At 41.5% G+C, this 144,179-nt stretch overlaps 1 protein-coding gene and 2 long non-coding RNA genes across 4 annotated transcripts; 2 read left to right on the forward strand and 1 right to left on the reverse strand.

Moving 5' to 3' along the window:
- The first annotated feature begins 13,326 nt into the window (after positions 1–13,326).
- On the forward strand, positions 13,327–13,727 carry LOC116041164. The gene is made up of 3 exons (XR_004102857.2): positions 13,327–13,503; positions 13,539–13,541; positions 13,604–13,727. It is a non-coding gene; the product is annotated as an uncharacterized LOC116041164 (long non-coding RNA).
- Positions 13,728–25,128: 11,401 nt separating this feature from the next.
- On the reverse strand, positions 25,129–93,257 carry pipox (pipecolic acid oxidase). 2 transcript variants are annotated; one of them, XM_031287047.2, is made up of 8 exons: positions 93,073–93,257; positions 82,603–82,751; positions 69,948–70,161; positions 57,937–58,119; positions 51,153–51,305; positions 45,189–45,338; positions 41,677–41,752; positions 25,129–26,194 (listed from the first exon to the last, which is right to left on the reverse strand). In XM_031287047.2, exons 1-8 carry the CDS (start codon positions 93,181–93,183, stop codon positions 26,064–26,066), a joined length of 1,167 nt encoding a protein of 388 aa, XP_031142907.1. In that variant the 5' UTR covers positions 93,184–93,257; the 3' UTR covers positions 25,129–26,063. The 2 variants fall into 2 exon arrangements, with proteins under 2 accessions (XP_031142907.1, XP_031142908.1); XM_031287048.2 differs by lacking the exon at positions 93,073–93,257 and adding an exon at positions 91,069–91,088.
- LOC118495017 lies at positions 78,274–102,069 on the forward strand. Its single transcript, XR_004897314.1, has 3 exons — positions 78,274–78,663; positions 80,668–80,675; positions 102,039–102,069. It is a non-coding gene; the product is annotated as an uncharacterized LOC118495017 (long non-coding RNA).
- The last annotated feature ends 42,110 nt before the right edge of the window (positions 102,070–144,179 follow it).

Raw genomic sequence — 144,179 nt, forward strand, 5'->3', positions numbered from 1 at the left:
TCATAACAAGAGTTATCTCAAGACACTTTACAGATAGAGTAGGTCTAGACCACACTCTATAATTTACAAAGACCCAACAATTCCAGTAATTCCCCCAAGAGCAAGCATTTAGTGGCGAGGAAAAACTCTCTTTTAGGGAGAAACCTCGGGTGGTGAGGAAAACTTCTTTATAGGGAGAAATCTCGGACAGGAGGCTTTAGGTAGGCGATGTCTGACGTAGTGATGGGCAAAAGAAGCTTCATGAAGCTTTGTGAAGCATATTATTTATTTTCTGAGGCCACTAGATGGAGCTCTTTTGTTTAAAGAAATGGCAACTCAGAATGGCAACTCAGTGTGACTTCAACCCTTTGTTGAACAGAGATCGCCATCTAGTGGGCTTAGAAAATACAGAAAATGGTTCACAAATCTTCATGATGCTTCATTTGGCCATCACTAGTCTGACGGTGCCGGTTGGGGGTGTGATGAACAGTGGCAATAATAGTTACAATAAAGATAATGGAACTATGACTAGAAATAGTAGTTGTAGTAATTCGTGGCGTAGCAGGGCACTGCAGGGCGTTACAGGGTGTAACAGGGCACTGCAGGGTATAGCAGGACGTAGCAGGACAAAGCAGGGCATAGCAGGTCACTGCAGAGCGTAGCAGGGTGTAGCAGGGCATACCAGGGTGCGGAGCAGGACCACGGCAACAGCTGCTACCATGATTTAGGTGTCACCCTAATCCAAGGAAAACTGCTGGGCGAAAAAACATAAGGGCTCCCCAGAGCTAAGTTAGTAACAAGCATTTCTGGGACATGGATGCACGCAAATGGAAAGAGAGAGGAGAGAGGAGCTCAGTGTGTCAAAGGAAGTCCCCTGGTAGTCTAAAACTATAACAGCATAATTAAGACCTGGTGCAAGGCAAACCTGAACCAGTTCTATAAGGGTTGGTCGATGAATCTGACGACTATGAAGAGAAGCAGAGAAGAGAAATACATTTGCGTGTCCCACCAGCACCTCATTAAGACATTATGCAGTCTGGGTTCAGTCTGCTTCAGTTATTGTTGCCTTTACTTTGCCTTCATTATTAATATCTTTTAGTTTTACCTGATTTTAGACATTGGATTGTTTATAGCAGGTGGTAAGGAATTTTGACACAACAAATAATAAATAATACTACAACAGAAAAAAAACAAGATTCAATAATCCAGGGCTGATACATAATTGAAATGCATGTAACTTAAAGCTATAGTGCGTAGTTTCTGTCGCCCCCATGAGGATGACAACAACAAACAAACAACAAAACTGTAACCCTAACCCGTCCACATGATACAAGCCTTACCGGCAATTTCCACTGGATGCGGAACGTCTGTGGAACGTCTGTGGAACGTCTGTGGAACGTCTGTGGAACGTCTGTGGAACGTCGACGGAGTCATTAGGTTTCCATTAAAGTCAATGTGTGTATTTCCACTGACTGCAGAACGTCTGCGTCCCTACTCCGTCCCAGTTCCGTCAGTCCGCAGCCCTCCGGAGCAGATACGCAGAGCTTCTATTTTTGACGGACGACGGAAAGCTCCGCAGCAATTCAACACAATTCAGATTGTGCGGGACAGGAAGTCGAGCACAGAAACAAAATAAAACATCCGGATACTTTTCAAAATAAAATACACCGTGCTCACGGCAGGTCATATTTCCCTGCACTACACCTTGAAAACACAGCACAGAGTTGTTTCCCCTCTACTCCTCTGGATGGAAACAAACTGTTGTTGGTTTTGTGGTTCTGTTTATAGAAACTACATCCTGTTATATCGCACGAACATACGTGAATTCGCGAGATCTCGTGGTCGGCTGGCCGCAGCCGTTACGCAACAAATCCGGACCTGGTGGGTATTGACAGACGGCCGAGCACGCAGACGTTCCGCATCCAGTGGAAATCCACGGTTAGGTGATCGCACACCGCCCCCACCCTTCCTCCACGCAGTTGCTAGAAGCCAAGGAGGACACGGAGGATTAAAAAAACATGATGGACTCTTCAGAAGAGGTAATTATCTTCACTCAAGTTTCTGCGTGTGAAAGTCACCGGACGCTACAATCTTCTGAACATAGCCATACTGAGAAATACAGAGAGTTGTGTGGAGCTGATAGTCTTAAAGGAGAATTCCGGTCAATTTCAACACGTAGCTCTGTTGTTTGTAAATTTGGAGTGCTGTCAGTAGCAAGAAAAACTAAAACAATCGTTGCTGCCTACACCGTGCTATCCTCCTGCTAGCGTTAGCACCCAACAGGCTTAAACAGGGCAAGTTTTACACGTGTTTTTAGCCTCTAAACATGCTCAAAATGTCAATACAAGTGCCTACCCATGTGCAGTGATTCCTTCCGAGGGAACACAGCAAATTTGACTGGAATATTGGATTGTAGGAGTTCAACAATCGACTAGTGTGGACTTGACCGGAAAACAGGAACTAAACAGAGGTATGTGCACTGGCTGGATTAACACAACTTTTATGCCTTTCTGTCACAGCTACAGCAGTCAGATTCGCTGTGTTCCCTCGGAAGGAATCACTGCACATGGGTAGGCACTTGTAACGACATTCTGAGCATGTTTAGAGGCTTAAAACACGTTTAAAACTTGCCCTGTTTAAGCCTGTTGGGTGCTAACGCTAGCAGGGGGATAACACGGTGTAGGCAGCACTGATTGTTTTAGTCTTTTTTGCTACTGCCAGCACTCCAAATTTACAAACAACAGAGCTATGTGTTGAAATTGACCGGAATTCTCCTTTAATTAGCTTTATATCAACTCATTTGGCAATGGCTTGAATGTAACGGACGTTCATTAATATCAAAAAGTTACGCAGTAAAGCTTTAATGTCTAGCATTATACAACAACGCAAACATAATTAATTCTGTGAATTTCAAATGAACAAATGAATACATACAAAGAGTTTGACAAGCAATCACAATCTAAGTCAGCACAGAAAGTGTCCGTGGATTTACCATATTACCATATACAGGCTACAGGCTAATGTGGAAACAGGAATACACAACTCCTGCTTAGCAGCTGCCTGCCAGCTGTAAGTAGCTGCGACACACAGAGCACATGACACAAGTAGCATATGTTTAGCTTGCGATGCTAACTTACAATATTAATGCTCGTCCAGACAAAATCCATCCCCCTCCCCCCAAAGCGCGCGCACACACACACACACACACACACACACACACACACACACACACACACACACACACACACACACACACACACACACACACACAGGCTAAATGCATGGGGTGGTGTTGACCAGTGTCAACACCACCCCATGTGTCGTGTCGAGTCAGCTGTTTATACTCTGGTGGATTTGTGAGGACTATGGTTAACTGCTCCTCAGATCACTGCAGGGTAAATCCAGACAGCTAGCTAGACTAGCTGTCCAATCTGAGTATTCTGTTGCACAACTAAAACAACTTTTGAACGTTTCCACCAAAACAAGTTCCTTCCTTCCTTTTGCAGAGGCACCGTTGCTCCGTCTGGCGCCTAGCGCCGCCCAAGATGATTGTGATTGGTTTAAAGAAATGCCAATAAACCAGAGCACGTTTTTCTCCCATCTCAGAATGCTGTGTGGACTAGACCCTCCTGCACAGCGCTGTGGAGGAAGGTCTGGCAAAGCGAGACTACGGGCCAATCAACTGGGAATTCTCCCGGGCCTATTCAGTCCAGTCTGAGATTTGCTAGATTATCTAGTGGCCAGCAGATAACCTGCAGCTTTAAAGCAGTTCAATAACTTCAGCTTGGTTCAAACATGGCCGGTTATATTTATCACATATTTATTTAGGTATCACATTAACATCACATCACATTTACACTGGGCTACTTCCAAGCAGTTTACTACACCATCTGGTAATTACCAAGTAGTAGGCAGTAGGTGGCCTGGTACACAGGGAGTGGTAAGAATTATTGCACAAAATTCATAAATAACAACTAATAGAAGCATCAGACCTCCATTAGATATAAGTTCATGTAAATGCAGTGGCATCTGGCCAATGCATTTAAATAGATATTAAATTCTTCCTTCATACAAACTCAGATACTTGGAAATAATTAAGCATCCATAGTAAGCCAAGATGAATTCTCCTCTCCTCTCTCTCTCTTGTATTTTGGAAAATGTGTAGGTGTTGGGAGGTCAGGCTCATGAAGTTTTCTCTTCATGGGTCAAACAAGTTGTGCTCTTCATCTGTGGCTCCCTGCCGGCAGTGCAGTCCCACTGACAAGCAAAAGCCAGCAGGAAGCAACTAGAGGCGAGGTCAGATCATCTGTGGAGCTGGTAAGTGAGAGTGAATTCTCCCTCACTGTGGCTCTTCTATAGGGAAACCTCCCCAAACAGCAGGCGGACAGGCAGCTACTCAGCTCCACCTCTCATACGCCATCAGCTCAGCGGCTCGGCGTGTCAAACGCTGCTGTGCTGCCTCAGCACTTCCAGAACGGGGAAATGGCAATTTCAGGCAATTCTCTTGGGTGTTAATACCTTATATTTCACTTCTGTCTGGAATGAAATGAAAAAAGTCCCCTTCCCTTAATGGCCCCTGCCTTTCTCTCTTTGAATTAGTTTAAAAATGTCCTCTGAAAGATTGCAGATTACTGTCTGCAACCTTTGTCCCTTCTTAATCAAAACTACTTGAGGCCATTCAGTATTCATGAGCTGAATGATGTAAATTGGCCTTTCAGCCACTACAGCACATCTCTGCTGGCAGGAAGGGAGAGGGAGAGGGAAAGGGAGAGGTGTGGAAAGACAGACTGAGATGATGGAAGGAGGGAGCAATGGCGGGAAGGCGAGCATACCTTTTCCCCCGAGAGAGACAGTGACAAGAAGATGCTGTAAAAACACGCAATGCTTCAATGTTTCCTCCTGGCTGCCTTGTAACCGAGCTCATTACCCTTCCAAATGTGGCTGCTGTTTCCCTCTTCCCCCTCGGGCTCCTCAGCTGACAGGCCATCTTGTTTTTTGGCTGACTTGCAGTCGTTGCCTCTGACCTTGTGTCAAGCAAACGGCTGACAGCCCTCTGAACTGTCATCTGCTTCGGATGGCGAAGCCGCTCGATAGTGAGGAGGGAAGAGAGCATGGGGAAACCGGCCGACCTGAAGCCCTGAGGCCACTGCCTGCAGCCAGGCCGCACTCCGGCCATGGAGAACCCTGAATGATGCTGTTTCCACTGGGTCTAGAATCATCTAGTGGTACTCCAGCTCCAGGAATGGAAGTGTTGTTGTAATTCTTCCTCCTACTGTGATTGAAAATCTCATTTCTTTGTTTTTGTGATGTATTGTGGGTTATTGAGTCTTTTTCAACTAGTTTAGTTTATATTGACCACGTTTGATTTCCGGGATTGTTCAGATGCCGCCAGAGGTTCCGCAGATGTAGGGTGACCAGACGTCCCGGTTTGACCGGGACAGTCTCGATTTTGAGTTGCATGTCCCAAGTCCCGACAAAAGCCTGTCGGGACGCTAAAATGTCCTGGTTTACACCAACCACTATGAAATTGTCCCGGTTGTCAGTGATTACATAGCCGACGTGTTCTTAGTATAGCCCGATCATTAACTAAACCCATGTAGAAAGATTAATAAAGCGTCCAGCGTATGATTTTAACAATGTGTGTGTGTGTGTGTGTGTGTGTGTGTGTGTGTGTGTGTCAGTCAGTCGTAGCGGCCTGTGTTTGCATAATCTGTGCAGCCAGCACAATTTATTTGTAAACATTGTTGCAATGCCTCTTCTTATCTGTCGCTTTTTAAGCGCGGGGAAGTTGGCTGGACGTTTGATATTCAGTTGAAAGTCAATTTTAACTTCCCCTTCGTTCGAGAGCGACAACTCAATTCAGGTCAATGAGTATCAAGAGAAAACAACTACAATTATTATCGCTAGAGATTTGTATCTGACATAAAGCTTCATAGCATTTCATCATCTGTTCTGTCGCTAGGTTCTGTGTAAGGGACCGTCGACAAATTAGCGTTTTGGTAGATCAGCAATGACAGTAGGGCTGCAAAACGTTGGCTATTTCTTGAAAAAATATTCACTAATAATTTGTTTTCATGATGATTGCATTACTTCCCAGTATGTACAGTTCAGTTATTATTATTTCTGGAAAATATATAATAAAAATCTTATTTTCTCATTCTGATTGCTGTAGTAGACTACTTCCCAATCACTCACTGCTACTTAACACAGGTCACGGTTTTCTGAAAAGACAATTTATATGGATGCAGATCCAGGGCTCCAGACTGCGACCAAAATTTGAGAGTGTGCGACTGAATTTTACATCCAGTGCGACCAGTAAATTTGCCCCCTTTTTTACACGTTAAACGTCAGAATTTCGGTACCTGAGAGTGCGTAAGCTCAAGCTTATCTGTCCTTTCTGAAAATTGACAGAGAGCGGAGCTCTGACACACTTGCACACACACGCATAGCTGCAGACGGTGGAAACTACGTCGGCTCTGCAGTTTTGTTGAGTCACAGTGAGTCATGGAAATGCCGATAAAGTGCTGCTATATGATATTAATGGAGAGCCGAAAGCGGTCGCGGTGCTGTTGACGTTACACTTCCTAAGCAGGCACAACAGTGGTTTCTGTGCCCTGGTGACTGACTGACAGGCTGAGGTTGTAAGGCAAGGCAACTTTATTTCTACAGCACCTTTCAGCAACAAGGCAATTCAAAGTGCTTTACATGAAACATTAAAGAGCAATTAAAAACGGTCATGAAAATAAAACAGGCTAAAAAAGAATATACAAATACAAGAATAAAAGTTACAGTGAGTAAGAAATGAATAATTATTCAATTTAATAGGTTGTAGGGATGGGTTTGGGAGGAAAGAGGGAGGGGTTTTATTTTTGTTTTTGTTTAATTTCTTTAGAGTGTAACATATTCCAATAAAAACATAATGTTCTAAGTACATAGGATAAATAGGTTTGACAATAATTTTTACAACTGAAATAATTGTTTTAAAGGGAAAGTACCAAAAAACAGGTAACGTAACCGAATTTCATTAATTTTTCTTTTTTTTTCTTTTTTTTTATGACAACGATGGTGCTGTCGGTTAACCTTCTATGTTGCATTTCAAAAGTGACACTGAATTTGAAACAGCACATTGCAATTTCTGCATCTATTATCAAAGTATGTATTAGTAATACAGTGGAAATTAGTAGAGATGTGAATATTTGGTTAGCATGTTGATTTACTGTGTGTGCCCCTAAATTTTCTGGTTGTGCCCCTAAAATTTTCAGTTGGGGGCCACTGTGCTCCTAGTGAAAAAAGTTAGTCTGGAGACCTGAGATCTCATGCATTTTCTTTGAAAAATATTCACCAAAATTCAATGAAATTAGTTTTTCTCATTCTGATTGCTGTAGTACTTCCCAATCACTACAGGTCATGGTTTCCTGAAAAGACAATTTATATGACTAGAAAATTCATGAATTTTAACTGAGATACCCCATTATGTTGTGAGCATTAGGCCTACGTGTGCTGTTGGCAAAATTATGTCTAATCTGTCTGTGTCTATGTCTGACCTGGGCTGGCACAGCGTGTGCGTGCACGAGCACTACGGTCACGCGCAAAGTGTCTCGGTTTTAGTTCCGGGAAATCTGGTCACCCTAGCCAGATGTCCCTAATTTTCGGCCGGATGTCCTTTACCTTCCTCTTTCTTTGTGTTGGTGAACTTTTGAACGTACACATTCCACCAAAACAAGTTCCTTCCCGAGGCTATTTTACAGAGGCACCTTGGCGCCGTCCAGGGCTTAGCACCCCCGCAAGATGATTGGGCGCTGTGGAGGAAGGTCTGGCAATGCGAGACTACTGAGGGCGTTTTCACACATGAAAGTCCGAACCAAGGTCCGGACCAAGGTTCATGTTTTTGTTACATTGTATACATTTGATCTGGTAAGTTGGTTGGTTTCACACTGCAGTTATGCAAGCGCACTAAAGATCTATAGGTGACAAAACTACGTCCTGCTGTCATCACATACGTGAGCTGCATCTCCAGATAATTAGAATTGATTGGTTTGTAGACAGGCTTCCTCGTCCTCTTGTATCCTCTCTCTGTCTCCGATTTTTTTCAGCTGACTGCTGCTCTCCCCTACTGCCGCGGCTCTTTTTGTTTTGTTGTGATGTTGAGAAGCAAGACACGGGAACTTTCTTTCTGGAGAATTTATTCAGAGACAAACGGAAACCTACACTGTACATTTACTACCACTTAACAAATAAACTGCTGATGTATTCTCAGCTCTGATAGCCGACAGCTGTCTGCTTTGAGTGCATTCACCGTCACTTTCTCATGTAGCCTACACACTAAGCACCAAGCTATTCTTTAAAGGAGCTTCCCCGGTCTTATAACACAAGGTGAGCCTGCCAGAGCTTCTTGTATTTGGTCCGAAAGTCCGAAATGCTGTCACACTATAAACGAGCCGGACCATGGTTCAGTTTGGTCCGGACCGAGACCACCTCTTTTTATCGGACCATAATTTGGTGTTTTGATCCGGGGGTGGGTCGGGGGGAGGTTTCACACCTGTAATTTTGGTTCGGATCAAACTGAAAAGTCGAAAAGTCTGGACCAAATGAGGTATGTGTGAAAACGCCCTGAGTCTCTATCTCCGCAGCGCTGTGGAGACTCGGTAAAAGCTGTGTGCATACAGAGTCCTGCAGTGTATAGTGCTTTACAGCAGGACAGGTAGAGCAGAGTCTGGAGGGCTGGTGCAGGCTGACCTCATGTCAAGGCTCATCTCTGGGGTTGTGTACAAGTGTTTGGAAAAGGCCTCGGAGCTACACCTCTGCCCTCAGAAGGTCACCACAGCTCTCCACACCACACTGGAAAATTATTTACACATCTCACCACTCAGTGGTGTGCATATTTACAGCTTTGCCTATACATTGTAAGTCATGCTTGGAAGCTTTTTAACAGGAAGTACAGTACACAGCCTTTTCCTGGTATTTAAGATACTCTGTTCTGTGGGGGGAAAAAAAAGCTTCATTCTTTAACTGAAGTTGAATTTGTGCCTCTAATCCATATCAAAGCACAAGACTATGTATGTCAGTTTGAGATCTCAAAGTGTTATTGCATGTTTGAGCATATTTAACAGCAGTGTATATAGAACATTTTTTACGCTTTTTCTAATTTCCTTATTTTCGTTTGTTTCCCAACAGCATGGTGATAAACCAGCAGAGACTATTGCCGAAGGTCAGTTATCATGCATGATAGCATGATAGCAAGGTTATCTAGCAGGTTTATCTGCCTGTGTACAGTAATGCATTCAAACATGCACAGCATAGGCGTAGATTTCGAGGGGGCGGATGCAGGGGATATGTCCACCCCAATATTTAGAAGAGGTAGATTTGTCCCCCTCAAAAAAGCCACTCCCCAAAAGAGGTAATCGTTCAGGGGGCTAAGAACATGTATCCGTCTTACCTGTAAATGTTTCCCAACGATTTCAGAAACAACTATAGTGGACCGTACCATCCTAACGTCTCTTTCTCTTTCTCCGGGAAATGAAGCTGCCTTTGAATGCGGTCGGAAATGTCCAGATGTATAAACGATCTAACGGAAAAAAAGTAACCGTGAAATATAAGTCTACTTGTGCTATATTGCGGGGTTAAAGAACACAACAGGGGCGTAGAAAATAAAAAAATAAAGATGTGATTTGTGCAGAAAAAACACAAATTGTTGCATAAAAATTCACCAGAATGTAGGAAATTAAGTGTTTGACGCTCAAATTTTTCTAGCGGAGGACCCCCATATCCCCCCAGTTATAATAACTGGGGGGATATGGGGGTCCTCCAATGTTGAAACAAAACCTATGCCCTTGCACTATATATTTGAAAAGTCTGCAGTACCACACAATAATCAAATGGTGAGAAAAAAATATGACGATATGTTAATTTATATGAGGAAAAACGGATCTGTCCCATGTGTTGTTTGAATGATATAGAAAATGAGTTCCATTTTGTTTTTTTACTGTCCTTTTTATTGTGAACAGCGTGATTTTTTGTTTCGTAAGATAAAAGCAGAGATTGATTTGGTAAATAGGGATGATGCTCAAAGACTGAGATGGCTGTTCACATATGAAACATATAAATTAGCCAGTTATCTTGAGAAAGCTTGGGAGAAGAGGAAAAAAGCTCTTTATCGAGATGAACTTTAGATGAGGATTTGTTGTTTGTATGTAATGTGTGTGTGTGTGTGTGTGTGTGTGTGTATATATATATATATATATATATATATATATATATATATATATATATATATATATATATATATATATATTTGTATTCATGTATTTCTCCGAATGATTTGTATATGCGACAGGAAGACGTTTGTTAAATAAGTAAGTTTGTGATGTCTTGTAATCCCATGTGGGATGGGCCAAAAGTTTGGCATGACACAGAAATAAAATATAACTAACTAACTGAACAGAAAGTAGTTCTTTTCTAAGGTGGGAAAATGCATTTGCTTTGTAAAATGGTCAGCAGTATTAAAGGACAATTCCGGCGCAAAATGAACCTAGGGGTTTATAGTGAAGAAAGAAAAGGGTTAAAGGAATGGCAATTCAGTGTGTTTTCAACCCTTTGTTGAACAGAGAGCGCCATATAGTGAGCTCAGAAAATAAAGACAGTGGTTCGCGAAACTTCATTTGACCATCACTAGGGGTTTATAATGTGTGTACCAGCAAGCTAGCTTCTAACGCTAGCCTTCGGGGCAGAGGGTAAATTGCTATTTCTACACCACTAACAAGGCTCAAAATAGCCTGCAACCAGTAACCAGTAACATAGCTCAAGCAGGGCGTTCGTGGTTCGACTGGTCATAACTGTTTTCCCAAGATGGCGCCTGTCTTAGTCTAACTTAAGTTAACTCGCAATTAATTGCAATTAATCACACATTTTTATCTATTTTAAATGTCCTTTGATTTCTTTTTGTCCCATTATTTTTTCCTCATTTTAATGCTCTTATCAACATGGTACAACGATACTTTTAAAACGGTGCCTGAACGGAAAGATTTATTTATATATATATTTAAAAAAGGAGCACCTTGTTCAATTGTATTTGTCTGTTCTGTATGTTAAAAAATCTAAAACAATAAAAAGATGATCTAAAAAAAAAAAGGAGCACAAAACGGCAAAAACAACCACTGGATGGGAAAAGGGTATTTAATAATTACTTTGAATACACTTCGAGGTTGGCGAGGCGAGGATGAGTCTGTGTTTTTCAGACAACGGCAGTTACAGTCTGATGTTAGAAGCCTCTCCAGTGAAATACAGTCTCACTTTACACCGTTTAGCTGTCAGCATTTTAACCATGTTTATTCCAGCTGCTAGCTAACGGTAGGCTAACGTTACCTTATGCTAAGTGTAGTGTTGACTAGCGTCCCGTGCGGCGATGTTTCAGTTCCCTCTAACGTCCGTTTTTGGAGCATCAGAGAGAAGCCCAGGCATTTAAGTGGCACCTAAATAAGGCACCGAAATCCGCGTTGCTATTCGGTCCGGTAGATAACGGTCGTTAAGGCACTGGTGCCGTATTAGCACCGGGTCTCAGACCCCATTCAAAACGACGATTTTTGCCGAAAAGCGACTAGTTTGCAGGTATGTACTACTCTTTGGCCGGCTGGCAAGCCCAAACAGGTGTGTGCAGCGTGCCTGTTGTTTTGTTTCCGGTCTAGCTAGATCCGTTGTGGTGTTGTAGTTTTTCTAACGTTACTAGTTGTTGCAACAGCATGTGAAAAAAACTACAAAGTTTGCTAGGACAAAAAGAAAGTTTTTTTTCAAAAAATTGACGCCGTTAAAATGGGTTTGCGTTAACGCCGTTAATAACGTGTTTAACTGACAGCACTAGTCTGTACACTTGCAAAGTTCTCAATGCTTCGGTTTACATGTATGTACCCTCATTATGCTTCCTTTGAAGTGTGGTGCTAGTTTGAGCCTTGTTAGTGGTGTAGAAATAGTGATCTCCCCTTGCCATGAAGGCTAGCGTTAGAAGCAGATCACCGGTTTGCGCTAGCTTGTTTCAAGCTAGAGACACATTTGATTAGCATGAAAACATATCCCAGAGAACGGTCAACTTGGTACACATATGTTATTAACCCCTAGGTTCATTTTGTGCCGGAATTGTCCTTTAAATGGTGTTTTCAACAGTAAATGGTGTTAAAAAAAAAAGAAAAGTAGATACCCTACCTGGGGACACATCTCAGAAGAAAGAGCAAATAGCAAAAGAAACAAAACAAAAACACAGTTTGGTAATTCTTTTTATGGCTTTGCTCCAATCTTCTATAATCTTTTTTTCTGGTTTAGTCTCCTCCAACTCTCTTTAGTTGCTAAATGCTCCATTATGTTCAGGTAGTAAACACTGGCTTTATGTCTCTGTGGATTCATCAGTATCAGCGACTCCTTCAACGTTACACATGTGATCCAATATAAAATATATCATTCATCATCATTTTAAAGATTCACAAGTCATACATATGGCAATTTCAGAAAATGTGTGCTGTTACTCATGCAGGAAATAGCTTAGTTATAATCCACAATATAGCCAAAAGTAAAGAAAAATATGAAATCCTAATGTGAACCTCGAGTGTTGTCTGAGTTTCGATTGATAATCATTCATATGTGATCGGTAAATGTACATTTCCATGCTTTTTCCTATTTATGTTCATAAATGCTAACAAGAAACATTAATTTGTGAACTGAAGATCTGTTGTATTGAGTGAAAGGACATGACATGAGATGGGCCAAATCCTCCTCCTGACAGTCTTTACAGATAGAGTAGGTCTAGACCACACTCTAATTACAAAGACCCAACAATTCCAGTATTTTCCCCACGATCAAGCATTTAGCGACAGTGGCAAGGAAAAACTCCCTTCTAGGCAGAAACCTTGAGTGGTGAGGAAAACTTCCTTATAGGGAGAAACCTCAGACAGACCCAGGCTCTAGGTAGGTGGTGTCTGACGGTGCCGATGGTGCTGCTCACGTTTACAGCTGCAACAGCTGGTATTTGGTGAAAAGGTTAATACAGAACAGTGATGTTTCTCAGACAGGTGCCACGCTCATGCACAGTCCATGGCCTTTCACTGAACTGCCAGTGAGTACAGCTCCTCCTCACACATTCCTGTCCCTATAATCAAACCTCGCCAGGACAGGCAGGAGTTACATCCTTTTATAACATTAATAGGCCTAATATTTTCCTCGTCAATTGTGTATTATTTCACCCACCCGCTATTAATCCGTTAGATTAACCATGGGGCCGGGGATATTATCGCTCTTTCTCTCCCCTTTTCTCTCTTTCTCTCCTCCTTTCTTCTTCTTTCATTTATTATACAGGAAAGTTAAAAGTAACATTAAGTTACAATATAAACGGGCCTGACTCAGTTTAAAAACTGGTTTCCAGCTGGTTCCTGTTCTGCAGAAACATACAACATTAAACACAACTTACAGTACATAAGGACAGAAACATTTTTACAGGACATCTGCATGGACTAGACAGATACGGACAGCTAAAACAACAATACAGTTTACAGCACATGAGGACAAAAACATAGGTACAGGACGTTAGTATGGGCTAGCCAGATACAGACAACGAAAAACAAACAATATAGACAGTGCAAACAAGACTTGGACAATACATGAACAATCAATGTGTGCAAGTGTAACTGTTGAGAAGAAATAGTTTGTGTGCCTTTTTGAAATATGTGATGGATGGTAGTGCTCTAATGTCATGGGGAATGTCATTCCAAATTTTGGTGTATCTATAAAAAAGTATTTCTGGCCATAGTTGTTTTTGTATGAGGGAACTGGAATGAATGCCTGTGAGACTGACCTAGTGAGGCGTTCTGGTCTCATATTGTGTGTTGGGAGAAGTGCAGCAAGTGCTGATAAGGTGCCATTTTGAATCTGAAAATAAAATGCAATAGCGTGGCTGTTTATATAGTTCTGGTTTTGCTCTGGCACGTCTCTTTGTTTACATGCCACGGGTGAAAAGACGTGCGCGATGTTCATTTTAGAAAATGGGACGCACTGAGAGTGATTTCCGGGTCACAAACCGGTGGATTGAGGATCAAGGATTTGAGGAGGTACAAATTTGGGAAATGAGAAAGGCCCACAGTTTAGCTGCGCCGAGCTGCACTGTTTTTCGTGTTGTCTTTGTTAATGTCAAATTGTCATGACATCTCGGACAATGCTAACTTTGCATTAAAAGTGTCATAATTTACCGAATGACACTTAATGACAACAGTCATGAACACTCAAAAATGACTCCTTCATGTTCATGACAGGTGTCATGTCATAATAATGACAGTGTCATGTCAGTCTTATGCACACCCCTTCAAATAAAGTGTTACCACTTTGACTAACGTTACCTTGGAGAGCTAATTTACATGTTGGGCCACCGACTAAAGAAAATGACACCACCCATGTTGCTGTTCCTAATGTTAGATTTGGTTTATCAAAGCAACACAGGACAGAAAATAAGCACATCATAAACAAACAGGTCAGACCTCTGTGTTTAACTTTATATCTTTTTTTTGTGATCAACTTTTTATTAGCACCTTCAGACATATAAAACAAATTCCACAATGTGAGAGAGGTAATATCAGATGGTGCACAGAACAGAGAAACACAAATTGAACAAGAACAAAAACCCTCTCCCACCCCCCACCCTCTGCGGTCTCGAGGAAAACAAAACAACAAGCAAACAGAAATCACGTCTCAAGAATTAGAGGAGAGTGATTAGCACTCTCCTCTAATTATTGTGGGGTTGAGGTCATTAAGTCTGTATATGTATCTAAATATTTGTGCTGCTGCGCTTTCCCATAGGCTGATAGTTGATGATTTGGCTTTGTTAATCCTTGCTGTAGAGAGCTCAAGCATAACTATGCTTAAACAGAGTTTATCCCAAAGATACTTACAAGTGCAACAGCAAGAACGCCAGGTCAGCATCGGATTTGCAGGCTTCTGTTTGTCTCAGTTCTCGCTATTCTGAAAACGTAGGTCCGATGTTTACTTGTGTCTGACTCCTCGCTCGGTCAGTCTGCCGTTTCCTCTTTCTCTGTTCCTCCGACAATGCTTTCCTAGCTTTCTGCTTCTTTTTTGCTGGCTCGACCATGACGATAGTGTGAAAAACTCCATCGCTACCTTGTTCTTATAGCTAGCCGGTTCCTGCATGTGTGCAGTGCCGTAAAGCAATTCGTTACATTGCGAGATCTGATATCACGCAATACTTCCTGGCGCTGAGTTGCAAGGGTGGTTTTTCCGCTCACATGCGCTAGGGGGAAGCGAGACGACCACCATTCAACCCGAAAAAAGTCATATAACCATTCCATTGACTCTGAAGCTGTTCAGTTCAGGTAAATGAAGCTAAAACTGCATAGTTCTCCTTTAAGTCTTGGTAGTGAAGTTAAATCATGTGAACATTGTCAACAACCAATGGGTGTGCTCCCTCCAGCACCAAACAGGAAGCAGCAAACAGCTACAGCCAGTGTTGTTTAGGGACTGTTCGTTATTAAATTAAGGGGCCACCGGAGGAGTTTGTGGCCTCTAACCTAAAAAGACGTGACCCTCCCCACGTCAGTAATAATTCTCCTATGACCCTCCAAAACAAATAGAAAAAAATTAATGACCCTCCCCTCGAGTGCAACAAAGAAGTACAGATACCATTTGATTTTTTACAGCCACGATGTATAGGAGTTAACCTCTGCATTCTGATCTTATACATCACACTCCTCTGTTATGGTGTGGTGGTCATTTTAGTAGATTTACTCACTAACATTGTTGTGGAAACACAATAAGCATGGAAACTAAATGCACACTTCATTCATTACTGCATTACTTCAAATACTAAGTTACTCCTCTAGTAAACTAGTATTCATATGAAATAAAACAATAAAACATTGAGACTATTCAGCAAAGGACGCTGGGATATAACCAATTCAACACTGGTTTCTATGGACTTGTCACTATCGTCATTGTATATTTTAGCACATAGGTAAAGCTGCCGAAGCTGAACATTACATTCCAAAACACATATGTTTATTTTTAAAGTTTTTAAGTTACATTGTAACAACTTAACAATTCGCCCTTATGAAATGAAAACCTACAGTCTGTTGAGATGCCTCTCCAAACGCAGAAACCAAGCGCAGTCACACCATAAAACGTTAAGACACGTTGAGAAAAAAGATCCGCATTTTGCCGTAATCCAATGACACAAAAAAAGTAATCCACAGCAGTAGATCCACAAAAAGGTAAATGATACGGTGTATCCAGCAAGGCCGATATGAGTGTCACATACGAGGCCTCTCCACTTCGCTGTTTAAACAAAGTGGAATAAACGTATAAAAGTCCAAATCTACACAAAACCTGCAATCAATTAGTAAGCTGACATCACATTTATATACATGGCATTTAGGAAACCTTTATTGCAAGGTTGGCACGGCAAGATGTCCATAGTGCAACAGTAATTTTCGTTTTTTTGCGTCCTGCTGCTCCCATCGTCAGCCAGGTAATAATTTTTTTTACCAAAGCAGTATATGAAATCAGATGTATTACCTATCACCATTTAGTTGTTTTGTGTTATTTAAGATATTTATAAAATATCTGGTCATGCCAGATCTAATTATTCTACTAATTTTTTAAACAATGCAATTACTCGTTTGAGCCACCAGGGGGACAGTGCTCTTCCTGCCCCCCCAGCAAACTCTGCGTATGCGGTCAGAACCATCTGCTAGGGGGCCGAGACTGAGAGCTACATGGATAAATATGCACCAAACAAGCCACTTTGAAATTTTGCTCTTTTCATGAATAAAAAAGTTGGGTGACCCCCCCCCCACCCAGACTAAAAAATGTTGGATGACCCTCCCCTCAGCATAAAATAAAAAGACATGACCCTCCCCTATTTTCCTCCGGTGGTCCATTCCATAAATACCGAACGGTCCCTTATGGTTGCTATAGCGCTGCGATAAGCTAAACGCTAAAGAGGGAAAGTTGGTGATTTTCAACCCTGAAGCGCGTCATCCAACGGGAGTTTTACCGGCGGATAAACGCAGACCTCCGGGTACTGGAGACATTCATCTGCATGTACGGTGAATAGAAAATCAACAGACTTTCCCTTAAGTTACCAGCTAACGCTAGCGGAAGCTAGCTAGCTATCTTTGTTACATTTTTCAATACAAATCTAGTTGTAATCTTGCAATGTGTGAACCTGCATGATCCCCAGTCTTTACGTATTATGACAGTCTTTAACGTTAGATTTGAGGTGATTGTCTTTAGATGCCAGATGGTGTCAGAAGTCTTCTAGTGTATGGTAGGCATAACTCCTCTGGGCACCATGCTCCACAGACACCTTGAGGTTACTGTAAATATTCATCACTGCATCAACTGTGTTTGTTATTTACTGTATGATCTCCAGCTTGTGTTTGTCTGAAACCTCCATGACAGCAGTGGCAGATTTGCCACACAACAGTGAGAGAGAGAATAGTCATGACACTGCGCTGTAAGCTCGGCCGAGTGGAAAATACTTCTGCTGTCATTCTCAGTCTCACTGTGTTTTTCTTTTCCATCATCCCAATGTCACAGCAGCAGTGTGAGAGATGGTTCTAACGGTTGGCTTCACCCCCTCTGGGACAATCTTTAGCTAACTACTGGTACTCCTGTTTGGCCCTCTTTATTCTCCTATATCACAGCATTTATAAAGAAAAGGTTTGTGTATGCAGCTGCAGCACCTTGTCTCCACTTCTTCACAAATCAGGACATAAAGCAGCGGTTTTCAAACATTCTCATCATGTTACTTTTGAAGACACATGCACCCTCTCCCTGTGAACCAGTTCAAGCATGGTGAAATGAGTGACAAACTATGGAAGCCAATATCTACCAAAAAACAACTAAATGTGAAAAGTGAAAATGTTGACTCATTCATCTCCCGACAGCTCATCATTTTAACCTCACTTCATAAAATGACCTTTTAAAATCAAAATTGTGACTTAGTATCTCATAATATTGACCAAGTCGAATTCATGAGCTAGTATCTCATACTTTTGATTTAGAAATTCAAATGCATGACTTAGTATCATATTTTTGACCGTGAGTACATTTCCTGACACTGAAACAGAGGAGCTTTGTCATATTTTCTTCAGTTTTGATGCACACTTGCTTGTTGCAAATCATCTGTTTTTCTTTTTGGCCCTGTCAAAAATATGTACATATGGTACTAAAAACTGCATTATTGATTTTGACACCTCGGGGCAGTGAAACCAGCACAGTAAGTGAACACACTATCAACCTTACAAAGATGATGTGCGTGTTTCAGTGTTGTAGTGGTTGGTTGGTGACTACCAACTGTCGAGTTCAAGTCAAGTCTCGAGTCCCTAGTGTTCGGGTCCCAGTCTAAGTTCGAGTCACCAAAAAAGAGTCTGAGTCGAGTCACCATTACCTGAGTTTAAGTCCTAGTCGAGTCACGAGTCAAGAGAATAGAGACTCAAGTACTCCATCATTGCCTATTACACATAAAATAGTCAGAATATTCATCCAACTTCCAAGTCCTATTTCATGAAAGCTCAAGTCTGATTTCATAAATCATCGAGTTTGAGTCAAAGTCATCAGTGCCCGAGTCCAAGTCAAGTTGCGAGTCCAGAGAATAGCGACTCGAGTTGGACTCAAGTCTGAGTCCAGGACTCGAGTACTCCATCACTGGCGTGTTTGTAAAACATTGCCTATATTTACATCCAGCAGACAAGGAGCAACATTAGCATTTATTTGGAGCCATGTTTGTGCCCACCTGATGAATGTCAGTCCAATATTCTCTCTTCTTGTAGCTCTGGTTTGGTCTCCACCTAACTTGATGCTTCAGTTCCTGTGACCCGTCGATTATCGCAGCTGCAGTGCAAGGCAAATCTCTACCAACTCCTGAGAACAAAATCTGTCTCTTTAGCTGCTTAATGCTAGGCTATGTTCACCAGCCTGTCTCTAACTATGTCACTCTGCTGCTGAGCAGGTAGAGTACAGAGGGTTTATCAGAGCTTTGTCACTGAAGAAACAGCTGGAAACCGAGTTGATGAGCACATTTTGCAATTAGAAAACCAAAACAATGAGCTCTAAGCTGCTAAAAAAAAGGCTCTGTAGAGTTGAGGGACGCTGCAGAGTTGGAGACAATTCTCTGCGGGGATATCACTACAAGCAACCCATTTCACATTAAACATAGTGATATGATTAATTGTTAATATAAAAATGATTAATGCAGCTTCTTTCTGAGTTATTCTTGCCAACCTGTGCTCTCAGAGCACCAAGCACTCTCATTTAACTTGAGACCTGTGCCCATTTTTCTTGCCTCTGCAGTGCCTCTACTAGCTACTGATGTACAGTATGAACTCTGGGTTGGTGCCATAGTACAATAAACGGATGCCATTACCAATTATGTACCTTGGAGAATCATGTGCAGAAAAAAGTTGGCTTTTTTCAAGGCTTTGTGGGATTTTACAAGCTAGACAATGTTCCACAGAGGTGTTTCAGTTGGCCCTGCCTGATGATTATTGGTGGTTGAATATTTGCATTTGCATGTTTAATGCAATTCTAATTCTTGCAATTTGCATAATGGCCCTTTGCTATCCATCTGAAGTCACTTAGAGGCAAGGGAGCAAATGGCTCGCTGATCTCTGCCGTTTCGCTGCATAATTTTCCCATTCCCGCTGATGGCCGTGGTTGGCATCCATTGTAATAGGCCGTCTGATTAGTGATTAAAATGTTTACCGGTACATGGGGAAATAGATCCAGGCAATAGGCCACCTCTGGAGCCTGAGCACGTAGCTGGCTTCACGTAGACAAATGGCTCAATGGCTGATGTCTCTTTAACCACGTACTTAGTTGGCAAAATGGTGAATGTTGGGAAGGCAGCGAAAGGGAGGTTTACTGATGCATGAAATCATACAAGCCAATAAGATTATAGCTTTTTTATTACCATTTATCACAGATGGGTGAATTTACAATTGCACAACAGTATTAGATTTTGTCAAAATCAAGGCAGTTTTAGTTTATTACTAGTTCATTACTTAAGGTTCTTCTTGCTTTGGAGAACAAATGCAAATGCAAATCTGTATAATGTGGGTTGGATGTCATACCTCACTGCAGATTAAGCATACCATGGTGAACTGTGCAGTATTAAAACAGCAGTGAAGAAAACTATTTGCTAGGCAAGTGCTGTAGCTCCATATGCAGCTGCAGTAGACTGTTCTCTGGTGACAGGCTGACATCTTCACACGTGTTCATGTTTCTCACTTTTGGCAACGGGCTTATTTAGAAGCTACTCTAGTCAGTCAAAATCAGAGTTAGTTTGAGTCTAGTCTAGCTAATCCACACAGCATTCTGCAATGGGAGAAAAACATGCTGTGGTTTATTGTCATTTCTTTAAACCAATCACAATCGTCATGGCTAGGCGCTGGACGGAGCAACGGTGCCTCTGCAAAATAGAATTGGGAAGGAACTTGTTTTGGTGGAACATGTGTATGTTCAAAAGTTGTTTTAGTCATGCAACAGAAAACTCTGATTGGACAGATAGTCTAGCTAGCTGTCTGGATTTACCCTGCAGAGATCTGAGGAGCAGTTAACCATAGATCCTCATAAATCCACCGGAGTTTAGAACGCCAACACAAAGAAAGAGGAAAGTAACGGACATCCATCCGAAATTAGGGACATTTCGTCGTCAAAATAGTTTTAGTCAGACTTCAAATGTAAATACTTTAAATAAAAGTTTATAGCAGCAGTTCTCCCCCGTTCCTCTGCTCCGGCTCCCAGTGGAGGCTGAAATCTGATTCAAGACACTGGTAGTTGCCCATTGTGCTGTGAACAGCTCAGCCCCATCCTACATCCATCCACTACGCTCTGCTACTCCCTCACTAGGAAGGGGGCCCTACTACCGCTCTACTAAGTCTTAACTGTTAGCTGTTATGACTCCAGAATGGGGGAATGAGCTCCCTGTGACACATCTTCAGACTGAAAACTCATCTGTTCAAACTGCACCTCGGTCCATAAACTAAAAAAACATCACAAAACCGCTTTCTTGGTCTCTTATTGTCTCTATATGTAGCACTTGAAGTAGATCAGCATATTTGATGAAACTGTACTCACATGGACTTTTTGGGTTGTACCCATGGATGCCAACCATTAATTAACTACACTTATTGTATATGAATAAACTTATTGTAAGTCACATTGGATAAAAGTGTTGGAGCTGTAATTGGGCGTTAAAAGTTCGGCCTGACAAGGCCCGAGCGCAACAGAATTCGGCCCGAGCCCGACAAATACATTTTGATTGTCAGATTTTTAAAAGCCCAAACCCGTTTACAGCCCGACTGTACAAAAGGCCGTCTATCAGCAGTGATTAGAGTGTCGGAAAATAGCGCGGACACGCTTTACACCGCGAGCGGGCACACGCACCACTTGGCGGAAAAGGGAGAGAAAGAAAAAAGAGACTGCGCCGCACGCACACAGCTCTTTTGTCTTCTGTCAAGAATGAGTCATTTATACATTTTTTAACATCATTTATTCATGACTAACCAACCGTGTAACATGATAGAAATTAAGTCCGAACTAGTGATGGTCAAATGAAGCTTCGCGAACCACTGTCTTTATTTTCTGAGCTCACTAGATGGCGCTCTCTGTTCAAAGAAAAACGTTAAAGGAATGGCAATTCAGTGTGTTTTCAACCCTTTGTTGAACAGAGAGCGCCATCTAGTGAGCTCAGACAAAAAGACAGTGGTTCGCGAAGCTTCATTTGACCATCACTAGTCCGAACCCCTAAGGTCCCGTCGGTCCCATTGGGTTCGGGCAAAGATCTTCAACTCTAAAAAGCGTAACCTAAATAAATGTGATGAAATGTAATATGATCTCTCCATTCATTCTGCTGCCCTGCCATCATAGCAAACAGGCTTGTGCAAAATTCTGAATTTCAGAATTGGATTGGATTCAATTCATGAATTGGAATTTGAATTGAATTGACTCCGCCCCACAGGAAGTTGAATTGGAATTGGAATGACAGGAAGTGGAATTAAATTCATGGCAATTCAAAGAAATTCCACACAGTCACACAACAGAAAGAATGTGTTGAGTCCCACATACATTCAGTGTTAGGAAAGTTACTTTGGAAATGTAATTGCTTACTGTTATAAGTTACCCATTATAAATGTGGTTTGGATTACTTTATTTGGATTACTTTATTAATGCAAAGCAATTTCCTTTTAATTTGATTAGTAACTAATTGAATTACACATTTACCTCAGTAATACCACTAAATACAATTACATTAATTTTGTAATTTAATGACATAATTTCATTACACGTAACACTAGTCACTCCTCAACCCTGCATACATTTTGTTCCAAAATATAGATCACTCTTTAAGAGAACAAATATTTATATTAATTCCACAATTGACAATAATTGTTTTCTTGATTTACAATAACTAATAAGTAAAAAGTGTGCTTGCATGCTTTTAAACACATATGATATCCAGTGTTGGGGTAACTCCTTACGAGGTAATGCCATAATATAATCACATTTGGCTGTAACTGAGTAATGTAACACATTAATGTTACTGTTGTGCTGTGAGTTAAAGGTGTGTTCAAGGCCTTCATGAGCTTTCTCTCGCAATATGCCAAGCTCTTGTTGTGTTGCGCTACAGTAATGTAATGAGTAATGAGTTACTATCCATAGAGAATAACAAGGTAATGCATTGTTTTTTTTTTTTAAGTGAATAATGTGTATTACACGTTCTTGAGTAGTGACCCCAACAATGACGATATCAAATATCAGAAGCATAATACCATCAAGAGATGGTTTTCAAAATAAAAGACTGTCTGTCTGTTAACTTACTTGTAGATGCCTTTTGAAATTTGAAGTAGCCTTGATGGAGCCACAGACTGGAGCACTGCAGTACTTAATATGGCTCTGTGCTTTCCAGGTGTTCCTTCTGGAATTGGTTCTTCAAAATGAACTAGTACAGATGACCTTTTAGGCCTGCTATTATTTTCCATGTTGCTGTTATTTACAGGTTTCAAATCTATAAACGTTTGTAATCTGAAGTTGTAAGGGACTTCTGAAACTTAAAAAGTCCGGTGTTGACCATCAAATTGTGTAGAAAAGAAGCTTTCAAACAAATGTCCACCTCAAATTGTTTAGCAACCATTTTAATACTTGGTTGAATTAAAGCATTCTGGAAAATGGAGTCATGTTCCATTATGTTCCACAAAATCACAATTACAATAAATCAAACTTAATTATTTGTTCTGTGACTAGAGCTTTTAAAGTGCCCATATTATGAAAAAAATCACTTTTTCTGGGATTTGGGGTGTTATGTTGTGTCTCTGGTGCTTCCACACACATACAAACTTTGAAAAAAATCCATCCATGCTGTTTAGAGTGAGATACAGTTTCTGAATGTGTCCTGCCTTCAGTCTCTGGGTGAGCTGTTCAAAATCAGCACGGCTTGTGACGTCACAAGCCGAAACGAGCAGGCTAACCGCAACCATTAGCTCGTAGCGTTAGCATGCTAACGCTATGGCTAACGCTAGCATGCTAACGCTCGCATGCTAACGCTAGCATGCTACCTCGTTCTCAATAGCAAAGCACTGCTACAACACACACAAGTTCACCATAATCTACAAAAGAACTACTTACATGTGCACCCTCATTTAGAAGTCTCCCAGCTAATCCTGCCTTGTAACTGACCAAAGTTGTAGAAACAGCCTCTCTTTTACTGTCTATGGAGCTAGCTAGCTGACATGATCTACATCTGAGCTACTGGGCATGTGCAGTGCAATCAAAGATAGTACAGAAGAAGAAGAAGAAAAGAGGTCTCACTCTGTAGCTAAAACAGAGACCAGGTGAAAAGAGGATCTACAGCAGTGAGAGAGAGCACTGCAGTACAACACAAATATGGTGTTTTTTGAAAATTAAACCATGTAAACCTATTCTGGTACAACCTTAAAATACAATTATGAACCTGAAAATGAGCATAATATGGCTGCTTTAACATTCATTGCTGGGGGAAAACATTTCCTGTTAATGTAATCTGTACAAGTAGTTCAAACTAATATAACGTATAGAATATGTAATGCAATCATATCTGACATATATTGTAAAGCTTCATTATGTATATGAATTTCTTTTAATTTTCATTGAATTGCAATTCTGCTTCTTTCAATTCAAATTGTAATTGTAATTCTAGATCCTGTTTTTGACATCAATTCAAATTCAATAACTGAATTGGAATTTAGGAGTCATTCACAATTCAAATCTGAATTATGCACAAGCCTGATAGCAAATAGCGGTAGTTTCTTTGTCAGAAGTCTTTGTCATTTACATGCATACACGTTAAAGTTGATTAGAAACCTGGTTACGTGAATATGTTGCCAAAAATCAGCTTTCTGCAGGAGAAATCTAGCTGGGGAAATCAGGTTTCTCCTGTATGTGACGCGTAAAGGAATTGTTCAACATTTTAGGAAATGCACTTATTTGCTTTCTTACCCAGAGTTAGATGAAAAGATTTCTACCACTCTTGTCTGTATGGTAAATATGAAACTAGAGCCACCAGGTGGTTAGCTGAGCATAAATGAGACTGGAAGCAAAGCTAACCTGGTTCTGTCCAAAATATCTGCCTACCAGCACCTCTACATTTCACTACTATACATCTATGTTTAATGCAAGAAAATCAAAAACAAAACAAAAGTGTCTTGTAGTGTTGTGTTCTGCTAGTTTCAACCGGTGACTCCCTGTAAAACCCCAACATGTCATTTTTTCATTCATTTGTGTATGGATTAAACCAGGGGTCTTCAATGCTTTTTAGGCCAAGGACCCCTTAGCTGAAAGAGACGGAGCAGGGACCCCTTACTATATATTTTGTATAGAGATGAGTTGCATATTAAACTGGGTCTATAATAATGTGTAGGGTGGCCAAAAGCCTATACACATACCTTTTTTATGGTGCATACAATACTAAGCTATTAAAATAAAAATTGTTGGCATATTCATATTCATTCATATATATATATATATATATACACACACATACATACATACATACACATATACATACACACACACACACACACACACACACACACACACACACACACACACACACACACACACATTATATACATATACATTGTTTTAATGTTAAAATGGGGCACAGTGTATCCTTAAGCTTGTATCTATGGATGGCTACCTTACCTATAGGCCAGTAAACCTATCATCAATGTATGTTATATTTTTATAACATACATTTATTTTTATATATTTTACTTTTTTTTTTAAACCATCGAACAATAATTTGGTTCCCATTTGTTGGAATTGGTTCTTCAAAATGAACTAGTACAGATTATCTTTTAGGCCTGCTATTATTTTCCATGTCGCTGTTATTACAGGTGTCAAATCTATAAATGTTTGTAATCTGAAGTTGTAAGGGACTTCTGAAATTTAAAAAGTCCAGTGTTGACCATCAAATTGTGTAGAAAAGAAACTTTCAAACAAATGTCCACCTCAAATTGTTTAGCAACCATTTTAGTTTTTTCTGATCTCTGGATTAAACAAACGAGGTGTGTCACAGGAATAAGCTAAATTGGAAAGTGCTGGGAGATAGATTTTTTTATAAACTTTGAACAGAGCCAGGCCACTGTAGCCGTTTCCCCCGTGCTTCCAGTCTTAATGCTAAGCTAAGCTAATTGTCTCCTGGCTGTAGCTTCATATTCAGCATACAGACACTTCTGATCTCACCTCAGCAAGAAAGCACCTGGTTCCCAAAATGTTGAACTATTCATTAAAGAAACCAAATGAGATTACTGCAGAGAGCCAACTGTAACCTGGTTACGTACCTGCATGTGAACACACTGACTTTCATGTTGCATGAGTGCTACACAGCTGATTACACCATGTGGAACTGGAAACACACACTGACTACATCAAAAAAAGCAGCAGGCAAAACATACGGTCATTGCGTTCAACAGCCTAGGGCTAAAGGACCGTGACGATCTCAAATCATACAGTTACAATTACATAAGACAATCTGTTAATGCTCTGAGTACCCACTCCCAGATCTATAAAGCCGATTTGGTCTTTGCCTGGAAGCGTCTGATTCGGAAAGGTGAAAGGTCATAGGAGGGCACTTCTCCCAGGCTGAGTTCACACAGGAGCTTGCCAATGATTGGTCCAAACTTGAAGCCGTGACCTGGAAGAAGAGAATCAGAAAAGGCTTTAAGTTACACCTACGTGGAATTTGCCTGCGTGGAATGTTGCATACATACACAAACAAACATAATGAACATAAAGAAGATATAAACAATAAAAACAGAAGCAGAAACAAATACATACAAAATAGCTGTTAAGCATAAGAAAAGGAGGTGCAGAAGTGCAGAATTCATAACATATATAGTACAATGGGCAGATGTATAGTCCAGGATGAAGGTTGGTGCAAAGTGTAGTGACAAGGGATGGGGTCAATGTCAGTGAGGGACTGGAGCCTTGTACACCTGAGGCCCGTTTCAGAAAGCAGGTTTAGTAAAAAGTTTGTTAACCCTGAGATGAGGGAAACTCTGGGTTTTATGTTTCAGAAAGGGAGGTTAATAAAACCTGAGAGAGAGGGGTAACTCTAGCCCATTTCAGAAAGAAAGGTAACTTAACCTCAGAGTCAGTTACTACGGTAACTGAGTCTGTGAACCTAACCTGGTCGGGAACAGGTTTTCTTCACTATACCTCGAGTTTCTCTCAGTCTCCTCCCTCTGACACAGCGCTCTTTAATTTCCTCATTCATTCATTCATTCAGTCTGTATCAGGCGCATTTTAGCGCAGTTTGTTATCTGCATGAAGAAAAAAACAGGGTTGGTTTATTAACCATGTTAGGCAGACTATAAAACGTTTTTTTTTTCTCAAAACATGGCATTTCCTTTTGTTGGCGATCCCGTTGATGAAGAAGCTGTATTACTTCACAGGGAGTTAAACATATGTCGGGAGATGATATTGAGGCCCCGACTATAGAAGCATTTTCATTTCCAGATAACTACCTATTTGAGCTGTATCGTTTTTCTTCACAGTCCATCAGATATGTAGCCTACATAACCTTATCCGTCCTCATATCACTAATGTCACCCATCGTGGACATGCTCTACATCCCAGCAGATTATTTGTGTCGCATAACGTTTTTTTGCATACGGCAGTTTTCTTTACAACATTGGTGATGCGGAGCATATTAGTAAAACTGTATAGAAAAGTGCCGTCAGAAGAGTGTGACTCACTCTGAAACGTTTTTTAAACGTTTTGGTAGTGTTCACTGGGCACAAACCAGTAAGAGTCATTCAAAAGGAGTTCCACAGTATTGCAGATGAATGATGTAAACCCATTTCAAATAAAAGATTCCTCAGCCTCAGAATAGGCCTAGTACTTTTTCGCCCGCAGGATTGCACCTAAATTAAATAGATTATAGGTTCAATACCATTTCACCAGTAATATTATACTTATTAAATATGAAATTAATAAACTATATTGGAACTGACGCATTTACTCTAGTATCAATTTTCTCCAATGCAAATTCTCTCTCTTTTGCAGCAGCCGCTGTGTTGCTTTTTTAACGAAATATATGTTCAAACTCGCTGTATGTGCGCATGAGTATTTCCGCCGACCAGTTTGTTTGTGGTTGTTACCATGGTGAATCGTAGTATCGTGGCTCCATTCATGCTGCCTTTTTGTAGTGGTGGTGCACGTGCTTAACTCTGAGTGAACCTACTCTGAGTTGATTGAACCAACTCAAATCAGCTGTTCTGTAACCGAAAACTCAGAGTTTCTCATCTCAGAGTAAATCAACTCAGAGTTCAGGGTTAGACTCAGAGTTTGTTAAACCTCCTTCCTGAAATGGGCCCCAGGGGTACACCAAAGAGCTGGGACCCCTTCTACATATTGTATAAATTGAGTTGCGTATTACACTGGGCCTACAATAACGTGTAGGGTGGCCTGAAGCCTTTACACATACCTTTTTATGGTTCACACAATACTTAGCTACTATTTACATATTATTATCATAATGTTTTAATGTCAAACATACATGTGGAAGACACAGTGAATCCATTGGCTTAGCTGTATCCGTGGATGGCTACTGTAGTGGCTACCTTACCTCGTGCCTCGTGTGTCGTAAGCGTATCATCAATGTTGTTGTATTTTACAAATATGTTGGATTCATGTTTATGTATATTTTGAGACATCTATTCATTTTGGGGGGAAAAAACTTTTAACAATAATTTGGCGGCCCCCCTGCAGTGACTCTGAGGACCCCCCCAGGGGTGGCGGACCCCCTGTTGAAGATCACTGCTCTACAACGAAGCAGCCAGACTAACTGGATGATTTAAATACTGTAATTGACATGAGTTAATACTATATACAGTATAATAGTAGTTATTTATTTATATCATTATTTGGCTACAAAGATGGCTGTATGCACTATTTGTTAGACATTTTCACAATTGTCATTTTAATGTATGACACACTGTAGGTTTCAGGTTTGCTACATACACTTTTTATCCCTTCATACAGACTTTACAAAGATCCCTTAAACCGTGTCGGAGGAATCACCGCCCTAATGTGAGCAGATCCACGCCCTGCACCTGGTAGTTAGCCTATAAATAGCCTGCGTCTCTGGGCGTGTGTCTGCGCCAGGTGATGTGTTTGAGTCCCCACGTGAGTGAATACATAAAAGAAGAGTAAAGCTGTTGATATCGATGCCTGTCACTGAGCACCTATTCACTTTAGTGAACTGGGACCAAATGCTAAATTAAAGGGGATGTGTCCTTTCTCTGTGTAATGGCTTAATGTGCTCAAACCCAGGAGTGAGATGAGAGAGTGTGTATTTTCTAAATGCAGCAGTCTGACGCAATGTCCTTGTTGCTAAGGTCTGAGAGGTAAATTGTGAATGTCAACAGGGCTTGAGGAATGCAGCACATTGCCATCTGACAAAGGTCTCCGAGCTCCTGTGGATTCTGCCTGGCTTTGAAGTCATAAAAGCTTGGCTCTGACAGTTCTGGCCACGTGAATTTTCATCTCGACTGAGAAGGAGAATAGAAAACCTCAATAGATGGCCAAGCCCACAGGGTGACTTTGTAGCCATGGCAACCCCCCCAGTACTTGCTTTAAAGCACTTGTGTTGGGCTTTGATGACAATTGCACGTAGTGAAGGAGGGGGAGCAACACAACTGTATTAGGGAGAAGCCCTGTGAACCTCTCCAATACGGCTCTCTCACATTTGCGAATGTAGCGTTATCAGCGCCATAAAGCGCACGCTGTGATACTTCAGCTTACGTCGTATTTACCAAACCTGCAGTAATCAGCGCCTTTCTCCGCCCACTATACCGTAAATTGCGCTGTAGCAAAGCGTTAAGTACTTGTGCTATGATACGGCTGAGTGCAGACTGCGATATTCCTACTGCTGATGCTATGACTGTTTGAAATTATCCTGATGCCAATATTTGTAATGTAGTGAGGAGTTTAACAACTGCTGGAATGGAATGTGAACGCTGAGTCGGAGATTCAATGTCATCTTTGATTTCTTCCAGTAACTGTAATATTCCATGGCTGCTTAATCTGTAACACTTAATGATTTCGTGTTCACTCAACTGAAAACAGGCTTGTGCACAATTCAGAATTGAATTGAGAATAACTCCTAAATTCCAATTAAATTCTTGAATTTGAATTGATGTCAAAAACAGGATTTAGAATTACAATTCAAATTTCAATTAAAAGAAGCAGAATTGCAATTCAATAAAAATTCTAAGAAATTCATATACATAATTTCAGTGAAGTGCTTAACAATGAAGCTTTACAATATATGTCAGATATGACTGCATTACATATTCTATAAATTATATTAGTTTGAACTACTTGCTACAGAACTACAGAATGCTTTAATTTAACCAAGTATTTAAAATGGTTGCTAAACAATTTGAGGTGGACATTTGTTTGAAAGCTTCTTTTCTACACAATTTGATGGTCAACACTGGACTTTATAAGTTTCAGAAGTCCCTTACAACTTCAGATTACAAACATTTATAGATTTGACACCTGTAATAACAGCGACATGGAAAATAATAGCAGGCCTAAAAGGTCATCTGTAGTCATCTAGTTCATTTTGAAGAACCAATTCCAACAAGAACACCTGGAAACCACAGAGCCATATGCAAGCACTGCAGTGCTCCAGCTTGTGGCTCCATCAAGGCTACTTCAAATTTCAAAAGGCATCTACAAGTAAGTTAACAGACAGACTTATTTTGAAAACCATCTCTTGATGGTATTATGCTTCTGATATTTGATATCATCAGTGTTGGGGTCATTACTCAAGAATGTCTAATACACATTATTCACTTTAAAAAAACAAACATAATGCATTACCTTATTTGTTATTCTCTATGGATAGCAACTCATTACTCTACTCATTACATTACTGTAGCGCAACACAGCAAGAGCCTGGAATATAGCTCATAAAGGGCTTAAACACACCTTCAACTCACAACACAACAGTAACAGTAACATTAATGTGTTACATTACTCAGTTACAGCCAAATGTGATTATATTATGGCATTACTTAGTAAGGAGTTACCCCAACACTGGATATCATATGTGTTTAAAAGCATGCAAGCACACTTTTTACTTATTAGTTATTGTAAATCAAGAAAACAATTCTTGTCAATTGTGGAATTAATATATATAATATATATTTGTTATCTTAAAGAGTGATCTATATTTTGGAACAAAATGTATGCAGGGTTGAGGACTGACTAGTTACGTGTAATGAAATGATGTCATTAAATTACAAAATTAATGTAATTGTATTTAGTTGTATTACTGAGGTAAAATGTGTAATTCAATTAGAAGCTAATCAAATTAAAAGGAAATTGCTTTGCATTAATAAAGTAATCCAATGGGTAACTTATAACAGTAAGCAATTACATTTCCAAAGTAACCTTCCTAACACTGAATGTATGTGGGATTCAACACATTCTTTCTGTTGTGTGACTGTGTGGAATTGTTTTGAATTGCCATGAATTTAATTCCACTATATTCAAATTCATGAATTGAATGGAGGTCAATTCGGAAATTCGGAATTTTGCACAAGCCTGCTGAAAAAGTGTGATCCTTGTGGCAAAAATCCTTTCAGCCCGTCTCCTCGGCCTATGTCTTCGTCTTGCTCGGATTACTGCTGCCATTTCACCAGGAGGCATATACGAGGAAACCTGCTTGTGGCTAGTTTACACCTGCTTTTAAGAGGTGGAGAATTTTCACCGCAAAATAGAGGTGCACTGTCACGGGCGTTTTTTGTACATAATACATAATTAGGCACACTTTACGCTTCCCCTCCCATCTCTTTATGGGAAACTCCCACTTTCCCCTTGACCCTCCTGTGAATGCATATGCATGACACGGAAAAGCGCAATTTGCCATTTTCAGTTCCTGCGCTTTTACCTCAGTGCGGCCTGTTTGTACATATATCGCCATGCTTTTACGCGCACGTTGCGAAACAAATACGCCTAAAGTGGGTGCAAAAGCGTTAGTACATCTGGCCCTGAGTGTCTTTACTGCTGCTGGACAATGAGCACAAAGACTTCAGATCATCATTAACACTGACTAATAAACAGAATAAACTCTGGAGACATTATGATAAGAGCATAATGCAACATTCATGTCATCTGAAAGTTATCGTAATTACCAGTTTCCGACTTAAATGGTGGTCGTCATCATCCTTACTAGCTACTATAATTGCCACTGTTCATCATACCAACTGCTATAATTATGAATTATATTTATCCATATCTATATATCTGTATCAGTGTCTCTGTCTCAATCCAAGTCATAATTACACTGGAAAACTTGGAGCTTAATAATGCAGAAGTACTTTTAAATGAAAAAGCTAACGAACATGGATGCCTAACCCCAGGGGGTGGAAGTAACAAATTAAATTTTTGTGTACTTTTTTAAGTACTTTTTTTGTTTCAAGTATTATACTTCACTACATTTCAAGTCACAGCTGTTACTGAGAAATGTAAATGTTATAGTGTTTTAAGAAACGCAGGCCCCTTGTTTACTCGTATGCTTCTTGGATACTCATCAGTGGATGTTACAGCTAGTGTTATACACACGGCCACCTGCTTTACTGCAGGGGAATGTAGCAAAAACATGAAACTAGTAACTAAAGCTGTCAGATTAATGTAGCGGAGTAAAAAGTACAATATTTCTCTCCGAAATGTAGCGGAGTAGAAGTAGAAAGTAGCATGAAAAGAAAAGACTCAAGTGAAGTACCTCAACATTTGTACTTAAGTACAGTACTCTGTGAGTAAATGTACTTAGTTACATTCTACCACTACTGGTGAGTCCTTATGCTCCACATCCTTTTTTTTTCTCCACTTTTTGGATTGCGAAAAAGTGGAAAAAGGTTTATTCTCTCCTTCTTTCATACCACATGCACAAGCAAAGTAGCACATTCACCCAACAGCACACATAGCCATAGCAGCAGTGCATGCTGCACCATCCATTGAACAAAATAGCCTTACTTTGTTCATAATGCACTTGTGCATATGGTGTGAAAGCAGGGCGGTGCAAAGATTCTTTAGCTTCACTGCTCGTAAGGCTGTAAGAATAGCAAAATCATTAGTATATAATTCATTTGACCAAGAGTTTTGTATTATGGGTCTTTAGATTTCACAGTTCCACTGAAAGCAGGAAATTGTGAGCAGGATATTAATTACAGATATAATTAGTAAAGGACATGACTGCATGAAGAGATTGAAAAGTGTCAGGAGACAATGGAAGTAACTGTAGGAGAGGAGAGGTGGAGCCATGTTAATTAGAGAAGAACACGAGTGGAGACCCAGAGAACAGGTGCTTTCACATTTCACAATGGACGAGACATCTCATTAAAAGTTAAGGATCTATGTCCTTGAATGCATTGGTGTATCCAGCTGGACTGGAGCTCTGAACACTCACTGTGTGAACACATGCGCATATCTTCTTTCTTTTCATGGGGCATTTCCACCTTTTAATGGATAGGACAGCTCAGATATGAAAGCGGAGAGAGAAGGGAAGACAGGAAACCGTCACAGGTCAGGCTCAAGCCCTGGACCTACTCCACCGAGTAATAAACCTCTATATATGTTGGCCTGCTCTACCAACTGAGCTAACCAGCCACATGTACATATCTTTGTATACTGTGTTTAATTGCTAACGTTTTTCAGTTAATAAAATGATTTGCATTTGTCTTGACGTAACTTCCATCAACACTGAAAGCTTGCTAGTAACTGTTGATGGTGGAGGACACTTAAAAAATAGGAAAAGGAAAAAAATTAAAAAACATTTCAAAACTAGGAAAAATTTGCCCTAAAAGACACTGGATGCCGCAGCTAGTTCTGTCCTCTGATTGGCTGAGGCATGGCTGGTGGCCATTTATCATGTGAACTATATAGGTGGCTGCTTAGGGCCCAGTGACCACCAGGGGCCTCATAAACAAGCCAATTACAAATGTGACATCCTCTTTTTTCTATGTTCCATTAAAGGTTCAGTTTACTGTAAACAGATACTGTTTAAGGAACAGCCTGACGTTGCCATCTTACCCAGAGTTAGATGAGATGATAATATCAGTTTCATCTCTCTGCAGTTAGTACAGAGGTCAGGAACAGCTTTGGTCTAGCTAAGCAAAATATGACTTCCAGTGACTTTTTATTGTGACGTGTTTATCACTTCTTAAATCAGCAAGGTTCACACGTAATCCAGAGCTCAAACCTGACAACCCCATGAGGAGACAGGAACTTTGAGATGATACATTCAGTCAATATATCCAGCAGCTGTTGGAACTGCTTCTGAAACATAAATGCCTTGGATTTTACATTTCTGTTCTGGCAAAAGGAGTTGTTGGAAGGTGGATTTTGCAGTGTCCTGCCTTTGGCCTTTGTGCAAATATAGATAATCCTGTCCTGTGAATATCTCTGTAATGAATACATGATGAAACTGATATCTCACTTGACGCTGATTTGGTAACGTGTCAGATGGTTTGTTACACAGAACCATCTGAGAAGCCATCACTTGTTGGAAAAGGGCAGGCACTCAGTGTTGTTCTTTGCTCTTCTTTAAATGAAGAAATACTCTCCACGTCTGATAGAACTGATGCTAATGCATCTATGCTAACCTCTTTAGGAGCCATCATTGTTGTTTTGAACGAACAGTCGCCCAGCACACACGCCTAAACCACACTCGTAACTCTCAGTACGCTGATTGGTCCAGTCGATTCTAGTCTGGACACAAACACATTACTTGAAGGCTAGTCTTGCATTGTCAGACCTTCCTCCACAGCGCTGCGGAGGAGGGACTGACTAGTCCACACAGAATTCTGGGATAGGACAAAAACATGAGCTGTCTTTGTTTGAATGCCTTGCATTTAAATGTAAGCAACCTCTCTCCACGACGATACTTCTTATCTACCGGCCACCCAAACCAAACTCATCTTTCATCCCAGAGATGTCCAACCTTCTCTCAACCTTCTGTACAATGTCTGCCAATATCATCGTACTTGGAGATATGAATATTCATGTCAACTCCTCCACCTGCCGTTTCGCAGCAGAATTCCTCCAATTACTCGACTGTTTTAATCTGACACAACTTGTTGATGCCACCACTCAGACCACTTATCAAAAAACCCACCCTTGATCCAGATGAATTTGCAAATTACAGGCCTATTTCCAATCTCCCATTCCTCTCCAAAGTACTGGAAAAAGTTGTTGCCGCGCACCTCCAGGATCATCTCAAACATAACCTTTTCGAAAAATTCCAGTCTGGTTTCCGCTCTGCCCACAGTTCTTGTTGGCACCTCACATCAAATCCAGTCTTCCTCCATAACCGGTACTATCTCTGGTCATGACATTCCCCTCTCCACAACTGTCACCAATCTTGGTGTAAGATTTGACCCACAACTCACCTTCGAAGCCCATATCAAAAACCTCTGCAAGATTTCTTTCTACCATCTCAGAAATATTGCAAAACTCCACATTCACCTTAGCAGATGCTGAAAAACTGGTCCACGCCTTTGTCTCCTCCAGACTGGATTACTGTAACGCACTTCTCATCAGGATCCCTAACAAAAGCCTGCAGAAACTGCAGTCTGTTCAGAATAGTGCTGCAAGAATTCTGATGAGAGTGCGAAAATACGACCACATTACACCCATTCTCCATTCACTTCACTGGCTTCCCGTTTCTGCCAAGATTGAATATAAGGTCTCCCTTCTTCCCTTCTCTATGGAAATGCCCCCCCCCCCCCCGCCTACCTGAAAGAACTACTCACCCCTCTAACTACAACTCGATCCCTCCGTTCAACAAACTCAAACCGCCTCCTTCTCCCCAAGACTAAGCTCAGCACCATGGGTCAAGGGTGATCATGGGCTGATTCTGTTCTGCTGCTCCTCGGATTTGGAATGCCCTCCCCGACCATTTGAGGGCACTTCAAACTACTGAGACTTTTAAAAAAGGACTAAAAACATTTCTTTTTAGCAGAACTTATGAGTTTTAATTAACCCTGTAAGTCGTTGCACTGTCTATTTGTATTTTATATTGATGTTCTTACCATGTTTTTATGATTTTAACTGTAGCACTTTGAGATTTGCTCCAAACGTAAAGTGCATTACAAAAAATATCTATTATTATATTATTTTTAAAAACGTGCTCTGCTTTTTTGGCATTTCTTTAAACCAATCACAATCGTCTTAGGTTGTGCTAAGCGCCAGACAGAGCCACAGTGCCACTGCAAAATAGCCTGTTTTGGTGGAACATGTGTACGTTCAAAAGTTGTTTTAGTCGTGCGACAGAAAACTCAGATTGGACAGATAGTCTAGCTAGCTGTCTTGATTTACCCTGCAGAGATCTGAGGAGCAGTTAACCATAGTCCTCATGATTTATGAGTTTAGAATGGCCACACAAATAAAAGAGAAAGGTGACGGACATCCGGCCTTAAAAGATGTCCGGCGGAATTTCCGGCGGCACCTGAACAATCCCAGAAAAGAAAAGTTGTCGATATAGACTACTTTAAGGCTGACAAGATGGATTTTTGTGTGATACATCGTGATCTGGTGCAAGATAACTGATTTGGACGCTCGCCACCACAATCAGCGGTTGGAGCTGTACCAGTGGCTGTGGCACACAGCTCATGGAGGTTTACTTTAAAACCCTTAGTGCCTGATTGCCACAATTTACGTCAATAATTGTACTCCTTCTTTAAGTCATAACTCAAATTTGAACACACATAATTAATTCAGTGCGACCTTTACTGAATCTGAGGATTTCCGAGGTTGATATTATACACTAACCAATCGATCGCAAATAAATGTCCATAAATACGCCTAGAAATCATAGAAAAAAAGACACTCCTTTTAACTCCAGAGAAGTTTTCTTCAGTATCATAGTTATCCAGTGAAGTTGTCTGTACACCCACAAACAGGAACTGCTAATGGCTAATTCAGCATACTTTTATTTTTTTAAATACATTTTTTTTTAGCAACATTTATCATTCAGACATACATTACAGATTCCACAATATGTGCCAGGTAATATTGGATGGTGCACAGAACAGAGAAACACAAAAGGAACAAGAACAAAAACCCTCTCCCACCCCCCACCCTTTGCGGTCTCGAGGAAAACAAAACAAAAACAAACAGAAATCACACCTTGCCTAATCACTCTCCTCTAGTTCTTGCAGGTCATTAGGTCTGCTATTTGTGCTGCTGTGCTTTTCCATAGGCTGATAGTTGATGATTTGGCTTTGTTAATCCTTACTGTAGAGAGCTCAAGCATCAAGCAGCAAGTGATGCATGTATGATGATGCCCAAATATGTAATTTTGCTTTGAGTTGGTATTGTTCCACTAATAGCTGATGTCACATGCCTGTTGTTCAACAAAAGAAGATTAGATTTATCCCAATTGATTTTATAGCCAGAGATTGAGCCAAATTCGTTGAAGATCTTAAAGTGCCCATATTATGAAAAAATCACTTTTTCTGGGTTTTGGGGTGTTATTTTGTGTCTCTGGTGCTTCCACACACATACAAACTTTGAAAAAAACTCATCCATGCTGTTTTGAGTGAGATACGGGTTTCTGAATGTGTCCTGCCTTCAGTCTCCGGGTGAGCTGTTCAAAATCTGCACGGCTTTCTACATCACTAGCCGAAACGAAAGCTGGATCGTGAAAGTGCCACAGTCCGGTTGCATCGGATCACATACCGTAATTTCCTGCATCTCAGGCTCTGCCCCGATGTGTTGCGGCGAGGCATTCATTTCCGTTAGCACTCTCTTCACTGCATTGTAGCTCACTGATTCAAGCACACTTTGTTGCTTTTCCAAGATTTCCAATGTTCGAGACTGCGCTAGCATCAGTTGCTATGTTAGCCACCGCTCTGTTAGCCGCTGCTATGCTAGCAAATTTCTCTGTCCGAGTAGATAGTTTAGACAACAACGAGACCTGCTTTTTCGCGCTTTCAGGTGTTTCACTGAGTCACTGTGATAACAGATAAAACGATTTGGCGTTGAAGAAAAAGGAATAGACCTGGTTTTTCAATGACATGCCGAGGTGGGTAGGGAGCTCTAGTTTTCTGCGTCCATCGCGGTTGCTGGTCATGTGACCTTCCTTCAGCATACTTTTATGATGCACGTTTGCCAACATTCCTCCTGTCAATGAAAGGCCATAAAAGACCAAAAAAATAATGTTTGTTGCTTTTGATTACTGAATTTAGTTGGTGTTTAATTTAAGGTTTTGCCATGGCTTTACTGGACTCACTTTAGGATTGGTACGCATATGCTAATGCCTCTTATGCGAAACATAAGATTATGGAATCCTTAGACTGATTTTGTTCCTCAGGCCACAGTGGTCACAAAGATGTACCTGTGTCTGGGCCACACACACACACACACACACACACACACACACACACACACACACACACACACACACACACACACCTCGGTGCTGCTCACTGAGCACGGCCACTTGGCTCTGTGCTCCTCTTGGGTGAGGAGAGAACAAGTGATGCTGATTCATTTGGCTGCTGCTGCTTCTGTGCTGGCACTCATCAGCACACATCTGCTGTACAAGGTGCCGGATGCACTAATTTATGCTCTTTAACTTGTTGAGCTGTTGACATTTTTTATTTAGACACTGACAATTCTGACAGTGTTGTTTTGAAAGGGCGGATGACATGCAGCAAAGGGCCGCAGGTCGGACTCGAACCCGGCCGCTGCAGTAAGGACTGAGCCTTAGTACATGGGGCGCACTCTCAACCAGGTGAGCTACCAGGACGACCCAAAGCATTTAGCCTTTAATAAATGATTGAAAAGATTAGTGCGTCATACAGTTCACGTGTCAATAGTTCTTGAGCAGATCTGAACACAGAGTGTTTCTCTCACGTCCACTGTATGATTGCTCCTTGGGGCCGGCTCTGCTGCTGACCATGTGCTTCACGTGTCCTGTGTGTTTTTATGTTTTGTTCAAAGTAAACATCAGTATTTACTCAGAGCTGCTTGCTTTCCTTAAAATACAAAACTGAAATGAAATTTCCCTGAAATGGGGAAATGTAGGTATTTTCAACCTGGACCCTAATTTCCCATGTTTTTGTGTCTAAGTGACTAATGGAAACATTTTTTTGAAATTGGTCCAGTATTAAGCGAGAGTCCTGCAGCAGACAGCTGTAAAATGGGCTGCAATGTAATCCCATGGGCAGTGCCTGAATTGGCCCAAAAAGGTGCCAGTACTCTAATTCAGCAGTTGCATGACATGATCATTGCATGTGTCATGGCTATATTTATATTTAAACGCATATCTTGGTAATATATCACTTCAAATGTATTTTTCATTTCATTACACAAGCAGCATTTTCACTAGCAACTATTTTGTGAGAAATTACACTTCATTTGATTAAAGTTAAATGTGGTGTGATCAGGGGCGGGGCCTAAAAGGGGGGCACAGGGTAGCACCGCCCCCCCCTGAAAAATGATTACCCCCCCAATCCACTGGGCTAGAGTGCTGTCAATCTGACAATTGTGATTTCCATTGGATCACAGTACTGTCACTTGGCTGCCTATTCTGCCAATCTTCCCAGCCCTTGTCACATGACCAATTAATGTTTCCATGACGACTATCCAAAATTGTGATACAATGGAACCAGCACTGGAATTGCTTTTAAAAAAAATGGCAGACTGAGCCTGAAGAAAATGTGTATTGTGTTTGGATATACAATTTGTTTAAAATGAAAATAACTGAAACTTATGACTGTGATGTTTTATTTAGCAGAATCACATTATGTTCTATCCTATCCAATATTTCTTATATTTCTAAGCAGATTTTCTATGCTGTAGTCTGATAAAATGCCCCCCTCCCGTGGGCCCCCCCTGACTGATTATTGGTCCCACCTGTGCCACCCCACTTATGATGTGATGAAAATATTCAGCTGTGATAAGGTGTAAAGCTCCTTTTGTATAAAAACATGCAACTGATTAAGACGCAGACATTAAAAGAGCTTCTTATTACATAAGTGTTGCAGGGGTGGAGAAGATTAATTGAAAGTGGTTTGGAGCGAGTGCCCGCATGCTGCTCCAGTGGAGTCAGCAGCTGGCATGCGCCCCAGAGATGAGAAGCAGAGCGCACAGAGGGAAATACTGTTGTCCTGCTGTGCACGCTCTCAACGTCTTTTACAATCCTCTTGTCAAAGTGTTTTTCTGCCACAGACGCACCCGGCTCCGCTTCACCCTCCATATAAGAGCCGTGGCTTGTGGTCTAGTGTGCAGGATTTGGTGATCATTAAAGTTGGGCATCGGTTTGATTTTAACAATTCTGATTTCAATTCAATTTAATTTCAATTCAATTTTATTTATAGTATCAAATCATAACAAGAGTTATCTCAGGACACTTTACAGATAGAGTAGGTCTAGACCACACTCAATTTACATCTACATGCTAATTTACAAAGACCCAACAATTCCAGTAATTCTCCCAAGAGCAAGCATTTAGCAGCGAGGAAAACTCCCTTTTAGGAGGAAACCTCGGACAGACCCAGGCTCTTGGTAGATGGTGTCTGACGGTGCCGGTTGGGGGTGTGATGAACAGTGGCAATAATAGTCACAATAAAGATAATGGAACAGTGACTAGAAATAGTAATTGTAGTAGTTCATGGCATAGCAGTGCACTGCAGGGCATTACAGGATATGGCATGGCACAGCTGAGCATAACTGTAGGGCACTGCAAGGCGTCACAGGATGTAGCATGGCACAGCAGAGCATAGCTGATTCTTCCATTCGATTCCGGTTCTTATTGATTCCGATTCTTTGAGGGGTGAAGTTAAAACGGGTCAAGTGCTTATTTCACAGATAAGAGGGACATTTTATTTTGATTGTTTTACCGGGCTTTTTCAACTTAAAGTAAAGCCCCACTAGAGCGTTGCTTACTGCTCCATGGCTGCAACACAACAAGCACCTGGAAATACGGTGGCCAATAGGGAAACCAAAAATTGCGCGTGTTAAAGGTGCAATATGTAATACTGACAGCTAGTGTTTAAAATAGTTACTGCAGTACAAATTCAAAATACTCGAGAGAGTCGTTTCCCCCGCCCCCTCCTCGAAGTTTATGGAGGTTGCCAGGCTGAGACCGCAGCATCCATAGTCTCGCTTTGCCAGACCCTCCTCCAAAGCACGCTGAAGGAGCATCCACAACAACGTTGCTAGACGCTTGTCTCACATAGCCAGACATTACTTCACAGCACAGCGGAGTAGCTAACGTTAGATGCTGGCTATATTGACAGTCATTGAAGCCCGTGCTCACGCGGAGCTCTGTACCCAACTGACAGACAAACTTTTTCGGCTTAGAATGACGGTAGGAACCGCTAAAACACAACAACCTCGCCGTCCTCTCAACCCGATGGACAGACACACTTCCTAGGCTTAGAATTACAGTAGGAACCGCTAAAATGAACACTACCTTGCCGTCCTCTCCACCCAACTGAACACACTTTATTGGCTTAGAATTACGGCAACAATTGCTAAACATACTGCAAACTCAAAATCTTCCCGATTTACAGCCTTGGCTTAAAATAACTCCCCATTGTCGGCTACACAGGCTACACGTTGTAAACAGCCGTGGCCCGCTTGCCTGGTCCTATATATCCATATCCTTCTTAGGGCTGTATCTTAGGGCTGCGTTTCCCCAAAAGTTAAATCCGTCTCAACTTTATTACAGTATTGAATGAAAAACAAAAGAAAAAACGAATATTTGAATCCCAAAATTGACAATCAAACACCTACCCAACAAATCAATATCTGTATAGTCGGATATTAGGATTCAGCCCTACTTCTTACCAGTAAATATATGTTTTCCAACGATTTCAGACAAAAAACATAAAGTGTTTGACGCTCAAAAGGTTTTTGGGGGAGGACTCCCAGACCCCCCGGTTATAATGTGTCCACCCTAATGTTGAAACAAAACCTACGACCTTGCTTGATTCCCATACTGACAAAGATAAGTTCTTTTGCTATGTTAAAAGTGGGATACCGGTAATCAATCCTAACAGACATATGGCCTGTCAAAGACGATCCCTTGCATAGCTTTCATAGATTTCTGTCATTTAGTTGGAGATGTTTTTTATGTGTATTGTGCTGTACCTGAGAATCCTGCTCCAAACACAATGTTGCTGTAGACAGGGTGGCAGTCCAGCACAAAATGATGGTCAGGCGTTAGCTGCAAAAACAACAAAACATGAAGAGATAAAAAAAAAAAAGTCCAAAATAAAAATGAGTTGGTCCAGATTATAGCAGAAACCGATTCACCAAGCTGCCAGTTTGGGGTCTTGGAACCTGTTGGTGTTAAAAGTATGAACTGCAGGGTTTTTCCTGCATAGAAACATTTTTGGCGCCCCCAAAAAGAGGTTTTAGCCAACACCAAAGGAAAATCAACAGCACCAAAATGACAGGAATTGAGAATAAAAATAGCAATTTAAATCCTATCTAAATTTGTTTAAGAGCAATTTAACAAACAGTTAAACAAGCAGAACATAAACTTGAATATGAGTGCTAATCTCAGTTTTATCTCCAGAGTCAGACTGTACCGGACTCTCCCGCTGATTCATTTAAATATTAATATTATATTTTTTAAACAGCTGTGTTAATTGGGGGTTTATTTACTTAAGCATAATATACATTTTTGTATATCAAAATGTCAGAAATAGCAGGAAAATGCATAGATTTCTGTCAAATTAGGTAACACAGACTCATTGCCTTTACTGTACGTGGACTGATCATACTTAGTAGGTACTGCATACTGCAGTCGTCTGCAGTGTGTAGTAGGTGATTTCGAAAATGGACCTTGTTTCTCTCACTATGACTCTAGAGTCGCTACTCGCTCCGAAGCTAATCGCCGTCACTCTCTCACTCGCTCTACCATACACTCCCCCCACACACACATGCCGGCCCTGCTATTCTCTTAAAGAGATCGACGCACACACCAACACACAAATATAACTTCAGGCCACTTGCGTAGGCTACGGAGAAAGCTATGCGTGGAGCCTCCGCAGAACCATAAATTTGACTTAGAAGCGCAGAGCTGAGATGGAATCTCACAGACTCTGACTCTTTAGCCCAATGCTCTTGTCTGATAAAAGCAATGCAGATTGTGGACATTTAGTCAATAGTGCTGCAGCCTTCTTTCTCCTGCCCCATCATTCCACTATATGGAGACATGAATAGTGAACTGAGCAAGTGCAGATTGTCCTCAAAACACATTTGACAAGGACAGACATGCTCCCTCTCTACTCCTGTCAAAGTATTTGTGGAAAATGTGTTAACTGGATGAAAGAGTCCATTGTAGAATACATAATGCCCCCTGACAAAAGGCAACATTTTACCGAAACGTTAGAGAGAGACATGTCATTTAACTGTCTGTCATCAGTGGTAATGGAACAAAACACTTGCTGTTAAGTGAGAAAAGAGCGTGACTGTCAGGATATTCAGGGGCATTGGACAAGGTCACAGAAATGTTTTTCCTTTAGCTTCAGTTTGTGATCATTGTGGTGAAAGCTGTCTCACTGTGTTGCCAGAGGGCAGAGGCAACACACACACACACACACACACACACACACACACACACACACACACACACACACACACACAGCCTAAACAGAATCTATTACCTAAGAATGGCATTCAAGTAATATTCAGCATCATTAACTACAGCCAAGGTGTACACTTCATATTAACAGTTTAAAGTTTAATAATAAACTCAAACACATTATTGCGCAACTATTTTATATTAATGGATGTCCGTTTCATTCAAGCCATTGCCAAATGAGTTAATACAAAGCTATTTAGCTCCACAAAACTCTCTCTGCGTTTCTCAGTATGGCTAGGTTCAGAAGATTGTGTCGTCCGGCGACATTCGCACGCAGAAACTCAAGTGAAGATAATGACCTCTTCTGAAGAGTCCATGTTTTCTTAATCCTCCGTGTCCTCCTTGGCTACTAGCAACTGTGTGGAGGAGGGGTGGGGGTGGTGCGCGATCACGGAAGGCTTGTATCATGTGGATGCGCTGATGTTGTTGTCATTACCTAGAATTCCTCATGGGGGAGACAGAAACTACTCACTATAGCTGTAACGGTGTTGTTGATGATGCAGTCCTGTTACTGGCTGCTGACATCCATTCATCCATTCCAAAAGGACCGTGTTAGGGATTTTTGCACATTAAATGTCATGGCAATCTGGTCATTTTGCACAACAGGTAAAGGTTAAGGGGTGACTAAAATTCCCTTCAGGGGACCATTGATATCCACAGCAAATTTCAAGAGTTTTTTAGGGCTGTCAATCAAATAAAATATTTAGTCGCGATTAATCACATGATTGTCCATAGTCAACTCGCGATAAATTGCAAATTAATCACACATTTTTTGTCTGTTCTAAATGTACAAACTTAACACTTAAAGCTTCTTACAAAGCCTCTGAACAGCCACACGTGTTATCAGTTATTCCGGCTGATTATACTCTGCTCAGGTTGAAGGTGGGCCAGAGCTTTGATGGGAACTTATTACGTCAAAAATTCTTTCTACCAATAAGAATGATAAAGCTGTCATTTGTCCCGCCCTCACAGGTTAAACAATGCTAACAGGAGACTCAGGAAGATGTCAATCAATCAGTCTAGACACCCCCACACAATCCTGGGAAGAGGTCCAATCAGCCTGAATAACTGATAACACCTGTATGGGTGTTCAGGGTCTTTACAGTCTCTATCCACTACACTGCACTTGAAGACGGGAGAAGAGTTTTCATTCAACCTAAATTATGACTGGTGTGTTAACTGCATGCCAAATTAATCAGAGCACACAAGGATATATGGCCGGTTGCTGACAAGAATTAAAAGGCTATTTTTTAAACGGAGTCCGACCATAGACTGTATATAAAGAGAGTCCGACTCAGTCAGTCCACATAAAAACACACCAGGGCTACATTCACTTCCAGCTAACTTCACGGAGAACAATGAGCGCAGAACAGCATCACTGATCTGTTTATACTGAATATTCTCTGTCTAACTGGATCTGCAGCACGTTACCGTGGCGATGACTACCGAGCTTGTTTGTAGCCGCTAGGCTAACAACGTGATCTTCCAGACCTCCAGACTATTAGTTTTGGTTAGCTTATCGTATTATTTGTAAATAAAAACTCTTTTACTTAAAAACGTATCCTCAAAGTGTACTTTTAATATGTTGCTGATGGACTCGCTCATGGACACAGACACATTTTAACATCGAACCATAAATTACTTTTGCTATATAACATTACATATCCAAGATCAGAAAGGAGCTGGATGAAGACAAAATCTTATTTTCCCAGCCCCTTTTCTTAGATAATACAACAAACAGAAATACTGTAGATAGACTGTCAGTTAACAGTTGATTTTGCATAGAAAAGAGAGAGAGAAAACCAAAAAACGAAAAGAAAGAAAAGAAAATAATAATAATAAATAATAAATGGACTGCATTTATAGTGCACGTTACTAATCTTAACGACTACTCAAAGTGCTCTTACATATTACAGGCACCATTCACACACATTCATAAACTGTGGCCTAGGCAGCCATATAAGATACCCTTCAGGGTTTGAACCATAATAATAATAATAATAATACTGACCGTATACATGCAGCTCTCCACCACAGCGGGTTCTGGGATCAGGCCAGGTAAACAGCGGCCGATGTAGCGCTGGAGGATGTCAATGTCAGACCGGTCTGTCTGCCTGTCCCTCTGGTCTGGGTCTGTCTCAGCGCCTGCATGGTAGCATATCTGCACACGGAGTCAGACATCATCAATATTATCTCTATATGAAACACTAAAAGCTTGGCAACCCTGCATACTTTAACACTTGTGTTGTTCAAAGTTGTTTTTAAATGTTGTTGTGGGTTCATATCATAGTGGGGGGTCTGGGTGTCCTCCCCGAGGAAAATCTTGAGTGTCAAAGACTTCATTTCCTGCATTCTGACACACTTTTATGCACAAATTTACGGTGGAAATACCTTTATTTAGCCTATGCGAAGAAAAAAAACACTGATGACAATTAAAAATATATCAACATTAAGTATGTTGTTGTTACGTGCCAATGCACATTTTTAAGTGGGCATAGGTAGGGCTGAAACGATTCTTCGAGTAACTTGAATAATTTGATTATTAAAAAACCTCGATGCAAAATGATTTGCCTCGAAGCTTCATTTAATCAATGTTACCAATGTTGTATCGCTGACGGTGTTTCTGCGCGGATGATTATTACTGTCGCACACCGGGCTGACGCTGCTGGCGACATGCCATGAAGACGGCGCAGATTACAAAATAAAGAAAGAGCGTGAATAGTGAGGGTCTAAGAGAAGAGGCAGGCTGGAGAAAATGACAGAAAGTGTCCAAAGTTTGGAATCAGTTCAAACGTAATTAAAACGAAAACTGCAAAATCAAACTATCTTACCACAATAATAGCATGATGTCAGCGATTCAGCATCTCAACAGAAAACATTGAGTCTAACTTAATCATCCATTCCACGAAGCGGACCCCGGCAAAAGTAAATCACAGAGTCGTTTGGACTATGAAACTACACCAAACACAACAACTACCAAAAACAAAGACAAGAAAATACATAGTAAAGTATTTCTTATCCGATTACACAATTAATCGATGGAATAATCGGTAGAATACTCGTTTACTAAAATAATCGATAGCTGCAGCCCTAGTATGTGGAAATCCTGGAGCTTTCTTAGTGGGTATTCTGCGTATACCTGTGTATCATGTAGGATACACCACTGGCTACAGTACATAGTCCCACCAATGATGCATCCTCCCCAATACATAATGTCCACTTGCAAAGCTTCTTCAAAACTTGTGCGGGGAGTAGCAAGAACACAAATCAATACATGCAGAATAGAGGTGTGACGAGATCTCGTCGTGGTAAAAAGTGTCTCGTGATCTCAGTACATAAGTGCAGAGCAGCAGCCTCGAAATTTGTATAGAAGATCCCCCGCCCGTTCTCCAAAGTTGACTCAGTGTTTACTTTTGCAAAGCGATAGAAGAAAAAAGCTACCTCTAAAACCCAGCGTTAGAACGTTAGACAGTACCGCTACTCTCCCTCTCTCCCAGTCTCTCTCTCTCTCTCTCTTGGCCGAGACACACGCTCGATGGTGTTTTAAGCCCCCAACGTCAGCTTCAAGGCAGCACTGCGACTGTCGACTTCAAGGCATCTAACCCTAACCCTAACCCTAACCATTGCCTAATCCAAGTGCCTTCCAGGCAGCGCTGCCTGGAAGAAGACGTTGGGGGCTTAAAAAACCAAACACCAAGACACACGCGTCCGCAGCGTGCATTTTGCTGTGGCGCTGTCTCGCGCAGACCACTCTCTTTCTCTGTCCTTTTTAAAATGAGTTGGGAAGCGGACAGCAAAACCTAACTTTACTTTTAATGATATTAAACAAAGAGAAATGTTCTCCGTTCATCCTATAATGGTCATAAATCAATACTAGAGTAGCCTACTTCCTTGTTTACTGCTGCAATTACTAAAATGCAGAGGAGGAGAAAAGAGCATCGGTCTTCACAAAAATCATCTGTTAAGTGTTTGATGGTAATTTATTTGTGCTTTAGAATGTAATCAATGTGAAACAATAGTAAAATAAGCTTTATTTCTCTCTGTCTACTGTACAATGACATATTTAAGTACAAAACCTTTGGTCTCAACTACTGCCAGAAAACGCTTGGTTAAATAAATGTAACCTTGGTTCTCTGAGTAAAGAGACTCTCTCTCCACCATACATAGGGAATAAGTAACAGTGTAACTGTTAGTTATAAAGGAGAGAAGCCAGTCATTTGAGTTTGTGGCAAAACCATTCAGTGCTCGGTTTTCATTTTGTGACTTTCGGTTGAATAAAGGACAATTTCTTCTGTGTTATTTCTTCATTGAAGTTTTCTGTAAAATAGCTTAAAATCTAGTCTTGCCTCGATCTCGTGAACCCAATCTCGTGTCTCGTCTCGTCACACCCCTAATGCAGACACATGGTACACATATAGGGCTGGGTGTCGTTAAAACATTTTCGATACTGATACCGGTTCCTAAACGATACTTTTTTTCGATAACAATTTTGTAACACAAAAAAGACCGCGGATCGTGTCCCTGTGCCCGGGGATCGCGTCCCGCGCGTGGCGGTCCGTCCCGTTGTTGTCGCCGGCGTGTGGCGTTTAATTTCCCCGTTGTGGCATTTCATTTCCCCGTTGTTACGTCCCCCAGAGCAGCCCAGTTTCATGGCAGTTTGTGAAATGGTCACGTTCGAAAATCATGACGTGTACACGAAATAAACGAGAAAATCGTGACCTGTACACGAATCAATAAATCAAAATAACGTGACCATTTCACGAACTGGCGTGAGACCGGGTTACCTATTACGTGAGCCGTCTGTGTGTAACGTAGAGATTTTCCTGCGTGTCTCTACGACGTGTAACATTAGGCAGCCAATCACAGACAATATTAGATCTCAGTAGAAGCATGCTGCATGCTTATTGGCTCACTGACGCTGATGAGATGTTTACGGTGTCTAAAAATTATTGAATTTGGTACCCAGCCATATACACATACAGCACATGCCTACTGCAAGTGAAAGAAATACAAATAAATCCAAAATAGGATCCAAAGCCAAAATCCTTCAACAAAACGGTTATTACATTAAACTAATACTTTAGTTGCCCTCAAATCTGTGCTAAAATGCAAACTATATTTGATGCAGGGCTTCAGTAGCCTGAGTCAGACAAATACCTCTTTCAAAGTACATAAAGCATGCAAGTATTGTATTAATACAGAATCCCACAGCTCTGTTCATGCAGTGCTGAAAGGGGTTATTTTAGTCATCAGGTAATGTTTCACATAAAGCTAAGTAATATGGCAGAAAATGACATGTTTCACATGTCTGCATCACCTTTTAGTGCTCCTATCGCAAGCTTGAAAGGTAAAATGACAAAAGGGGTGACTGTCATACACACACTTCCAGAGCTGCTTTTGTGTGCTGCTCCTGTCAGCCAGGTCTGACACACACTGTCTCACCAGAGAACAGAGAAACAGCGAGGAGGCTGGGGAATTAAAAGAGCTGCAGTTTTTATTTTATTCCACAGGATTTCTCTGATGTAGAAAACATTCTGTCAGGTCCATGCAGTAAAAACCAAACAAACAATACAAAAATACAATTTAATTTCTGCTTAATTGAGGGATCTTTTCCAAATTACGTTAAATGGTCCAAACATTGGACATACAGTAGCTGTGGTGACAGTGTCTCAGAGTGAATAATGTGATGTGGCATCACCATCTGTCCACCCCTCTCCTCTATGCATGTGGTCTGCTATTAGGCTGAGAGCTCCTGCTGGCCCGCCATAATGCCCAAAATAGAGATGTGCCATCAGATGACATCAAACCCAGCACAACTTCCACAACTAATCTGATGTTGAGTACAGTTGACTTTGCACCAGTGTTTTTATTTCAAAGTGGACTGCAATTGTACCACCGTGGCAATGTGGTTCTTAAAAGCACCATTCCAGCCGAATGATGTGCTTTAATGCCAAAACGGAAGGTTTATTCTAAGCCGGGGTTAGCAAAATGGCTACCTGGACTGGCAGAGGACTTAAAATCTGCTCTAACCTTGTCTGCTAGTCTCTAGCCTACACCCCTGCCTTCCGGTTTTGAGCCTGCTTCCCAGTCTGCAAACCTCCAGTCTGCTAGCAACCAGCCTCCACTCTGATCCACTGGCCTTGGCCTTCCTGTCCTGATCTGGCTCGTTTCGCATCTGTCGGTCCATACCCTCTATCCCCTGATTCCCCGGGCTGCATCTTGACACGTTGAGGAGCCACCCTGATATCTGGGGCTCATCTTTTGCGGGGACTCGTCTGGCTATTTTCACGGGGTACCATTGAGTCCCAAGGAGGAGGCGTAGTCCCCATGGCCCCCGACACCTTGGCTCGCGCAGCTTCCCAGAATGCCCATCGGCCGCCCCTGCCAACGCTGAGCCAGAAACTCTGTTGGTCGTCCCAGCCAGACATGTCACTAATCCGCTGTTCTGCTGGCAGCCTCATGCTCTGCTGTCCAGTCGCCAGACTACTGCTTAACTCTCCACGGATATGGTTTATTCCACTACAATTATTTGATACCAAAATCAGAACATAATCGAATGTTTGTTACACACAGCTGACTTCCTGTTGCCAGTTGGTGGCACTATGACGATTAATCTATATTGCCATGTAGATGTCCTCAGCCTGGACTCTTATAAGCATGAGAAATTTGGAGCAGATTGGACAATGCACATTTGAGTTACAACAACTTCCTGTTTCATGGTGAATGCGCAAAAATGGCTACCATGGCATTAGACAAATGCTTTAAACATGCATTATGTTGCAGCAGTTAGCTGTTAGCCTTAGCAATAACCACTTCAGCAACAAGTTAAGCTTTCTGTCCATCAGAAACCTCCGTAAATCACAGAGAGTTGAGGCAGAGCAGCTGGAGGACATCAGAGTGAAAACCAAAAAACATTTTCTCCAAAATCAGTGGTAGTGCCGTAAAGCGTTTCACACTTCTCCCTGGAGATCGGACCTGCTCGCCAAAGTTACATAGTGCGTGAAACAGGTGCTCGGGGCGCGCAGTGGGAATGACACAGGCACCATTCTCCCTATTACAAGTCAGTTTTTGCTTATAAATTCAACTTTTCATAAAGCTTTTTTTTTTCATCACAAGCTACATAGTACGTTGATTATAAAGTATATAAAAATGGAGGTTATAATAACGAGTTAATGCAAATGTAAGCAGCTAAAAAAATTTGATATTTAATTAAACTTTCCAAATGTAAAGTGGGATACTAAATTGTGTTAGTATTACCAAGTACTGTTACATTGAGGTCAATGTGCCCATCTGTTGTTGCTTGATGGGCAAGAGTTGAGTTTGCCATATTATGCTTTCAGTGTATTTTTTTAAGCATACTGTAGCTTTGAGGTTAATCTGGAGAATATTCTTGACAGTATTTGTCATTGTTTTGGACTGTTGCAATGAATAAACATTTGCATAAAGCAAGCATTTGTCCACTCCCAGGTTGATAAGAGCATTAAAAACTTGAAAAATATCCCTTTAAAGAACATTTAGAACAGATAAAAATGTGCGGTTAATTTGCGATTGAATTTGATTAAATATTTTAATCGATTGACAGCCCTAATAAAAAGGAATTCCTACAATAAAAAATGTAACTGTATGCTGGTTAGCAAACTGAGTTTATGGTTATAAGACAACACATGTTTTGGTATTCTGTAATAAGTCACATCATAAGATAAGCAGTGCTCCAGTGTGTTCATGTATCTTAATTTAATAAAAAGCAGTTTGCTTCAGTGCACACACAGCACTGGTTTAGATACTAATGTTGAATAATGAAGTCAAATGATCAACTAGAAAAGCAGATAGATGTGATAGATGAAATCACATTAAAACATAAATGATCATTAACAAAGTCTACTTTATATTGTTACCATGAATTATGGGGGGTCTGTACAGAATCTAGAGCTTCTCTATGTAGAATCACACTTGAGGGTTCAGTACTGTGACATACCTTCACCAGGCCTGGGTACTCGTTGGACGGGAGGCCGTAGATGTGCATTTTGGACTCCTTGCCCTCAGTCAGCAAGAAGCAGGGAAAGCGCTGCTTCACGTTGTATGAACCGGGAACCTTCTCTCTCCAGTAGCACACATTGATCTTCACCACCTATAGTAGTTAAAACCAGGAAGGCCATTAGTACCAGCCAAGTCCTCAGAGATCTGGCTGTCACTAAAGACCTAATGATTGGCCATAGTGTATACCATGCATTCGTTTTGATGCACAAAACTCCTTGATTGAAATTCAGAGGGTTTTCTACAGCACTAGCTGCTGTGTAAACAGCCTATTACTCCAATACGTCCAAAAATAAATATCGTTGTCATTGTTGTTTGTCAGTGTTTACCAAAACTGTTAACATATGACCATGACCAAAATGATTCCAATTACTTTCTTCTGATCTGTTACCTCTATGGTTAAACGATAGGCCCACAATTTTCAAGTCTGTCTTACACCACCTTACAACAATAGCCAGATGTCAATATGTTTGCTGTAATAATTCCTCTTGATCACACTAGCCAAAGATCATCAAGTTATAGACCCCTGGGCACAAATGTTTGACATTTGGCTTTTCTTGTTTTTTAATAACACAGACATACATACACACTGTACATGCAGTGCATTAACAGAATATATTGTATATGGAACATTATGGAGAGCACTATACCTCATTGGAATATACGAAAAGTCAGCATTAAACAAAACCATTTCAAGACAACTTGACTTTAGCATTAAATATCTGGTATTAAATGAAGAATAAAGCTCTCTAGGGCCTATGTCTGTGTCTTGTCTGTCTATCTGTGGCTCCCATTCTACTTTCGGAGACTCTGGGAACAACAATTAACTCTGCATTCTGGGAGCGCAGTGCTCTAGTGGGGCAATAGGGTACTATGAGATTGTATACTGAAAAGAGATGCAAACATATTTTCAAAAATAGGCATATGCTTATTTTTTTTTAAAGTAAGTGCTATAGTACAACTAGCAGGAGACAAGTTATAATTGAGGTACGTTTGGAGACACTACCTTATTTAATCATTAAATTAATAGCCTACATATTTTTGTTGTATCTCTTTTCTGTGTTGTAGTTTATAGACGGTCCCTAAGCACTCTTAACTGCCATCTCAACACCGGAACTAAACAGAGCTGAATTAGCAGAACTTTCATGCATTTCTTTCACATCTACTGCAGTCAGATTCACTGTGTTCACTCAGAAGGAATCACTTGACATGGGTAGGCAGTTTTAATGACATTTTGAACATGTTAAGAGGCTAAAAACAAGTTTAAAACTCCTGTTGGTAGCAGGAGGATAACATGGCGTAGGCAGCACCGATTGTTTTTCTTGCTACTGACAGCACTCCAAATTTATAAACAACAGAGCTACGTGTTGGAATCGACCGGAATTCTCCTTTAACCCACCTTTTGTCGGGTTAATTTCGCTAACCGTAAAGACAGCTCAACGCGAAGGGGGGAAAAATTCGGCAGGGAGGAGATTTTCGGCATGGACACCAGTAGCGCTAACGGAGACGTAGCTAACGCTATGAATGGCCGTTGTTGTGACTCGGGTGCTGGGTCTGATATGGTCTGTTTCCCTGATGCTTCATTAAACTGCCGTTAGCGTCGTAAGCACCACGCACTGGAGTTAAGTTCTGGCCGGGTGGATTGCTGTAATGAAAGTGGCTGGCTGCTAGCTGACTGGGTAACGGTAATTATGTCCCGGTGCTGTTGTCAGCTGTCATCCCGACTGAGTCTCTCTGCCCGGGGAGTGAGGCAGACAGACCGGGGTGTGCTAGCTGGCTAAATTTGCATTAGATTAATCATCTATCTATACAGCTAACGTTAACGTTACTAGTGAACTTATTCGTGAGTTAGCCCAGTGCTGTTAACCGTGGTCAAAACAATTATACTAAAAATAACTTTATGAGCGTGTTGAACGATGTTGTAACCCTATAATGTTATCCGCCAAACATTAGCATTAATGTTAGCTACTTGTCAACCAGCACATTGTAGTAACGTTAAGTTGGATCGATATTGAAATGTATCAATAAATAAGGTCTCTGTTGTATTACTGTGTTGCACTGTGTTGCAAAGTGGCATGTAATCAATCACAAAAAAGCAGTATTACGGTTATGAGTAGTTTTTTCTGTGACATTGTATGATTTACAATTACTCCTGAACATATCATCTGGGTGCCAGTGTTCTGACGGAAGTTACGAGTAACTAGACGGTGAAAGGTTATATGACGCCACTGACAGGTGACTAAAGGAAATGACCCGTGTCTGAAAATAAAATAACAGATTTCTCAGGTTTGAAATTTGGTGGAAACATTTGGGATAGTGTAAGAACACAACTCATACAAATATATAACATCGGTATGGTCGTTTTTAGACATTTTAAAGCAGAAATGTTGCATATTGTACCTTTAACTAACTGATTGGTTTCTTCTGGCTTGATGATACATATAATTGGGTATCATTTGCATAACAGTGAACGTTTATAGAATGTTTCCTAATAATATTGCCTAGAGGAAGGATATATAAGGTGAATAGAATTGGTCCCAGCACAGAGCCTTGTGGAACTTGGAATTCACAAAATACTGTCTTGTCTAGCTTATTATGCTCTCTAATCACCGACTATGTAAATGTGGTCTCTACTCACCTGAAGTCATATTTGAAGTTTAATTAACACAGCCAGCAAGTACTATATGTGATCTGCTAGAAAAACACAGGTTTTACTCTCCTAACTGACAAAAGTTTAGCTCAACGCACATTATGGAAATATTGTTATGGATGTAATCATCAATGTCTATGTTTATGCTAAATATGATGAAAAAATTACTTAATATGTTAAGGTAATTTTAAGGTCTGACCATACCTTTCCAGGCCTGCTCTATACCACCACACAGTGATGTACGCAGAGCAGCTATTTTTTCTGACTGAGACCAGGTTGTCTGTTTGGATTTTCCCTCCAACCAAATGCAAACATTTGGGGTTTTACAAAGTACTGTAGAATTTGAAAAAGAGCCATAGTGTAGATATGCTGTGTCATGCAAAGATACAATATTTCTCAAGATGTATACAAAAATTCAACTAACATTCAAAAAGACTGGAATAAAAACAACTTGTGCCATTGAGCAGATGTGAAAACACACACATTTCTTTTTCACTATTTACTGCTATTTTACTCACTTTTACTTGTGTCAAAGCCATAGCAGTTGTGCAAATAATGTAAAGTTTGTCCTGAGAGTGCCATTACATGAAAGGCAATGAGACCGATAGCATCAACACTTAACCTCCTGTTGTTAAACCTGTTTGATTGATGGCCTGAGTATAATTTGATACACATCTGACAATTTAGCCTGATTTTTGTGCAAGAGAAAGGCTCCTGTAGTGTCCAATTTACAAAGAGTGCATTAATGTATTGTGCTCAGTAAATTTCAAACCAATCGGCTTATTCCCTTATCAGATTTGTGTGTTCAAACAGAAGTGCAAAAGGAAAGGTCATAAGGATGCCAAAAACCACAAGGGACATAAATAGCCACATCAAATTTGATGGAAATGTGATCATACGTTTCCCAGATGCCTCATCATTGGCAAGAGTGTTGTTCAAGTGGAGTGGAGTCAAGTTTTTGGCCTGCTAGTTACGCTAGAGGGGAGATCAGGGAGTCATTACAGTCCCTAGGAATTGTCCTCTGAGGTATTTGAATGTTCATACAAAATATCATGGCAATCCTGGTAGTTGTAGTTGTTGAGTGTGTGTTACCTCAGACACGATTAGGGATGGGTGTCGAGACCCAGTTCTATCCAAATTTCTCAAAACCCGAAAATCAATAAGGTCCAAGCTTATCAATACTGCTATCGAGACTAGTGGATCACATAACGTTATGTCTAAAAATAGATACGTGCGCGAACCAGAAGAATGATTTATGAGCAGTGTATGCGTAAAAAGCATAGGTAAAGACGAGCCTCCCCACTGCAAATCATTCAAAACATAGTCAGACTGGCTACTGAGAGAACCGCTCTGTGGGCCGCTTAATCAGCTTGTTAAAACAAAAACAGCAACAGAAGTATCGCAATAAAAGCAATAATAGTTCTGTTAAGATTAGGAATTTGTCGTCTCGTCAAATATTGATAATGGTATTGAAAAAGACTCGGGTCGTTAAGCAGTCTCGAAAATGGTATCAATATCAATAAAAATTAACGATCCCCATCCCTAGATATGACAGATATATTTTCATGGGTTATATATTTATAGTACAACTGATCAATACTACACCTGAATGAATACACACTGGCACAACATGCTGGTTAAAGCTTAAAATATAAACCTCCACAATACCTACTCCATCCTCCTCTGGTCTTTTTTTCTGTCTAATAGAAGTGGAATTATAAAAGCAGCTCTGCAGTGGTGAAGGGAGAATTGGGATTTAATGAAATGTACACATGGTTGTACAAATGACGTCCATCTGAGGGTGGCAATAATAAGGACACATTGTTCAGGAGCTTTCAATGTAATGAACTAACCGTCCGTGCACTCATTCCCAGGGACTATAAAAATTCAGACAGAAGTGCTCCAGCGACTCAGCGAGCTTAGAGCCTGTGCTTTTCTACCAGCTCACTCAGGCATGCCATTCCCCAGGCCCCCCAGCCTGCTGCTAGCCTGAATCATGCAATTCCAATATCAAACTCCAATTCGCCACTCTAACAGCTGTCTGCTTGTTTTCCCATCACCTTCTCTATTCGGCTGTGTGGCATATAGCAAGATGGAAATGACTTTGCCTTGCTGACTAAGGCCTCTGAGCTGTTTAAATATGGAGGAGTAATGCTTTTGTTTCTGTGGCAGGTTCAGGTGGGCATTTAAAAAGGTAGGCATGGCAAGATCCCAGTGGTGAAAAGAGAGTGAAACTGGATTAGGGATGGACAAGTTGAAGTTGATAACACACAGAGTCTAATAAAGCAATAAGCCGGCATCTTTGTGTTTTTTGTGCATTCATTGAACTAGTACAGTGCCCGGCCTCCTGTATTGCTGCTTGTAGCTTTCTCCAGAACCGCTGTACTCCGAAATAACTTACAGAGGGACCACAAAGCACTTAATATGCAACTAACTGTATACTACTTTCAGAGGAAAACATCATACTACTACATTTACCTGACAGAGATTGTGGCAGATTCATATTCTACTCACAACATATCACAAATAAAATATAATGCATTATTATTTCTTAAACTATCCAGCACACTGATAATGCCTTTCTTTTTACTTTAATTAAACATTTACAGCAGAACTTTTACTCTGCGGTAACGGGCGGTTTTACCACATGTCTAATGAATGTGTGTTTTTGTGTAATCGATTAATCTGCCTATAAAACATCAGAAAATAGTGAAAAATGTCTTGTTTTGTCAGTCCAAAACCCAAAGATATTCATTTAAATATGATATAATACACGAAAGCTGGAAATCTCCATATTTGATAGACTGAAAACTGCATTTTCTGCCATTTTTGCATGAAAAATCAATTTAACAATTAATCAATTATCAAAATAGTTTGCGATTATTTTTCTAGTGATCGACTAATTGATTAGTCGACTAATCGTTGCAGCTCACCTCTTGAATACTAATATTCTACTTTAATTTACGCCTGAGTACAATATTGATATTATTTATATATATATATATATATATATATATATATATATATATATATATATATATTTGCAATAACAAATATAATTTAAATTTAGAAGAAATCCTAATAAAATCTATTTTTGGGTGAAATTTTGAAATAGGAGTTAAATTTGTATGAGTGCATAGTGTATGTAGTGGATGAAATACTAAATATTTACCATTCTTTTGTGGTTCTACCACTTGACATTTTAGGTCCATTTGGCCCTACCTTTTGTATAAAATATGGCGCAAATCCTATTTCAAATGAAATCAAATTTACAATAACACAAAATATGCATGTTAACGAAACTCAAGGATGCTTCTAAAAAAGCTTTTTCAAAGTTGTTTTTTTTTCTCATCTTGCCAACCCTTATTCGTCATTGACCCATATACGCAGCTATACAAACATTATTGCATGTGGGACACCAAAGGCCCTATTTTAACGATCTAAGTGCACGGCGTGAAGCGCATGGCGCAGGTGCGTTTAGGGCGTGTCCAAATCCACTTTTGCTAGTTTGACGGCGGAAAAAAGGGTCCGTGCGCTGGACGCATGGCTCAAAAGGGTTGTACTTAGTGTCTTCATTAATTCATAGGTGTGTTTTGGGCGTAACATGCAATAAACCAATCATTGTCATCTCCCATTCCCTTTAAAAGCCGGGCGGGTTTGTACCTTGGCGCATTGCTATTATGACGGCGGATTTGCACCGTAATATTTTTATTTGTAATCTTTTGCATGTTTGTGTGCTGCTGTGCTTCCCTGTGTGTAACAAGCATAGTGATTTGCATTATTTTAACAGCATTACTAATTTGCTGTTAAAATAATAATGAAATGCTGCGCTATTGACTTTAGACCAGATTTTTGTTGGTCACTGGTGCGATCACTTCCCGCTGCCTCAAGATAGCAATACGACCAAGAATTCACCTGAACACACCTCCCTGTAAGACCAGCACGCCCATGGGCGCAAAGATGGGTGCAGGTGCATTTGCTATTTAAACAACGTGGGCGCTGGATGGGAAATTGACAACTGCGTTGGTCTTAAACTAGCAAAGACACTTGCGTTGGGCTCTAAGAGTTTGAATACCTTGAGTGGCAACTGTAAGCCAGTGTGGGCCAGCAGTCTGTTAGCCCAGGGTCCAGCGGTGATCACCACACTCTTAGCTCGATAAACACCAGCAGAGGTTGACACTGTCACAACAGGGCCAGGCTTGATGTCTGTTACCTTCTCTTTGTCTCTTATGACCCCACCCAATTTCTGAAACTGCCCCTGGGAAAAGAGAACGACAGAAGAGTGTTAATGGAAGCCTTCACTGATATCATTTTTCTAATCTACAGTACAGTATGTCATTCTGTGCTTTGAAATATATAACAAAGATTGATCAGTAATGGCTGCTTAAAACATCTAAATGGCCCTATTCATTTAAAGGGCAACTATTATATAGCATTTTCAGGTTAATACTTGTATTTTGTATTTGTACTAGAACATGTTCACATGCTTTACTGTTCAAAAAACACTTTATTTTCTCATACTGCCCATGGCTGCTGCACCTGTATTCACCCTCTGTATGAGACGCTCTGTAGGAGCGCCTGTCTCTTTAATCCCTCCTCCGGACAAAGCCTAGTCTGTTCTGATTGGTCAGAGTGTTTCCTAGAATCTGCACCCTGCTCCGCAGCCTATGCGGTTGTTTCACTAGTATCAGCTGGAGCTACTGCAACAGAGTATATAGCAGGACTTTGTACCGTGAAAAATCACCAATAAATGCTTTAAAACCAAATACTACACCAATAGACATGTCCTAGCAGTAAAGTGACCCAAAATTGGGGAGAAATGACCAACTTTGGCCACCAAGGATTAGCTACAGCTATTGGGCGTTAGCATGCAGCAAGTTAATATTAAGCAGTAGGCTAACGTTAGATTATGGAACGAAGCAGCATGTTCTACCATTGAAAATCGCAGATAAACGCTTCTGAACCAAACTCTACCCAATCGGACATGTTTCAGCAGTAATGCGACCCGAAATAAGGGGGAATTTAACAAATTGGCAGCGAAGATGACAACTTTTACTGCCGTTAGCATGTAGCTACTATAGTTAGCAGTGGACACTAATGGAATATAGCATCACTTTCTACAGTCAAAAATCGCAGATAAGGCTTTTAAACCAAATACTCCATAACCAGAAACGTTTCAGGAGTAATGTGACCCAGAATTGGGGAGAATTTAACCACACTGGCAGCCAAGATGACATTGTTTACTGCCGTAGCATGTAGCTACATGCGACAATGTTAACACAGCAGTAGCTTAAAAAAACATACAACAGTGTTACTGCCTGGAGCAGATAACCAATCATAGAAGTTCGGCTTAGAGTTGCGTAATACTTAGCCGAGAGTAGAAAAAACTTTTGAAACTGGAGCGTTCAAAACAGTTGGAAATCTGAACATTTTAGCTCACGGGAATTTCTCTAAAATATGTTTACCTCATTATTTGAAATTTAGTTTTGGCCACATTTAACATGAAAATCCGACATTATAACATTATAGATATGACAGAAAATACGGAAAAGCATAATATGTCCCCTTTAAAGAATGCAATTACAAAATAGAAAACAAACAAATAAATATAAAATACAAATACCATAAAGTTAAATTGTAAATTATAGAACCAAAGAGGTACAAGACAGGGCTGTCCTTGTTTGCAACTTGTTTTTTTCACTTATTGTTTGCCACTTGTTTAATAGAGTTCAGTGAGCGGCCACTTATTGAACGGCTCCGGTTCCGTAAAGGATTTCCACCATTCAATATCTAAATTGACCTTTCAAAAAAAAAAAAAAATGTAACAATGTTTTTATTGACTTTTCATTAATATATTTAAATTTCTCGCGTAACTGTGATTGAGTAGTTTTTTTGTGTACTTCTACTTTTTTAAGAAGTTTTTTTAAAATCTGTACTTTTACTTAAGTATGTTTTGTTAGGATTGTACTTTGCTACATTTTAAATCACATCTGTTACTGAGTAAAAAAAAGTAGGCTAAATAAAAAATGCAAGGAAAAAAATCGCGCCCCGGAAACTACTGCAGTGAATGATGGACAAGACGGGCAGTATCAGCTTGTCTTCACTAACGCTAAAATTACAAGAAGGATGGAGACGGACAAGTCAGACACCAGCGGTGCAGACCAAGCTAAATGCGAAACCCCGTTCTAATTTGCTGAAGTTGAACTCGAAGGAAATTAAGTTAACCCCTGACCGTATTTAAGTGACCACTTGGGCTGCAAGTGCAGGAAAGGCAACAGCTTTATTATGCAGTGTAAGCTGTACATTTTAAATGAGCTACTTTTTAGTTTTACTTGTACTTAAGTAAAAGCTCATCCATGACCATGTAATAGTACTTTTACTTAAGCAGAATATTTTGTTACTCTTTCCATCTCTGCCCCCGTCCCAGCCCATAACAAAATCACTCTTCCAAGATCTGCCGTGTTACAAGAGCCAAAAAACAAAAAGCAAACTATATGACATGCACAGAACAATGGCACCTCTAGCAAAGTAACGATATACATAAATACAAAAACAAATAAGAATTGCACCTTAGCTATCACCCTCAAGACATGCCTCAGCCCTTTTCCCTTCTGGGGTTTACCATTTATTTGAATCTTAGGGATCCTGTCCCATATTTACCCTCTGTAGAAGCTCCCTATGTCCCCTTTTCTTATTTATAAATACTGTAATTCAAATGGCTTCCAGATTTTCTTATATAACCCCAATTCCTTTTTTCAATATATACGTTAATGTCCATGGACATACATTGCGTGCTATATTCTTGATCCAAACAACAATTGTAGGTGCCTCTACTTTCTTCCAGATAGGAGCTAAAGTCCTTTGTGCCTGTAGTATAGCAAAATCAATACATTTTTATTGTTCAGATTCAGATTGTTCAGGGTTTCAGATTTAAATTAGTTAGATACAGGTGCAGCAATATCATCTTAGGGTCAAGTGGAATGTTCACAGACAAGATGAACATAGTGTTATTGATCACTTTACTTTGTGTTTAGTGATGATTAGCAAGTGTTAGCATGCTACCAAACTAAACTAAGACAGTGAACATGGACCGAACATTATACTTGCTTAACATCAATGTGTTGGCATCACTTTTGTGAGCATTTTAGCATATGCATTTAGCCAAAGCACCACTGTCCCTATAAGTATAATAAGGATGAACAAATCTAACATGGCTGTACTATACTATACACTTATATACTGTATGATACAATCACCACTGACTGGGTAGAAACCTTCTGTCCCGTACATACAGTTTTACGGCACTGAGCAAACGGGGACAAGGAACAACTGGATATACTCTCATCTCCTTCATCTAAAATGCATGTTTGATGCTTTCTTTGTCAACACTTTGACTAATGTTAGCTTGGAGAGCTAATTTACCTGTTGGGCCACAGACTATGACAGAAAAATGGCACCACCCAAACTGACCGGCGGTGACATGTTGCTTTGAACGAACTATGCACTCAAAATAGCAAGTGCAAGTACAGAAGTGTGCGATTTGAGACACGACATATACTGTATATCTTTAAATGTTACAGTTACAGCTGAAAACGACAACAGAAATAAACAATTTCACCCATTTCACACATCTATGCAATTCAAATCAATGACCATTTGTCTATAAAATCATGTCTGTGAAATCAATGAATGCCCTCATTCAGTCAGCTATAAACTATAGAAATAAAATTATCCACAATTCATTTTAATGTTACCAACAGCTGGTCGAAAAAGCAGAGTTTTAGACGGAGCCTCAACTAGTGCCCGAAAGCATGGTAACGTTATATGGTGGAGAGAGATAGAGAGTGACTGAAGAGAGAGATAGCCCAGCTGCGTTAGAACAAAGCCACGACTCCGAGAAATAAAACGTGTTTTTGCCGATTGATCACTAGAAGTGTAACTGTAGCAAGCAATTCAATATCACTAACGTTATCCACATTTATACATAGACGAAACCAATGATATATCCAGCTACAAAAAAACTGGAAGTCGGAAGTAGAAAGGAAGTACGACGAGGCATTGTCATGGATATGTTACACGTCTAAAAATGCAAACAGCCAGAGAACGTGGTCCTCAAAGCGGCTGCTTCCAAGAGATTGACAGGAGAGTGTGTGATTACGTGACAGAAAAACGTAATGATGGGATGCCCATTACCAGCTGAAGGCCTTGGAAATATTTACCATTAATTTAAATGTGACACTTTCATCTAAAAAGATATTTAAAATATTTAATTTAAAAGATGTTAACAACAACAGCCTATCTTGTTTTGGTCAATGTGTTTTTATTAGAATTATTTTCACATAAAATTATTTTCTTTATGAAAACAATATTTGTATATTTTTCCAAAAACGAGTCTTATGATCAGGGTTGTTTTATATTCGGACCAATACGGTAATTAAATAAGGTAGATCAATTGCGACATGTATTAAGATATCAGATAGATAACACTAAAGTCAAGGGGGTGTTAAAAGAGTCATGGCATGACAATGCACAAAGCAATAATCCACCGATGTATTACACATCTATCACAAATTTATACTTGACTGCTGCTTCACAGAAAAGCGGCTGAACAATCCGTTCAGTCAATTGAGAATGGCACCTCACTGAAATAACAAAGAAGTGTTTTGTGCTTGACCTGGAAGCCATGGATGAGTCTGCTCTCCTCCAGTGCCTTTTCTCACTGCTGACAGAGTCCAGTAATGTGAATTTATTGCTCAAAGATATTCCTGGTGTGAGCTATTATTAGATTAAAACAATGGGTATTAAATATGTTCAGTTATCCACATCTTGGTATTCTACAACCCGATTATCCAGTTCTTTTGTGAATGTTTCTGCCAAGAACCATGGAACAGACATGAAGGTCCATTTATGTATATTTTTTATATATTGAATAGCATACTGGCTAATTTGCTATTGATGCATTAAATAATGCTGGCAAATTTCCTACAAAATTGATCTGAAAGGGCCATGTCTTTTGTTTTAGCACATGAAGGATGTAGACACAGTGTTACTCTCATATTTACTAAGGAGACAAAAGACCTTAAAATTCTTTAAAAAAACATAAGATCCGGAACGTTTCTGGTGAATGAACTTTATAGACCTCCATGATTAGTCTTGATTAGACTTCAGATTAGAGGAAAATTACAGTTTATTACAATTTTAATATTAGCATTGTAGCACTTTCACATTGACATTGCACTCACCAAATAGTTGCTGAGATTTAAAAAACTTTTTAAAAAAAAAGTCTGACAGGGAAAGGAACATGAGCTGTCATAGAATCATGCCAACAGTTCATCCAGATCATCTAATCCTCTTTATTTGAAGGTAAAACTTGTAGCGAGCACACCTGAAAAGTCGGTTATGATCCTTCATTGCACTGGAAAACTGTGAGCAGTTCCCTAATTGGCACTCTTCTCCACCTGCCTTTCATTGAGTAGTCAACACACCTGATCCTCATCCAGCTCCTCTAAAGCTCCACATATACCTCAGCCTCTCTTCCAGTCTCCGCCGGAATGTTTAGTATAACAAGTGTGTTTGTATTTCGACATCTAGCCCATTACTTTGCTAAACCAAAATCTCAGGTTTTGCCTCTAGCATGCATGCCTTGCCAGTTGCTAATTACTTCTGTTCTCCGTCTTCAGAACCAAAAGATCTCTGGATTACCTTTCAAGTAGTCTTGCATTGCCAGACCTTCCTCCACAGTGCTGCGGAGGAAGGTCTGGCTAGTCCACACAGCATTGAGGGATGGGAGAAAAACATGCTCTGGTGTATTGTCATTTATTTAAACCAAATCAGAATCGTCTTGGGTGGCGCTAAACCCCGGACACAATGACGGTGCCTCTGCAAAATAGCCTCGGGAAGGAACTTGTTTTGGTGGAACATGTGTACGTTCAAAGGTTGTTTTAGTCGTGCAACAGAAAACTCAGATTGGACAGATAGTCTAGCTAGCTGTCTGGATTTATCCTGCAGATATCTGAGGAGCAGTTAACCATATTCCTCATAAATTCACCAGAGTTGAGTGGTGAAATATCTGACCCAGAATGGTCGTAGAGTAGCTCAACTTTGAAAAGTATTTGAAAAATATATATAAATTATGATGCGATTGAAAGAATATGTCCACATATTAGCATGTAGTCAACCGTAACACCTTAACACTGCATGTTGCAGTTATGTACAGTTGTGTACCAAAAGTATAGCAGTCCAACATCACTAACCTCATAAATCAATTTTTTTGGTAGAAGTGATATTTCTACATGGCAAATAATTTACTAGTAAGTGTTGTAGAGACATAGAAAACCAACAGACCCAACAGTCATGACATGCATGCTGCTCATTCTGTGTAATTGAATCTGTAATTGAAAGGGGCATGTTCAAAATAATAGCAGTGTTGTGTTCAATTAGTGAGGTGATTGATTCTGTGAAGAAACAGGTGTCAATTATGGACCATATTTAAGGAAGGAAGGAAGCAAATGTTGTGCATGCTGGTTATAGTGCATTTCACACTGAAATACTCAGCAAAATGGGTTGTTTCAGACATTGCTCTGAGGAACAGCGGACTCTGATTAAAAAGTTGATTGGAGAGGGGAAAACATATAAAGAAGTGCAGAAAATTATAGGCTGCTCAGCCAAAATGATTTCAAATGCCTTGAAATGGCATCCAAAGCATGAACGACGTGGAAAAAAACGGTCAACTACCATTCGAATGGATCGAAGAATAGCCAAAATGGCAAAGGCTCAACCAGTGATCAGCTCCAGGAAAATCAAAGAAGACTTAAAGTTACCTGTGAGTACTCAGAAGAAGGCTATGTGAAGCAAAGCTATCAGCTAGAAGCCCCCGCAAAGTCCCATTGCTGAAAAAAGACATGTATTGAATAGGTTGAAATTTGCCAAAGGACACATTGACTGGCCAAAGGAGAAATGGCGCAACATTCAGTGGACTGATGAGAGCAAAATTGTTCTTTTTGTTTGTCCGATGACACCCATGCACTGAATTCAAGCCACAGTACACTGTGAAGACAGTAAAGCACGGTGGTGCAAAAATCATGTTAGGGGGATGTTTCTCATACTGTGGTGTTGGGCCTATTTATCACATACCAGGGATCATGGATCAGTTTCAATACATCAAAATACTTGAAGAGGTCATGTTACCTTATGCTGAAGAGGAAATGCCTTTGAAATGGGTCTTTCAACAAGACAATGACCCAAAACACACCAGTAAGCGAGCAAAGTCTTGGTTCCAGATTAACAAGATTGATGTTCTGGAGTGGCCAGCCCAATCCCCAGACCTCAATCCCATAGAAAAGTTGTGGGGTGACATCAAAAATGCTGTTTCTGAGGCAAAACCCAGTAATGCAGAGGAATGTTGTGGAATGTAGTTCAATTGCCCTGGGCTGGAATACCTGTTCACAGGTGCCAGAAGTTGGTCGACTCCATGCAACACAGATGTACAGCTTAACATTCCTTTTTCTTCACTTTCTGTAAAGGTATAACACAAACTTGATCAAGTTTGGTCATGTTTTGATTTGGAATTGAATGTGCAGTGTTCCCAATGCAATGATATTATGGAATTAAAAGCTATTCTAAGGATTTTGAGCATTAGTCACTTTTTTAAAATCACACTGCTATTATTTTGAACACAACTGTAAGAGTGTGTGAAAACTAGTTAGCAAGGGAGCACAGAATGTTTGAACAGGAAGCTAAAAGTAATGAGTAAATGGTAATAATAAATAGCTAAAAGTAAGGACTAACACCTCAAATGATTAGGAATGGGTAAAATAGTTAGTTTTAGATAAATGGTTGAAACATTCAGCTTCACTCAAAGCAGTAGTAGGCTAGTAGTAGTATGATGGATGCTGATCAAACCAGCCTTTATATTTAATTTTTGTAGGCATTTTATATGCCTAATTTAGACAGCGATAGAAAGGAAATGGGAGAGAGAGGGGAAGACCTGCAGCAAAGGACCCTGGACCATACTCGAACCTGGGTGTGGTGAGGACTATTGGTACCCCCTTACCAGCTACCTGGTGAGCTACTGGGGTTCCCAAACCAACCTTGATATGGACGGTTCAGTTGTATGAAAAAATTCTAAATTAAAGTGTTATACATTTGAAATATACATTGGAAATCAATGCAGGGGTATGTAAGCTCATCTGATAGGGCTGTAGGTTGTATATCAGACCAAAAAGGGTTGGGGTGTTTGCAATAGAAAATTCGGGTAATAGTCATACTATTCACATTCTTTTTCCAAATAAGTTTGCTAACCTGTGCAACAGAAAATATCTTGCAGGCAAGCCTTGGGTTGGCACCTAAATCCTGGTGGCAGCTGCCGTCGTGGTCCTGCTCGACGCTCTGCTGTGCCCTACTACACCCCACTACGCCTACTGAACTGCTCCAACTATTATTTCTAGTCATGGTTCCACTATCTTTATTGTTACTATAACTGTCACTGTTCATCATTCCAACTGCTATAATTATTATGAATCATATTTCTCTATACCTGTATATCTGTATCAGTGTCTGTGTCCGAACTGGCAGCGACAGATGGCCACCCACAAAGAGCCTGGGTCTGTCAAAGAGCCTGGGTCTGGGGAGATCACGTGGCCAGCAATGGTCACAGAGAGCTAGAGCTCCATACCCACCTCAGCATTTCATTGAAAAACCAGGTCTATTCCTTTTTCTTCCACACCAAATTGTTTTATCTGTTGTCACAGTGACTCAGTGAAATGCCTGCAACTGCGAGAAAACAGGTCTCGTTGTTGTCTAAGCAACCTACTTGGACTCATAAATCTGCTAACAGGGCGGTGGCTAACATAGCAACTAGGGCTGTAACTAACGATTATTTTCATAGTCGATTGATCTGTTGATTTTTTTTCTCCGTTAATCAATTAGTTGTTTGGTCTCTAAAATGTCAGAAAATGATGAATGGGTCTGCGGTCTCAGAGGGTTAAGGGTTATTTATTTTATTTTTTATGTTTTCACCACACTTTGCTCAGATCTAACAGTTCACCCTTTGCTACAAATTTATCAGCGAATTCCGGTAGGGTACGCGAGACATGTATGTGTGTAAATTTTGAAGATGGCTGAACTTTCAATTCTTTCAGTTAACATCAGGGGGCTAAACGGGCCGATCAAACGAGCTAAATTTCTGGATTATTTAAAAAGGAAGAATGTAGACGTGCCACTTACACAAGAGTCACATTTACGTAAAGGAGATGTAAATCGTCTACAAAATAAATACTACAAGATTGCTGCCTCATCTAGTGACAACACCAAAACCAAGGGCTCCATTGTGTTGCTGTCGTGGAAATGCGCACTCACCGTAGACCAAAGTAGTAAAGATCTATCAGGCAGGATATCTTATATATGTACCATGATAAGGAGTAGGAAAATAGCCTTTGTTTCGGTATATGCACCGTCTACATATGATGAAAGTTTTTTCCCGCGCCTAACCAATTAATTGCTTTCTCTCAATGAATATTCACTAATTATAGGGGGAGACATGAATGCAGTACTAGATTAAAATCAGGATAGATCAGGGGTCAATCATACAAAGGCCCAAATACATACATCAGACATGTTTAGAGCATGTGGAATCTCACCATCTTGTATATATTTTAAATATTTGTTATCCTATTATTTCATGTATATTGTATCCTAGTATTTTATGTATATTCTGTGCGACTGATATTTTGCTGCTGTAACACTGTAATTTCCCATTTTTGGAATCAATATCTATCTATCTATCTATCTATCTATCTATCTATCTATCTATCTAACAGATATATGAAGGATGCACAACCCTACTAGCAAGGATTACACTTTCTTTTTCAGCTTTGATGCAGAATTTAGAGCCAAACTGACGGAGTTTATATCAATTAATACTGACTCAGTTTCTGACCCTGCATTCATTTGGCAGGCAACTAAAGGATTTATTAAAGATTTCACATCTTCCTTCGCGGTCAACTTGAAGAGGAAAAGAGAGGCAAGGATTGCAGATTTGGAAAAACGCTGTAAATATTTAGAGCAGTCTCTTAAGACTTGTTTTTCTAAATCTACACATACTCTTTTAGTCACAAGTCTAACATAGTTAAATGATCTGCTAAGAAGGAGAGCTGAATTCATAATGTACAGAGTGAGGCCAAATTATTATTTTAATGGCTGTAAACCAAGCAAATTGCTTGCTCTGAAATTAAAACAAAGCAAATCCAGAGCTACTATCAACAGCATCCGCACAGACCAAGGTATCTCAACAAATCCTAAAGATATCAGCGCCACTTTTCAATCCTTCTATTCAAAGCTGTATGAGTCCTCCTGCAACCCAGATCTGACACAGTGCCAGGAGTTCCTAAGAGAACTAAACATGCCTCTTCTTGACCTAGAGGAGGCAGAAGAACTGGGTCAACCTATAACGTTAGAGGAACTAAAATCAGCATTAAAAACAGTTAAAAAAGGGTAGATGCCAGGGTTGGATGGAATTCCATCAGAACTTCTTCTACAGTACTTTGACATATTAGGACCTACCATTTTACAAGCTTTAACCTCAGCCATAGAGATGGGTACTTTGCACCAATAAATCAACACTGCGCTAATTTCCATTGTACCCCAAAAGGGCAAAGATCTTACAGATTGCTCAAATTGCAGGCCCATCAGCCTCATCGGGACTGATGTTAAGCGTTATTCCAAAGTCTTGGCACTCCGCCTAGAGAGCTTTATCGAGAAGGTAGTCCACCCCGACCAATCAGGTTTTATACCAAAGCGTCATCCTGCAGACAATGTACGCAGACTATTTCATGTAATAGAAGAAGCCAGAAACCTTCCAACAACGGCAGCAGTTTTATCAGTGGACGCGGAAAAGGCTTTCGACCGCCTAAAGTGGAACTACTTGTGGCAACCTCTCTCTCTTCTGTCGTCATCCTTCTGGACCTTTCTGCTGCTCAGATCCTCATTTCGACACTCCAGGATCTGTGTGTTTCAGGCTCTGCACTCTCATTGCTCACATCTTATCTGACAGACCGAACCTACCGGGTAACTTGGAGAGGATCTACCTCAGAACCTTGCCCACTCAAAACTGGGGTTCCTCAGGGATCAGTCCTGGGTCCCCTCCTCTTTTCTCTGTACACCATCTCTCTCGGGTCTGTCATTCAGTCGCACAGCTTTTCTTACCACAGCTACGCAGATGACACCCAACTAATTCTCTCCTTTCAGGAGTCTGAAACTCAAGTAGCAGCACGTATCTCGGCCTGTCTGACTGACATTTCTTCTTGGATGTCCACATACCATCAGAACGCAGCAGCTCGACTTGTCTTCAACCTCCCCAAGTTCTCTCACACTACACCGCTCCTCCGCTCTCTTCACTGGTTACCAATTGCTGCCCGCATCCGCTTCAAGACACTAGTACTTGCATACAGGGCCACGAAAGGATCAGCCCCAGCATACATCCAGGACATGGTCAAACCCTATACCCCAACCCTCCCACTTCGCTCTGCATCAGCCAACCTGCTTACTGCCCCCTCACAGCGAGGAAGAACTAATCAGTCAACGAAATCCCTACCGTTTGCTGTCCTGGCTCCTAAATGGTGGAATGAACTCCCTATTGACATCAGGATGGCCGACAGCCTATGCATCTTCCGCAGAAGGCTAAAAACACATCTCTTCTGACTACACCTCGGATAAACACAAAAACAATCTTGATTCTGCACTTTCATATGGCTCTGTATAGCTTTGCTTATTTAAAGCCTGATTTGGTGCCTGATTTGGTGCTAGACTGGTTTACCCAGTCTAGCACCAAATGCTTGCTCGTGGGAAATTGTTGGGTCTTTGTAAATTATAGACTGTGGTCTAGACCTACTCTATCTGAAAAGTGTCTTGAAATGACTCTGGTTATGATTTGATACTATAAATGAATTTAAAATGAATCTATAAGATAGAAATGTACAAAACAGTTTCCAGCAAAAGCTGCAACCAAGACCACATGATTGGCCTTGACTCCTGACATCACTTCCTGAAGCCAACATACCTAATACTCTATCAGCAGTATCTGTGCTGTACCTGGACAGTCTTGAGTGCACGGTCAGCATACAAAACTCCAGCAGTGATGTCCACCACCGCTCCATCTCCCTCAGCCAGGTTGACATGGGGGATGTGCTGGCTGAAGTTGTCCCGGTTCAGGATCACCATAGGAACCTTGTTCCTCTGCAGGGTGTCCTTAAACAGCTGGTAACTCTGACTGTTTTCTGGTCCCATCACCAGGAGTCCTGTTTGTCTGAGAGGGCAGATCAGTGGAGATGAAGGTGGCATCTTGGCAAGAAATGGTCAAGACACACAAAACATTTACAAATCACCAACTGTGCAACATTGTTGGTACTAATATTAAAGGAAAATTTAAATTTAGGACATAATAGTATTTTATATATAACAGTCACAGGGCAAATACTAGAAGAGGTCAACTTCACACTGGTTGGACACAAACGTGTAAGTGTAATTCTCACTGCTTAAAAAACCTGTACGCACAAGTACAGTATGTATGGAGGGTCAGAACTGGGAAGTGAGTCTGCAAAATATGATAGATGTTTCCAAAAGACAGATGGGTAAAAACTGTAATATTTACATCTGCCCTGAGGTAAGCCCTGGTTGTAAAAACCCAGACAAAGTTTAAAAAGACCATGTATCCAGGGCTGCATTAACCTGTTGGGGGGACCCAGGGCAAAAATGTGCTCTGGGACCATAGTCAGTTCCCCTAAGTTTGTTTAGTAATCATTTGATTAAATTAATATTAAAAAGGTATAGTTAATTCTTGGTATTGGGAACACTAACATGACATGTCACTTACTAGCTTTTACAAAGCTTTCAACCACATATCAGGGTGGTCATCAGTGAATGTAAGTATCTCATGTGTCATTACATAATTGTTAATATATAAAATATAACTATAACATTACATCTACATATCTTCTAACTTAGGACACATTATGACACCTGATGAAGACCATGGTGAAAGCTATAAGAAAAGGTAGTAAGTGAACCTTGACTTTAGAAAATTTACTCCCCTGCATTGAAACTAGATTTTTGGCAATCCACAATTGTCTGTATCCTGTTCCCTATGTTGTTTCCTTTCCCTAACTTGAAACGATGTGTTGGAGGAAGTTTTTCTATTACCCCTTTAGTCCTTCAATGATTTGCTTTTACCATTGAAGTTTTGATTAATTTTGTACCTAAAGCAGCAAAGTCCTACAAGGCAGTCCAGAAGATTTCACCAAAAAATCCAACCTCATGGATTTTGTGGTTGTAAATACGCCTTTCTACTACTATTTCTACTACTTTGTACTGTCTCAATATTAACGTGGTATTGCTTTATTAATGGTAAAATGATACAAATAGCACTTTTTATTGTATTCTTGCCAACAACCTGCCTGAGAATACAATGAAAATAGAGCAGTGTATTGAATAGAGCTGTTGGTTAACATTGCCTCCGTCGAGCTGGGTGAAGTCCGCTCAGGCTCATCAACACCAAGGTTTTGTCTTACAAGCCCCCACCCCCGTTCCATACACCCTTGAAAAAACTATTAAACTTGACAAAAGATAGCGAGACCCTGGTGTCATTGAATAAAAAACAGCCTCTGAGACAGCAGCTCAAATGTTTAGGGAGAGTTATTAAAGCATAGTTTGGATTTTTTTAAGTGTGGTTGTATGAGCTACTTCTCCATAGTCAGTGTGTTAGCTACAGCTACCTTCTCTCTGCTTCTCTCCATAGTTGAAGAGTAGTCCTTTGTGAGCTGGCTCAGGTTTGCCTTGGACCAGCTCTTAGTTATGCTGTTATAGTTTTATAGAGCTCCTCTCTCCTCTCTCTTTCCATTTGTGTGCATTAATGTCCCAGTAATGCTTGTTATTAACTTACCTCCGGGGAGCTTATTCCCAGGAGTCCTTATGTTTTCTTGCCTCGCAGTTTTCCTTGGATTGTGGTGGCACCTGGATAATGTTTGCAGTTGCTGCCGTGGAGCTGCTCGACGCCCTGCTACGCCCTGCTACTCCCTGCTACGCCCTGCACTGCTACTACTATTATTTCTAGTCATAGTTATTATTATTATCTTTATTGGTACTATAATTGCCACTGTTCATCATACCAATTGCTATAATTATTATTAATCATATTTCTCTATATCTGTATCAGTGTCTCTGTGTCCCAACCTGCAGCAGCAGATGGCCGCCCACCAAGAGTCAGGGTCTGTCCGTGGTTTCTGCCTGTAAAAAGGAAGTTTTTCCTCGCCACTGTCGCACTAAATGCTTGCTCTTGGGGGGGAATTGTTGGGTCTTTGTAAATAATAGAGTGTGGTCTAGACCTACTCGATCTGTAAAGTGTCCTGAGATAACTCCTGTTATGATTTGACACAATAAATAAAATTGGTTCAGGTGGATGCTATATTTAGAATATTTTCAGCACTTTACCTTGCTGTCAGACAGCCCTTTACGAAGCCTTTACGAAGCCGTTATCTCTGCTCTCTTTAAAGCCACCAGACTCCTTTGACAAAAACAGTTGTTTTTTTAACTCGCAGAATACGGGATGCTGCTCTACCGCCGCCTCCATTGGTAAGTTAGTTTGTGTTATTGTGTGACTGGTTGGTTTGCATCCCGTCCCGTACTTATCCAGTCCCGCAGCTTGCCTTCTTCCAAGTCTCTATTGACATGAGCATAATTCTAACCTAACCAAAGTAGATTTATTTGTTTAAACTAATAGTGGCTAGGATATAACCGGAGGAATAAGGAAAAAAATGGTTAATTAAAACTTGGGTTTTAGGTTTCATGTCCTCGCCATTACTTCTATCAATAATAATAACAACAGTGAGGGTACTCAACAAATTATTGCTGAGAACACAGCAACATCACTAAAATAGGTTAAACAGGCAAAAAGTGGTTAAATGGTCAGAGAGGTTGTAAACAAACCCCCAGGTTAGTAGGGGTGTGCAAAAAAATCGATTCAAATTCGAATTGAGTTTCAAACTCTACAGATTCAAAATTGATTCATAGAATTCCAAAAATTGATTCATAATTTTTTTTTTTCTCGTTTTGACAATATTGTCCTGAAACGACATTACCTCGCCATTCCCATAGATGGCGCTACGTCAAATTCACACTGATGCCTGGGCACTCTTGTCATAATCAGAAGAAGAACGAGTGCAGTAGAGGTAGTTTAGTCGGCGCAAACAATGGAAAACCTCACAGAAAGAATTATTCAACCTGCTCCATCCCATGGATGTATTAAGAGAACGCTCCATCCTCATTGAAGGCTAGAGTTTGGACACATTTTTATAACCTCGAGGGGAAGACAGAACTTGATAGGAGTATATGCAGGCTTTGCAAAGCGAAAGTTAAGTATTTTGGAAACACCACAAACTTGAGAACTCACATGGTATGGCATCACCCAGAGATTAACATTAAAGACGTGGATGAACAACAACCTAAAGTACCTCCTCCTAACGTGCCAGTCAACCAATGCACTCTTTCAATGCTCTAAACTCCCACGGTTGCTTCAGAGAGAGTGTTCTCAACTGCCGGTTACATCGTAACTGCACAGCGGAGCATGCTCACTCCAAAACACGTAGACCAGCTTCTGTTTCTGCAAAAGAATGGCCAGATTCCAGCCAGTGGTGGACTATGAACTGGTTACACACACATACACCTAAATGTGTATCCATTATGTGATTCTGACACATCACACAAGTTCTGTTGAATGGACTGTAGTTGCCACAGTTCTAAAAAGAAAGGGCCGAATTTTAGGAAGTTCAATGTGCCCAGTCGAGTTCACATTTCAACAGTCAACCTGGTAGCTGAAGCACTCCAAACCACATTTAGCAGTATTTTTTGTTTGATCTGAGTACAGCACTTTAAAGCTAAATGTAAAAGCTATTTTTATTTAACAGTTTTATATTTGAATTAAATGTATTTGAAAGCTGGCCAAAGCTTGGCACTTTTGCAGTTTTTAGTTGCAAAAGTTTTTATTTTTGTATGAAGACATATAAAGTAATATCAAACTACATTTAATTTGTTGTTTATTTTCTTTTAAATTGTATGTCTACTGCAATCACATGGGAAAAGTAACTACATTTACATACTAATCGGTTTTTTTTTAATCGAGAATCGTTTTTGAATCGAAAATCGATATTGAATCGAATCGTGAGCCTAAAAATCAGAATCGAATCGTGACATTTTCTGAATCATACACCCCTACAGGTTAGTCAAACATATTTGAAAATAAATACCATGGTGAACAGTAAAATTATCACATTAACTGTCCGCTGTAAACATCCATCAACTTGATCTTTTGCACTAGCTCTTTGCACTTACTGTTTTATTGTGTAATAACGGATTATTAGTGTCACCACTTTAAGTTTGACCTCCAAATAAAGTGTTTCAGATCATCCGGGTGATCTGTTGGGTTAGTTTCCGTCATGTGACTGTCTGACTGCGTCATTTTTCCTGTTGAAACTATTAGTTTACTAGAGACAATCCCCCATTCTTAACAGGTCCTTTGGTGACAAAACCAATATAAATTATGACCAAAGCTATAAAATGTAACCCACATTTTAAGAAACTGTAGTTTTTCCTTGACCAAACCTTAACCACTATGGTTATTAGGTATGGCAGTGTGGGTCGGTCCACCACTTTCTTCTAGAATGAAATATCTCAACAACGTAAGATCAATTGCCACATCATTTTGTACCGGCGGTCAATTTGTCACCAGATGAAAATTCATTGTGGTCCGCTTCTTCTGGCTAGAGGAGTCTGCTGTGAGCGTTATGATGTTAGCTGGGTAACTCCATCCACCCTCAAGGTTTAACGTTGGTTTTATTTGGCATTTTACCACACAGGGTTACACAGTGAAATCTAAGTTGTAGCCTTTTCATGCTACACATAGTGCTGGACAATATATTGATATTATATCAACATCAATATATGAGACTAAATATTGTCTTAAATTTTAGATATCGTAATATCGTGACATGGACAAGTGTTGTCTTTTCCTGGTTTTAAAGGCTGCATTGCAGTAAAGTGATGTAATTTTCTGAACTGTTCTAGCTGTTCTATTATTTGCCTTTACCCACTTAGTCATTATATCCGCATTACTGATAATTATTTATCTATAATCTCATTGTGTGAACATTTTGTGAAAGCACCAATAGTCAACCCTACAACATGTATCATAATATCGATATTGATGTATTTGGTCGTGTTAATGTGATATTTGATTTTCTCCATTTTGCCCAGCCCTACACACATATAGAACATAAATATATATATATATATATATATATATATATATATATATATATATATATATATAAAAATCAGGGTCAGTGTTGGGGAAGTTACTTTAAAAAAGTAGTGTTTGCTCGTTACTTCTTAAAAAAGTAATCCGTTACTTTACTTAGTTACCCCATATGGAAAGTAACTTTTTACTTTACTCGTTACTTTTATGTTACTTTTAAAAGCAAGGGTCTCTAGCAGAGACTGAAGTTAATTATACAAAAACTATCTTTGACCATAAAGCCAATCTATGGTTTATCAGTGAAGTGTCTGTGAAGTGAACTACACTGCAGACTGGATTCTCTACTCACAGAGTGACGGCTGATTCATTATGAACGAGTCCAGCGCGGGATGAATGCACATTGGCAGGTCCTCGGCGTTACACGGTGTTAGTGTATACTATGTAATGTCTGTATCGACCAAGCCCCCAGGAAGAGCGCCGAGTCTAAAAGCCACCATGGGCTTAGCGGATAACGGTGGTACTGCACCCCATGGCCCAGAAAGCCTTTTCACATAGACTTTGCATGGCGAAAGAAACGTCTATATTTCAGCAGATAATTTGTTTCTGGGTATATCAACTTACCAGCCCGAACACTGAAAGGGTCCTTGTTTAAAACGTTACGTTTCTAACATTTTTAACATTCACTAGAAGCGAATCCAGAATTATTAAATTTGACATGATGAACGCGCATAGTGGACGCGAGCAGAGCCGCGGGACTGCGCCCGCCCGCTCACATGACTGTTCTCCCGAGCTCATGTAGCTAGCTGTAATAATGGATATAGCTAATGGTTGTAATTCACCATGTGTTCTATTAATACGTCCATGGTATTATCTTATGAAGTCATGATACATTCCAGGGATGTATGTAGCTGCTGTAAAGCCTGTTAGCTACGTGGATGTAACGTCATTAGCGTTTCCCAAACTGGCGGGCTATCGGCTAGCTAGCTAGTTGCTAACATCAGGGGTAGCTAGCATGGCTGTATTAAGATCTATACATAGCTAGCTATATGCCTACATAACGTTACTACAGACACAGTGATTACATCGCCTTGGTTCTCTCTTATAATACATCCGAGGGCTGTATGCTGCAAAGCTTGTAACGTGGATGAGAGCTGAAGCCATGGATGATCGAAACTGCAGGCTAACAGCTAGCTAGCGCTAGTTAGTAGGTAGCTAGCTAGTAGCACAACATAATTATTAAATCTCCTTGGTTGTCTAGCTAAATACATCTATCGTTTATTTAGCTAAGCATGTAAACAATAGGGAACAACGAAAACAATGTTTAACGTTAGTGAATATTTTAGACAACTAAAACGGCGAGTTCATGAGTTCGCCAGTAAGAGACACGACAGAGAAGCTCATGAACACGCATGTTGCTACCGGTTGCTACGACAACGCAAACAAATTGTTGCTAGTGCGCATGCCCATCGTGAGCCAACCAGCGTTATGGGCCAACAATGCGGAAGAGCCGAGCTCCACGTTTGCTTTATGCGCTTTTGAGCACTCTCATTGGAACGTACGGGGCTTCCCGCCGAACACTGTATCCAGTTCTCTTAATACATCCATGGTATCAACTTGTACCGGTCGCGCAGCCACGATGGTCGGTGCACACATGCAGCCTCTTTTCTGGAAATCTTTGCGTGTCCTTGCCATGATTACTCTGCTATCAGTCTCTGTCACGTCCTGTGTGGAGCTTGTGAGTGCGCAGCTGAGAAGGCAGTGCGCTGTCAAATCTGACCCTGGGAAAAGTAACGTTGCGCCGAATTGAAAAAGGAACTAGGTTTCGTTACCAAATTTTCAGTAGTAGCGCGTTACACTACTTTTTTAAAAAAAAAGTAGTTACGTTACACCCAACACTGATCAGGGTATATACAGAAATCCTGGAGGTAAATTCAATACCGTTTAATACCATTTGTAATACCTTCTCAATATTTTTTAAAACCAACACGCCATTGAGTTGCAGGTTTATACGTATATTACGTTTATACCGTAGTCAATGCTGTAGCCGTAACATTGGTTTGGACGGTGGCACTGGTTTGTGGTGGTGTAGGCGGTTGCAGCAGCACAGAAACTGGAGATTGATAACTGTTCTCCGCGTATTCCAGATTTATGGCTGGTACATTGCATAAGCGACCGAAGAGCGTTAACCCCGCATCCCTAAAAAAAATTGAAAATTGAAAAATTGAACAGTAAGCCTGCCGGTCTTTCTCCTCTACAGGCCTGAGCGAGACTTTAAACGCCGGGTCCTCTAGCCATTTATCGGAAAATTTGCATTTTCCCATGTTTGTCTAGGTAGCCTAGCTTTCAGAGCTGTTAAGGAGCTTGACGTTCAGCAGCCACTAGTCATCCAGTTCAGTGCGCAAAATGTTTCATCCACTGTTTTGCCAACCGGATACGGCAAAAGTTTAATCTATCAACTAGCTCCGCTACCTTCTTTGTTGCTCTGGTTGGTTGTAGCGCTATCCTATTGCGTGCAGAGAGAATTTGAAAGACAACCGTTTATCCCACCCCTCGGGTTGAGCCCTGCCAATGGTGTGTTCCCAGACCCAACATCTTGATGTGGGTCTGGCTTGTCAGGCTAAGATAGGCTATCACCCAATGCGGGATAGGATATAATATCACACAAACTTTACAAGATCAACTTAAATAGACAATAAAACAAATGGACAACTCAGTTTGCAAAAAAATAATAAAAAAAAATGAATACCTCTTAAAATTATTAACGATTAATACCTTTTACTAGCCTTAATTTTTACCAATTTGATTTACTACCTTTTAATACTTTTTAAAACCCCGCGGACACCCTGCAAATATTTTAATTAGAATAGATTGAAAATATAATAAAATAAATCAAACAATTTATACAGTAGGGCTGCATGATATGAGGAAAATATGCGATAACGTTGAATATCGCGATAACGTTATTACTTGCGATAAATAAACAGATTTTAAAGCGTATTCTCTCTGTATGCTCAGGTGTAGAGTGGTTGCCTACCAATCGGAAGGTTGGGGGTTCAATCCCTGACCCTGCAGTCCCATGTAGAAGTGTCCTTGGGCAAGACACTGAACCCCAAATTGCTCCCGATGCTGCGCCATCAGTGTGTAAATGTGTGTAAATGTTTATCTGATGAGCAGGTGGCACCTTGTATGGCAGCCTCGGCCACAGTGTTTCAGGGTGTGTGAATGGTGAATGGTTTCTGTACTCTGTAAAAGCTCTGTGAGTAGTCATTAAGACTAGAAAAGTGCTATATAAATACAGTCCATTTAATGTGCAAAACCAGGAGAACAGAAAGTTTCATGTCTTTAAAGGGACATAATATGCTTTTCTGTATTTTCTGTCATATCTACAGTGTTATGAGATTTCATGTTAAACAAGGCCAAAATTTCAAATAATGACGTAAACATATTTTAGAGAAATACCTGTGAGCTAAAATGTTCAGATTTCCAAGTGTTCTGAACGCTCTGGTTTTTCTACTCTCGGCTAAGTGTTACGCAACTCTAAGCTGGCCTTCTATGATTGGTCATCTGCTCCAGGCAGGAACTACTAAAGTGTTTTTTTAAGCTACTGCGGTGTTACCAAGGGGATAAGCTTCTCCTCACAACGCGTACCTCCTATGGCACCATTTTGATGCTAACAAGCACTCACCCCCCATTAGCATTCCATTGACTGCCATTCATTTTGACGTCACTTTGACAGCGAATAACTTTACCTCTGAAGCGTTTAAAGACTCTATTTGTCCATTGTTTATTTCTAAAGAAACACGACAATGTATAAAAGGCTCCATTACCTTGTATCTCACGTTATGGCTCCGTAGCAGACGTTTTTCTAAAAATAGGCTAACGATTGTGTCATAACCACGGGACTTACTGTCGCATAGTAGAGGAATTACCGTATAGTACAGGAGAAGCTCGCAGGCAGTTTGGACTTACATTAGCCGTTTAAGTTTAATTGTTAACTAGCATTTTAAATAGCAATAATTAGCCTGTGTCCATGTTATCTCCTTACATATACCTACGCTCTCCGTCTCTGCAATATTCGTAATGATTGAGATTTCTCTTGGCACAGCTACCAGAAGACTTCACTGGTCTCCGTCCAGAGCAACGGGATCTGTTGGTCCATTCTATATACAGTCTATGGTTATAGCTGGAGCTACTGCAACGGAGTATATATCAGGACTTTGTACTGCGAAAAATCAGTCTTTAAACGCTTCAGATATAAAGTTATTCGCTGTCAAAGTGACGTCAAAATGAATGGCAGTCAATGGGATGCTAACGGGGGGGGGGGGTGAGTGCTCGTTAGCATCAAAATGGCGCCATAGGAGGTACGCGTTGTGAGAAGAAGCTTACCCCCTTGGTTATAACTAGTGAAACAACAGCGGAGGCTGCAGTGGAGAGGAGCGCAGATTCCAGGAAACACTCCAGCCAATCAGAGCAGACTGGGCTTTTTCGGGAGGGGGGCTTAAAGAGACAGGCACTCCTACAGAGCATCTCATAAAGATGGTGAATACAGGTGCAGCAGCCATGGGCAGTATGAGAAAAATAAAGTTTTTTTTTTTTTTTTTTTTTTTAACATTAAAGCATGTAACATGTCCTAGTACAAACACAAAATAGTAAGTTTTATCCTGAAAATGCTATATATTAGTTACCCTTTAATATACGGTGTGGAGGATGAAGTGGAGTTGAGAAATGAAGCAGCTCTGTAGTCTGGTGGTACGGCAGCGGATACTTGTGTATCTCTTGGCAGAGGGCAGCAGGGTGGACCGGCTGTGGCTGGGTGGGTATTGTCTTTTAATGTCCTTTGGGCTCTGCGCAGCCACCTCATCTCACCTGTAGCACTGATGCTCGGTAGATGGGTACCAGTGATGTTCTGGGCTGTTTTAACCACCCCCCTGTCCTGGGCTGCGCACATCCCATGCCAGTTTGTAATGTTTTTCCAGTCAGGATGCTCTCTATTGCTCCTCTGTGAGAGTTAACTATAACTTAGCATGGGAATTTTTCCTTCTTAAGTTTCCTTTAGAAATACAGCCATTTTTGAGCTTTCTTTATCAGGGTGGAGATGTTGACCATGGCCATGACAGGTTCTCTGTGATACTGATTCCATGAAATAATTTTGCTATTAGGCTCAGTTTTGTCCTCCAAATTAGTTTGGCTAACCCGGTAATTTGCGGGAGTTCAGTCGAAAATTGCATTGCACAAGTGGCTGTGTGGTTGCCAGAAAATATTCCATGACAATGTGAAATACTAGGGATGCCAGTATCGGTCCAATGCTGTGTGCATGTACTCTCACCTGTAGTCATAAAATTACCCCGATACTACCACACCCAATACCACCTCATAGCAATGTGACAATTACTTCTCCGTCAAGCAGGTATAGGCGACAGAAGAGGAGCAATGCCAGCCGTTTGGAGATTTTTGGCTGTAAAAAATAATGAATGCACTTGGCGACCAGCCATTGTCAATGGTTACCAGGTTTCGACGTCTTCTCAGTGTACTGGAGCCGAGAGAATACCAGCCGTCACCACATCACAGAAAACGTGTTTCCAAAGCTGCTTTGTGAAAAAGCACATCAGCAGCCTGTTGCCCGTAAACTTCACCACTGATATTTGGTGTAGCGGTTTTAGCCCAATGTCTCTCATCAGCTTAAGGGCATAAACATGAAGAAAGCAATATTTCAATCTGCTCTGTCTGCATGCGGTTTCTACACAGCGCTGTTTTAACAACCACAGTGCTACTCAGTAAATAGTGTTTTTTTTTTTCCACAAACAGGCTGAAAAGAAAGCTCCCAGTGTTTATTCTAACTGTTTTAACTGTTATAGTTTGCCACAAGTCTTTAAATTTGGACAAAATCTGGTGAACTTAACAAACCATCCTCTCCGCTGGATCGGTAAATCCACATGGGTACTTAATATGCACATGAATGATATCATCAAACTTTGCGTTCTTCATTCTTTCTAAACTTCACTCAGTATTTTGATATTAGGAATGATATGAATTATTTTACTGACACTAGCCCAGGGAAATGTCAGGGCACAGGCACTGAGCTTTGAATAGAAAAAAGGCATGGTACTTTGAAAATACTGTTTTGTTCTAATTGACAACGATATCAGAGAAGGCCAAAATCATCTGTGTGTCTGAAAACACTCTTGGACCCCAGAGGGATTATTAAGTACTCGTATCGGTACTCGGTATCGGCAAGCACAAGTACTTGTGGTATCGGTGCATCCCTATGAAATACAATTAAAGAAGTCCAGTTCATCAAAACCCCAGTTGTAATAAATGGGAATGAACCTATAAAACATTGACATCTGACTGGACATGGTATGACCAGTGGACAGTAATACAGCAGATCACTGCAGCTCCAGTGTGAAGTTATTGAGTCCCAGAGGGAGAGGTTGTGAAACACAGGCTCTAATTCAGTAACCTGCCTGATAGATGGCTGACTCGCCCTCTGCCAGCAGTGTTTTCTAAAGGCTGCTCCGACATCTGTCAGGAGCCATAAGGCACACATAACCCCAGCTAAAGGCTTCAGCCATTCATCAGAACATTTTATGACTATGTCTCCCTGTGTGCTTGTGTGTTTACAAGTGTGTGACGGAGGAAGGAAAAGCCACGCGAGTGAAGGATCATAAATATGATACCTCATCTAGTCTAACCTGTCAGACTTGGTGATTGGTGGCACTAGTTCAGCAGCTGGATGTGCACACATGTTACCATGTATGTGGAGAAAATAAAAAGGTTTCAGCTTTGCAGCGGCCCTTTTTCGATGGCTCCATCTGTCCCAGAGGCAGCAGCAGAAGTGGGAGGCATTGCTCCCACCAGCCTCGCCTGACCATTTCTCATTGTGATGCAGACTTTTTTTTTTGCCAGCCCAAGGGCACAGGTGGCCTTCAGATGCGGACCCATCATTCATGAGCTGCGGACGGGTGCACAGGGGATGGGGAGGCGCACTGTCTTTCTAGGGAACATAATGTGGGCGTGGCTTGGTACCATAAACTATAACCCTGAGATATGAATAATGAATTAATGTGTTCTTCAGCTCTCTGGCACTGAAAACAAACAGAGGTAATATGAGCAGGAAACTCAAAGTGCTGCAGGAGGGTTTGCTCACAGTTTGATGCCACTGTCATATTTATAAACACACAAATTCTTCCACGCTCTGATCAGAGGTTTAGCATGATGAAAAAAGCCCCTGTTCCACATTCAGAGGCATGGGAGCTGTCAAGGGGTGATTCAGTGACGCCGGAGGTAATGAGAAAGTCACGCATTTATGGCTCCCGTAGATTGAGTTGCTGCTCTTGTGCGTACATAGCACCTTGAATGTGACAAATCCCCGTGTTCTGGCAAAGCTTTTGTTATGTTCCGTTTAATGGGTTTTCTCTCTGTGTGTTTCTGCTGACTGCTTACCTGTACAGTTTGACACCCGCCTCCCTCTCCAGCTGGGCCCAAAGCTCGTAGCACTCCTCCATTATGTGGGTGTAGAAGTCCTGCTCATAGGCCTTGCGGATTATGCGGGTCTGGCCATGGGAGCTCCCTCGGCTGTGGGGCAGGACGAACTGGAAAAAAGATGAACATTGGAACTTGGATTAAATTAAATAACTTGATTTGGGAATAACATACACCAAAGTGGCCAAATGTATGTGGCCATCCAAACATTTTACACATATGTGATAGTTCATAGTAGATGTGTACGGGTGCAACGGATCACAAAACTCACGGTACGAATCGTATCACGGTTTTGAGTCACGGATCGGATACATGGAATTTAAATGATTTATTAAAAATGTTTTAACAATAAGTTTTAACAATAATTACTTCTTTCACCAGTAAATTGCTGTTAAACGACAAAAAGAGATGAGAAAAGGGTATTTTACTATAACGTTGTTGGAACCAAACAATGTGCTTAAACTGATCTTGAGCAGAGAGCCTGTAACCTAAGACAAATGGGGCACAGGATGCTGCTACATGGCTTTCTCAGACAAAGGGATAGACCCTCAGTCAAACCAGAAGCCTACAAACTTCACACTTCGACGTGAAAAGTTTACAAAAGGACACAGGCTCAGGTTTCACTGGCACTCCATTGGCTGAAGCCACCTGAACGCACCATGCTCACCGCTAGGTGAACAAGGAGGATATAAGCAAATGCAGCCGACACACCCCGTCTTACCACTAGTAGATTCGTTACTGAAAGGATGACACTTCGCAGCGCTGCCGAGAAATCCACAGCCTCACCTCGCCGGTCGAGTTTGAGCTGAATAGTGTCTTCGTGGTACTAAAGGGGGGGTCCTGGTGAAGGAGATTTTCCGTCTCTCACCGAATCTGCAGAGGGTAAATTTCCAGGTTTAATTTCCCTGTTTTCCAAGGAAAGGAGGACGTCACTTGTCAGCAACATGTTAGTTTGAGAGCTAACTGGCTAGCCTAGCCACGTGGCACTGCCCACTACCGCGCTCTTGAGGCTAAATAGCTTTTGTGCAGCTAACTCCATGATCCGCCACCTTGGATCGTCTTGATTGCGTTGCCTAGCAACCCCCGCGGTCTCGTCACCTCCCCCTCCTCCTCGCACACTCTCTCTCTCACACACTCTCTCTCTCTCTCACACACACACACACACACACACACACACACACACACACACACACACACAGCATGCTCACCACATGCCTGCTGCTTGTTTTCGCTTTTGGTTGTAGTTTATAAAAAGGTATATAGATTTTGATGACTGAAGATTTATTGATTGGCCATTGATAATTTCGAAGTTAAATAAATTCTACTATACTTTAAATGGCAGTTTGTGGTTATTTTGTGTATTTGTTGTAATAATTGCTGGTTGAACACAGGTCGGTGCTCAAATTCACCTTTTCTGTTCTTAAAGAATACCAGATAGATTAACCAAATTAATTAAGATCTGTAATTTTAAAGGGAACACCACCTAATGAGACTGTTTCACAGTTCGGTTATTGGCCCTGAGTTCAGGGTGGTGCCCCGTTTTGATTGTTTGTCAATTTTGTAAAGTTATTAATACCCATATTCATAACTTTATTAATACTGATAAAACATCTTTGATAATTTGCCAATAAATGAATCTGTACCAATTCTGCAATAATTGAATCTGTACCAATTCCGATTCCCAACACTCTGAATGCACCATGAGGTTTACCAGTTTCAAGTAAACGCACCATTTAGTAACGTCTGTAACATGTGATTCCCAAACCATGGGCACTTATTTCCTGCAGCAACAACCTCCATTCTCCTGGGAAGGCTTACCAGCAGAGAGTATACACCAGATGTCCACTGGATGAAATCGCATTGGGTCACGGTTTTGTCACGTTTCACTCACATTTCTAATGTCCACTGGAAGCTTTCAAGCAGCAGCATCTGTTTTGACTGAATACATGTTTGCAGTAGGATTGCCGCCTCTTAGTCCATTAATTGGTCGTTTTGGTCTTAGTCGACTAAGGTTTCTTTAGTTGAATAGTCATTTTTATGCTTTTTTAATGCTAAATGACTTATTTCTGATAAAACTTATAAGCACATCTCAGGTAAACACAAAATATAAAGTGGTGCTTTAGTCAACAAAATCATACGAGTGTTGGTCGCCTGTTTCTTTAGTCGAGGACAGCCCTAGTTTGCAGTTTATTGGTAGTCTATTAGGTAACAGATACTTTGTGGCCCGTGTTTCTGTTATAAACATTTTGCAGGAGCGGCCCTGCGAGTACTTCTCAGGCAGAGTGACAAACAGGGACAAAAGCCTCTGTGGCTGCATTCCCATTGAAACATCCCGCACAATATGACAGGAGCTTGGAAAATAGCAATATGGGGCAATTAATTACTGTATCAGACCACAAATGAGACAAGCGGTCCCTCCGCCTCACTCCCCACTGCTAGGACTCTTTGCCGGGAGGACAGTGGGCAACAGTGTGTTGAACATCAAAAAGTACTGGCTTATCTGCTAATGTTAGCTACCGACTGGTACCCTGAACCATCCAGCAAATAGACGGTACCGTAGGGTGATTTAATGTCACCGCTCATTTTACACACAGTTTAACAACAAAACAAAACGCTGAGTGAACATTACTTGCTACGTTTTTCATGTTGGTTTTGAGCGGTATGCACCCCCACTAACCTGGAAAACGGTTTTAAAACAGTAACGTTAATACAGCGTCCCCTGCAGCGGGGAGTCAAAGGCAGAGGGACCGTCACTGCAGCGTTCGCTAACGTTAGCTTGTCGTCTCACCTGGGGTCTGATAAACAGTAAATTCATAAAATTCTGTGTCCCCAGTGCTATTTTCCAATAAACCGTAACTGTCATATTTCACGGGACCCGCGTGATTGCGGATTTCATGTTGAGTGACAAATAGTACTCGCCCTGTTGTTTATTTGGTTGCCATGACTTCTCAAGTGATGACGTCCTGTCACTGTTCCAGTTGCTCACCCTAAGGGGAGAGAGAGCGGATGACCGTTCGCTTGAGTTCAGTAGAGCACACGGCTCTGCAAAGTCGTGTAATTACGAATTTATGACTTTTCATAAACAGCTGAAGGAGCGGTGGTGCGCGGTGTACATAACGGAAACCCTGTTGTGCGTCTGCCCTATTTCTGATACCGCGACGGCAGACATTTTACCGTGGCGGGGCGCCGCAGTAATATCAAAATAGAGGAAACACTGCAACTCATTTGGCAATGGCTTGAATGTAACAATCGTTCATTATTATAAAACAATAGCGCTATACCTGTTCTATAGCTTTAAGAAAAGGTAAAACTAACTTCCTTAATTATTTTGTTTCATCTGCCAATTTAGTTTTTTGTCAGGTTCATTGATCTGAGTGTGACAGCCTCACTCTCTCTCTCTACTATTTACCACTCTCTGGGACAGATGTACTAACACTTTTGCGCCCACTTCAGGCGTATTTCTTTCGCAACATGCACGTAAAAGCATGGCGAGGTATGTACAAACAGGGCGCACTAAGGTAAAAGCGCAGACTGCCTGTCACAGAAACTGAAAATGGCAAATTGCGCTTTTCCATGTTATGCATATGCATTCACGGGTGGGTCAAGGGGAAAAATGGAGTTTCCCATAAAGAGATGGGAGGGGAAGCGTTAAGTGCGCCTAATTATGTATTCCGTGGTATGTACAAAAACCACCCGTGACAGCGCACCTCTATTTTGCGGTGAAAATTCTCTGCCTCTTAAAAGCAGGTGTAAATCAGCCACAAGTGGGTTTCCTCGCATATGCCTCCTGGTGAAATGGCAGCAGTAATCCGAGCAAGACGAAGATAGGCCAAGGAGACAAGCTGAAAGGATTTTTGCCACAAGGATCACACTTTTTCAGTTGAGTGAACACGAAATCATATCACCGTATCATAGCACAAGTACTTAACGCTTTGCTACAGCGCAATTTACGGTAGAGTGGGCGGAGAAAGGTAGTTACCCGATGAACTGCAGGTTTGGTAAAAACGACGTAAATTGAAGTATCACAGTGTATGTATTCTGCGGGTTGGCCATGCCGCTGATAACGCTACATTCGCAAATGTACGTACATCTGGCCCACTATCTCTCCAGCTGGGTGTCCACGAGTGCCAGTGTTAAGAGCTCCGTCAGGGTTGGTTGGCTACACCTGGAGAGTGAGGGGTCAAAGGATATAAAATGGCCGCTGTCTTAGGAGTTTCTCTGTTTGCTGAGTAGCCAGGATGCCTTCCACATGGCCTGCACCTTAGATTAGCTTGTTTTTTGTGTTATCTTCCTTTTCTTTTATATTATATTTGTTGTACCTGTCCTTATTGCACAGTGGGTTAGAGAGAGAAGCATATTTTTTTATTTCTCTGTATGTCTGGCACATATTGCAGATTTGGGTGCCTCATTTTGGCTCTCTGGTGCGCCGAAACAGAAACGCGATGTGATGCTAGTTAACACTACACTTGGCAGCAGGTAACATTAGCCTACCATTCGCTAGCAGCAGGTTTAAATATGGTTAAAATGCTGAAAGCTAAACGGTTTAACGTGTAGCTGTATTTCACTGGAAAGGATTCCAACCCCGGGATCTCCAACAGTCTGCAGCTAAAAACACAGAGGAGACTAGCTGACCTTTGAGACAGCGTGGACACTGCTGGAGTTGTAGGAGAAACAACACCGACGAGACTTAATGGTGCATTCAATTGAACCTCGTAAGCTCATGGTGCATTCAAGTGCACCTTGAGAAACAAGTTCCCTTCTGCCATCTAGTGGTTATTTTTTTCTGTTGTTAAACAGCAATTGACTGGTGAAAACAGTTAGTTATTACATATTAAATAAATTATTTAAATTTGACCGTATGGCCGTAGCAATAAACTAGTCATTCTTTAATGTCGCCAACTGTTTTGTGCTCTTCCTTTTTTAAAGTATCGGTTCAGGCACCAGCACCTTTTTAAAAGTATCGTTTTAGCAACGGTAGCGGAAAAAAACCAAACAATACCCAACCCTTATCACATTAGAGATTAACATGGAGGAGGATGAGTTACACATTCCACCAATTCCTACAAATCATTGACAGCTTCCCTTCATCTGGACACTCTTTCTCCTCTACTCTTTGAGCTGTAAGTTGTGCGCTGCAGCACTGACCATTACACACAGACACACTTTTGTCAAGCTTCACATAGGCTTACATTATTAAAATTACGACCCCGATTCCCACAACCATGGTAACTTACTCTACCTGCATGCGCACGGCAAGGGAGGAGAGGGAGGGACCGAGACGCTGTGCTGCTCCACTCACAGTGACATGTGGGATGTTATCGATGTTCCCACCCTGATGAAAGCCTTTATTAAGAAGGAAAACTGAGAGAAGATCCCCTTTTGGCAATGCCTGAGCCTGAGACAAAGTCACACAGCCTGCATGCAGTGGTGGGTAGAGTACTGATAATCTTTACTCGAGTAAAAGTAGCCCACAATACTCTTATAATGAATTACTTAAAATCACAATTTGAGAAACAAACTAAAGTAAGAGTAATTCTGAGTGATTATGATATTTTAACAGAATTTCTGTCAATATATCATAATCTGATTAGCTCTTCATAGACTATGTAAATATGCTATTAATATGCCTTAAATGGAAGTGAAAGTATTTCTGCCAACTTCTGCAAAGCGCAGTGCAGCCTGCCTACCAAGTAGTTGGTTGTTTGCTTCAGAACAACAAAAGAAACTCTCTGTACCATATTGAATTGCAGAGCATCATATTCTTTTGCAACACATCAAATTGCGTTGTATTGCAGTGAAAGCACGGATGCTGGATACACCCAGGGGTTAAAGTGAGATTGAGGTGGGGGGGTGCTAACACCACACCAAATTCCATTCTCAAATTTAACGTTTTCAATTTTATGACTACTTTTAAGTCTCTATCCACTACACTGCACTCAAAGAAAACTCACTTTAAAAGCTGCAAAATGCAAAATGGCTCTGGTTTATTGGCATTTCTTTAAACCAATCACAATCATCTTGGGCGCTGTACGGAGCAACGGTGCCTCTGCAAAATAGTCTCGGGAAAGAAGTTGTTTTGGTGGTACATGTGTACGCTCAAAAGTTGTTTTAGTCGTGCAACAGAAAACTCAGATTGGACAGATAGTTAGCTAGCTGTCTGGATTTACCCTGCAGAGATCTAAGGAGCAGTAGACATGGTCGGATACCAATTTCTGCTCCCCGATACCAATTCCGATAGCTGAATTACGAATCGGCCGATACAGAGTACTGATCCGATACCAGTGTGTCATATATTTTATTATGTTTTAACAGCTGTACTACTACTATCCCTCCTTTGTTGTACAACCTGGCTCAGGTTAAACTCTTTGTGAAACATGAACAAACACAAACAATAGTTTCATATAGCAAAAAGAGCATAAATAAACTTCTTTCTTCTTAGCTAAATTACGAGGTATCGGTTCGGTGCATAAACTCCAGAACTTATCGATACCAGCATTTTAGGCAGAATCTGAGACTTTTCCGATACTGGTATCGGTACATCTCTACTTTAAAGCAGCATTATGTAATTATTTTAACTTAAAATAACTTGATAACCAGGGGTGGTCAGGGCAAGCAACTAATAAGTCTCCGGCTGGGAGTCGGGGCGGTCCGGGATCGCTGCCGCCCTGGCGCTGTGTTTTTTTTTTTAAGTTACTGCAGGGTTAACATTGTCGCATGTAGCTAGATGCTAACGGCAGTAAACAATGTCATCTTGGCTGCCAGTGTGGTTAAATTCTCCCCAATTCTGGATCACGTTATTCATGAAACATTTCCGGTTATGTAGTAGTTGGTTCAAAAGCTTTTATCTGTGATTTTTGACTGTAGAAAGTGCTGCTATACTCTATTAGTGTCCACTGCTAACTATAGTAGCTACATGCTAACGGCAGTAAAAGATGTCATCTTGGCCGCCGATTTGTTAAATTCTCCCCAATTCCGGGTCGCGTTACTGCTGAAACATGTCTGATTGGGTAGTGTTTGGTTCAGAAGCCTTTATCTGCTGTCACTGCCCGATGTGAGTCGAGTGCAGATGTGAGTCGCGCATGCGTCACTTTGCGACAAGTAGCCTACAAGATGCTAACGACTTTTTGAGCTAACGCACAGTCTATGAGCTAACGTTAGCAATCAAACAATCATAGATAGCTAAAACGTTTTTGAATGACTGCTGCTGCTGGCTACAAGTTAGCAGTCAAACACAATAAAGGCTGTCGCTTAATGGCGTTTTGAGCTAACGTTAGCAATCAAACAGTCATAGATAGCTACAACGTTTTTGAAATGACTGCTAGCTAAAAGTTAGCAATCAAACACAACAAAGGCTGTCACTTGAATGGCGTTTTGAGCTAACGTTAGCAACCAAAAAGTCATAGATAGCTACAACGTTTTTGAAAGGATTACCATCTTCTGTTATTGTATGTAAAGAGAAACGTTTATTATTTTATAGATTTCACAAATTTCAGTATGACACGTTATGCCGTAAACAGTTTAAATCTGAGCATGCGCGACTCACATCTGCACTCGACTCACATCGGGCAGTGACATCTGCGATTACAATCTAACGTTAGCCTAGTGCTAAATATTAAGTAGCTGCATGCTAACATGAGATAGCTGTAATCTTGGTGGTCAATGCTGGTCATTTCGGGGGTCACATTACTGCTGGGACAGCTGGTTGTGTAATATTTGGTTTAGAAGCCTATATTGGTGATTTTTGACGGTACAAAGTCCTGCTGTTGCAGTAGCTCCAGCTGCTACTAGTGAAACAACAGCGGTGGAGCAGAGTGCAGATTCCAGGAAACACTCACACAGCAGACTGGGCTTTTTCGGGATAATAAATACTTATTTTCATAACAATCAAGTATCATAAACTACCTACTCTTTCTTCAATGCCTACCGAATCTCTCTCTTTCTCTCCCTGACCCTGTCTTTCTGCTTGAGCAGCACTGGTTGAAGCCTGAAAATATTGTAAAGAAATTAATAACATAACTAATTACACTGGTCGGACTGTTCAGCACTGTTTCAGACGGATACCTCCGGTTCAGGCTGGTCCTCATCCGCAACACCAGTGCCTTTTTCAGTCGCGGAAAATACTTTTCAATACTCATCTGGACTGAAGCAGCAAACATTCAGTGTAAGAGTAAAACAAATGACATTATTATAATAAGTTTATTTGATTCACAGCTGCTACATATAGTGTTTTGACCTCGACATCCCAACTGCATTTTACCGCAAACTTGCGACTAGTTAACTTTCTAAAGCAGGCGCAATCGCTTGTTTGCTAAGAGTCGGGTTGGGACTCCAACATTAACACACTGACAACATTGTATTCAGAATATAAAATATTTTTATAGCACTTTTTAATGTGTGATTGTGTAAAGGTGTTCATGAGATACCAACCTTTCATGAACTTGTGAATTTCGCCAGCCGTCTTCTCTTGTTTTCATGGAGACAGACGCTGTGTGCACGGAAGGGAGGGGCTGTGTGTGTGTGTGTGTGTGTGTGTGTGTGTGTGTGTGTGTAGCCTATGTGAGAGAGACCCGTGAGTGACCGAGAGACGGAGGAGAGCAGGGAAAGGAAATGCAGCTGAACGAATATGCTGCGTGTTTTAAATAGCAAAAAAAAATTATAATAATGAAACACAATACGTGGCGGCCGGTGTTGATTGTGTGACACACAAATTATGTGTGGGAAACACTGTAAAGGTCCCATGGCATGAAAATTTCACTTTATGAGGTTTATTTAACATGAGTTCCCCTAGCCTGCCTATGGTCCCCCAGTGGCTAGAAATGGTGATAGGTGTAAACCAAGCCCTGGGTATCCTGCTCTGCATTTGAGAAAATTAAAGCTCAGATGGGCCAATCTGGAATCTTCCCTATATAACAACATCATAAGGGGAAAGGTTACCTCCCCTTTCTCTGCTTTGCCCGCCCATGAGAACGAGAAAGACATCATGGCTTGCAAACAAGCGAAGCATGGCAGTTGGTCAAGGCCACACCCTCACCCTCCGCCTTGCCCCCCCCTCTCTTCTCCTCAATAGCATTTAAAGCTACAGACACAGAAATGGCACGTCCTAAGGAAAGCTCATTGTGGGACTGGCTCGTAGTGGCTGTAATTCTGCACCAAGGCTGAATTTCGGGAAAGAGACTTCAGATACAGTATTAGGGGACCACTGAGGCATATATAAAAGCATCCAAAAAGCAGCATGTCATAGGACCTTTAAGTATAAGTACTAATACCACACTGTAAAAATACTCTATTACAAGTAAAAGTCCTGTATTGAAAATGTTACTTAAATAAAAGTAAGTATGTAAGTATCATCAGGAAAATATGCTTAAAATATTAAAAGTCAATCAAAAATCCTCACATTGTAGAAACTGGAAAGGATCCAAACAGTTGTGTTTAATGGTCTAATCATTTCAGCTGGACTTGTAGGCTGTTATATTGTTGGCTAGTATATCATAATATATATATATATATAAAATAAAATATCAGATTTTATAAACTACATGTGTTTTGTGTGCAGAAATCTTAATGTGTAAAGTAACTAGTAACTAAAGCTGTCAGATTAATGTAGTGAAGTAAAAAGAAGAATATTTATATATAGCGTAGTAGAAAGTGGCATGAAAAGAAAAAAAGTACAAGTACCTCAACATTTGGACTTAAGTACAGTAGGGGAGACACGGGTCAGTTGTAACACTTCCAATTTCTCCAATCAGGAACAAGTTTTGAATCACCTGATTCACTCTAAACGTGCTCTGTTACTTTAATACATGTGTAGAGAAGCAGCCCCCTGTGACAGACACTGCACATTTTAGAAAGAAAAAACTAATTTTTAGTAAGGAAAGTATTTTTTTTAACCTAATTTATTTTTGGGATAGCAGGGTTACAAAATGTTACAACCTACCCCAAGCAAAAGTTTGGTTGTATTTATGTTTTTTCCTTAAATTTCACTGTGTGAGGACTGCCTCTCAACACATACACACACACACACACACACACACACACACAAATATTATGTTAAACATCATTTAAGTGTTGAATAAAAGTTTCAATATCGAGTTTTTGTCATAATCAACATTTCACCCCATGGTATGGTACTAACCCAGACTATGGGGTACAGTCTAACATTTTACTCCTTGTGTTTGAGAGTAAACCATGCATTTTCTGTTTAGGTTGCAGAGATAACAGCTACACAATTTAATAGCAGACACGTGTAATTAGTTTGTATCGCATTTTGAACCCACTGGCCTAAAAGAGCTCCAAGATACAGTCAAAAATGTTACAACTATCCCCGGTCTCCCCTACTGGAGTAAATGTACTTGGTTACATTCCACCACTGCCTGCAGTCTCTGAGCAGTGACTGTTCATAACGAACGGAACAAAGTTGTGTGTGGGACACACCTGCTCCAGCAGAAGAGTCTTCTTGTTCCTCTGTGCCAGCTGATAGGCCGTGAAGGAGCCCTGCACCCCGGCCCCGATCACTATGCACTCATACTCCCTTTCCGTTGACATACTGCCTGGATTCAGCACGAAAGCTCAGCATGCAGATCCGCGCAACTTGTTTCAACATGCGGGAACAGATCACAGACTGTAGAAAGGAACAGATCCGCTTATCTGTGTAGACGGTAAACCATTTGTGCCCCGAGTAATTCCTGCTAGGGGTTGAAATCTGTGCGCCACACCGAACAAGCTTCATCAGTAAAATGCCTTTGTTTAAGGCTAGATTATTATACATTGTTAAGGGTATTACTGGCGTCAGACTCTGCGCCAGTCTGACATGATAGGACCATAGACTGTATATTCATATATAGGCTACGGTCAATGGATAGGACACAAGTGCCTGACAGTCTCACAATAGGGCAGAAAGTGTAAAGTCGCCACCATAAGTGAACAAAGCAAGGGGGTAAGCTTCTCCTCGGACCGCGAACCTCCTGTGGCGCTATTTTGATGCTAATAAGCCATCACCTCCCGTTAGCATTCCATTGACTGCCATTCATTTTGGCGCCACTTTGACAGCGAATAACTTTACATCTGAAGCGTTTAAAGACTCTATTTGTCCATTGTTTATTTCTAAAGAAACACGACAATGTATAAAAGGCTCCATTACCTTGTACCTCATGTTATGTGCCAAGAGAAATAGTAGGTATATGTAAGGAGATAACATAGGCACAGGCTAATTAATTGCTAACTAAAATGCTGGCACAGCTACCAGAAGACTTACACCTTTCAGACAGGTTGCTCACGTCACATCTACGTCGGCAGTCTGCGGTCCGTAGAAAACAGCGGTGTCACTTTGTTCCATTGACAGACATATAATGGACCAACAGACCCCGCTGCTCTGGACGGAGACCAGTGAAGGCCGTTAGAAGCACTTTTCCGGTGATGGCTGAGCGTTACTGCGCAGCCTCCAACTGAGAGAGACGACGTAAATGTGCCGTGAGCAACCTGTCTGAAAGTTGTAAGTCTTCTGGTATCTGTGCCAAGAGAAATCTCAATCATTCCGAATATTGCAGAGACGGAGAGCGTAGGTATATGTAAGGAGATAACATAGGCACAGGCTAATTAATTGCTAACTAAAATGCTAGTTAACATTAGTAATTACACTTAAACAGCTAATGTAAGTCGAAACTGCCTGCGCGCTTCTCCTGTACTATAATTCCTCTACTATGCGACAGTAAGTCGCGTGGTTATGACACAATCGTTAGCCTATTTTTACAAAAATGTGTGCTACGGAGCCATAACTTGCTAACTAAAATGCTAGTTAACAATAGTAATTAAACTTAAACAGCTAAGCTGCGAGCTTCTCCTGTACTATACGGTAATTCCTCTAATATGTGATAGTAAGTCCTGTGGTTATGACACAATCGTTAGCCTATTTTTACAAAAACGTCTGCTATGGAGCCATAACGTGAGATACAAGGTAATGGAGCCTTTTATACATTGTTGTGTTTCTTTAGAAAAAAACAATGAACAAATAGAGTCTTTAAACGCTTCAGATGTAAAGTTATTCGCTGTCAAAGTGGCGCCAAAATGAATGGCAGTCAATGGAATGCTAACGGCGGCTGATGGCTTGATAGCAACAAAATGGCTCCATAGGAGCTACGCTTTGTGGACACTCGCTTACCCCCTTGGTCGCCACTAGCCAACTTTTATGTGTTATTTTGTCAAAAATGTTAAGTCTGTATGGAAATAATGAAATGAACAGCCAGAAAACTTTATTCTAATATGTCTAAACTCTTGCTCATTTAATTTAATAACTCTTGCCTTGTCCTTTAGTGCTCCTATGACTGTTTCTAACTTTTTTTTTTTAATCTTTTTTTCTTCCGCATTCCACAAGAAATACACTTACAATTAGCATTGTCTTTATTTGACATTTCTTCGTCATTCCATCATTGTGATTGTATTAATAGTTGTATATAATACTTTCCTTGTTTGTTTTGTAAATTGCTTTGTGTGAATAAAAACCTATAAAAAATATAAAATAAACTTTTTTTATTAGTTGTGAAATCAACTTTTATTTTATTTTACTCTAATATGGCAATGTGCATTAAAGGACGATTCCGGCGCAAAATGAACCTAGGAGTTAATAACACGTGTACTGAGTCGACCGTTCTCTGGGATATGTTTCGATGGTAATCGAATGTGTCTCTAGCTTGAAACAAGCTAGCGCGAACCGCTGATTAGCTTAACGTTAGGCTTGTGTACAGACAGTTTATTAAAAAAATAGTTAATAAAGACATTACCTTCGGGTATAGAGACATGCGCCATCTTGGGAAAACAGTCATGACTCGTCGAACCACGAACGCCGTGCAACCAGTAACCAGTAACATAGCTCTAGCAGGGTGTTAGTGGTTCAAGATGGCGCCTGTCTGTATACCCGAAGGTAATGTCTTCATAAACTATCTTTTTAATAAACTGTCTGTAAACTTATACACTTACAAAGTTCTCAATGCTTCGGTTTACATGTAGGGACCCTCATTATGCTACCGTGGAAGTGTGGTGCTATTTTGAGTCTCGTTAGTGGTATAAAATAGCGATTTATTTTTACTCTACCAGTGCCCCGAAAGCCTAGCATTAAGCTAATCAACGGTTTGCGCTAGCTTGTTTCAAGCTAGAGACACATTTGATTACCATCAAAACATATCCCAGAGAACGGTTGACTCGGTACACATGTGTTATTAACCCCTAGGTTCATTTTGCGCTGGAATTGTCCTTTAATAATAATAAAAATACTCACAATAATAATAATAATAAAATTGAAAATAGAAGTTATACAAATTAAATAAGTTAAATCAAACACAAAACAAATGCAATACTCATTGGATGTTCCTTTGTAGAACGTTTTTGATTTAGCATTGCACAGCATTGAATGATTGCATGCTTCTTAGTATAAAGCACAGTAGCTATGTATTTGGGGTGGAGAGAATGTTAAAGAATGGATGGTAAAAAAATTTAAAGAGCATTTTTATAAAGGCTGTGACTGTTAGGTTATATCTAACCGTTCAAACGTGGTAAACAAAAACAAAATATTGCAGCATAAAAAATGACAAGATTTAAGGAAAGTCAGCTTTATTAATAAACCAATAGCCTACTGTATTTCACTGTCAACTGAAACCAAAAGGTCTAGCAAGACCCTGATCTCTAATGTGATTTCACACTAACAGAAAACAGGGGGAAACTGATTTATGAGTAGACTCTTAAGATGCAAATAAACTTTTCCCCCAAGCCTATGTAGTAGGAAATACATGCAGTCATATTGTATGCAGGCCTGTCGGCCCAGTGCTGACACAGAGGATCTTCAGTGGTACGGATCTTCCCATTCTATCTGACCATTTCCAGCTCTGCTGTAATTCAGCTTAGAGTGACCAAAGGGCAACTGCTACACTTATATAACCACAAATAGCCAGCTCAGTCCAGAGGTCACTCCTCTGCAGTCTCAGTTACACACCTCACACAAGGAGGATATTATTACAATCTAATATTTTGGCCCAGTAGGCTAAACATGTTTATTCAAACTTGTCTCCCTGCCAACTGGAGGTGTGCAGACTTGAGACTTGGACTTGAGTTGACTTAAGTCACCATTTTCATAGTCTCGCTTTGCCAGACCTTCCTCCAGAGGGTCTGGCTAGTCCACATTTTTACACAACTTTAAACCAATCGCAATCGTCTTGGGAGGTGCTAAGCGCCTCACGGAGCCTTGATTTGTATGGTATGGCTGAAGACATGAAAGGGCAGAGAGAGGGGGAATGACATGTAGCAAAGGGCCGCAGGGCGGAGTTCACCTGCGGCTGCTGCGTAGAGGAGTAAACCCAAGGGGGTAAGCCAGCCTCCACAAAGCGTACCTCCTATGGACATAGACTGTATATAGAATGGACCAACAGATCCCATTGCTCTGGACGGAGACCAGTGAAGGATATTAGAAGCACTTTTCCGGTGAGCGCTGAGCGTTACTGCGCAGCCTCCAACTGAGAGAGACAACATAAATGTGACGTGAGCAACGTGTCTGAAAGTTGTAAGTCTTCTGGTAGCTGTGCCAAGAGAAATCTCAATCATTCCGAATATTGCAGAGATGGAGAGCGTAGGTATATGTAAGGAGATAACATGGACACAGGCTATTATTGCTAACTAAAATGCTAGTTAACATTAGTAATTACACTTAAACAGCTAATGTAAATTGAAACTGCCTGCGAGCTTCTCCTGTACTATACGGTAATTCCTCTACTATGCGACAGTAAGTCCTGTGGTTATGACACAATCGTTAGCCTATTTTTACAAAAATGTCTGCTACGGAGCTATAACGTAAGATACAAGGTAATGGAGCCATTTATACATTGTCGTGTTTCTTTAGAAATAAACAATGGACAAATAGAGTCTTTAAACGCTTCAGATGTAAAGTTATTCGCTGTCAAAGTAGCGCCAAAATGAATGGCAGTCATTTGAATGCTAACGGAGATGAGTGCTTGTTAGCATCAAAATGGCGCCATAGGATCTACGCGTTGTGAGGAGAAGCTTACCCCCTTGCCTATGGAGCCATTTTGTTGGTAACAAGCCATCATTCATTTTGGCGCCACTTTGACAGCGAATAACTTTACATCTGAAGCGTTTAAAGACTCTATTTGTCCATTTATTTCTAAAGAAACACAACAATGTATAAAAGGCTCCATTACCTTGTATCTCACGTTATGGCTCCGTAGCAGCCGTTTTTGTAAAAATAGGCTAACGATTGTGTCATAAAAACTGTCGCATAGTAGAGGAATTACCGTACAGTACAGGAGAAGCGCGCAGGCAGTTTCGACTTACATTAGCTGTTTAAGTTTAATTACTAATGTTAACTAGCATTTTAGTTAGCAATAATTAGCCTGTGTCCATGTTATCTCCTAACATATACCTACGCTCTCTGTCTCTGCAATATTCAGAATGATTGAAATTTCTCTTGGCACAGCTACCAGAAAACTTACAACTTTCAGACAGGTTGCTCACGTCACATCTACTTCGTCAAGCTCAGTTTGAGGCTGCGCAGTAACGCTCAGCCATCACTGGAAAAGTGCTTTTAATAGACTTCACTGGTCTCCGTCGAAATCTACGGCGTCACCATGACCATTTATTTAACTGTCTATGAGTAAACCTCTATATATGGGTGCCTGCTCTACCAGGTGAGCTACCTAGGCGCCCATGTTGCCACGTTACTAACTATCAAGTATGCTATGCAGCGGCAGGAGCGCAAACTGTGAATCATGATTGGATGACTCCAAAAGCTCCCCAGATGTAATTGTCATGATTTGATGACAACAGTATACTAGCCATCTCTCTCTATCACCTTTACTCTAATCTATATCCACGACGTTGCACGGATTGCCGGAAATTTTGCCGGATGTTACTACTTTCGGCCGGATGTCCGTCACCTTCCTCTTTCTTTGTGTTGGTGTTCTTAACTGTGGTGGATTTATGAGGACTATGGTTAACTGCTCATCACATCTCTGCAGGATAAATCCAGACAGCTAGCTAGACTATCTGTCAAATCTGAGTTTTCTGTTGCACGACTAAAACTACCAAAACACATTCCTTCCCGAGGCTATTTTGCAGAAGCACCGTGGCTCATCCAGCGCTTAGCACCGCCCAAGACAATTGTGATTGGTTTAAAAAAAAGCAATTTTTCTCACGTCCCGGAATGCTGTGTGGACTAGCCAGACTCCTCCTTTGCAGCACTGTGGAGGAAGGTCTGGCAATGCAAGACTACCCTCACTCAGTCCTGGGTCGACACAGGACTGAATAGAGTTTGAATGAGCTTATTGACTGCAGCAGAAATCATATATACAGCAACAATTTATGTTTTGTTCTGTGCTTTTTTTGTGTTGAGTTGGGTCTAATCGAGGAACATTATCCAGTTGCATTGTGGGAAGTGTAGGTGTCAGTTTTTGCTGGTGGTGAACCCTTACAAACAGGATGACAGACATCAGCTGGAGCCCTGTGGCCAGAAGGCACAGTCACACACAGTCAAACACAGTCACACACAGTCACACAGTCACATGCAGGGGAGCTCAGACACAGCAACAACTGACATCTCCTCCATCTCAGTGGTGATGGTATTGGCTCTCTGCATACAGTAAAACAACTTTTTAAATCTTAACCAAAACTGAATAATCCCAGGCAAAGGAGCTATCCCTGATAGGGGTTGAGAGATTCAAGCATTCATTCATTGATTTTTTTGTTCCTCCTTTCATTCTGTGGACAGCTGAAGCCTCAGTCTGAACAGTTCTCATTTGCAATCAATCAGTGCTGAGATAGCTCATCCCCATCGACCTCTGCAACACCAGAATACAGAGGTGAGGCACAGTCTCCTCTGACAACCACAACGTGACCTAAAGTGTTATTCATATATGCTGTACAATCGCTCTGCACTTTGTATTTGAGAAGCAATGTTTTATTCTTTATTTTTATATTTTATTTGTATATAACAATAATAAGTCTTGAAATTGGTCACACATGTATAATTGAGTAAAGCTTTTATGAATAAACATGAACATAGCCATTGCCTATAATATCTGGTTTAGTGAATATGAACCAATGCTGATTTGATAAGCACATTTATGATGACAATAGTCAATGCTACCTTGCTTGGACAGTTTACAATCTGAAATGATGCCAACAAATGGATGTTTGTTGAAATTTGAAGCTATCTCGTATAAGTAGCATCAGTCAGCAGCAGCTTCAGCCAGACTAAATTATAAAGCAGCCCACAATGTTCATTACCTCCCAAAAGCATATCTACAAGGAGGGAAATCAAGGTCTGATCATCACTTCCAACTTCTACAATGTAAACATACCTAAACATTCTTGCACTCGTGGACATTATTATATTATCAATGTTGAGATCACAGCAGGAAAAATGTTAGTTTCCATAGACATATACACATGGGTAATTGTGACCCAACTAGATCATGTAAGGTAAACTTTCCTCCATTGGGGCGGCCTCTAGCTCACCAGGTAGAGTGTGTGCCCCATGTAAGCTGAGTCTTTTCGCAGCGGCCCAGGTTCGACACCGACCTGCCGTCCTTTGCTGCGTGTCGTCCCCTCTCTCCCCCTCGGCCCCCTTTCCTATCTGTCTATACTATCAACTAAAGAAAAAAGCCCCCAAAAATAATCTTCAAAAAAGAAAACTTTCCTCCATTGGGGTGACCTGTAGCTCACCATGTAGAGTGTGTGCCCCATGTAAGCTGAGTCCTTTTGCAGTAGCCCCTGTCCGTCACCGATCTGCAGCCCTTTGCTGCGTGTCGTCCCATCTTTCCCCCTTTCCTATCTGTCTATACTATTGAATAAAGAAAAAAGCCCCCAAAAATAATCTTCAAAAAAGAAAACTTTCCTCCATTGTTGGTAGAAGGCTGCTGACCTTCCTAACATACTTCCCCCTACATTATGGCGGTGCATCTCATGTCACTTAAATTGCCTCCTCGAGTCCTCCTCTTGTGTCCCTTCCTTTCGTCTTAGTCCCTCATACCGAGGAGGCACGGGAGAGAGGCAAGGAAATCATGGGAGGAGAGAGGAACCGCGGAAATGGGTTTTAGAACCTCTGAAACGTCACATGAATTTGTCAGCTGTTTAGGCGGAGTTAGCAACTCTTTCAGCTGCATTGCTTCCAGGAAGGCTGCTATCGTGTTTCCGGGGCAGAAATAAGAGCTTTGAGACGACCTTCACCGAGGAGGGACAGAACAACTTCTGGTTCAGCCGAGGACCGAGGAGTCGAGGAGCTATCAAATAAGGGTGATGAGATTCAGCATGGGCTTAATTGTATCTTGTGCATGCCCAGAACAGATGTGGTGTCTTAAATAGTAATGCTGTGATGCTGTATGAAGAGGAATCCGCAGACACTGTTCTTGATTATAAAAAGGTTTATTACAAGCAAAGATTCAGCATCAATTTTACAAACTCCTGCAGAGAGCTTGGAGAACGACCAACCCAAACCTCAAAATTTGCCGCTCTGCCTTTTCTTTGTATGCAGAACGTATATATCCTATGCATTGTATCAACATAGGATGTGATATGTGTGAGTATACCATTGGACGGATAACTGACCAATCAATGCCTGTTATCTGGCACAACTCCAAAAAAGGTATCTTCTGTCTTGGGGGGACCTCTACTCATGTTAACAATTTCCAGATGTTCTCAGTAAATGTAGGGTAAAGTTCATAGGACTCCCTTATAACAAACCTTTAGAACAAAGTTTATAGAAAGTTATAGAATGGTCATATACTACACAGACTAGGCCTATATCATGATCACCCAAACGATGCAAATAGATATATTACATAACAAAGTTAAAAAATTCCAATGTTAAAAACAAAAAAAGACTGTAATTATTAAGACGATAGCAAATAAACGACATTATGAGGTACAGTGGGCATAGTGGGAGACAGCCTATGTTCCTTCTGAAGACAGCAGGTCGAGCAGATGGATGGTGAGGCAGGACAGACCTGCAGAGGGTCAGCTGGTCAAACACCCTGCTGTTCCACCGTGTCACACACACATGAAGTGTGAACCCCCCCCACAGCCTCCACCTTGCTACACCGCGCCACAGAACATTAACCTCACACACCATATTCATCCCCTCTGTGTACAGCTCTACCTTAAAGGACCATATCTGTAATGTTTCCGCACATTTCGTTCAAATTGCACATGCTTCTGTACTGCTAAACAGTTTTCAAACGATGCAGTAGTGCTTTAGATTTGGTGCTGTTTTAAAGGTCACATATTATGCGTTTCCGTGTTTTCTGTCATATCTACAATGTTATAATGTTGGATTTTCATGTTAAACGTATTAAATAATGAGGTAAACGTATTGTAGATAAATCCCTGTGAGCTAAAACATTCAGATTTTTTTCTACTCTCGGCTAAGTGTTACGCAACTCTAAGCCTAAGGCCTTCTATGATTGGTCATCGGCTCCAAGTAGGCAGGACTGGAGTGTTTTTTTAAGCCACTGCGGTGTTAACCATTGTCCCATGTATTTACATAGCTAATGGCAGTAAACGATGTCATCTTGGCTGCCAGTGTTGTTAAACTCTCCCCAATTCCGGGTCGCATTTGGTTCAGAAGCCTTTATCTGTGATTTTCGACGGTACAAAGTCCTGCTATATACTCGGTTGCAGTAGCTCCAGCTTCAACTACTGAAACATGGAGCGGATGGTCCAATGATTCCAGGAAGCGTGCTGGCCAATCACAGCAGACTGGGCTTTTTCGGGAGGAGGGATTAAAGAGACAGGCGCTCCTACAGAGGGTCTCATACAGTGGGTCAATACAGAAAAATAAAGTGTTTTTTCAACATTAAAGCATGTAAACATGTTCTAGTACAAACACAAAATGCAAGTAATCCTGAAAAGGCTATATAATAGTTGCCCTTTAATACCTTCCAGACTGCCATTGGTTTCCAATTATTCCACTACAGTGTGACACTCAAGATGGATTCACTTGGCAAAAAAAAATACTTATATTCTTTCATTTTGATGGTCTTTTCAGGCAAATCATTCAATCATTTTCTAGTCAGTGTCTAAGTGCTTACTGATTAACTGCTTTAATATAGGTTATGGGTGTAAAGCACATCCGATCACAAATTTGGGAGAAAATAACATCTGCAACCAAGATTACATGTTTCCCCGACATTAGCATGTAGCTACATGTAGTGTCAACACTGCAGAAGGGTGCCTGGAGAAGATGACCTTTTAAAGAAACCGACCCGGTATGATGTCACTCCAGGCCGAGGTTTGGCTCACAGGGATTTCTTTTACATACGTTTACCTCATTATTTGAAGCTTTGGTTGTGTTTAATATGAACATACAACTAGGGCTTTTGTCCACAACTCAAAGATATTCAGTTTACTGTCACAGAGGAGAGAAGAAACTAGAAAATATTCACATTTAACGAGCTGGAATCAGAGAATTTTTACTTTTGTCTTAAAAAAATTACTCAAACCGACTAATCAATTATTAAAATAGTTGCCGATTAATTTAAAAGTTGAAAACTAATCGATTAATCGATTAATCTTTGCAGCTCTACAACACTGTATCATTATATATGTGACAGAAAATAAGGGAAAGCATAATAAGTCTCCTATAAAAACAACACTGACTCGCAGTTGGAAATGAGAAAGGAACAGCGATCTTCTCCTTTAAAGTCTGACGTTTTGTTGCGATATCCATCCACCCTAACCCCCTCCCTTCTGTATGTGGACTTTGTTGCTCTATAACGTAACCTGACTTCCTCCTTTGCTACCTTCGTGATTACTACAGCCACTAGAGGGTTTTGTCACTTATTTCAGACAGTGTACTGGGGGAGACATGACCCCCTGTCCCCTGCAGCCATAATGTGCCTGATTTAAATGGCTCAAATAGGTCCGTATATAGGTTCAGCTCTGAGTGATGGAAGTATTTGTGTAAAAGGCCATTTATTATGTATGTGTCAGATTTTAGCTTTAGTCTTTTGCATTGTCTGTATCAATTGCATTGTCAGCGTTTGACTCGCTGCAGTCCACTCTGATTGCCCCTGTCTGTTTTCATCAAATCAAACTGCTCATAAAAACAGCATGCAGATAGACAGCTCCATTCAAATTAAGGGCACTGTACCTTTGATCTTTCTTCCCTGAGATACTTGAAAGGCTCATTACTGTACTTTCTAGAACACAATACGGGAACATTTGTTATTACCTCCGCCAAGGGGGGTCATGTGTTTGTCTGTTTGTTGGTTTGTCTGTCTGTCAGCAGGATTACCAAAACAATACTGGCCAGATTGTCATGAAAGTCGGCGGAAGGATGTAGCATGGGCCAAAGTAGAACCCTTTACATTATGGAGCGGATCCAAAACACGGGGTGGATAAACAAATACATTTTTCACTTTCGTTAACATTGCAAGCTAGGGCATTTGTGCTGTATGTGGTGTCAGAATAATCTGAAAAATGTGTAATGTGGCCACATAAAGATGTATTATGTTAACTGCGCCAAAGGTTGTGTGCCCTTCTCAGGATTACCAATGTTCAGATCACTCACTATGATCACTGAACACATGCATTCATCAGGAACTGACAGACCCATGCAACATTCATGAAAAACCAAAATGCTTCCATATACTTTGTCTATAGCAGAGATTTTCAACAGGGGGTCCAAACCCCTAGACGGTCCTCAGAGTGACTGCACTTTTTAAAAGTTTTGTCAAAATTTTTAATGTCTTAAGATTAATCCAACATATATTTAGCAGATATAAATCAGCCTATTTGTGAAAAAAACACATTATTGATAGGCTTACTGGCCTATAGGTAATGTAGTCATCCACAGATACAGATAATCCTAAGGATTCACTGTGCCAAATTTATGTTTAACATTATTGTAAAAGATGATTCATAAAATCATCATGCCATCAATTATTGTTTTAACAGCTTGGTATTCTTTGCACTAAAAACGTAAATAAGATGTATAAGGCTTTAAGCCACCCTACACATTATTGCAGGCCCAGTTTATCATGCAACTTCATTTTATACAATATACGTAGTAGGGGGTCCCTGATCCATCTTTCTTTCAGTTAAGGGGTCCTTGGCTTGAAAAATGTTGAAGACCCCAGGGGTCTCATTTATAAAAATTATAAAATTATAAAACACACAGAAATATTCGGATTTATAAAACCGTGCCCACGCACGTCCTACTCTGGATTCCCTTTATGAATCACAATCGACTCTAAATGTGGCGCAGCTTTGGCGGCTTCATCTCATGCCCATAATTGCCCTTAAATAGTCAGTGAAACGCCCCAAATTAATATCCATTCATACCGACAGAGGAAAACAAAGCAAAGGACTTTCACTCAATGTGAAGTTGTAGTTCTTGTTAGAGATGTGGAAAAGAGGAAACACATATGTTTGGTGGGTGGCACAGTGTGGGCATTACTAATGCCAAAAAAGCTTTAGAGTGACATGTCGCAGACGCAGTTAATGCCACAGCCTCAGCGGTCAGACCGTGGCCCAAATTAAAAAGAAATGGTCCGATATTAAAGTTGATGCAAAAAAAACCTTTTATACCCATATATTTGATTGTATCTAAAAAGCTGGTGTCGGAATTAATAAGGAGCATGTAATTAGTAAAACGTTCTATTGCACCTTTCACAATGGTTAAAACATGATTTAGACCTACAATAAAAACAACCATTTAAAACAACAATAAAATGATCTAAAGCCATAAAAATAAACACTGTATAAAACACTATGATACTGTATATGATGACCATATTAAAACGATGTGCTCCGCCAGACGGAGGCATCGAAAACAGCATCAGTGTATACATTATTTGTCCTGTTTATCGTATTATTCATGAGAACAAATTCCATAACATGCCAATATAATTGTAGAACATTTTAGTTTTTTTTTCCGCAAATTTATCTTCATTTGAATTTTTGATAGTATCTTGTTTTATTTTGTCTGTTTTTCATCACAGATCGATCAAACAGGTGTTTGTGTAGGATATTAATTGTAAGAATGGCTTTGTGAATTCCTCAAATCATCAATGAGAGGCAATATTTCGATTTGTTTTACACAATGGTCTCAGTTTCACGTGTTTCATCCATCTGCCGTCTGTGTCGCTGTTTCTCATTTCACCCGTTTCTGTGCGTATGCCTGGGTCAGAGTGTCTGTGGAGGGACGCACATTTTCCCGTCAAGCTTGCTTTTTATAAATCCCAATTATTGCGTAGAGAGCGGCGTACGCCTTCTTTTGTGCGTACGCAACGTTTATTAATGAGGCCCCTGGTCTATAGTATATGTTTATTCTTTTGGTCATTTAGGGTACAATATGAGTTCCATGGTTCTGTTTTAACAAGTCAAGACAATCCTTTTCAGGGACTCTCCACGGCTCTATAGAGACATCAAATGAGACATCAGTGTGCTGTTTATGATCTGGGAGTCGTACTGGGACACTGAAATCACATCTGCTGGCAGTAAAAGTTAATTCCCTCTGTGCACATGGCAGAGACTCGCTGCTAAGGCCCCAGCAGTCCACGTCACTCAGCTGTGTGTAATATGATGAACAGTGTGCCTCCTTGCTTTCTAAAACACCTCTGCTCTGCAGCAGGGGAGAAAATGCAGCGTCAGGGCATTTCCACCAAGCACTGCAACTGTCCCTGACTTCAGGGTTCCTGGAAGTAGTCAGTAAAAAAATATGCTTTGGAAATTTCCTATTGAATACTGTAAGTATTTATTGATTTTGTAAAAAATGGTTAATAGTAATTCCTTTGAAATGCGTATCAAAGCACAAGTTCATAGTTTTCAAGTGTATTTAAAAAAAATACTGACTTGCTGTAATTAATCGTCCATACCGGAACATCCCTTCCCAATGCCTTTTCAGTGTAAATAATGGAGAACAAAAACCCACAGTCCTTGTTCTGTGCAAAAACACATTTCTAAAGTTGATCTGAAGATAATACGAGGCTTCAGCAGATTGAGTTAGACAAATCAAGTCAATAGTCGTGTTTCCATCAATAGTATCGCATTAGAAAATGTTGATGGAAACGGCCAAATTCGAAAAAACTTCCTCCAATACTACCGACCAGCTTTTTTTTTTTTTATACTACCGACTGGCTTTCGCTCTGCAAAGTACGTCACCTGGATTGTTGGTCTGATTGGTTGAAGGACTATCCAATTGCGTACAGAGTCATTTGAACTATGCCCATTGATAACGCCTCTTGTGCGGTAGAAAATACAGAGCAGACTCTCCAGACTAATGTTCAATCTTAAAAGATTGAGCTTGGTCTGGTGATAGCCAGACTAGGAAACCGGAGCACCTGAAGAAAACCCCACGCAGACACGGGGCGACCAGGGTTCAAACCTAGTTATTAGCACTTCAGTCTTATTTGTGTCTCACTAAATCAGTCGTACACACAGTGCTGTCCATCTTCTATCTGTAGACTTACGCTGTTTGTTTGCACAGAAAACAGCGTAATGCGTAGTTAACTATTGGCATTGCTAACAATGGCTAACCTGGCTGGAGCTAACCCCACAATGAAAAATCAGAGTTGTAAAGTTCTAAATGGCATTCAACTCAGGTGTGACGTCATTCCCAGCTCCGGCTTCCGAGGTAAATGGAACGCACTAAGTATTTATTATTTTTGGAAAATTCCATATCCAAAAGAATAAATGTTCAGGAACTAAGCCAACTTTCCTGCACTTTATTGATACATTTCAGCAATATAGCACCCTTTTATTTAATATTGAAAACAAAAAATCCATTAAGGCCTTAAGTTATTAGATGAATAAAATATTAAAATGATATGACACATGCTCTGGCATTTTGAAATGTAGATGTATTTTTTTGTATTGTCTTTAGTTCCGGTTTTGTAATGTCTATTTTATCTATCTGTGTGTACCTCTGTATATGAACTTTTGTACAATAAAGCCAGTCCGAGATTTACTCTTGCTCGGTCACTCTCTCCTTTTCTCTTCTTAGCTTCCTCCGTCAATGTCCTCTTTGGCCGGTTCCGTTGCAAACTCCCCTGGCTCTGTTCAATTTGAATATTATTTAAAAACTTTCCGAGTTGTTGTCCCCACTTGAATTCACATAAATTTTCCTAGTCAGAAACTCATTTTATACAATTATTCTGACACCATGTGAAAGCAGCATTAGCACCAGCCAAAACGATTGTGATTGGTTTAAAACAAGCCAGAGCTTGTTTCCCCATATAGCAGAATGATATAATGATGTGTGCAGTCAGACCTTTCCCCAGTGCTGAAACAGCCCTATGAAGGTCTGGCTCTGCGAGACTACTCGTTGTATCACTACCATCTATCATAGTTTAGTGATACCGGTAAAAATACATTTACTGAAATGTTCTGGATTTCTTCTTCAATTCAAGCACGGATTAGAGTTTTGAGACGTTTTACATATGTTAATGCTACTCTCACTGACAGCCAGTTATCTCTGCCATTTGGCTGCGTGAATAGATTATTTGGCAGAAAATCCAACCCAGTGACATAAGCTTCATTTGAGAAAAGGTCACCCAAAAAAAGACAGTACTCCCTGAGACTCCGGTACTACTCCACTGCTATTTACCTGCCATTTATGCTGGCAATGTATTCTGAGTCATGTTTAAATATCAAGCACCTCTTGTAAATATTCATGACGATTGCCCATACCAACAGGACAAGAGTATGCCCAGGAAGATCTAATGAATAATTGAAGCTTTATGAATAATGAACAGCTTCCCCTCAGTTCCAGGTAGAGAGTCTGCAGGCAGCGGGAAGCGTCGTCCTCTTTGCCGTTGTGATAATGCATAGTTCCAGTGGCCATGACAGACATACGCCTCTGACCTGAAGAATAGTCTCTCCGCTTTGCCTCTGCTGTGTTAATGGCTCTGTTTGACCGCTCTCTCCCGTACATGAATTGCTGGAGGATTAGCTGCTTCATTCTCCCTCTGTGGCGCCTATTGCTGCCAACTTTAATGGCTGCTCTTTGCTCGTCAGATAGATGTGGGCTCACTGAGGGGGAACAGGATTACCTTTGCTTCAGGAGGGTGTTTATGGATAAAAGCTCAAACTGCTCAATTCACTCCCTTTATCTGTGTGTACAATAGATGCTGGCATTAAGATGCATTTCTCTGGCTTTAAAGTCATAACTATATGGTTATTCTTGTATGTGTAGGTTATCAATAGTCTCACATTGCCAGGCCTATATCTCCACAGCGCATGGAGGGGAGTAGATTGGCTATACCACAAATTGATTTTGGAATAAGAGGAAAAAAGTCTCTGGGTTGTTTGCATTTTTTTAAACCAATCACACTCGTTTTGGGCGGAGCTAAGCTCCTGACACAGCGACGGCGTCGTAAACATATTCTTTGTAAATCTTTACAATGATTCCCCGAAAGAACCAAGCAGGCCTGGCTTGTTGCACCATCCAAATTGTCTTCAAAACTTGAAATTTTCAGCGTGTAGCTTGCTAGCTTGAAGTTTGTTGTTGTTACCTGAAGCAAAGGGATTTTAAGAATGGTAACACACAGAGAGCAGAAAGTGAGGGGCAAAGCCTGACATGTACTTCCGTTTCAGGTGTGAAGAGATCTTGAGTTCTCGCGAGATTAAAATATGACGAGCCTTCTCGTTGAGGTAAAAATTGTCTTGCGATATCGGTCACAAGTGCAGAGCAGCCGCCAGACGCCAGTAGACGAGTCCAGGCATGGATTGGCCATCGGGAGTACCGTTTCCCGGTGGGCCAGTCTATTCGTTCTCTTAATACATCCATGGGTCTATTTGCGTGGGCTGAATGGGCTGCACTTTTTTTTTTTGATCGGTCCATAGAGAGAAGAGAGGTCACATGATTGGCTCACTTGTGCGTCTTTCATTCACATCCTTGGTCTTTGACTGACCGGCCCACAGAGAGGAGAGAGATCACATGATTGGCCCACTGGTTTGTCTCTCATCTGACCACTGGCCTACACTGGCATCCTACTATGGCCCACTTCCATCCAACCATAGAGAGAGTGCATTTAGGTCCCACCCACACTGGCGGCGAAAATAACTCCACAAACTGACAGCCAGGTTGCCTCTTTGATGAAACCGCAGCAGTGCATACTGGAGAGAAACTAAAACTAAAGTATCGATCTCATTACACTGGTATTGATCAATATCAATACCAACGCTGGTATTAATGATATTTAGATCAATCCGCCCACCACTATCATAAAGAGCCGGTAGCTAGCTAAAAACACGAGATTTAAGCATGTCAAAGGATGATTTTAGCACCCTTGTCTACCAGAGAGGACAAGTTTGCTGTTAGTAAGCTAATGTTAGTTATGTATTAGCAAGCTAAGTGCTTGAAACTTGCAAACATAGTGCTATAGCTTACTGATTTATCTGTCATGATGTCATCATGGCAGCCCGTGCTTCTTTTTTGTTCTGTGTGTTTTTGTTTGTTTTCTCTCATGTCCCTCCCTTCTGTGCCAATTACTGTGAGCTGTGGGCGCGGCTTAGCTGGCAGGTGGCACCAGGTGAAGCTCATTCCCTAATCAACCTCCTGCAGTATTTAAGGCTGGCTCTGTAATCCACTCGTCGCCAGATCGTACCGTCTACCAGTGTGGTATAGTTGCACTCCTGGCTCCCTGTGTTATTTGTTTTCCTGGTGTTTTAGCTTGTGTAGCTAAAGAATTATCTGTGTTTATCTCTTGTTGCAGCCTGCCTTGCTTGCTCCTACTCCTGCCTGCCTGCTTGCTCACCCTGCCTGCTCCTCTCTCTCTGTAAGGATTGGACTCAGACTCAATTGTTTGTTGGACTCTGGAGGAGGCCTTAGCACATGGTCAACGCCACCACTTCACTGGGTACGCTCTGGAGAGCGCACTGCACCCACCACTCACCACTGGATTCCCTCGACACAACCCTCCTTTTGCCACCAGCACAATTATTGTATATATTTTCACTCATTAAACACTTAATCTTGATTATTGTGTTTTTCGTCTGCTTTTGGGTTCCACCTCCTGTGCCGTTCCATAACAGAACGATCTGGCCAAAAAGAATGGACCCAGCAGATTCAGACTCTAACCCTCAAGGTTTTTCGCTCCACCATGCGGTGGCCTCTCAAGGCATCCTGCTCGGCCAACACTCTCAGTTGCTACAAGGAATCATGGAATCCCTTCAACAGCTCTCAACCAACATGCCTCGTGTGGAAAACCATTCCCCTCAGCTTCCAGCTCAGTCTCCACCGGTTTTTTCACCTTCCCAAGCTGTACCCGTGAGTAATTTTCAACCCCGTGAACCTTTTGTGCCCGCTCCTGAACGCTATAGTGGAAAGTTAGGAGAATGTAAATCTTTCCTGTTTCAATGTTCACTAGTGTTCAGTCAGCAGCCTCTAACCTATTCTCTTGATGCTACTAAGATAGCCTATGTACTCGGGTTACTTTCTGGGAGGGTGAGAGACTGGGGGGGGGGGCTTTTTGGAACAGCCCAGTGACAACTAACGCCACATATCAACAATTTGTGTCTGAAATTACCACAGTTTTTGATCACCCAGTTACTAGCAGTGATACCAGTAACCGCCTGCTAAGCCTACGTCAGGGAACCCTCAGTGCTGCTGACTATTCTGTTGAGTTCAGAATGTTAGCGGCAGAATTGGGATGGGATGATAGGGCGTTACAAAGCATTTTCTTTAAGGGTCTTAATGAGAATGTCAAGGACAGTTTAGTGGGTCGGGCCGAATCAAGTACTCTACCAGACTTAATCTCCCTAGCCATCCGTATTGACAACCGGTTAAGAGAGACGTAGAGAGAGAGCGGCCAGTTCAAACCCCTTTGCCTACCCGCCTGTACCCAGTCCAGCTTCTCGGATTGCTTCCAGTTCTTCTTCTGCCTGTGCTAACTCTGCTTCCGTGTTACCCAAGGAGGAACCCATGCAGCTGGGACGCAATCGGCTTACCCCTGTTGAGAGGAACCGGCGGTTCAAAGAGAAACTGTGCTTATACTGTGGGGAGAATAATCACCAACTGGTCTCCTGTCCTTCCTGTCCGAACCATTTAAACACTCAAGCTCACCAGCCAAGGACGGGGTCCTGGTGAATCAATCAGTAATTTCCGATATTCCCCGTAGACGCATTAACATAAAGGCTGTATTATGTGTTAATGGTAAAGAGATTCCTCTCCAAGCTCTAGTTGATTCAGGTTCTGATGCTAACATTATGGATTCTGAGTTAGTCAACCATCACCAGATTCCCCTAGCCTCACTTGAGACACCCCTAGTGGTCAGAACACTCAATGGGGAGATTTTAGCTTGAGTCTCTCATGAATCATTTCCTCTGCCCTTGTTGTTAGCTAGCAACCATCACGAGCAACTCAGCTTCCAGGTTTTGCCCTCAACTAATGCCCCCATTGTTTTGGGTCTCCCCTGGTTACAGCTCCACAATCCCATTATTGACTGGTCAGCCGGTAAAATTACCAGCTGGAGCTCTTTTTGTCATTCCACCTGTCTCAAGTCAGCCCGAACTACATGCATTAACACACTCAGATCTCAACCACCAGAACCTACGGATTTGTCTACTGTTCCTATCTATCATGACCTGGCAGAGGTGTTCAGTAAAGAAAAGGCCTTATCTTTACCACCTCATCGACCTTATGACTGCTCCATCGACCTGCTGCCCGGGGCTCTGCTTCCCACCAGTAGGTTGTACAACCTCTCTGCGCCTGAACGCAAAGCAATGGAGCAGTACATTGGTGAGTCCCTCAAGTCTGGCATTATTCGTTCCTCCTCGTCTCCTGTGGGTGCTGGATTTTTCTTCGTGTCAAAGAAAGATAAGACTCTCAGACCTTGTATTGATTTTCGTGGTTTGAATAACATAACTGTAAAGAACAAATATCCCCTGCCTCTGCTTAGTTCTGCTTTTGAGCCTCTGGTGGGAGCCACCGTTGTCACCAAGCTGGACCTACGGAATGCCTACCACCTGGTCAGAATCAAGGAGGGGGACGAATGGAAGACGGCCTTCAACACTCCTCTCGGCCACTTCGAATATCTGGTCATGCCATTCGGACTCCCCAACGCTCCCGCTGTGTTCCAGGCGCTAGTCAATGATAATCTCCGTGATCTGCTCAACCGGTCAGTCTTCGTGTACCTTGACGACATACTTATCTTCTCCAAGAACATGGAGGACCATGTCCAGCAAGTTTTGATGAGACTACTGGAAAACAAACTGTACGTCAAGGCTGAGAAATGCGAGTTCCACTCTTCTTCTGTTTCCTTCCTGGGATATATTGTGGAGAGCGGGCAGGTGAAGACGGACCCGAGCAAGGTACAGGCTGTAACTGAGTGGCCAGTTCCCACCACCAGGAAACAGTTACAGCGGTTCTTAGGTTTTGCTAACTTTTACCGCCGTTTTATTCGGAACTACAGTTCTCTGGTTGCTCCTATGACAAGACTAACCTCTCCCTCTATTCCCTTTGTGTGGTCTGCAGCAGCTGCCAAGGCTTTCATGGAACTCAAGGACCGTTTCTCCTCTCCCCCATTCTCGTTCAACCCGATTCCTCCAGCCAGTTCGTGGTGGAGGTGGACGCATCGAACGTTGGGGTTGGAGCTGTTCTCTCCCAACGTTCAGCAGGTGATAACAAGCTACACCCCTGTGCATTCTTCTCCAAGAAGTTATCGCCTGCTGAGAGGAACTATGACGTTGGGAATCGGGAGTTGCTGGCTGTAAAACTAGCTTTGGAGGAGTGGAGACACTGGCTGGAGGGGGCCGTTGTTCCGTTCCTGGTTTGGACCGATCATAAAAACCTTGCATATATTCAGACGGCTAAGCGCCTGAACTCCCGCCAGGCCCGATGGGCCTTGTTTTTTGGTCGATTCAACTTCTCCCTCACCTACCGTCCCGGCAGTAAGAATGTCAAGCCCGATGCCCTCTCGAGACAGTTCTGCTCGGTTCTGGAGGAACCCATCACTCCCGACACCATCATCCCTTCTACCTGCTTGGTGGCGTCCCTGACCTGGGAGGTGGAATCTAGGGTAAGACAAGCACTTCGCACTAACCCTGACCCTGGTGGTGGCCCACCGGGGTGTATGTTTGTTCCCGATTCTGTTCGCTCCCAGGTCCTCCAGTGGGGTCACGCCTCCAAGTTTTCCTGCCATCCTGGAGTCGCTCGTACTCTCTCCCTCATCCGGAGACACTTCTGGTGGTCCACCATGGCGGTGGACGTACGGGAGTTCGTCGGGGCCTGTACCATCTGCGCCAGGGACAAGGCGTCTCATCGCCCACTGACTGGTCTTCTCCGTCCCCTCCCTCTACCTGGTCGACCCTGGTCACATATTGCTCTGGACTTTGTCACGGGACTACCGCCCTCAAGAGGTAACAACACAATTTTGACCATTGTTGATCGTTTTTCTAAGGCAGTCCATTTCGTGGCTCTCCCTAAACTGCCGTCGGCTGCAGAGACGGCCGATCTCATGGTGAACCACGTCTTCAGAATCCACGGTATTCCTCTGGACGTCGTTTCCGACCGTGGTCCCCAGTTCACCTCTCAAGTGTGGAAAGCGTTTTGCCAGGCTCTGGGCTCCAAGGTTAGTCTCTCCTCTGGTTATCACCCTCAGTCCAATGGTCAGACGGAGAGGGCTAACCAGGATCTCGAGTCTGCTCTGCGGTGCGTATGTTCCCGCAATCCCTCTGCCTGGAGTTCACAACTCGCATGGATTGAATACGCTCACAATTCACTTACCTGCTCGGCTACCGGTCTGTCTCCATTTGAAGTTTCTCTGGGCTCCTCTCCTCCTCTTTCCTGTTCAGGAGTCGGAGATTGCAGTTCCCTCCGTTCAACATCACTACCGCCGGATGCAGAGAATATGGAGGGAGACTCGGCAGGCCCTTCTCCGAACACGGGAACACAACCAGCGGGTGGCCGACCGCCATCGCATCCCTGCTCCTGTTTACAGACCCGGTCAGCAGGTATGGCTCAGTTCCAAGGACATTCACCTCAGTGGTACCTCTACAAAGTTGGCCCCTCGCTTCATTGGTCCATTTGAGGTTGAGAAGGTTATTAACCCCTGTGCTGTTCACCTCAAGCTTCCTCCTGCTCTCAGGATTCATCCCACCTTTCACGTTTCCCAACTGAAACCTGTTTCCACCAGCACTCTGAGCCCTCCTACCGTTGCCCCACCACCCACCCGGGTCATTGATGGACATCCTGCCTATACTGTTCGGCGGATTATGGATGTGAGACGTCGGGGTAGGGGATTCCAGTTTCTGGTCAATTGGGAGGGGTACGGTCCTGAGGAGAGGAGCTGGGTTTCCCGGGCTCTCATTCTCGACCCCTCTCTCCTCAGTGACTTTTACCGGGCCCATCCTGGGAAGCCCGGTGGGCCGCCTGGAGGCGGTCGTTGAGGGGGGGTACTGTCATGATGTCATCATGGCAGCCCGTGCTTTTTTGTTCTGTGTTTTTGTTTTTCTCTCATGTCCCTCCCTTCTGTGCCAATTACTGTGAGCTGTGGGCGCGGCTTAGGTGGCACCAGGTGAAGCTCATTCCCTAATCAATCTCCTGCAGTATTTAAGGCTGGCTCTGTAATCCACTCGTCGCCGGATCGTACCGTCTACCAGTGTGGTATAGTTGCACTCCTGGCTCCCTGTGTTATTTGTTTTCCTGGTGTTTTAGCTTGTGTAGCTAAAGAATTATCTGTGTTTATCTCTTGTTGCAGCCTGCCTTGCTTGCTCCTACTCCTGCCTGCCTGCTTGCTCACCCCGCCTGCTCCTCTCTCTGTAAGGATTGGACTCAGACTGAATTGTTTGTTGGACTCTGGAGGAGGCCTTAGCACATGGTCAACGCCACCACTTCACTGGGTACGCTCTGGAGAGCGCACTGCACCCACCACTCACCACTGGATTCCCTCAACACAACCCTCCTTTTGCCACCAGCACAATTATTGTATATATTTTCACTCATTAAACACTTAATCTTGATTATTGTGTTTTTCGTCTGCTTTTGGGTTCCACCTCCTGTGCCGTTCCATAACATTATCAACATTTAACAATTACACAAGTGTTACATACTGTATACAAAATGCAGCTTTAGCTTAACTTACAGACTTAACATTTGTTAACTAACATTATACAAGACATCTTGATGACAGCCATGCTCCACCCTCAACCTTTAGCCATCTTGCCATCAAGAGCCAGGCAGCCTTTTTGACTCAGTGAGTACATTATCATATAAGCATTGAGGATGCATCCTTCTCTGACATATGCTTATGTTGTATAATGTTAAACTATTTAACTCACTGTATACAGCCAGATCTTCTGGCCACTACTCTCGTCATATTAACTCTTCTACTGCAAATTAGTTCTCTGAATGTTACTTGGGAAATGCTATCACTGCCCATGATCACCTCCTGAGCCCTGATGAGCTAATATCCTCCTTCAACATATCTTGCTCAGCTATCCTTGATACTGTGGTCCCTCTTAAACTCAAACGCCCTAATTTTAAATCTCAACAGTGGCTTGATGATTCCACCCGCCATCTCAGACAGGTTTGTCGAAGAGCGGAGCGTAAGTGGAAAAAAGATCACCTCCTAGTCTCTTTAGAAATATTCAGAAATTCCCTGGCCAATTTCCAAGCTGCAGCAAAAAAAGCCAGGGCTGAGCATTTCTCAGACATTATACCCAAACATTCCCATCGCCCTAGAATTTTATTTAATACCATAAACTCAATAGATAACCTCCAAGTCTCTCCAGAGGTCGAGGCATCTACCAAGAGCTGTGAAGAGTTCTTGAAGTTTTTTACAGTGAAAACTGTCACATCAGAGCACAGTTCATTCCTGTTGTATCTGACACCCCACCACATTTCCCCACTGCTACAGCTTCTTTTGACCAATTCCAAACAGCGTCCTACACTGAACTATGGAACATTGTAAAGCACATGAAACCATCAACAGCCCCACACGATCCTATCCCTTCAGAGTATCAAAGATGCTTTTGATGCTGTTGGTCCCTCTATTCAATTTATTCTTAACTCCTGCCTTACCGCCGGCACCATTCCTACATGTTTCAAGCATGAAGTTGTCCAGCCTATGCTAAAGAAACATAACCTAGATGCAAAATGTTCTAATAATTTCCGGCCCATATCTAAACTGCCATTTATCTCAAAAATTTTGGAGAAGGTGGTGTTAACGCAGCTGCTTCCATACCTCAACTCCACAGAGATACTAGAGCCATTTCAATCTGGGTTCAAAGCCCGCCACAGCACTGAGACAGCCCTGTTAAAGTTGACAAATGACCTGTTGCTCACCCTTGACTCAGGTGATAATGCCATTCTGGTCCTGTTGGATCTTAGTACTGCATTTGACACTGTAAACCATGGTACACTACTAGAGCGTCTTGAACAGTGGGTTGGCATCAAGGGTACAGCTCTAAACTGGTTTCACTCCTACCTCCACCAAAGAATTTTTTCAATATCCATAGGCCAGTACTCTTCATCCCCTGCCCCTATGTCTTACGGTGTCCCTCAGGGATACATTCTGGGTCCAGTACTCTTCTGCCTTTACATGCTCCCCCTAGGTAACATCATCAGAAAATGTAATATCTCATTCCATTTCTATGCAGATGACTCCCAACTGTACATCCCACTTAAATCCAGCAACTCAATGCAGCCTCTTTTAGACTGTTTGAAAGAAATTAAAATCTGGATGGCTAAGAATTTTCTTCAGTTAAATGATAACAAAACTGAAGTTATTGTTATTGGCCCTTCAAAATCCAAAATTTCCATCCCTGCCGACCTTGGTCCCCTTGCCCCCTATGTTAAATCCCATGCACGTAACTTGGGTGTTATTTTAGACTCCCATCTTAACTTAGAAACAAATATCATCTGTTGTAAAGACCAGTTTTTACCAATTAAGAATCATTTCCAAACTCAAGTCTGTCCTGTCATACAATGATCTGGAAAAAGTCATCCATGCCTTCATAACCTCCCGCCTAGACTACTGTAACTCACTCTACCGTGGTCTCCCTCTGACTCTGGTGGCACGGCTTCAGATGATTCAAAATGCAGCGGGTAGGCTGCTCACGAACACAAAAGGGCGTGAACACATTACACCTGTCCTAGCCTCCTCGCACTGGCTTCCAGTCCAGTCTAGGATACAATTTAAAATACTGTTGATGGTTTTCAAAGCACTTCACGCCCTGGCCCCCAGCTACATAGCAGATATCATTCATCCCCATGTAGCTCCCAGGTCCCTCAGATCCTCCAGCCAAGGTCTCCTCCATGTCCCATGTCCATGTTTAAGCAAAAAAAGGTGACAGAGCCTTTTCTGTTGCTGGCCCTCAGCTGTGGAACCGACTGCCACCTGACATCAGAAATGCCCCTTCTATTGTGATATTCAAAGCCAGGCTCAAAACTCACCTTTTTACATTGGCCTTCCCGGCATTTTAATTGTCTTACCCTGCTATGTTTGTAATTAAGTGTTTGTCTTTTGATGTCGTTTTAGCCTAAACCACTGATTTGTAAGTGTATTTTATTTTTATTTTATTACCCTGTGGCTAATGCGCTATGTACAACACTTTGGTCAGCGCAAGCTGTTTTTAAATGTGCTATAGAAATAAACTTTAAATACTTACTTACTTATCATACTCTCTTACTTAGCCTACCACTCAGCTAAGTGAGAGTATTAGGGGCTGGTATGCAGGGTTCAACATTAACTTTTTGTCAACCAGCTAAATGGTTAATGAATATAAAATTTTTACTTTTTTTTGGCTGGTGAGTCCAGCAAATCTACCAGCCACTTACATATTTTACCAGCATTTGGCTAGTAGATGGTGCTAATTTTGAACCCTGCTCGTATGGTCATGTATTCAAGGGGACTGGAAGGACGGTTGGTGTCCTTCCGATTGTGGTGGGTTGGTCTAGCTAGGTCTCAAAAGTCCAGGGCTGATTTTTTACCCCAGTCCAGCCCTGGATGAGTCTAACCTCAAGGTCTAAGTCTTTTAATACATCTGGCTTTGAAGATTAGTCTGGCTTGGACCTCTAAAATCCCCCCGCCCATTCGCCAAAGTTGACTGTGAGTTCACTTTTGCAGAGCGGTAGCGGAGTTTCAGTGTCACTACCCGATGTGAGTCGAGGGCAGATGTGAGTTGCGCATGCTCAGATTTAAATGGTTTACAGCATAACGCCAAGGGATCCGGATCGGGCAAATGTTTTAGCTATCTATGATTGTTTGATTGCTAACGTTAGCTCAAAACGCCATTCAAGTGACAGCCTTTGTTGTGTTTGATTGCTAACTTGTAGCCAGCAGTGATGTGATCGTTATGTAGGTCCATTTTTATTGTATTGACATTACAGAAGTCTCTCGTTAGCAGGTTCTTGTAGGCTACTTCAGCCTCTAATCTAGAACTGACATCAGGGATCATGCTGTGAAAATGTGATGCTTTACGCTAAATAATAAATTACTGCTATGCAGTGTTGGGAACGTTACTTTAAAAAAGTAATTAGTTATAGTTACTCACTACTTGTTCCAAAAAGTAACTGAGTTAGTAAATAAATTACTCTATAATAAAAGTAACTCGTTACCAGGGAAAGTAACTATTTGCTTTACTGTTAAAAAAAAAGTTGCTATATGTCAAAGAATTTGGACTTTTTTAAGCAGTTTTTTTGTTGTGAGGCAGAAAGATCTAGCTTTTGCTGCTTGGAGGACTTTGCTCCGAGTCCTTCTTTGCTAGTGGATGGCGAGCTATCGGTGTTTTTGGCCACTAGCTTTGTAGATTTGTAGATGCGTGTGTCGTTGTGAGATGCTTCATTAAATTAGAGTTGGTTACAACAGATGTCGACAAAGTCTTCGCTCCTGGACATAATGTACACATTACATGCACGTTCTTGCCTTTGACCACAATGAATTTGAAGTAGTGCTTATAGCTCCACCTTGAAAATGCCAACTTCTCATCGGATTGCTCCTGACTCGCCATCTCTGCTGCTTCATCGTGTGTGTGTGTGTGTGTGTGTGTGTGTGTGTGTGTGTGTGTGTGTGTGTGTGTGTGTGTGTGTGTGGCGCGCGCGCTGGCATGTGATTGGCTACCATGAAACATGACTCTGCCTTAGCCAATCATAATCGCTTACCTCGTTATTAACCCACCTCCTCACTAGCTGTGAGCCAGGGGTGCGTTCGGATTACACAGTTTATTCAATCAATGCATAGTAACGCACCGCATTTAATGTCCAGTAACGTTAACGGCGTTGTAACGACGGGAAAAGTAATTACTTAGATTACCCCGTTACTGAAAAAATAACATCGTTACCTAACGCCGTTCTTTTAAATGGCGTTATTCCAAACACTGCTGCTATGTAATGTACCTAGCTCATTATTCTGTGGATAACAGCAAAACAGAGCTCCAAGCGTGTAGATGTCGCTGCTTCATTGTCGCAAAGTGACGCATGTGCAACTCACATCTGCACTCGACTCACATCGGGTAGTGACAGCAGTTGTAAAAAGCTGCCGGTAGAACCCATTGTTAGAACTTTAGAGGGTATGGCCTCTCTCTCTCTCTCTCTTTCTCTTTCTCTCTCACTCACCTGTCACACACACACACGGACTGCAGCGTGCAGTTCAGTTTTAAAATTCGTTTTAAAATGATCATAAATCAATACAAAAGCCGCCTACTTTCTTGTTTACTGCTGCAATGAAACGTTTGGTTATGTTGTAACCTTGGTTCTCTGAGTAAAGACTATTTTTTCAGTCATGTTTCTTAATTGAAGGTTTCTTTAAAATAGTGTTAAAATCTTGTCTCGTCTCATTCTCATAAACCCAATCTCGTGTCTCGTCTCATCTCGTCACACCCTTAACTTCCGTTGAACCAGACTAGGTTATCAATGACATCTGGACATGCTGAGTTTGCTAAATACATTTAATGTTTGTTTTTTTTAAATCTGAATAGGCAGGCATTCTAAACTCTGTACGGACCAGATGAGCACTGACACCACGGTCTTTGCAGTTTGTGATGTTTGAAACGCAACATAAATATATTCATTGTTTCTTGGAGCCATCAGATGGACAGTTGAAAACATTTGTTAAGAATCCTGCTGTCTCTCTTATTTTTAGTTAAAGAGCAAATTGTAACAATAATGATGAAGTAATGAGTGACTACTTAGTAACTATTCTGTATTATGTATTACTTTAATATGGTAGAAACATAAAAAAACAGTAACTAATATTATTAGGTAATTAGTAATTAATGAGTCGTTTTGTGCCTCTCAGCAGCTGGTTCAGAGTTAATCAGGAACAACTCATGCAGAAAGATGATCGATACACAGATATTTATGAACTAATCATTACCTAATGATTTATTAATATAGTATCTACCGGTCTGTTCACTAGTAATTCATCATTATGTACTATATAGTCCTGAAATCACAGTTATTCAGGAATTAATCATTATTGATTCATTATTAATCAGGTTATTCCTGATTCATTCCTGACTCGTTCCTTAGTAATTCACATTTTTATGCACCGTATTGTAAAGTGTTGCCATTTGTTTTTATAGAAAAAGAAAACAATTGTCAGAAAAATCATACCCAGTCATTCTCACTGGATACTGTAGCATATTTCATACGATAATCTCTGTTGGGGGATGGTGAGACAGCTGTCGATATCCCTCCCTCTGGAGCTGGCAGACAGGCACAGTCTCTACTGAAAAGACATGGCTGCTATCCCATCAGCCTGCAAATGGCTGTTTAGGAACCCAGACATTTAAATGAACAGTATCTCTCCACTGATGAATCACAACTTGTTCATAACTTTCTCACTTCTCGTGCACTTTTATATACATTTTCATATTTACAAATAGTTCATGCCTAAATGTTCAATGAAAATACTGTATTTCTTACCTCTATCTAGCTTATTTTTCACGTCTTTCCTCACCCAACATTACATATTATAAAATCACAAAAAGTGACTTTATAACAACATATTGGATGTGCTTTCACCATGCTCACATAAAGAAACGATGTAATACTGACACAAATATCTCTAAACATATTCACAGCATGATGATATTGTTTGCTAGAGACCTTTATTCCGACACCAACATCTGGCCAGTTATTACATTTACATCCCCACGTCTTCTAAAGAAGGACCTCCACTTTGAGCAGAACAGCCTCACGGAGTGTTAGCGTGGTTCTAGACTCTTAAAGCCCAGTCCACCAGTTCACGCCAATGCAACGAGATGTGACTTTGAATCATCTCCCTAACAACGTCTCTTTGTACTTCCAACATTTTGGCTTTTTTCAGCTGGATATATCAGTTGTTTCATCTAAATATGAATGTGGATAAAGTTAGTGATATTGAGATGCTTGCTACAGTTACATTTCCAGTGGTGATTCGGCGAAAACATGTTTTATTTCTCTGATTCACTGCTTTGTTTCAATGCCGCTGGGTGCTCCCTCTGTTCAGTCACTCTCTATCTCTCTTGACCATAGAACGTTACCGTGCTTTTGGGCGCTCGTTGAGGCTCTGTCTAACACTCTGCCATTTCGACTAGCTAGCTGTTTGTAACATAAAAAGAGATTTAGATCATTTTTTGGGGCTTTTCCCTTTATTAGTTAGTGACAGTGGATAGACAGGAAAGGGGGAGAGAGATGGGGGATGACAAGCAGCAAAGGGCAGCAGGCCGGATTCGGACCCACACCACTGCAAAGGACTCAGCCTACAAGGGGCACACGCTTTTACTGGGTGAGCTAGAGGCTGCCCCGATCATTTTATTACAATAGTTTGTAGCTGACTTTACCAGCTGACTTCTCTATTGGCTGTTGAAACAGTTGACGCCCCTTACGTTCTAAAACCAGCCTCTGGAGATGCGACCAGCTGAGTCGCAGCGATGCCATCAGCTGGTTTGAGTCGAGCTGAGACGGGTGGTTCAGACCGCTGAAACTTTTCTCTGCGACGTTATAAAATGGTTTCGTCTTGTCGCAAATCTTTGGTCTGAACTGGGCTTTAGGCTACATTTACATTGCTACGTTTTGGTTTAAAAACTATTGTGTGCATGGAAAATTCAACTTAAAAACCAAAACGTAGCGATGTAAATGTAGCCTCACCCTACAGTCACATTAGCTACAAAAGAGAGCGACACACACACGCTTGTGGGCGCTCCTGGGCGTGCCTAGCCTACTCCTGGTTGCTTGGCAACAGTAAACAGAAATTCTCCGGTGCTACCTTCAAGCACATCTTAAGTCACTTCAGAGGTATTGTTAAGTCACAAGAACGATGTTTTTGGATTTAAAAGTATTTATTTCTTGATAGAAGTAACAAAATATATGAAATAAAATGCCCAACATATCAGATATATACAGAAATAATATGTCCTGAAACGTTTCCGCCATCTTGAATGATTTTCTTCGACTCGAGCAACCAACGTACATACATCACGCTGCCTTCACGCTGCCTCACTCCAACACTCCAGTCGCTTTGTCGCATCGCTCAGCATTTGCATAAAATAGACTTCTTGTCTCGGCGCTTGTCGCTGGCAAACGGCCACTCCCATTGAAAATGAATGGCAGCCTGTCGCTTTGTCGCTGTCTCTTGTAGCTAATGTGACTGTAGGGTTACTGTGTGTTCACACTGAACACACGGCTGTTCTTAGAGGTGGTTTGATTGCATACAAAATCAACAGAGATACGTGAGTGGGCACAATTTGACACATTCACCCAGGACGGTGCGAAATGTGGCTCCATCCTGCCTCCGCATAAGCATTTTTATGAATGTGCTTCATGAACCTACAGAGATAAGAGGAAATACAAGAGAGACTGGAGGTAAATAACAGAGAACTGGACTTCTGGGTTCTGAATTCAGTCTGACGCGGAGTTGTCACAAAAACAAACAGGTGCACTACAATAGTCTGTAAAAATAATGGACGTAGCAGCAGTGACGTTACCCATTGGTTTGTGCACTGCAGTTTTGAAGCCTCAATTTTGACAATATGGCCGTCGCCATCTTGATTTTTTGAAGGGTAAGGGTTAGCAGAACGTTGAACAAGACCTTTATTAGGCAGCCAAAATGTTGAAGTTAACTTTGATGAAGTGAAAACACAGTGAAATGGTCAAAGTTTAAAGGTTTTCTCGGTTTTGGTTCGCAGGTTTCTCTATAGAGCTCCCCCTACAACAGTCAGTCTGCCGTTTCCTCTTTCTCTGTTTCTCCGACAATGCTTTCCTAGCTTACTGCTTCTTTTTTGCCGGCTCAGCCATGACGATAGTGTGAAAAACTCCATCGCTACCTTATTAGCCAGTTCCTGTGTATGTGTGCAGTGCCGTGAAGCAATTCATTACATCGCGAGACCTGATATCACATGATCCTTCCTGACGCTGTGGCTGGATGTTTATTGAGGTAATAAATCAAGTGAGAAGTAGGGTCTGTGGTAGCACTGTGGAGGAGGGCCTGTCTAGTCCACACAGCATTCCGGGATGGGTGCTTCTGAAAATAGCCTCGGGAAGGAACTTGTTTTGGTGGAACGTGTACGTTCAAAAGTTGTTGTAGTCGTGCAACAGAAAACTCAGATTGGACAGATAGTCTAGCTAGCTGTCTGGATTTAACCTGCAGAGATATGAGGAGCAGTTAATCATAGTCCCCATAAATCCACCAGAGTTTAGAATTCCAACACACAGGAAACGTTAGGTAATGGAAATCCAGTCGAAAAAATGACATACGGCGGAATTTCCGGCGGCATTTCCTCATAGACTTCTATTCAAACTTTAACAGTTTTAATTTAGTTTAACCAGTGGAGTCACCCCCTGCTGGAAATTAGAGAGAATGCAGCTCACTTTTCAGGCCCGGAAGCTTCGTCCATTATTGTTACAGTCTATTTGTTCTACCAGACACACAGCCCATTTCTAGCTAGCTTACAGCTAACTTCTGTACAGTCGGTCCATTGGCTGCGTGGGGCAAAAAAAAAAAACAGATTACCCTTTCTGCCTGAGCAAACCTATAGTTCTGTTGTAAGATGAAGCATGTGTTATATCTTCATTCACAAGTTACACAGTATATTTTTAATGCTTGCAGTGGAAACAGAGAATTTTGAGTTTACTATTGCAGGCCAGAGAGAAAATGTATCATTATGCTGGTTACACTGATCACAAACAGATCAGATCTGCATCACATGAGGGGGAAAACAGCTATGTAGGGACGTTTTTCACTGCATTGCGAATGCGGCCGTAGAGAGCCTCGGCTATGCAGGTCACATCTGGTCATGGTGCAGAGAGAGAGAGAGAGGGCAAAATTAGCTGACCTCTGTTCACTGAGCAGTTGCATGACTGGACAGTTCAGCAGGACGCATGCAGTGGATGCATGCAGTAGCATACCAATTGAGCCCATTTATTAAAATAATTTATTGGACCTTCTTTGAAAGAACTTTGAAATCACTCATTGAGCCAAAACTAACTCAGTGTCATGTCAGATATTTCGATGATATGTTACACACACAGGAAAGAAAGATGTTTGACGTAAAGTTTTAATCTTTACATGTGATCAGGCCTACAGTAACTTTGTGATGGTCTGTTGTTATACGTGTCTTGTGTTCTAACAAGACAACTGTGTCTTCTGAGGCAGAACAAGAAACAACTATGAATAAGCAATGTGCCTATTTATACCCAGAGCATAGTGAAAAATAAAGCCTTGATTTTTCTCACATTCCCCTGTCCTGGCAGACAGGTATGCACGGCCAGAATAACTGCAGGAGGAGCCACTGGGGCAATTTATCCTTGGTTCTGAAGGGAAATGCATTCAGCCTGACGGCATGTCTAATAGAAGCAGCCACGACACTATTGCTTATTAAGACAAATAAGCCCCAGTGCCAGAGGAAAGGTGCAGGGGAGCCTTAATGTGATGCTGTTATTAGGAGGCAATATAACTGAGGCACTAGCTTTACGCCACACCACATCCAATAAAGTTGCTCCACTCTGATCTGAAGGGTATGGAAATATCTGTCACGATGTGTGTACTGCTTTTCTAAATCCTGCTAATTGTGAAGTGAAGCAGGTCTATTGTTAGTCTAAAGCCCTGCTAGAGTCCTCTGGAGGTTGAAGCATTTAGTATTAGTGTTGGACAGAAATAACATCTTAACAGTTATATTTAGAGAATTAAAGGGGCTGTACTCTTAATACTGAAAAAAAAAACAGCAGACTGATACCTCCACACGGCTCTCACAAACCGTTCCTCAGTACATGAAATACTAATGTTTTTTCACGGCCACTTGCACTTATATGCACGCGCGGCCAGACCGGCTATCAAAACAAAGAAGCTCAAATTACAACACACATCTGACTGAACTAGAGTAATCTCTAGTTCAGTCAGACACGATTGAAATGTTTATATTGTGTTTGGCGGCCAGACTCCGACCTCATCGCTCCCTGCAGATTAGGTTTCCATGAGATATTGGGGAGTGATGATAAAGTAGCTTCCCAATGGCTGGAGCCTGCAGGTGGATGCTGTGGTAGGGGTGGATCTTACAGAGCAGTCAGTAATACGGGTACAGGGTGACAGCGTCATTGACGAGCAGCTTAAATAGACCGCCAAATTGATGGGATGTGTTTGGTAAATGATATACACATCCCATCAAATTGTGTATAATGAAACGTGTCACGAGTATACAGCTGTGCAGCTCGAGTTGACTGCCTGAACTAGCTTGCAGGCGTCGCCCCATTTGTGTGCTGCTATATAAACGCTTTGACTTTTTATCCAGTTTTAAGCCACACTATTATGATACAGTTTTTTTTTTTAGATCGAACTATATTTTAACCGGATTAAGGATTTTAGTCATTGGACGTCTGCATTTAAACTTATCAGAGAAACAAGCTGAGCAAACAGTGTTGGCAGCTTGCTGCCAATGCCAATGTTAAAAAAACACTTAATTTTTCTCACAATGCCCGTGTCTGCTGAACCTGTATTCACCCTCTGTATGAGATCATAGACAGTGAAAGAAATGGACACAGCGACGCCATAGACTTCGACCAGTAAAGTCAATTAGAAGCACTTTTCTGGTGATGGCTCAAACTGAGTTTGACGACGTAGATGTGACGTGAGCAACCTGTCTGAAAGTTGTAAGTCTTCTGGTAGCTGTGCCAAGAGAAATCTGTTTGTTCGTGGATAAATGTTACTTCATATGAATTCACTTGCCACATACCGAAGTATTTCCAATCCATCAAAACGTTGCTGAAATATTTTGTTCCGATGCTTTCATGGACTCACCATGGGCTTCTCCCTTGACTGTATGCCTCCACGCCCCCCGATTGCCTGCAAGCTTCTCCTGACTATACGGTAATTTCTCTACCGTGCAACAGAAAGTTGCGTGGTTATGACACAATCGTTAGCCTATTTTTACAAAAACGGCTGCTACGGAGCTATAACGTGAGATACAAGGTAATGGAGCCTTGTATACATTGTTGTGTTTCTTTAGAAATAAACAATGGACAAAAAGAGTCTTTCAGATGTAAAGTTATTTGCTGTCAAAGTGACGCCAAAATGAACGGGAGTCAATGGAATGCTAGCGGAAGGTGATGGCTTATTAGCCTCAGAATCTCCCCATAGGAGGTATGCTTTGCGGATGCTCACTTACCCCCATGTATGAGATGCTCTGTAGGAGCGCCTGTCTCTTTAATCCCTCCTCCCGACAAAGCCCAGTCTGCTCTGATTGGCCAGAGTGTTTCCTGGAATCTGCGCTTCGCTCAGAAATGACGGCCACCAAGATAGACCTCAACAGTCCCGCCCCTCGTCCGAGAGACCTTGGGTTCCGGAAGTAAAATTCCCATTAATTTTTCCCATAGACGTCTGGAAAAATCCGTATATAAAGAGTTTTAGACCATGCCTTAGACTAACCAGATGGGATGTGACTCTTAAACATACAGCATATCTTTTAGAGTGAAAAAACGAACAGATAATTCAAAAAAAGTCAAAGGTACAACACTGTGTACATATCGTCATCTCAGAGCGAAGGAACTACTCATCCCATAAACCACCGCGCACCACTGAACAAAGGAAGGTTTGAGTTAACGTTATTTTAGACTGAATCAAGCTGTCAGCTAGCGGTTAGCCGAATTAGCTGTTAGCTAAACTAACGTTAGCTTCCTGGTGGAGGCTAACGTCAGAAGCGTGGAACTGAGTGATTCGTGCAGTGTCGTAAATCCTCGTGACGGATTGTGCAGGCAGCTCCCCCTCCTCACCAGCATGAGTTCCACCAATCAGAGGCATCACTGTGGGATTGTGGGATTGTTCAGGATTGTGGGTAATGAAGTACTTATCCAAGACATCGCGAATAAAAGACATTTATCTCTAAACAAGGTTAGTGCCCCATGATTTTTGGCGTCTATATGAGCATATACAATCGCTTAGTCATGTCGGCAAGCTGTTTTAAGTCTACCATCGACGGTTACGATTTCATGGCTTATACTGCAACTGTCAATGGAGAAATTGCATTGTATTTTGACTTCTGGAACCCGCTGTGGGCGTGACTGTTGCGCTCTATTAGCTACAGCTAGCTGTGTAGCATTAGCATGCAGCTACTTAACATTTAGCAGGAGGCTAACGTTAGATTACGGAACGAAGCAGCACTTTCTACTGTCAAAAGTCACAGTAAAAGGCTTCTGAACCAAACTCTACCCAGTCGGACATGTTTCAGCTAGTGATGGCCAAATGAAGATTTGTGAACCATTTTCTGTATTTTCTAAGCCCACTAGATGGCGATCTCTGTTCAACAAAGGGTTGAAGTCACACTGAGTTGCCATTCTGAGTTGCCATTTCTTTAAACAAAAGAGCTCCATCTAGTGGCCTCAGAAAATAAATAATATGCTTCACAAAGCTTCATGAAGCTTCTTTTGCCCATCACTAGTTTCAGCAGTAACACGACCCGAAATTGGGGAGAATTTAACAAATTGGCAGCGACAACTTTTATTGCCGTTAGCATGTAGCTACTATAGTTAGCAGTGGACACTAATGGAATATAGCAGCACTTTCTAAAGTAAAAAATCGCAGGTAAGGCTTTTAAACCAAATACTCCATAACCAGAAATGTTTCAGGAGTAATGTGACCCGGAATTGGGGAGAATATAACGACACTGGCAGCCAAGATGACATTGTTTACTGCTGTAGCATGTGGCTACATGCGTCAATGTTAACACCTTTAAAAAAAACACTTCAGTAGTTCCTGCCTGGAGCAGATAACCAATCATAGAAGTCTGGCTTAGGGGCTGTCCACACGGAGACGCTTTTTGGTGCAAACGCACATTTTTAGCATCATTTGGGCCCCTCGTCCACACGGATCCAGTAAACGCACTGCCTGAAAACGCACTTTTTTGAAACCGGGTCCCAGGGTGAAAAAAATCGAAAACGGCTCTCTTTTGGCTTCGTCTGGATGGTGAAGCCGGCTTTTTATCGTATCGATGATGTCATCGCCACACCCCTTGACCTTTTACCCGCAGCCCGCACTAGTGCATGCCACACACGACTGCGGTGAAGCTAAGCGAGCATATCCAATCTCAATGGTCAAACCAGCTCACTTCATCTAGCTAAATAGTTTGTCTCTGCTCCCTGACACTTCCCTCTGCTCTGCCGGTCCTGGATTCTACACAAGATATATTGCTAATGTTATGTAGCTAACGTTAAACATCGCTAAAGTAGCTGACCGCTACAGCAGCGACGTAACGTTAACGTTAGCTGCTATGGTTAGCTAGCTGTTTATAAAGTGGAAGCTAGCTAGCTATATGTCTGCTTATCAACTCCTTCAACGGATTATAGTAACTTTTACCACGGCTTATTGTAGAAAAGCTACTGCAAGAAAAACGTGTAGATTATCAAAAAGACATTGGCTCATTGATGTTTGTTTGACTGCCGATGTTAGCTAGCTAGTTAGCAGAGCTAACGTTAGCGCGCTAACGTTAGCTAGCTAGATAGTGCGCTGCAGTCATATCCGATGGCAGACAGAATTGCAAAATAAAAAGCAATCCAACAGCACATCATACACGTTTCCTTGCGGAGGCCTTTATAAAATGAGGTGTGGTGAAAGTTATTATAGTCCATGGATGTATTAAGAGAACGTTAGTCTAGCTAGTCCGTTCTCTTAATACATCCATGAGCTAGTCATGTTATGATGGGAAATTAACTCTTCTTCTCCGTGTTTTGGTAAATTTCTGTAGCAGAAACAGCGCCACCTATAGGCCTGGAATATGAATTAGCGTGTTGAGTCATTTATAACCGGATACGTGGGGACGAAAAAAATCTCGAAACGAATCCAGGGAAGACCAAGTGTATCTCGCTGCAGTCTGCGGGAAGGCGGGGCTTGATGTCAAGTCAGTGCGAACCACTTCAAGTCTCACAACTTCAAGTCACATCCAAGTCAGCCATTTTTTTTTGCTTACGTTATTCCCCATACGCTCTAACGGACCAAGACAGCCTGGTAGAATTTTTTTACTATGAAGAAAATTATTTGGATAAATGCCATGTTTTTTATTTTGAATCTTTTCATTTTATTTGAAAATTTTATATCTATAAATGTAAATGATCTGAAAGAAAACCGAATAGGCTAGTCACCAATTTAAAAATGACATGAAATTATATTTTAAAACTTTAAAAAAGGACTGACAAATAAGAAAGCCATCCGGACTCTGAACATTTACAATGCCTTACAACCTCTTTAATGTAAATTTCATGCGCCCCTTTTTCGTGTATGTATGTATGCATTTAATGTTTTCAATGTGTTTATGGATCTGTACTTGAATAATAAAGTTTTTTGAAGACAAAAAAAAAAAAAAGACAGCCTGGTAGCGAAGCTGATATAGCCTCTTGATTCACATTAGATAGAAACTGATGATGTAGGGTAAACACAAACGACATTTCATGCAACAGTGAAGTTTTCATGTAGTTACTACTGATTTCTGATTTTGAAATGATATCCAAATTTGAAAAATGGGTCATTTTAAACCTTGTTAATATTGATGACAATGTGTTCAAACGGAAAACGTGCCATATTTCATTTAATTTAGCCCTCAAAAGTAGAATGGTGTGTTGTTTCGTTATGGACTTTCATATTAACAGCAAGAATTCAGTCACAACCAAATGTACAAAGGGGCTATTTTGTTTTAACAATTAACAGGTGAACCAGAAGCATACAGGTGAAACTCGAAAAATTAGAATATTGTGCAAAAGTTCATTTATTTCAGTAATTCAACTTAAAAGGTAAAACTAATTATATAGACTTATTACATGCAAAGCGAGATATTTCAAGCCTGTATTTGTTATAATTTTGATGACTATGGCTTACAGTTTATGAAAAAATTGAAAATTTGAATATTGTGAAAAGGTTCAATATTTTAGGCTCAAAGTGTCCCACTCTAATCAGCTCATTAATCCAAAACACCTGCAAAGGGTTCCTGAGTCTTTAAATGGTCTCTCAGTCTGGTTCAGTAGAACTCACAATCATGCGAGATGCTCCTTGGATATTACCTGCACAGTAACACACCTAATCTAAGTATTTCAAAAGGTCGAACACACATACAGATGTTTAGATACAGTAAAATCGCTACGTGATTACCGTTATATCCAAGGGTTGAAGTTGCATTTTAACGGGGCAGTGCAAGTTGCGGCTGTGGTTTAGCTGAAGCTAACGCAGCCTGAGCTTTTACGTTACAATATAAAAGGTGTTGACCGTTGACTTAGCTAGCACGCAAACAGTTAATTTACATGTCTACGAGCATGTTAGCAAACTACACCAAAAGACAAATACTGAGGAATATTGATAGAAAGCAGGGGAAACTAGTAGGCTACTTCCATACTTTTTAGCATTGGCTAATTAGCAACCTGCCTGCCATCAGATGTAGCTTCCGAGCTAGCTAGCAGCTAGCCCCAGAAGCTCATGAAAACAAGGCTTTCACCGGAGCAGTCTTACGTTATTTCCGAACCACTCTTTTCGTTTCAAAGTCGGAAATCAAATGAACGAAAAAGTACACAGGCCCAATTACAGTTCACTGTTGTTGCATGAAATGTCGTTTTGTGTTTAGCTTACATCAGTTTCTGTCATCTAATGTGAAACAAGAGGATATCAGCTTTGCTATCGTCTTGGTCCGTTCGAGCGTATGGGGAGACGACGTAGGTAAAAAAAAAAAAAAAAGACTGACTTGGATGTGGGCGGGGCTTGACATCAAGCCCCGCTTGACATAAAAAAAACGTAAGCTAAAAAAAGCCCCGAATTTTTTAGCTCACACGTTTTCTCTAAAATGCGTTTACCTCATTGTTTGAAGTAGGTTTACGTGAAAATCCGACATTATAACATTGTAGATATGACAGAAAATACGGAAAAGCATAATCCCCTTTAAGTTATCAGAGAATCAAGCAGAGCTAATATTAGCAGCAGCTCAGCTAGCAGGCTGTCCTCCAACGAGCCGAACAGCATCATAAAAACACAGATTTTTTATGTGAAACCTTGTTGAATTAGTGTTTCTGCCAGTTTTAAACACTGGGGATGTTTGTTTTGAAGGGGAGGAGACCTCTGCACACTAAAGAAATCCTAACCGAGAGAACTGCATTGATGGCATTGCCCCGACTTTTGTTATTGTTTTGATTGAGAGATGCCTAGCAGTTTAACTTGTTGGCCCGTTAGCGACCAAGCTTATCTTGCTAACTGGTAGTGATGGTCAAATGAAACTTTGCGAACCACTGTCTTTATTTTCTGAGCTCACTAGATGCCGCTCTCTGTTCAAAGAAAAAGGTTAAAGGAATGGCAATTCAGTGTGTTTTCAACCCTTTGTTGAACAGAGAGCGCCATCTAGTGAGCTCAGAAAATAAGGACAGTGGTTCGCGAAGCTTCATTTGACCATCACTACTAACTGGTAACAAGCTTGGCTGGCGGACTATTGTGGCTGGCTAGCACTAGTAGTAGCTCACCAGCTAGCTCCACAAATGCTTCCTCAGCACCTATTTTTCAACAATGTGCAGATACATTTTGCTATGTGATTTTCTGGCAGGTCCATGGCTTTACCCGAGCTGTTGTTGAAAATGGAAAAGAAAGGCCATGTGGTCGTGATACATGGTGGAGTTAGTGCAACATGGTCTGTGAAAAGGCATTTATTAAAACAAAACTACTTAAAAAAAAAAATCCATTTTAGAATTGTTTTATTAAATCTCATATACTATTTATGATAAAAATACAATGCTTGATTAGGTCTTGAACGATGTTAGCATTGGTTCTTTGTTGCCTTCCTGCACCACATTTAAAAAATAAAGTTGTGTGAGAGGTCTTTCACTGTAATACATTGACTAACACTAGATGAGTTAAAGGGTAACTACCGTTTTTTTCAACCTGGACCCTATTTTCCTGTTTTTGTTTCTAAGCGACTGATGGGAACAACAATCTTTGAAATTGGTCCAGTATTAAGCGAGATTGCTGCATTGTCCAGCTTGTATTTACCTTCACAAAAGTGCTCGTTTTGCCACTGACAGGCTCAGATTATTATTCTAAGTGTTGGACAACATTATGAGATATACGTACCTTTAAAACCTTTTTGAGACCTTTTTGTTTAACGAAACAGCTCTAAAATCGCTAGTGCTAAACCCACCAGACTCCATTTAAAAAAGCAATGCCTTTAGGGTGTATAGAGCCAACATCTTTTCACACGTAAATCGGTTAAAGGTGCTCTAAGTGATGTCACACGTTTTTTAGTCTACAACATTTTTTGTCACATACAGCAAACATCTCCTCACTATCCGCTAGCTGCCTGTCCCCTGAACACACTGTAAAAAAAATGGGGTCTCTGTAGGCTCCACAAACGGCAACAAAAACAAACTGTTCCAACCTGCACCACGAAACATAACAAAGTGTTCCACCCAATAACCGACAAGAAGGATTTGGGGGTTGGGGGGTTAATATGTGGAAGGGAGGGGGATGGGACGGGATGAGGGGGAGGGAGGGGCGAGCTAGCCTCCGTTTTGTTTGACAATACCTTGAATGTCAACAAGAAGTGACATCACCCAACATCGCTTAGAGCACCTTTAACTATGTGTTTATTTCAACCAAAACTAGAGTTGTGATGGTTGGAAAAGTGGAAAGAGACCCAAAACAGCTTTTCATAGATTTATTTTGTTTCTGTCGACTTTGAATGAATTGTATTTTACGATGCTAAAATCACTGTTTATTTTTAAGGAGCCTGGTGGATTTAGCGAACCCAATTTTGCGGATGTTTTTGTTTAAAAAAAGGATCTTACTCTTTAACAGAAAGGTCAACCTCCTTAGATATCCTTTCCATAATGTTGTCAGTGGCAAAACGAGCACTTTTGTGAAGGTAAATACAAGCTAGACAATTGCCCTATTAACTTACATTGTAGCTGTTTCGCCACTGCCGACTGCAGCGATCTCACTTAATACAGGACCAATTTCAAAGATTGTTGTTCCTATCAGTCACTTATGGCGTTTTTCCATTACATGGTACCTGCTCGACTCGCCTCGACTCTACTCGCCTCGATTCGACTCGACACACTGTGCGTCCGTTTTCCATTGCAGATTTTAGTACCGCCTCAGCGTGGCTGGTCGTTATGCCGTATCGATGCACACACCAGCGCACAAGTATAAACATCAGGCCACTTGAGTTTGTTTTACAGTTCTATGGAGGCTCCACGCAGAGCTTTCACCGTAGCCTGTGTAGCCTATGTAAAAGTGGCCTGATGTTTATACTTGTGCGCTGGTGTGTGTGTGGAGCCGGCCATGTGTGTGTGTAGTTAGGCTACGGCGAAAGCTCTGCCAGAGCCTCCGCAGAACTGTAAACAAGCGGTGCCGCAGTAAACTACTGTGACCTAACGCGACACACACACAGAACGTCGAAGGTGTGTGTTGCCAGAAGACACATTTTGTTTCAAATTACGCTGGAGGCAGCAAAAAAAAAACAGCTGGCTAAACTGTTTAAAAATAGCGGGTTTGTTCAGGACACCCCCGTCTGTCGCTTTCACGTCACCTTTTCGGCTCGCCTCAGCTCGCTTGGAACCTCGACTGAGGAGGTACTAAAAAAAGTACCTGTTAGCAGGTACCAGGTACTTTTTTTCGTAATGGAAAACCAAAAAAGGCGAGTAGAGTCGAGGCGAGTCGAGCTGGTACCATGTAATGGAAAAGCGCCATTAGACAAAACAACATAGGATAAAGGTTGAAAAAAAACCTTTAAGTTACTAATGTTTTCTGATACTGTTAGTTATAATCCTTAAATGTGCTTTGTAGAGTTTTCTTGTAAACAAATACATGCACATTTTCTCAGTGTTTCTGACCAGAAATGCATTTTGTATATCATTGAGGTCTAAAAAGGTAAGGTAAAGTATTTTGAAACCTGCATTTTGGTAGCTAGCAGGTAGCTCTTCTTCCATGGCTGGCACATGGCTGCATTTCTTAATGCATTACCTGTTGATCAGTGGGATAGATGGCAGGAAGTAAGTGTATTTCGGCATCACAAGCTTTTTCAGATTCAGATGTGTTCTTGTGCATGTGATGCACACAAATTGGACCCACTCACAAAAACACTGCACTGCTGATATTCCTTTTCATGAATAATGTGGTTTTATAGGCACAATACATGATCCCAGTGTAAACACAAGGGACCTCCAGCCAAACATATCAGAATCAGGACAATCTTCAATCTTTAATTATTTCCAAATAGTTTGACAGGTTTTTTAATACATGGACTAGCAGTAGGTGGGTGGGGTGGTTAGGTAGTAAATAAATGCAATCTGTAGGGATTTGGCTTAGGAACCGGAGGGTCGCCAGTTCATGTCCTAGTACAAGCCTTGTACTACAAGGCCCTTGAGCAAGGCACCAAACCCCCAACTGCTCAGGGTGCTGTTAATGGGCTCACTCTGATATCACTCCAATTAGTGAGTGTGTGTGTGTGTGTGTGTGTGTGTGTGTGTGTCTCTGTGTGTGTGTGTGTGTGTGTGTGTGTGTGTGTCTGTGTGTCTCTCTCTCTCTCTGTGTGTGTGTGTGTGTGTGTGTGTGTGTCGGTGTGTGTCTCTGTGTGTGTGTTTGTGTGTCTGTGTGTGTCTCTGTATATGTCTCTGTGTGTGTGTGTGTGTGTGTGCGTGTCTCTGTGTGTGAGTGTGTATGTGTGTGTGTGTGTGTATGTAACAACAGAGTGTAAAATGTAATATATATATATATATATATATATATATATCTGTCCTGAGTTACTGTATGTTGCAGACTGGGCCTTTAATGCGATGAGTAAAGCCTGTGCACGACTTGCCTTTTACATACAGTGTTGAATCTATGAATAGCTCATCTGCCGTGAGGCAAAGGTGCGTAAATCACAGCGAATGTGTTGAGGAGATTCAACACTGTTTCTGTGTTGGAATCTTTCTCCCACAGTGACGTAGTGAGTCATCTCTCAGTGAGGTGAGCAGCAGCTGCAAGGCTGGACGCACACTGGAGGGATGTCCTGCAAACACTTCACAACTCCGAGCTGAGATCAGCTGCCCAAAGGGCTTCATTGGCTTCTAAGTAGCCAGAGGTGCAGTAGCAGGATGACTCAAAACCAATAGATGCAAAAGACTGATAGAGGCCGGCTAAGGCAACACTGGCAAATCAAACCCATAAGTCAAAGCAGGGAGGACGCAAATTTCCAAGCATACGCTCACAGATGAGATGCAAACTCACATATCGTTCAGTGGAAAACATTTTTGACACAACGAAGCAATTTGTTCAACAATTACGCCTTAATCCCCAAAAGCTCTGCCTATACTCGTTTATGCCTGTGTATAAACGAGTACAGTATGGTAAGTGTTTCTTCTCTTTTATGCAGATTTATCAACATGATAATGCGCTGGTCGTTGTATGGCTAATCTCAAAGTCGAAGACTGATTGTGGCCGGGTTGGTTCAGTGAGTAGAGCAGGCGCACATATACTTCGAGGCTTATGCCTCAACACAGAGGTCCAGGGTTTGAGTCCAACTTACACCAATTTCCTGAACGTCTTCCCCCCTCTCTCTCCCCTTTCTCACCTAGCTGTCCATTAGGACAGGACACTTTGCAGTGGCTAGTTTTGATTATTGGGTGGATTGTAACCCCATCCCCATGTAAATTACGCCTATGTATACACCAAAAACATGGTTATTCCTTTTCCTATAATAGTTTTTGGTAGTCTACAGTCCCAGTGCAAGTGAGTCTTTGATTCTTCTGACGCCAGCAATTCTGTACTGAAAGCTCAACAGCTCAACAGTTAAGAATGAACACAGTTTGGTTTCCGCGGAGCAACTTGAGGTTCAGTGTCTTGCTCAGGGATGCGTTAGTATGGAACCCACTGCAGTTATGGGAAAGATCTGATTCAATAGCATTGGCGCGCTATGAATTGGCCAAGCGTCCATGCTTGCGCGAGGTAATGTAACTTGATTTGTAGTCCAGAACGGCATACTACAAAAATCTAACCGCAGTCTAAGCTACCACAAGCTAATTTTAGCTAACGTTAGCTAACATGTCAAACGGGGCTAGTCAGGCTTTCAAAGGCTCTGGGGCTAGTAAATCAGCACATGGGAGAATGTAAAGTCGCACGTCAACTATAAAATAGTAAAGTGACCAGTAAAACTACAGCAGACGATTACCCCTGGCTAATTAAAAAAATAACTTACTTTAAGATGCTTGTTCTGGTTGGAGGTGGAGTAATTTGGACGCTGAAATGAGGTTGGTTGCTGGCAAGCAGAGGTTGCACTGCATAGTTATATTTCATTCTCCCTGTTCTTTCTTTAATGTGAAATGCTGTTTGAATTTCCAAGATAGAAACGGATTCCTGCCCTGGCTCTGTTGTGCCGGTTCCGACTCCATTGTGACTGATAACGCAAATAGCTCATTTTTTCGTTTTCATATTGGGGCTTCTGGAAAATGCATGGAGTTGCCTTAATTTATTCAGAGAGTGAATAATCTCGTGAAACAGAGAAGTATTGTCATGTAATCCATTGATTTAAACAATGTAACTGTATTCTAAATACCAACTATTTAAATTGTAACTGTAATGGAATACAGTTACTCATAATTTGTATTCTGAATACGTAACGCCGGTAGATGTATTCCGTTACTCCCCAACACTGCCCTTGACCAATCGGCTATCCTAACCTTAACTACTCAAGTTTAATGCCTAACCTCAACCAATCAGGCTGCTTCTTAGGGCGGGTCTTGTCCAGAAATGCAGTGGCTTCCATAATAAGGCCTCAGGGACACTTTGACATGTTGCTGGAGGAGCCTGAAATTGAACCGCCAACCTTACAGTTATGAGGCGACCTCTACCTGCGAATCACAAGCCACCCCACTATTTATGTGCATACACATATACATGTACATATACTGTATATTATCAATACACCAGTATTAAACTCTGAGTAACTCAGAGTTGTAAAATCCCCCTCTGCCATCTAGCGGCTCTTACTGTGGAGTTGCTGACCCTACTAAAAATTATGTTTAAGTTTAAACAATGTTTCGATTCATGACTTTAAAAATTGTAAGTCAAATCATATTGTGGATTTTGAGAATCATGAAACTTCTAATAAGGGTTAGGGTTAACAACTGTCTGTTAATAATGAAATTACATTACAGCAAATAATGCTAATATTAAGACAATTCTAAGTCTGAATATCATTGTTTATTACAGAACCAGCACCTGTTGATAACCAGTAATATCTTTTATAACGTTGCGTTGATCAGCTTCACTTTTGTTTAAATCATCAACTTAAACAGATAGCGGCACTTCTCCTTTATCGCCACCAAAAGGTCAAACAACAATGTATTTATACTGTATATTTGTGATCAGAGAGGCAGACACATTTAACTTTTATTTTATTTTTAAGTTTATATTCCAGAAAATATAGGAGGATACCTGAGCGGACCGGCACCGGTCCGGGGACTGATGGTTGGGAATTGCTGATTTAGAATACAGAGTACATTTTAGGGCTGAAAGATTAATTGCATTTGCAATAATATCACGATATGTTAAAATGCGATTTCCTAATCGCAAAGGCTGCGATTTGGTCACGTGACTCGCAAAAGCAAAGCAGTCTGCACTCTGCAGAAAATGCATCAACTTGGCATGCTAACATTACGCCGTACCTTGACCTGTTGTACAATGGCCTCAGGCTCGACAGAAACTTTAGTCCCAAATAGGAACAGTATGTCACTTGTGTGGGACTATTTTGGTTTAAAAAAAGAAGATGATGCACAGCTTCAGGTATTGTGCAAAACCTGTCTTGCTAACGTTGCTACCTCACAAGGTAACACCACAAACCTGTATCAGCACAAAGCCACCTACGACAGTTGCATGGCTAAAATGTCGAAGAACAGTTTGTCAAGTAAGCAAAATACCACCCGACAGGCATCATTCACCAAAATGTTTCAAAGCGTAACGTTAACTCCATATGAACGTACTTTAAAACGGAACAAAGAAATTACTCAAACAGTAACGAGTTTAACGGGTTCATGGCTACACAGAGCATCTGTTTAGTAGGGTTGGGTACCGAAACCCGGTTCCACTATGGAACCGGGTTTCGTTCGTTCATTTTTCTTTCTCTCCTTTCCGCCGAGTGGCGCACGTATTCTCCAACATGCACTCTACAATCACTGCTGATAGACAGCTTTTTGTACACACTCCGAAACGGATGTAAAAATATCACACTTTCTCTGTAGTCTACTGTTAGCTAGCTACCGTAAATGTAGGCTACTTTTAAAATGCCATATTTTTCCTCTGGGCTCACCAAAACAGACATAAAAGCATATTAACCATTCACTGCACGTGATCGCTAGTAAACATATTACACTTGCTCTGCTAGTCTATCGTTCAGGACAAGACCCTGTAGTGTGGTGGTGGGGGAAGCAGGACAGCCTCCCCAAATTGTCTGCCCTTTCAAACTCATACCTGTGTGTACAGGCCTCTTCGACACCATCTGAGAGTTTTCTCCTGTGCAGGACATGCCATAAGTCAGGAGAGGTGTCATATCTTACCAGAGAAGGCAAATATGGTCATTTTTCTGCAAAAGAACTGCTTAAGTTTGAAGCTGGTTTAGTTAGCATACCAACTCAACATTTATTTTGTTGTGACTTGTTAATAGTGTAACTGTTATTTATTGTTAAATTATTGTAGTTGTGCGTTAGGTGACTTAGGTTTACTTATTATATATTTAAGTACTTTAAAACGTTAATGTATTGTTAAATTTAAATCATGTTCAATTAAGAAAAGACTCTATAAAAGAGCCTTTCTTTGATGTCATTTTTCAGTTTTTCAAGAATCGGTTTAGGAATCGGAAACGTTTTAAAAGAACCGGTTTGGCATCGGAATCGTAAAAATCCAAACGATACCCAACCCTACTGGAGGATGAAAACCTGATGACAGACTAACAGACGCACCCAGAGCAGCACAGAACACTTTCCACACACGAGAGATAAACTGTGGGCTTCTATCAGAAACGATATCCACAGGGACAAAAAGCCGATTCGGGGGTCCATCTCCGGGTCGAGGGTCCGTGGCTTGAGCAGCTCTAACGAGGGACTCGATCTCCCACTGGACCGCAGCCACCACGCAGGAGGGGGACAGGACAGTTCCCGGTTCCCCAGTCTCCTCAGAATCCGAGAACTGGCGGGACAGAGAGTCAGGTTTAATGTTACGGGACCCTGGTCTGAAAGTCAGAGTGAAATTAAATCTGCTGAAAAACAGAGCCCATCGGGCTTGGCGAGAGTTGAGTCTTTTGGTGGATTGGATGAATTCCAGGTTTTTATGGTCCGTCCAGACCACAAAAGGCTGCTCTGCCCCATCCAGCCAGTGCCGCCACTCCTCTAACGTCAGCTTCACTGCCAGTAGTTTGCGATTACCCACATCATAATTCTTCTCGGTGGGTGACAGCTTCTTTGAGAAAAAGGCGCATGGGTGAAGCTTCTGATCTGAGGGGGAGCGTTGGGAGAGGACGGCTCCCACCCCAGAGTCCGAAGCGTCCACCTCCAAAATGAACTGCAACACAGGGTCAGGGTTAATAAGCACAGGTGAAGTGGAAAACAGTCTTTTCAACACACTCATAGCTTGCTCAGCATCAGAGGACCACAGAAAAGGCACTTTGGGGGATGTGAGTTTAGAGAGAGGAGCGACCACCCGACTGAAATCTTTAATGAACCTTCTGTAAAAATTAGCAAAACCCAAAAAACGTTGGAGTTGCTTACGTGTTGATGGTGTGGGCTATTCTGTCACCGCCTTGATCTTTTCGGGGTCCGCCTTAACCTGTCCTTTCTCGATGATGAATCCCAAAAACGGAACAGACTGCTTGTGAAACTCACATTTCTCCGCCTTCACATACAGTTTATTCTCCAGGAGACGCTGAAGAACCTGCCGAACGTGAGTCACGTGCTCTCCTGGAGACTTGGAAAAAATGAGAATATCATCCAAATACACAAAAACAAAACGGTCCAAAAAGTCCCTCAAAACATCATTTACCAATGCTTGGAAAACAGCAGGGGCATTGGTAAGCCCAAAAGGCATGACTAGATATTCAAAATGACCCAGATGCGTGTTGAACGCAGTCTTCCACTCGTCTCCCTGGCAAATTCTAACGAGGTGGTAGGCATTTCGAAGGTCCAGTTTAGAAAAAACAATGGCCCCCTGAAGGGGTTCAAAAGCCGAGTTTATTAACGGCAGGGGATATTTATTCTTTACTGTAATTTTATTCAACCCCCGAAAATCAATACAGGGACGTAGAGTCTTGTCCTTTTTGTCAACAAAAAAAAACCCGGCTCCCAAAGGGGACAATGAAGGGCGCATAATGCCGGCCGCTAACGAGTCGCCTATGTATTTTTCCATAGCCTCTTTTTCAGGACGGGACAGATTATACAGACGGCTAGAAGGAAAAGGGGCTCCAGAAAGCAGCTCGATGGCGCAATCATAAGGCCTATGAGGGGGTAACAAGAGCGCCTTATCCTTACTAAAAACCTCTGCAAGATCATGGTAATCCACGGGGACTGATGACAGGTCGGGGGGTTCTACCAGGCGCACCAGTTTACCCGGAGTGGGAGGCACAGCTGAACCCAAACACTCTGAATGACAGTGGCCACTCCATCCATGAATGGCGTGACGAATCCAGTCGATTTGAGGATTGTGTTGACTAAGCCAAGGGTAACCGAGGATGATAGGTGTGGTAGAGGAGGTCATAATCTTGAAACGAATAAGTTCATGATGGTTGCCTGACAAGATTAACGTAACGGGTACGGTTTGATGAGTTACTTTAGCTAGGAGGCGTCCGTCTAGGGAAGTGACTCGGAGGGGTTTTGGGAGTGGCTCAATGGGAATAGCGGTCTGAGTAACTAGCTCTTGGCTAATGAAATTGTCCTCAGCTCCGGAGTCAATTAGGATAGACAGTGGAAGAGACAAGGATTGGTATTGGAGAGTGGCTGGGATTTGAAGTCTGGGGATAGTGGGTTCGGGATCTGATTCTGGGCTCGCTAGTAGACCCACATTAACTAGCGAGCTTGGTCTTTTGGTTTCTTAGGACATTTAGCCAGACAGTGGGAAGCGTCCCCGCAGTACAAACACTCACCAGCCTGGAGGCGATGCAACCGCTCTGAAGGGGTAAGTCGAGCACGACCCAGTTGCATTGGCTCTTCCCGGGGCTTAGTGATGGGGTCTGGTGATGAGGAGGGGCGTCCCTGAGGTGGTGAGGTACGGGAGGTCGGTGGTGTAAAGGCTCGTCCAGGATTGTGTGACAGTGGTCTTTGCTGGAAAATCAGTCCGCACTGAAGCAAAAATCCCCGGCACTTATCTAGTTCTCCAGTGAAAGGCTCGGGCGAGGTTACAGGGGGTTCCCGATGAGGCAGGCTCGCCACCATATCTGCGGAGACGGCAGGAGGGCTGGGAGGCTGAGGAGAAGGGAGAGGAAGATTGCAGGCAGACAGATTAGCAACTTCAGCGGTTAACTTGGAGACTTGATCAAGTAATTGTTGGTTATTGTCTAGTAGCGAACGGATTAACTGATCATGTTGTCCTAATAGAGCTCCCTGGGACTGGATGGCGCGCTGGACGCCATCTTCCTTAACCGTGTGTGATGCCTCTGTAGGGTCCATGGCCAGATCGTTCTGTTATGGCTGTGACTAAGACCCAGAACACAGAGGAACACAACACGAATACAATGAGGAAGGTTTTAGTGTCTTTAATTAATAATCACAAAAGAAATCAACGAAGGAAGGTCTGCTTGCAGCGCTGGCGATGAGGTCAGGATTGCAGCGGACGAAGAAGGATGTTGTGTGTCCGAAAGCTCACAGGGATCCAGGCAGAGGGTGGCACGGCAGAGAGGCGAGGAGCTTGTTGAATGCTCACAGGAATCCGGGCAGAGGGTGACACAGCTGAGAGGCGAGAGGCTTGTGAACAGCGGCGAACGGCGAACAGGTGTAGATGTAGTCTGAAGCAAGAGCAGAAGAAACAGATCAGTACTGAGCTCGAGGAACAACAGCACAGGCAAAAAACACTCACTAGAATTACTATGAGGTATAGCAGAGAGCCAAGTTACCACTATGGTAAACGAAATGATCTGGCGCCGAATGCCGATTCCAACGGGGCTATAAGCTGCAGCCGTAATTAAGAGAATCTGTCACAGCTGAGCAGCGGTGATGAAGAATAGCCAGTAGCCGTGCAGGTAGGTCGCTCGCCCGGCCACGCCCCTTGACCTAGATTCCGCTCCTCCGGCAGACAGACACACGAACAGGGAAAAAAGGGGAGAGAGGAAAACAGACAAAAACAAACACCCCCAGGACAGCTGTCCATGACACATAGAGTCCATGAAAGCATCGGAACAAAATATTTCAGCAATGTTTTGATGGATTGGAAATACTTCGGTATGTGGCAAGTGAATTCATATGAAGTAACATTTATCCATGAATAACTAGGATATTTTAAGAAAAGTATATGTTGTTAAATAGTAGGGGTATAGTTAAATAAGTAGGGTTAAGAGGTATACCTATATTCACGGGGGATGTGGAAATTATACAGGCAATGGAAAAAGGTGCCATGTCATTTCTCCGACCTCTCAATAACCCGAAAAAATTCCCTTTGGTCCTACAGCCCACTAATGCGATATTACAAATCCCACTATGGCCACGCCAAGACCCACCCTTCAATAGCATTTATTGGCCAGGCGTCCATGCTTACGCAAGGTAATGTAACCCTATTTGTACAGGTCTTATCCCCTGACCAATCGGTGATCCTAACCTTAACCATTTGAGGTCAAACGCCTAACCCCAACCAATCGAGCTGCTTCGTAGGGCGGGTCTTGGCGTGGCCATAGTGGGATTTGTAATTTCGCCACCAGCGATGGGACGTTTGACTAGTGGGCTGTACTGCCCTACAAAGGCAAAAGACCTTAACTCGCCAGAGTGAGAAACTGAGAAAAATGACTTTAACGTTTTTTTGTTGTCCAGCCAATTGTATGATAGGTAGGACACTGAAAATGTGCCAAGTAGTTGTCATAATGAATACATTTATCTACTTAAAAAAAATTGAGATCAAACTTGACCTTTGACCCTTATTTGGAAGTTTCTGTATTCTGCCTTTGCATTA

Source organism: Sander lucioperca, chromosome 5, assembly GCF_008315115.2.
Source record: "Sander lucioperca isolate FBNREF2018 chromosome 5, SLUC_FBN_1.2, whole genome shotgun sequence".
Classification (NCBI taxonomy): Eukaryota; Metazoa; Chordata; class Actinopteri; order Perciformes; family Percidae; genus Sander; species Sander lucioperca.

Excerpts from the sequence above, each read along its gene's own strand:
- pipox (XM_031287047.2), bottom strand. The coding sequence starts at position 93,183 with ATGTCAACGGAAAGGGAGTATGAGTGCATAGTGATCGGGGCCGGGGTG. Across the intron at positions 82,752-93,072 it reads AGACTCTTCTGCTGGAGCAG|TTCGTCCTGCCCCACAGCCG; the intron begins GTGTGTCCCACA and ends TCTTTTTTCCAG. Across the intron at positions 41,753-45,188 it reads TGGAGAGCTGCATGTATACG|CTAACGCCTGACCATCATTT; the intron begins GTCAGTATTATT and ends TTGTTTTTGCAG.